Here is a 139,210-nt window from a genome sequence, read left to right as displayed (position 1 = left end):
CCGGGTCCGAACCCGAGCCCAGGGCAGGGCTGGGTTCCAGGCGGGCGGAGACCGCGGCGCGATCTGGGAATCGCCGCTAGAGGGCGCTGCCGACGCGCGTCCGCGCCCTGGGAGGAGCCGGGTGGCCTGAACTCGCGGAGGAAAGGAGAGCAGAGGGTCCGCACTGGGGTGCGGGTGGGGACGCGATGGGGACAAGGAGGCCAGAGGGAGGCTATGGGCGCCCCTAGGAAGACCTTCACCAGCCTGGGGAGGGAAGCAGGATGAGGAGAGGCTTCCCACGAGATGAGTTTTTAATTCTATTCTGAAAAATAAGTGGGAGGTGGAGGTTGAGAAGGGCATGGGGGTCCTGGTGGGGAGGGGACAGTAAAGACCCCAGCAGGTGTCTAGGACTGGTTAAGTACAACTTGGTCAGGAGGGTCTTGATCCGGATGGGTCTTCCCGCGGAGGTGTTAGAAATACAGAGTAAGGGCTGGGCAGGCTCCCCCAGCCCTATCCAGACCCAGGCCCCCGGTCACTTCCTGGGAGCAACAGCATTTAGACTTCTCCGGGTGCTCCTGGTCTCTGCCCTGAGTGTGGGGACATTGGTGCCTCCCACAGGGCCTGGCAGGGGGCAGACACCCCGGACTGCTTCACTGAGTGGCCAGGACCCAGGGGCTGCCTCTCTCCAGGCCTCAGTCTCATCATCTGTAGAATGGAGCTCCAGGGGATGGTCTGAGGCCCCCTGCAGGGCCGTGGGTCCAAAGTCAGCAGGAAGGATTGGCTCCTACGGGCCCGCTCCCAGCAAACTGGTTCCTATTGCAGAGTTTCTGGGGGAAAATGTCAAGAATAATAATAATTATATAATAATAATGGCTTTGTTTGGTGTTTCTATATTCCAGGAACTTTTCTAAGTGATGTATATATTTCTTAGATCAGTTAATCCCCCAACAATACAACGAGTAAGGAACAATTACCAATTCCCTTTAACAAATGAAGAAACAGACTCAGAGAGGGACATGGTTTGTCCAAAGCCACACAGCTGGGAATGAGCAGTCTGGCTCCATAGCCTCTGGGTCCCTAAGGTCTTTTGAGTACCCCAGCCCCAAAGCAGGGATAAAGAGACCCCAAACCTCAGCCCTACTCGGAGCATAGAGACATATGCGGCTCTGGAGGTCTCCTCCCGGGCTGGGGCCCCCTTCATTCTGGGGACTGCTGAGCCCCCGAGCTCAGCTGGACATGGGCAATAAGCCCTAGGTTGGGGGATGGTGCCTGTCTGGCTGGTACTGGCACTGGAGTGGCTGTATGGGCTAAAATCCCAACTGACCACTCTGCTGTGTGATTCCAGGCAAGTCACTAGGTAGCTCCGTGCCTCAGTTTCCCCTTCTGTAGAATGAAGATAATAAGAGCACCTCTTTTAGAAGATTGTTGTGACAGGGCACCTGGGTGGCTCACTTGAAGCCTGTGACTCCTGATCTTGAGGTCATGGGTTCAAGTCCTACACTAGAGTTTACTTAAAACAAAGGGGAGAATGGGAGGATAGAAAATATAGGGAGATTTACCTGTATGTGCCTAACATAGCTCTAAAGTTTCTAACAAGGGATCGATGACGTTATTTATCCCTAGGGAGGGGAGCTGGGAGCTTCGGGTCCAAGGTCGAAAGGAAATTTTTTGCTGCACACCTATAAAATATCTAAAAGGGATATTTTGTGTGTTAACTCCCTGAATGAGGGCAGGGAGAGGGAAATAAATGCATGAATTCAGGGGTTCGAACTCCTACACCATCAGGGGCGAGGCAAGAAATATGAATAAGTGAAGCGGTCAACTTTAGGAAGTGGTAAGGGACTGAGGCAGAGTCCTGTTCTATCTAATCTGCCATTCCTAATCCCCCTCTCTGCTGCCTTCCACTTCACAGGATGGAAAAGACAAATGACTCACTTTCCCACTCTCCTTTGGAGTCGTCGTCTAACACATCTCTGGCCAATTAGATCTAAGGAGTCTTGTTCTTCAGGATAAAAAGGGACAAATGCTTCCAATTAACCCTAAACTTAACCATCCCTCTTCCTTCCCATCTTAAATGTGAATGCAGATGAAATGCCAGGAGCCTTGGCAGCTATCTTGTAAACAAGAGGGAAAAGCCAAGCGAATTGCAGAGACACCAGCCCTGACACCATTGGCCTGGTAAAACAAAGCCAGCCAGAGCTGATCTCCAAGCTCACCGTGATTGGGGGGACATTAACTGCTATTTGTCTAAATCATTGTGATCTGTTTTGTATTTTTTGTAGCCAAACACATTCTTAATTTTACCGAGGATGGTTATTTGATAGAATTCAGAAAAGTAGGGAAAATGAGAGGCTGGACAGAAGTCAGTGGAGGGCAAAGGTCCAGGGCAGAGACTTTTTGTTTGAAGGTAGGGGAGGTCTGAGCGTGTTTTTATTATAATAACCAATGTTTGTTGAGCGCACACTATGAGTGGGGCACAGGGATTTACACAGATCAACTTACTTCTCACCCCAATCTTCTGAGCCAGGACTGGCTTTATCCCCCTTCATCCTCAGAGAACTTTGGCCCAGAGATGCAAAGCAACTTGTCCAAAGGTCCTAGAGCTACTAGGCAGTGGAGGCAGGATCCGAACTCAAGGAGATGGGAGTCCAGCCAAAAGTGGAATCTTGGACTCCTCAATCAATGAAGCCAGTGAATAAGCATGCACCCCATAAAGCCTCAGTCTCCCACTGTGTGAAACGGGGCTGACTGTCTCACCTCCAGTGTTGGGGCACCAGGAGCCCGCCTTTCTGTGGGTGGCCCTTGGGAGGGCCGAGGCAAGAGCAGATGGCACTGGGGCGCAGGGCGGGTGCTGAGATGGGCCAGCAGGGTGAACTGGCATCAGCTGGCCCAGCGGGCCAGGGGTGGCAGGCGTCGCTGTCTGGTGCTTGGGGTCAGCGAGGTCAGCACCTCTCCTTCCGGCTGGCTCCATCCCTGCGTCCCTCTGCCCTGCCAGGAACCCTGCCACGAGGGAGCGGCGGCCACCCACTGGGGTGGAAGGAGTTTGTGGATGATGGCCGCTGGGGGCAGGGCACCCGGAGGGAGCAGCCCCGTCCAGGCTCCAGGGTCAGCTGAAATGCTGGAGGCTCTGCGACCCCGCCGGTCTTCCCTGGGCCTCAGTTTCCTCCTCTATAAAATGGGGCTTGAACAGCACCTCCAGGGCCTGTTGAGCCGGTTCCCGGAGATGACCGCAAGGCTGCAGTGCGGTGCGTGCGGGGACGCGCGGGGAGCCCCAAAGCGGCCCGTGGGGAGGAGTGTGCGGGCTGTGCGGCGTGTGGGTCCCTCCCAGGCCCATCTCACTCCGGTCCGCCCCAGTTCCCGCCCGGAGCATTTCCGGGCCGGCCTCAGGAAATACCAGACCCCCGCCCCACGCGGTCCCCGCGGAGCCGCTGGCCAGCTCCTCGCCCGCCCCTCCTCCCCCTCCTTCCGGCCGCCGGCCCTTTGCTCGCATCTCCGTCCCAGGGGAGTGCCAGCTCTAATGGGCCGGTCCTCGAGACTCGCCCGCTGCTGCCATCCGAGCCTTCTAGATGGTCTGCATCTCCTCCCTCGGCCTCCTCCAACTCTTTACTCCCGCGCTGGGAGAAGGCAGGTAGAGGGCAGGGCCGGGGCGGGGCTGGGGCCTCGGGAACTGGGATGCTACACCCTCGAGGCAAGGGTGCTGTGACGTAGGAAAAAGTTGGGGACATTCTGGAAACCCAGAAGAGGTATCAGGGAAGTAATCCGGGAAGGCTGCCTGGAGAAGGTGACGTTCAAGTCTGGACTAGAAGAGCAAGGCGTTAACCAAGGACAAGGGTTTCAGACAATAATTCATTTATTCAACAAGCATTTATTGAGCACCTACATCGTGCCAGTCCCAGTGCGAAGCCCTGGGGTTTGGGCAGGAGGCAAGATAGGTTTGTGCTCTCGTGGGTTTTGCACTGGGGGAGTCTGAGGAGGAAGCAAACTGACAAACTGGGCACAGAGCTACTGAGAAAGAAGACGTTGGGGGGGTGCCCTTGGAATAAGCATGCACCCCATAAAGCCTCAGTCTCCCACAGAGGGAGGGTGGGGAGGCTCCAGATTGGGGCGGGGGGAGGGACAGGAAGTGCAAGTTGGAGGTTGGGAGGACGCCGAGACTGCCAGGTGGCGCCCGGACTAGTAGCTCCAATCTGTCAACAAGGCCAGTGGATCCAGGCAGTGAAGTGACTTACCCAGGGTCACACGTAACAGAGCCAGGATTTGAGCCTGGAGTGCAGGGACGGGAACTGCTAACCACAGGGGGCTCTGTGGCCCCTTGAGGCCGACCCACTGCCGCACACCCCTCCGGGAGCTGGGGCCAGCCTCCCCTGCGTGTCACGCAGGGCCCCCAGGGGCAGGTATTGACGGAGGGGACAACCAGCTCTTGATAGGAGACGCTGCCCTGGGACAGGCAGGAGCGGAAATCGCCGTGGGATGGTGGAGGCTGTGGTGGCCAAGATGTGGTTTCTCCAGGGCCCCTGTGGTCACAGCCTGGGCCCTGTGCCTGCTTCCTGTGGCTTCTTCAGTCACAGGACTTCAGAGTCCTCCTCGCCGGGGCCTGTTCTGTTACCCAGAGCTTGGGCTGGGAGTCCCGATGGTACCCTCTTCAGTCCCTGAAGACCTCCCTTCCTTTCTCTCCTGGGAGGCTGGGGTTGGTCTCCCTGTTTTGTAGAAAAGGAAACTCAGCTCCAGAGAGGGACAGCGGCTGGGCTGGGGTCACACAGCGGAAGAGCTGCGCCAGGAGCCCCCAGCTCTTGGCATCTCCCCTTCCTTGTCTCATCTTCCCAAGCTCCTGAAGGTGAGTCCTGGGATCTCACCCAAACAAAAGACTTGAACTTGCATCCTTGTTCTGCATGCTTCTGGGCGTTCCACATGAAGACGTTCCATTGGTCTTCAAACGTGATTGAGCTCCTCCCCCGAGCCTGGGCCCCGTGCACATTGGACAAGCTCTAAGAGTGTTATCTCTGGTCTCCGTTCACAGAGGGAGCGGGTAAGGGCACAGACTCGGGGTTCACGTACCCCCTACCACCTGCTCACCGTGCCTCTTTCAACCTCCTGTGCCTCAGTTCCCTCGTTGGTGAAATGGTGCTTCCCCGTTGGGTTGGTACGAAGGTTAAATGAGATAATATAGGGAAGTGCTTAGGAGGGGGGCTGCCGTGGTGTCTCTGTGTGGGCTTTGCTGTTATTAGGCACCTACTGCATGCTGTGGCCCTGCACAGACCCCCCCCATCCTTACAGTCACCAAGGAGACAGATACTTTCCCATCTCCACTTCCCAGATGGGAGATGGAGATTCGACGGCAGCTGCAGGTTGCCCAGAGTCTCGCAGCTGGTGAGACGTGGTGTCAGGACAGAAACCCAGGCCAGGCTGACTCAGACATCCCCGGGGCCCTCTGCCAACAGGGCGACTGTGACTCAGGTTTGCAGGAAGAGGGGGAGGAGGGTGGGGTAAGTGGGTGCCGAGGGGAATCCAAGGCCTCTGTTTTCTCAGAAATAGAAGTGCGTTTGGTGACGTCTGCACACGCTATGGTTGAGGCCGGCAGAGCTGAGGAGCAGCCAGGGAGGGGCCCCGGAGTCCCCTTGGCACAGCCAGCTTGCCAACGCTGTGGGGGGACGCGCGGTCTCTGCAGGGGCAGCTGGATTTCCACCTGGGCCTCTGAGGCCGTGACCTGGGCTCAGTCCCCAGCACCGCGGGGGACGTCCAGGTTGGCCCGGGAGTCCCCAGCCCTCTCTGGCTCTGCCCTGACCTGCTGTATGACTTCAGGCCCAGGCAAAACCTCTTAGGCTCCTCGAGTACCGGGGGGGGGGGGGCGGGGGGGAGATGTGGGGGCAGGGGGGAGGAGGGCACCATCTTGGGGGTCCGGGAAGACTGACGGAGCACTGGACTGGAGGGAATGGAGGACAGGGCATGTGGGTAGACATCTGCGGGGAGGGCGTTCCAGGCAGAGGGAACAGCGAGGGACAGTGTGGGGGAGGCTCCGTGTGCAGGGGGAGGGGTGGGGTGGGGCAGGATGGGCAGGGCCTTCTAGCCATGGAGGGGCTGGGGATTTGATTCTAAGGGTCCCTGCCAAGTCCTTGGAGGGTTTGAAGAGGGTGATGCGATCTCATTTGGTCTTCCCAGCCACCCCCCCTGCGAGCAAGGAACAGCGCCCCCAAATGGCAGTGAGAAAGCTGGGCTCTGAGAGCATCCCTGAGCAAGTCTGAGGCCTTTGTCCCAGGCTCCCTAATCTGCCATTTGTGAGGGGGTGTAGGGTGCAAGCTACAAACCCCTCCCCAGGGGACCATAGTCCATTAACCCAGGGCTTACAAACTGGTTTCCACCACGCAACAGACATATTTAGACATTACGCCTGTGGCCAGAACCTTGCAGGGGCCAGTACCAGCCCTCCCTCAAAAAGCTGCCAGACCATGGAGTGACGGAAACTAAGCTGTGTCACCATCTGTGGGGCAGGTGCTAGAAGGGTCTGCAGCCGGAGAAGGCCCTGAGCAGGGCCCGTGGCCATCAGGGAAGGCCTCTGAGGCAGGATGCCTACTGAATCCTAAAAGCCTATCAGCACTCAGCCAGGTCAACTGTTAGAAGGGGCCTGAGGGTGGAGAGGGAGCTCCAGGCTGAGGGAACAGCACACAGGGACGCTCAGAGGCAAGCATGCGCAGGAGGTCATCTAAGGTACCCCAGATGATGGGTGGGCCTGTAATGTTGGATGGTGGGGGAGCAGTGATCACAGATGAGCCCAGAGAGGGCAATCCCTTCCCCCACTCTGGAGCTCAGTTTCCTGATCTATTCAATGGGTGATCAGAAGAAAGCAGGAGACCAAGGATGGGAAGGGGCCTCGGGCTGGCTGGGCAGGTCCCAATTGGCCCGCTTGTCCCTCCTGCTTTTGTCTCAGTGTTGGGGAGGCTCTGATCCAACAGGTCAGACCAAGAGAATGGGGATACAGTTTTGTTCTCATCCTTCTGCTTGGAGCCCCTCAGCTATAAGCACATTTACAAAAATTAATAACAATATTGCTTTACGTCCTTAAGTTGCATTTCCCTCGGATTAAAGAAAGAAGTAGAGAAAAGAGAAGAAGGGAGGGAGGGAGGAAATAAGAAAGAGAAGGAGGCAGGGGAAAAAAAAGATCTGGAGATTTGGCGGTCCCTGGGACAAACCTGTTTCAGCCCCAGTGCCCAGCATCACACAGTCGGGGCTCAGAAAGGGAAGGTTGTCCCGGTGAGCGGAGGTGAGGTGGGGAGAAGGTGGTAGGGAGATCCGGTCTGGAGATGTGGTCCGTGGTGTCAGGATAGACTGGTAGATCCTGATATTCCCCTTGGCCCAGGGCCCCTTCCAGCACTGAGGCCTGCCCTCTTGGCATTCTTCCAACAACACTGAGTTATGAGTTTATGAGTGCCTACTCAGTGCTGGGCCTTAGACTGCATGCTTTCCATCTGTCATCTGAGCATGGAGAAGCAGGCTTTATTGGCCCCACTTTATAGGTAAGGAAGCTCCAGACTCAGAGAGGAGCAATGACTTGTCCAAGATCACCTAGCTGGCAAGTGACCGAGTCTGGATTCAAATCTAGGCCTCTCTGCCCCCAGGACCTATATTTTCAACCACTGATACAGCCCCTATAAGGGATCAGATTAGGGGCATGTCTTTGCAAAGAGAAGAGCATCCACATGGAAAAGCTGGAGAACTTAAGCAGTTTCCCCAACATATCGCAAAAGGTTATTCCTCTCTGCTTCTAAAAAGTTCTGGATTCTCTTAGGGCTTCAATATGTTCATCTGTGAAGTGGGCTAGTAACCTTGCCTGGCCTCCTCCCCATCTAATGTGAGAAGCCTGCGGGTGGGGCCCAGCCTCATGAGCATGATGGTTGCTCCTGATTCCCTGGGGATCAGCCAGGTTTAGGGGTTCTGGGACCAGCTCTGCACAGCTCTGTGTACCCAACACATGCATACATGCTTCCTTGCAGCTCAGCACTTTCTTTTTTTTTAAAGATTTACTTATTCATTTTGGAGAGAGAGAGAATCTCCAGCAGATTCCCCGCTGAGCGCGGAGCCTGACACAAGGCTCGATCCCACCACCCTGAGATCACAACCCGAGCCGAAACCAAGAGTCAAGACAGTCAACCAATGAAAGCCCCCGGCATAGCACTTTCATATCTTAGGTAATCTTATGTAGACAAGGCAGGAGTTATCACTACCCTGTCCACTTTGTTTGTTTGTTTGTTTGTTTTTTAAAGATTTTATTTATTTATTTGAGAGAGAGAGAATGAGAGACAGAGAGCATGAGAGGGAGGAGGGTCAGAGGGAGAAGCAGACTCCCCGCTGAGCAGGGAGCCCGATGCGGGACTCGATCCCGGGACTCCAGGACCATGACCTGAGCTGAAGGCAGTCGCCCAACCAACTGAGCCACCCAGGCGCCCCTACCCTGTCCACTTTGTAGTGGAGAAAACTGCAGCTCAGAGAGGCAGAGTGAGGTGCCTGAGGTCACACAGCTGCCAAGTCCCTTGCACCCCGGTCTTAGGCATTGCAAATCTCTGTGGCTTCACACAGCACTATCACATGCTCTTCTGCAGGCTTGTCCGCCAGCTCAGGTCTCTCTGGCCTCTCCCAAATCCTCCAAGCTGCAGGCTCTCCACTCAAGCCCCTCCGTTTTTCTTCTGGGGAACAAGGAAGGGGATCGGGACTCTGAAAATGGAATGGAAAGCAAGGACCAGGGCGACAGGCGGTCTGAGCACCTGCCCCCTTACCCTCACGTGGCTCTGGCAGAGGTCTCATGATGGATGCGGGGTTGGGGTGACCAAACCCGTAGGACAGGAAAACTTAGATCCGCAAAAAGGTGAAATGGCTTAATGAATGGAGGAGCTAGGACTTGAACCCGGGCTTTCTGACTCCCGATGTCAGGCCCTTGGCATTGGAGGGGGCCATACCCAGAGAGTTGACTGTCATCTCAGTCTGGATTTGGACTTTTTACCCAAAATGATTAGCTGATGCTGACAGAAGGGTGTGATGCAGGCCAAGAGTGAGCAAGGGCAGGGCATGGTCCCCAGCACGATGATGTCGCCCATTTCTGCCTCTCTGTATTGAAGACAGCAGCTTTTTAGGAATATAAGCAGCAAGTGATTGGCTATTACACATAAAATATGGTTGGGAGGGCCCTAGGTGAATAAAACTCAGCTTTAAGCATGATTTTTAACAAATATCTATTCAGATCTGAATTGATACCAAGAACTAAAGGAGAAGCACTCTGATTGGGTAAGTGTTGCCAAAGCTCTAAGAGGTTTGCTACGATGCAGCTCCAGGATCTTAGAAGGGAGAACTGATGGGCATGACACTGCTGTGGGGTGGTCCATGAAGGAAGGACAGATGCTGGGCAGTTAATCCAATGGAGGACCCCTCCAGGTGGCTAGGATGTTGGATAATATCATCCAAATTTCCAAAGATAGCACCTGTAGCTGGCAGGTGGGACCGAACTGAACAGGAAGTCATTTTGCAAAGGTTAACTTCAAATTCTTCCTTCGCTCTGAGAACCCAGTATAGGTTGGGGATACCTGGCATCCCCAAGACTGGAATTGCTCTTTCAGAGCTTCTCTAAGGAACCTGCAAATAAATGTGCACAGGAGTGCAAAGACACAGACGATCAAAGACACACATTGGCATTGTTTCTAGAAACAGAATGCAGGGGATGATATCCACCATTCACTGGGGCCTGATTAAATGCACTAAGCCATTATGAATGAGGCAGTTCTTTTTATGTTTACATGGAAGAGTCACTAGGAGATACACCGTTAAGTGAAAGGTGCACAGCGCAATGCATAGAGGAAGTTGCCGTATGTGTAGAGGTTGGGGGGTGGTGCAGATACATATGAGCTTGTAAGTACCGAGAGAATCCATATGACACTGTCACAGTAGTGGCCTCAAAGGAGGGGGACTGCAGGTCTGGGTAGACAGCAGGAGGAAGACTTGTTTTTCACTGTATATCCTGACGTACTGCTTGAAAATTTTCGGTGCATGTTTGAAAAAAAAAACAACACCTTTTATGGGGCACCTGGCTGACTCAGTCAGAGGAGCGTGCAACTCTTGGTCTCGGGGTCCTGAGTTTGAGCCCCACATTGGCTATAGAGATCACTTAAATAAATAAAAATCTAAAAAAAATAAATAAATAAACCAACCCTTCTACTTGGACTGGTTTTATTTATTCATTTATTTATTTAAAGACTTTACTCTATTCACTTGACACAGAGAGAGATTGCACAAGCAGGGGGAGAAGCAGAGGGAGAGGGAGAAGCAGAGGGAGAGGGAGAAGCAGAGGGAGAGGGAGAAGCAGAGGGAGAGGGAGAAGCAGGCTCTCCACTGAGCAGGGAGCCCGACGGAGGGCTTGATCCCAGGACCCTGGGATCATGACCTGAGCTGAAAGCAGAATCCCAACCAACTGAGCCACCCAGGCAGCCCACTTGGACTGGTTTTAGATTTACAGAAAAGTTGCAGATATAGCAGAGAGGGTTCCCCTATACCCATCACTCAATTTTCCCCTAGTTACCATACATTACCCTTATCCATTTGTCAAAACTTGGAAATTAACATTGGTACAATACCATTAACTAAGTCACAGAAATTACTTGGATTTCATCGCTTTTCCACCCATCCCCCTTTTCTGTACTAGAATTCCATCTGGGGTACCACTTGCATTGAGTTGTCTTGCCTTCATAGTCTCCCTTTAGTTGGTGAGAATTTACTGGTCTCTCTCGTGTTTCATGATCTTGACAGTACTTTCGAAGAGTACTGGGTAGGTATTTGTGGGATTTGTGCACATATATTTTTAGGATTTTTTTTCATTAAAAATTTTTATTTATTTATTGAGAGAGAGAATGGGGGGGCAGAGGTAAAGGGAGAGAGAGAATCTCAGGCAGAGTCCTCACTGAGCATGGAGCCTGACGTGGGGCTCGATCTCTTGACCCTGAGATCATCATAACCTGAGCTGAAATCAAGAGTCAGATGCTGAACCAACTGAGCCATCCCAGCCCTAGGATTGTTATTGTTATTGTTTTTTTTTTTTTTAAGATTTATTTATTTGAGAGAGAGAGAGAGAGCTGGTGGGGAGGGAGAGAAGGAGTGAGAAGTGTAAGAAGACTCTGTGCTCAGCACAGAGCTGATGCAAGGCTCCATCTCATGATCCTAAGATCATGACCTGAGCCAAACCAAGAGCTGGATGCCTAACCAACTGCACCACCCAGGCTCTTGCCCCCAGGATTATTTTTAAAGATATTTACTAAATACAAAAAAAAAAAAAAGAAGAAGAAGAAGAAAGAGAGAAACAGAGAAAAAGACATGGAAAGAAAGGAAGGAAGAGAGAAAGAATGACTAAATGAGAGAAAGAAGAGAAAAAGGATAGAAAGACTTTGGGGTTTCTCTCAAAAGAGAATTTTGCTTGAAGCAACAAGCTTGAAGGATGTGGCCTTCAAGAAAGCCACAGTGATGCCCATCTGACCCAACAGCTCTAGTCACCTGGTTCCTGGGCTAGTCTGAACTGATGTGTTAAGAATTGTCTCTGTGAGGGCACCCGGGTGGCTCAGTCGTTAAGTGTCTGCCTTCGGCTCAGGTCATGATCCCAGGGTCCTGGGATCGAGCCCCACATCGGGCTCCCTGCTCCGCGGGAAGCCTGCTTCTCCCTCCCCCACTCTCCCTGCTTGTGTTCCCTCTCTCGCTGTGTCTCTCTCTGTCAAATAAATAAATAAAATCTTAAAAAAAAAAAAAGAAATAGGATCCAACAGTACATTAAAAGGATTATTCACCACGACCAAGTGGGATTTATCCCTGGGCTGCAAGGTTGGTTCAACATCCGCAAATCAATCAACGTGATATAATACATTAACAAAAGAAAGAACAAGAATCATATGATCCTCTCAATAGATGCAGAAAAAGCATTTGACAAAGTACAGCATCCTTTCTTGATCAAAACTCTTCAGAGTATAGGCATAGAGGGTACATACCTCAATATCATAAAAGCCATCTATGAAAAACCTACAGCGAATATCATTCTCAATGGGGAAAAACTGAGAGCTTTCCCCCTAAGGTCAGGAACACAGCAGGGATATCCACTATCACCACTGCTATTCAACATAGTATTAGAAGTCCTAGCCACAGCAATCAGACAACAAAAAGAAATCAAAGGCATCCAAATCGGCAAAGAAGAAGTCAAACTCTCACTCTTTGCAGATGATATGATACTTTATGTGGAAAATCCCAAAGACTCCACCCCAAAACTGCTAGAACTCATACAAGAATTCAGTAAAGTGGCAGGATATAAAATCAATGCACAGAAGTCAGTGGCATTCCTATACACCAACAAGACAGAAGAAAGAGAAATTAAGGAGTCGATTCCATTTACAATTGCACCCAAAACCATAAGATACCTAGGAATAAATCTAACCAAAGAGGCAAAGGATCTGTGCTCAGAAAACTATAAAATACTCATGAAAGAAATTGAGGAAGACACAAAGAAATGGAAAAACGTTCCATGCTCATGGATTGGAAGAACAAATACTGTGAAGATGTCAATGCTACCTAGAGCAATCTACACATTCAATGCAATCCCCATCAAAATACCATCCACTTTCTTCAAAGAAATGGAACAAATAATCCTAAAATTTGTATGGAACCAGAAAAGACCCCGCATAGCCAGAGGAATGTTGAAAAAGAAAAGCAAAGCTGGCGGCATCACAATTCCGGACTTCCAGCTCTACTACAAAGCTGTCATCATCAAGACAGTATGGTACTGGCACAAAAACAGGCACATCGATCAATGGAACAGAACAGAGAGCCCAGAAATGGACACTCAACTCTATGGTCAACTAATCTTTGACAAAGCAGGAAAGAATGTCCAATGGAAAAAAGACAGTCTCTTCAACAAATGCTGTTGGGAAAATTGGACAGCCACATGCAGAAGAAGGAAATTGGACCATTTCCCTACACCACACACAAAAATAGACTCAAAATGGTTGAAAGACCTAAATGTGAGACAGGAGTCCATCAAAATCCTAAAGGAGAACACAGGCAGCAACCTCTTCGACCTCAGCCGCAGCAACTTCTTCCTAGAAACATTGCCAAAGGCAAGGGAAGCAAGGGCAAAAATGAACTATTGGGACTTCATCAAGATAAAAAGCTTTTGCAAAGCAAAGGAAACAGTCAACAAAACCAAAAGACAACCGACAGAATGGGAGAAGATATTTGCAAATGACATATCAGATAAAGGGCTAATATCCAAAATCTATAAAGAACTCATCAAACTCAACACCCAAAGAACAAAGAATCCAATCAAGAAATGGGCAGAAGACACGAACAGACATTTTTCCAAAGAAGACATCCAAATGACCAACAGACACATGAAAAAGTGCTCAATATCGCTCGGCATCAGGGAAATCCAAATCAAAACCTCAATGAGATACCACCTCACACCAGTCAGAATGGCTAAAATTAACAAGTCAGGAAATGACATACGTTGGCAGGGATGCGGAGAAAGGGGAACCCTCCTACACTGTTGGTGGGAATGCAAGCTGGTGCAGCCACTCTGGAAAACAGTATGGAGGTTCCTCAAAAAGTTGAAAATAGAGCTACCATATGATCCAGCAATTGCACTACTGGGTATTTACCCCAAAGATACAAAAGTAGGGATCTGAAAGGGTACGTGCACCCCGATGTTTATAGCAGCAATGTCCACAATAGCCAAACTGTGGAAAGAGCCAAGATGTCCATCGACAGATGAATGGATAAAGAAGATGTGGCATATATATATATATATATATATATATATATATACACAATGGAATATTATGCAGCCATCAAAAGGAATGAGATCTTGCCATTTGCAACGACGTGGATGGAACTGGAGGTTATTATGCTGAGTGAAATAAGTCAAACAGAGAAAGACATGTATCATATGACCTCACTGATATGAGGAATTCTTAATCTCAGGAAACAAACTGAGGGTTGCTGGAGTGGGGGGTGGGGTGGGACAGATGGGGTGACTGGGTGATAGACACTGGGGAGGGTATGTGCTCTGGTAAGCACTGTGAATTGTGCAAGACTGTTGAATCTCAGATCTGTACCTCTGAAACAAATAATGCAATATATGTTAAGAAAAAAAAAAAAGAAGAAGAAGAAGGTAGCAGGAGGGGAAGAATGAAGGGGGGGGAAATCGGAGGGGTAGATGAACCATGAGAGACGATGGACTCTGAAAAACAAACTGAGGGTTCTAGAGGGGAGGGGGGTGGGAGGATGGGTTAGCCTGGTGATGGGTATTGAGGAGGGCACGTTCTGCATGGAGCACTGGGTGTTATGCACAAACAATGAATCATGGAACACTACATCTAAAACGAATGATGTAATGTATGGGGATTAACATAACAATAAAAAATTAAAAAAAAAAAGAATTGTCTCTGTGATACTGCTTGTGATCATAGACGCAAAAATCCTCAACAAAATATTAGTAAATCAGGAATGCCTAGGTGGCTCAGTTGGTTAAGTGTCTACCTTTGGCTCAGGTCATGATCCTAGAGTCCTGGGATCAAATCCCGAGTCGGGATCCTTGGTCAGTGGGGAGCCTGCTTCTCCCTCTGCCTGCCACTCCCCCTGCTTGTGCTTGCGCACTCTCTGACAAATAAATAAAATCTTTAAAAAATATATTAGTAAGTCAAATTCACCAACACATTAAAAGGATCATACATCATGACCAAGTGAGAGATATCATTTCAGGGATGCAAGGATGGTTTAACAGCCACAAATCAATCACTGTGATACACCACATTAACAAAACAAAAGATGAAAATTATGTGATCATCTCAATAGATGCAGGAAAAGCATTTGGCAAAATTCAACAGCCATTTATGATAAAAACTCTCAACAAGGTGAGTATAGAGGGAACATATTTCAACATAATAGAGACCATATATGACAAACCCACAGCTAACCTCATACTCAATGGTGAAAAGGTAAAAGCTTTTCCTGGATGCCTAGGTGGCTCAGTCAGTTAAGCATCTGCCTTCGGCTCAGGTCATGAGCCTGGGGTTGAATCCCGAGTCGGGCTCCTTGCTCAGTGGGGAGCCTGCTTCTCCCTCTGCCTGCAGCTTCCTCTGCTTTGCGTTCTCTCTGACAAATAAGTAAAATCTTAAAAAAAAAAAAAAAGCTAGAAGCTTTTCCTCTAAGATAAGGAGTAGGACAAGGATGTCCACCCTCACCATATTTATTCACCGTAGTATTGGAAGTCCTAGCCACGGCAATTAGGTAAGAGAAAGAGGTAAAAGGCAATAGAAAACCCTGAAGACTCCACCAAAAAAACTATTAGGACTAATAAGTGAATTCAGTAAAGTTGCAGGATACAAAATTAATATACAGAAATCTGTTGTTTTTCTATACATTAATAATGAACTGTCAGAAAGAGAAATTAAGTAAAACTTCCATTTACAAAATTGCATCAAAAAAGAATAAAATACCTGAGAATAAATTTAACCAAGGAGATGAAAGACCTGTATTTTGTTTGTTTGAAGATTTTATTTATTTATTTGAGAGAGAGAGTGTGTGAGAGAGCACAAGCAGGGGGAGTGGCAGAGGGAGAGGAGCTCAGCAGGGAGCCTGATGTGGGGCTCGATCCCAGGACCCTGAGATCATGACCTGAGCCGAAGGCAGATGTTTAACTGACTGAGCCACCCAGGCGCCCCAGAAAGACCTGTATTTTGAAAACTATAAGACACTGATGAAAGAAATTGAAGATGAAACAAACAAATGGAAAGATAGACTATACTCATGGATTGGAAGAACTAATATTGTTAAAATGTCCATAATACCCAAAGCAATCTACAGATTCAATGCAATCCCATTCAAAATACCAATGACATTTTTTTCCCATAGAACTATAACAAAAATAAGTCACAGGAATGTAATGTAAGGCATAGGGAATAGAGTCAATAATGTTGTAATTACTTTGTATGATTTCAGATAGTAACTAGACCTATCCTGGTGATCATTTTGTAATGTATAAAAACATTGACTCATAATCTTGTACACTTGAAATGAATACCATATTGTATATCAATTATATTTCTATTTAAAAAAATAATTTTCTCTGTGGGGTGACAAAGAGAGCTCCTGGCAGCTCCAGGCCTCCCCAGTCCTATTGTCCACAATCTCAGAAGCAGAGAGGGCCACTTGGTTGCTAATTTTAGGTAAAAATCCTGGAGAAAGCACTTATTGGCTGAGCTTGGGTCACATGCTCATCCCTGAACCAATCACTGTGGCCAGCGAGATGCAGCACTCTCACTGGCCAGCCAGGGACAGGCCTGCCCCTGGACTGATAGGGGGGTTGCTCTCCAAAAGCTGCACCAGAAAACAGTTTTAAAATGCACTGTCTTTTATCGCTTTCTCATGCAGGGGCAGGAGTCCCATGCCACCGGAAGCCAAGTAGCAGGCTCTAGCGTCCCTAGCATGAGCACCTAAGGGCTACTACCTTCTACGTGGGATCACAAGTGGCTACAGTTATGGGTCGGCTGACCTGTGTGCCTGCCCTCATCAGGATCAGGCTCATCACACTCCATCCACGGAAAATCCCAGCCTCCACTCACCCCTTGTGCCTCCATCTCTTCTCTGTGTCACACCCCCACACACACCAAAATAAAAATTAAAAAAATTAAAAAAAAAGAAGAGTGTTTTGTTTGAATCTTCACCACTATAGAGGAAAAAGCCTGAAGATTAATAGTCAATAAGGAACAGAAATGTTGTGTCGTAAGATCAGAAACTATATTTAAATGGATGCTATGTTTTTATTGTTGTACATAATGCCGTAGGGAGGAAAACTGATGAAGGCCATTGAAACTTGTTTATGAGGTGTGATGAGAGCTTTGGAAAAAAGGCATTGTGTAATCCCAAGCAGAATGATCAGTCTATTGATTGATTTAGTAAATAGTACAAGTATAAAAGCACAGAATTTTCAAAAATTTAAATGTAAAATGGAAATGAGGTTGATGACCATTATTGTCGGGAATCTGGGTACCGAGCAATGAAAACCCAAGTCAACAGCTGAAAAAGGAAAGGGAGTTTATTAGAGTGGTGGGCATTGCTGCATACCTCCCCAGCATCTGTTCCCTTCCCATAAGTTCCCCCCCCCCCCCCCGCCCAGCTCCAGGGGTGAATTCCTCACCTCACGTTCCCCACAGCTGGCTTGGGGATGAGCAGGCAATCCAAGTTCTTCTGATTACAGCAAGCCTTGAGTATTGGTTTGCTGGTTGGGAGAAAGAGATTGTTTGCTTCTGGGTGGTGTGACTACAGATGTGAGACATGGATCGGCTACACCCAATTTAGAGCCAGTCAAGACACCACCCAAGGAAAATAATGACATGCCTGCGGGCATATGCCATATGTGAAAGAAATGAAGCCAGAGCCTTGATCATACTGCACCTGAAGCTCTGGCTCTGGAGATTTTAGTTAAATGAGCTAGTTGATTCCAATTATTATTTAAGCCACTTTGAGTTTGGTTTTCTATCAAAATAGCTCCAACTGATGTATTGGCTTGTGTGCTAAAAAGTCCAGGGTGAAAGCTGCAGGTATGGCTGGTTCAAGGTGCTCAAATAATGTCAGTAGAAATCTATCTTTTCTCTCATCTCTGTGTTACTTTCATTCTCAGGCCGAAATCTCCTAGTGTGGAGCTGCTCCAACCTTACATCCCACTAGCTCAGCAACCTAATGGGAAGAGAAGCTTCCTGTCTTTCAGTGGTTTCTACAAAAATCCTGGGCTTGAGTCTTATTGGCCTGTTTTGAGTCATGTGCCCATTTCTGAACCAGTCACTATGGCCAAGGAGGGATGCTCTGATTGGCTCAGTCTTTGTTATACACCCACCCCTGGAGCTGGATGGTAGGGCCAATCTCTCCCCTCAGCCTATTCAAATTCCTCTCAAGAGATTGGCTTTGAAATCAGGAGAGCCTTCTAGTAGTGTTGCCTTTTAGCATTGTGATCATGGACAAATTGAATCTCATCCATAAAATGGGGATAAAGATGGTCTCAAACTCAAGGTTGTTATTAAGAGGAAGTGAGATGGGGGCGCCTGGGGGGCTCAGTCGTTAAGCATCTGCCTTTGGCTCAGGTCATGATCCCAGAATCCTGGGATCAAGCCCCACGTCGGGCTCTCGGCTCCGCAGGAAGCCTACTTCTCCCTCTCCCACTCCCCCTGCTTGTGTTCCCGCTCTCGCTGTGTCTCTCTCTGTCAAATAAATAAATTAGTTTAAAAAAAGAGGAAGTGAGATGATCCATGCAAAGCATTTGCACAGTGCTCACTGCTTTGTTGTTATTATTATTACTGTTTCCTAACTCCAGTATCTCCACTTCCAGGAAGTCTGCCCTGATTACTCCCTCCCCAGGAGCTAAAGGAAATTTTCTCCCTGTGAGTTCTCACAGCCCTTTCTCTTGTGATTTTCTATGTGGTGTTTCAGTTTCTGCTCCTGTTCATGACTCCTCTCTGCCCTTTTAGACTTCCATCCCCTAGAGGGGCAGTAGCTTCATCTCCATATTTTAATAGGAACTACTGCTAACATCCATCTAGGGCTGGTTAAAAAACAAAATTCAACCGAGGAAATTTTGAAGATCTAATGGACTTTATTAAATAATTCATGAATTGAGCTGCACCCCATCTAGAAGGTAGAGGGATGCTCCAGGAAGGAGGGTGGGGCAAAAAAGTTACAAACAAAAGACAAGAAAGGATTTTTCCAGGGGAGACCACCTTTCCTTAGGGGGAAAGACTGGGGGGGGGGTCTTACTATGCAGATTACCCCATCTTCCTTTGAGGGGGGAGGGTGGAGGGTCCATGTGACAGATTACCTCGTTGGTGCTTCTCAGAAAATTCCCGATTGATAGGTTCAGACTCACATTTCTGGGGTACCTGGCTGGCTCAGTCGGGGTTGTGAGTTTGAGCCCCAGGGCACAGAGATTACTTTAAATCATATATACATATGATTTATATATTCATATATATATATATATACGAATAAGACTTACATTTCTGGAGGAGGATGACTACAATTAGGTTAGATATTAAGCCCTGGCTTGGTGACTTGGCCTCGCCCAAATAAATGCCATTTGGGGCCTGTGGTTTTTCTTTTTGACAGGCTTTTTACAGTTTCCAAAGCATTTCCTCCTCTGCTTTTTCATTCTGAACCAAAGTGCAATCCCATTAGGTGGGAAGGATTATTCCCACTTCACAGATCAGGAAACTGAGGCCTCGGGGGAGCAGTGACATGGCCAAGCTCAAGCAGCAAATCAGTGGATAAGAAGTTAGGTATTTCTGGATTCCCAACGCAGGGCTCTTTCTGCTGGCCAAAGGGTTTTGAATCTAGAGTTCAAACCTTCAGTGAAGATCCCTGGGACCTCCTTCTGCACCTTTACTAGGTGATTCTGTTACAGGATTTCTTTTCCTTTAGTGCCCGCGTTCTTGGTCATGCCGCTTCAAAGAATGAAGAGGTAGTCCAGATGAAAGCAAAGTTTATTGATCCATAGTTATTGAGCAAAAGTACAAATCTCCCGAAGAGAAAGGGGACCTGAGAGGGTTGCCACCAAAGTTTTGGGCTTGTTGACGGCCTGTTTTAATCTGATTAACCCTCCCTGCTCCTGTCATCCAATCAGGTTTTTGTCATCTACCTATCACAGGGGAAAGGGTGGAGGGCTCCTTCCAGGGTGGTGTAAAATCCTTTTAAAGGTGGTTTCCTCTTAAGGTGGGAGGGACAGGGAAGGGCTCTTGTCCGTGCCTGCCTTTTTTTCCGACTATCCTGCATTAATTATTTTCACTCAACATGCCCTCCCTCCCTAACCCAAGATATCCCTTGGCCTGCACGGCCATCTCGATGCTTCCTGAAACACCGCTCTGACCAGCCCCAGTCACTGCCTCACTATGCATCTGGAACCAACCTCCAAATCCTAGTGAAAGAGGGCTTTCCATCCATTTTGACCTCAAATGTTCCAATTGATTAACTTCTTTCCAGTTTATCTCTTCCCTCTGGTAAAAGACCCTGTGGGCAAATCATCTGGTGCTGGGAACCGAACTAACTACCCGGTTAAGCAATCAGCAACTGCCCTGACCCAGCAAGACCCCACCCGCAGGCAATCCACTCCAAGACAATGATGGACGGATCTTTACTGCCCACCTGCGGGGACCGCAGACCTTTGTCCCACATTTTCCTGCGTAAACCTGGAAGTATTTTCAGCACTTTGGAGACAGTCTTTGAGAAGCTAGTCAACCTTCTTCTTGGTTTGGCCTCACATAAATTCCTTTCTTGTTTTACCCCTCCACTTGTCTCTCTGCCTTTGGATTTTGTCCGCGCGGGTGGTCGAAACTAGTCTGTTTGGGACCCCTGGAGACAGGTGCTTGTGCACCCCTGCGCCCCGGCTACACCAGGGAGGGCAGATGGAGGTGTGTGCTCCAGCCCTGTGCTTCCACGCTCTGGACCAGAACCTGGGTTTGGATCCCAGCACGGCTGTCTGCTGCCTCCGTTTCCTCATCTGTAAAAGAGGAATAGGACTGCTGACCTTAAGGGCTCATTGTGAGGGTGAATTCAGAGAGGGACCATGAAAGGTGGTGAGATGCTTCACATCTCAAAGCAGTGCGGAAGGAGAAGGGACTTGGAGGAATGCAGGAATGCCCCCTCTGACCTTGCACTTGGGTGGTGGTCTTTCAGCCTCAGGGGGCCCTCCTCCACTCCCCAGCCTGGCTCAATCTCCTGCTCTCCAGTTTACTTCCTGGGCTGTACTTAACCTCATTAGCTCTCTCTCTCTCTTTTTTTTTAAAGTCTATTTATTTATTTATTTAAGTAATCTCTACACCCAACATGGGGCTCGAACTCACAACCCCGAGATCAAGAGTTGCATTCCTCCTCTAACTGAGCAAGCCAGGCACCCCCTCATTGTCTCTTTATCTGTATCCAGGTCTCTTCCCAAAGTTTGCATTTTATCTCTGTGGCTACCCAGACTTGCTAGCTGGGTGGGGAAGGCAATGGGCTCTATACGCAGAAAAAAATTGGCCTGGATGACCAAGCCCTGGCATCTCTCCAAACCTCAAATTCTCATCTGTAAGATGTGGACAGTAAGACTGCTCACCTTGTGGGGCTGTGGTGAGGTTTAGGCCAGCCGCTGTTTGGTGTGGTAGCATCCAGCCCCATGTGGCTATTTAAGTTCATTAATTAAAGTTAAGTAAGGTCTTAAAAATTCAGCTCCTTGGGTCACACTAGCCATATCCCAAGTGCTCACATGTGGATGGCACAGCTAGAGAATATTTCTCTCATTGCAGGAAGAACTATTGGGCAGCACTGGAGGGTAAAGCACTCGAGCCTGCACCGGGCACCCACGGTGTGTGGGCATAATTCATCTGAAGTTGCAAACTCTGAGGACAGGGGCCATGATTTCATGCAAAGTTCTCCTCTTCTAGAAGGCCCAGCAAAGAGTGAGTTGCAGTTTACAGGGAGTGTTAGACTGGTTGAGAGCCTTCTCCAGAAGAGGGGCCAGCCAAGTTCAAAAACAGGGAGCTCAGGTTCCTGCCATAAGGCTAATTCACTCTCCTGGTGGAGAAGGGACATTGAGCAGTGGGAGGGGGTTGCAAACCATGGGGAGGATTTTCTAGCATCTGGAACTACCAGCTCTGGACTTTATAGAGGAAAAATGGCCAGGTGACTTTACAAATGTGTTAGTCTCTCTCTCTCTCTCCCCATTCCCCTCCTCCCCTCTCTGTCCTTCCCCTCCCTCTCCTTTCTTTCCTCCCCTTCCCTCTGTTTCTCTCTCTCTTCTCCCCTTTCTTTTCGCTCTTATATTTGTCCCTGAGAAGGAAGTCTAGATCCCAGCTTGGAAGAACAGAAGGGAGGTCTTCATCCACCAGGCTTCTTCATAGGGAGGAGGAATATAAGGCTCAGAGAAGTGCAATGACTTGTCTAAGGTCTCTTAGTAAGTGAGGGCAGAATGGGACTCATGGACACAGCTTCCCTGAAACCAGAGCTTGGCAGAGTGTTGATGTCACCTGGGGCTCCTTGGAACACAGGCAACAGGGATGATGCTGTCTGCCAACCCAGCGAGCCCTGAACCACACCCCAGACTCTTCTGTGAGGGGTTTCTGCTGACCCGACCCTGTCTGGAGTAGGTTAGTCAGCTGTGAGGTCCCAGGAACCTCTCCAAGGTCTGCCTCTTGTCCAGCTTTGTCTTCGACTCCTTTTGAGCCTTGCACAGAGCCTGGCACGTAGCAGGTGCCTCTTGGGCGCTGGATGAACCAGGCGGAGGGGGCAGTTGCTGTTGCTCTTGTGAGTTTCAGGCCGTGTGAAGCGGTGAGTCTGTAAATTCCTCGTGTGAGGATGACGGTGAGCCGAGGGCTCCACGTTTTTAGTGTAAGGATCCCTCTGGCAATCTAGCAAAGCCGATGCATCCCTTCTCAGAATGATTTTTGAGTGTGTTTTATTGAAGTATTAACACACATACGGAAAAGTGCCTACATCTAAAGTGTACATCAGTGAATTTTCACAAAGTGAACACACTTGTGACAATGGCACTCAGCTCAAGAAACCGAAGGTGACCAGCGCCCCAGGAGCCCCTGGCCCCTTCCAGGCTCTACCTCCTGAGAGAAGCCCCTTTTGGAATCATGTTTTCAAGTGCATACTGCAAGGTTAAGAACGGGGTTTCAGCGCTGATGAAGGGCTCTGTGTGCATGCCTGAGGGTGGCGAGATGCGTGTGGAGTATGGGATGGGCGTTTTTTGGGGGGGTCTGAGTGAAGGCTGCCGAGTGCGTGGGTTCGGGTATGAATTTGCCAGGGTTTGCGGGTGGTTGGGGGGTCGTCGAGATGCGTGTGTGGAGTTTGGGGGGAATGCTTGAGGGATTCCGGCGTAGGTCGTGGGGCGCCGCGGGAGTGCGGGGCGCTGTGCTTGAGGTCGAGGGTATGTGGGGGGAGGTCGCGGGGCGGGGCCTCGGCGCGGGGGCGGGGCCTCGGCGGGTGGAGGGCGGGGCCGGCGGGCGCGCGCACGCAGCCGGCGCGCCCCCTCCCGGCCGCCATGTTGGCTGGTGTGTGGGTGTCAAACGGAGCTAGACGCGGTGGCGGCGGCGGCGGCGGCGGCAGCGGCGGCGGCGGCGGCTGCGGCGGCTCCGCAGGCTCCGGTCGCTCCCGCCTCCCCAGCGGTACCCGCGGCCGCAGCCGCGCACCCGGGCAGGCTCGGAGGAGCGAAGGTGAGCCGGGGCCCACGAGCATCGGGGGGCGGGAGCGGGACCCCGGGGCGCGGACCCTCCCCTCCCCAGGGCGCGGACGCCCTCACGGCGCCGCTCCCCTCCAGCCAGCCCCCCAGAGCATGCACCCCAGCTGCCCCAGCTGGGTCCCCACCTCAGGTGGGACCCCTTTCTTTCCAACCAGGCCCCGCCCCGCGGGTTGGAGCATGGCCCCTCCCCATCTGGATCCCTCTTTCCGCTGCAAGGACCCCCCCATTTCCCTATCGGGGAAATCTTCCTTTTACATCCTCCGAGTCAGGGGCTCCTCTTACTCCCACCCCAGATCCAGGAGCCCCCTCCAGGCCCTCATCCTCTACCTTTCAGCTTGGAACAACCCCGCCCCACCTCCCGGAGCACTTTCCTCCCCTCCTCGGGCCAGGCCCCCCTTTCCTCCGGAGCCGAGCCCGATCTCCCTCCCGCCCCCGTGCACAGCCGAGCCCCTCTTTCCTCCAGGAATCGGGGGAGGGGTCCTCTCTGTCCAGGATCCCGTCCCGTGCCGCCTCTCCTTCGGGCTGGAGCGGGGCCCTTTTCCCTCCCCAGGGACCAGGTTCTCCCTCCCCACCCCCGACCCCCACAGCACAGCGGGGACGGGGGCGGCAGAGCCTGGCTCCAGATGCCTTTTGTTCCGCGTGGGATGGCAGAGACCCCGCCCGGCTGTCCCGTTCGGCTAATCCGGGTGGGTGAATGGGTGCGTGGGGGCCGGCCTCTTCAAGGAGACCCTTCCTCTCGGCCCGTGGGGCGGCTCCCCCTGAGCAGAGCGCGCTGGGAGAGGCTGGCCCTTCCTAGAGGAGTCCGTGCCAACAGGTTTTTGTTTGCGACCTGAAGTTGGCCCAGTGGCTTTGCGGGGGGGTTGGGGAGGGTGGGGGCAGCTTGCTCTCCCCAGAAACCCCGGCAGGGGCCTGTGAAAGTCCATTCCGCCGCCCAGGGGCACGGCCTGGGGTCCCTTCACTGTTTTGTCCTGGGGACGCATCTGAACTCTGTGCTTCTAAGAGAGGACGGGGCCTGCGCATATTGGGGTTCATATGGGGGAAACTGAGGTTCCAGAGATGCAGTGATTTGCCCAAGGTCATGCAGTGATACTGTGTCACTGACAGAACTAGAAGCTTGGTCTCTGGGGTGCTCTCTCCGCACATTTTAGAATTTTTTTAGAGAGATCTTCAGGATAACACCCCCTCCTCCCTTTTATTTTTAACATTCACACAAGATAATGGGAAAGATGTGAAGTGTTGAGTTCTTCCTTCCTACCTCAGAAGAATGCCCTGTGAAAGAAAAGGTTGGAACAGGAGGTTAAAAGGATTGAAAAAGGTGAATTTTAATTACTCCCCCTCCTCCCAATTACGTAAGATAATGAAGATTTGGCAGAAAACATGTACATCTTGTAGCTCTAGATACCAGATGATAGGTGCTGGCAGAATCATATACTGAATCCTGCGCAGCAGCGATTGAGTTTGCACTGATAATTAAGTTTTTTCATCTGTATTTAAATGAACATCAGAAGGGACTTACAGTTTTTTTTTTCCTGACTTGTTCCATTGATTGTATTTGAGATCGGTGATGGTGTCGGAAGCCACCAAGATCTGCTCTTTACTCTATCTGTATTTTTACTTTTATATTTTTAAAGCTTACTAGTTTCTTTAGTTTTAATACGGGCTTGGTCTTGTTACCACTGGGCTTTTCTTCTGTAAGCGTTGAAGGAGAGAGATACTGGCTTGTAAAGAGTTGGGTAAAGTGCAAATTATTGTAAGACACGATTGTATCCCACAGGGCCCTGGACCAGGAGCAAGTTTGGATGGTCCTTTGGGATGTACTGAGCTCTCCTGGTTTACACAAGCTTTCTACCCCCTTGAACCTTGAGTTTGACAGATGGGAAGTTCAGTGGAGAACTCTATCGCAGCAAGGTGTGTTATGTCAAACACGGTGGCCGGTGTGTGCGGAAATGTAACTTGCAAGTGATGATACCTATGTATGCAGCCTTGAAAATGACCCATCCCTTGTAAAAAAAGCCCTTGTAGAAATATAATTGATGCCTGTTAGTGTAGCTGTCTTCCATGGTAACGTGCGGATTTCCTAAGAGTTGGGATTCTGATAAGAGTCCTACAAAAGTAGTTTTAGTTTAAAAGGGTTTTTAGGACTTGTTTTAATGGCTTGGCTCTTCCAGAACTTAAAGAGTGAGCTTTTTTTTTTTTTTTTCTTAAAAGATTTCATTCGGAAGAGGGTAACTTCCAGTTCTTTGTGGACTAAAGTGCCAAGAAATTTTCATGCATGGAATTGTCCCTTTCATACTCTTGGGAAGCGCATTAAAGTTTTTAAGGCTTTTTGGCAGTTGTTCCTTCCGTCCCCCGGAACCTTCCTCTCGGATTGATGGGGCATGGATGACGGTGGTGGTTGTCATTTCGTGGCATGAGTACCTGGTGACTGTGAGCCTTGCCGAAATGAAAGGGCTTGCATTTGGGGAACTTGAGGTTGGTGGGAATATGAGGAATTTTCTAGTTCAAACTCTGTCCCCCATTTGTCTGCTGAACTTGCTATTCATGTGTCCAGTTTAAACGAACGTCTTCTGTCAAGCCTTTGCCAGCCAACTCCACCAGTGTTTGGGTCCCTCAGACTCTTCTCTCCAAGCCTCACCGCCCCCAGGCTTTTGGAGCACTTAATCATAGGATCTCTGTATCTGGGGCATCTGAGACATCTTCGAGGCCACCTCAGTCTCTGACACATGGGAGATGCTCAGTAAAATTCTGGGATGTGAGTGAGTAGTCCTGGGGGCCGAGGAACAAACTTTTATTGATCCCCTACCACAGGCTCTACTGTTCTGTCTCTGCTCTTGCAAAAACCACTACTGTTAGCCCGGCAGTCGTACGTCATACGGGTATGTCATGTTACGTGACACACGGGTATGATCAGCCACAGGCATATTAGCCCCCTTCTGCAGTTGAGGAAACTGAGACCCAGAGGCTTAAGCCATGTGCTCAAGGTCACACAGCTAGTAAGTGATGGGGCTGGGATTCGAATGGGTTTGTTGGATTGGAAAATACTCTTCCACGTGCTACCTCATTTGAGAAACTGAGTCTCACAGAGGTGAGGAGACTGGCTTCAAGGCCTACTGCAGGTTGACAATGGACGAATGCCGTGGGATGATGTAACTGAGATTGTCGAGGGTGGGAGAGAGCACATTTTGTTTTTGTCAGCTGCATTGTGAAATGACTGTTTATGTCCATCTGTTAAGTTGTTGAAAATTGACAAACTTTCTGATAACTTTGTCAATGGAATTTTCTTTGGTCTGATTTAGCTTGTTCGGGGTGTCTAAAAATAGAAACTTAGAAAAACAGAGTGAAATAAGTGTTGGGGCCCTTAAGTGAGTGTATTCAGTGTAACCCATCTATGGACTTTTTGACTAGATCTGTTTTCCTGTCATGTGGTTAAGTTTTTTATGTCTTGAAATGCAAAGTTGTGTCAGCAGACTTTATTATTTTTTTTTAAATGTAATTTCATTTTGTCTTCACATCAACGTATAACATAGGAAAACAAAAACGGGCTGTCTGTTCAAAGTGTCCTATTCTTGATTTCAGCTCAGGTCTTTAGTGTCCTATTTTGTTTTAATAAAGATTTTATTTATTTGTCAGAGAGAATGAGAGAGCACAAGCAGGGGGAACAGCAGAGGGAGAGGGAGAAGCAGGCTCCCCACCAAGCAGGGAGCCCGATGGAGGGCTTGATCCCGGGACCCTAGGATCATGACCTGAGCGGAAGGCAGATGCTTAACCATCTGAGCCACCCAGGCGCCCCGTTCTGTGTCCTATTCTTGATCTCAGCTCAGGTCTTGATCTCAACCCCATGCTGGGCTCCACACTGGGCGTGAAGCCTACTTAAAAAACAAAACAAGAAACAACCAACCGTACAAGATGGGATTACCCCACCCATCTGCCAGTGGGAAAACAGAGGCAGGCCCAGAGAGGGAAAGTAACCTGTGAGGAACTAGCACGGCCAGAATTCAAGCCAAGGTCTGTATGATTCCCAAACCTGGCTTCCTACCCCACCAGCTCCTGTGTAAAGCCCCTCAGTGTTAGGTGTACTCATTTAAATTATAGGATAAACTTGCAGTCTTGAAAATCACCACCAAGTCTATGTAGAAGGCTGGGAATGGTGAATGAGATTTCTTTTTTCTAACCTGGGATCTGTGAAAGCACTGTGGGTTGAATGTCAAGAGTTTAATGAACCACTTGAACTGATAGACGCCAGATTTAGGGTTAGATTAAAAAAAAAAAAAAAAGGGCGCCTGGGTGGCTCAGTTGGTTAAGCGACTGCCTTCGGCTCAGGTCATGATCCTGGAGTCCCGGGATCGAGTCCCGCATCGGGCTCCCTGCTCGGCAGGGAGTCTGCTTCTCCCTCTGACCCTCCCCCCTCTCATGTGCTTGCTCTCTCTCATTCTCTCTCTCTCAAATAAATAAATAAAAAATCTTTAAAAAAAAAAAAAAAGGCCTGCCTCCTTTGAACCAGACCCGCAACATTGTTAAAATGCTCCGTGTACATGCGTTGGATTCTTTCTGGTGACTCATTCCCAGCATCCCCACGTACTGGAACCTTTGTGCCTGGGCACCGAAAAGCCTTCCCTCTCGGTCAAGGCTGCACTTTCAAGCGCTCTGGAGACAGAATAGGTAACTTCCTTCTCTTTCTATTCAAAGGAGTGCTAGGCAGCGGGTGCACAGAGGGCTGTAAATGAAGGGACTCCCCCACCCCCTCTTCTCTTCATGGCAACCCCGCTGATAAATGGAACAGGGAAAAACAGGCTCGTCCTGAGGGATGGCCGACCATCTAGGGCTGATGCATGATGTGGATTTAAAAGCATCTATAATTAATCACTTCTGAGAGCAGGCTTCATCCTTCCTCTCACTCCCACCCTTCTGAAGCTAATGTCATCGTCACATCCCGGTGGCTCAGTAGATGAGGGCACCAAATGGTACAGACAGTTTGGCTACAAAGGCCATGTGAGAAATAGCTTTGGAATCAGACGTGGGTACAGATTGGTCTCCTGGCTGGGTGGCTTTGAGCACTCTAATCACTGAGCTACGTTTTCCTCATCTCTGAAGTGGGGCTAATAATAACCATCTTGCAGAAGAGACGGGTGTTTCTCAGACTCCAAACGTGCATTGGAATCACCCAGAAGTCCTGTCAGACACATTGCCGGGCTCTACCCCCAGAGAGCCTGATTCAGTAGGTCTGGGGTGAAGCCTGAGAATGTGCGTTTTCAGCCAGTTTCCAGGTGCTACTGCTCTTCCTGGCCCAGGAACCAGATCTGGGGACCCCGCCGCAGAGGACTGAATACGAAGGGGTGCCTGACTGTGCCGGGACACTCAAACACAGCAGTGCTTTTCTGCCTCTGAAGTGTACCCGGATTGCTCAGAAGATGATGGCATGACCCTCGGGAAGGGAGTTTCGTTTGTCAAAGAGATGTTTTCACTTTTGTTCTTACGTGATCGGAACTGGGACTGTGGTCCCAGGCATCATCACAGTGTCAGTTAGTCGGGGTGTGTTCCTTCATGAAGGGGCTGTGAGACGTCAATGCCCTTCGGAGAGGCAGTAAGTCCAGGATTCTGTTAGAAAAGCCGGTTCATCGTTCCCGCACATCAACAAGATGTTCACTGTCAAGGCTTTTTAGAAATGCAGCTGAGAAAGTCAGGGCACCAGGCAGACTCCCACGGGGCCATTAGGGAAGGCCACTGGTGTTAATGGAAGTCACTCCTCCTCCCTCCAACGGTTCAGATTGATTTAATATTCTTTGGTGTTTAGAGTTTGGGGGAGAAAATTGTTTTCCACCAATAGTAATTATCTGCTTGTCCATCAAAACCAAACCTGGGTGTGTGTGTGTGTGTGAGAGAGAGAGAGAGAGAGAGAGAGAGAACGCGCTCGAGCGCACGCCCTGACAGTTTTTGAATGTCTTCTGTGTGCCAAGCCCTATGCTCCTCCTTTTAGGCACAATATTTAATTTAATTTTCATTATGATCCTTCAAGGTCACTATTTCGCTTTTTGCATATGCGAAAACTAAGGCTCAGAGGGATTCCGCCACCTGCCTCAGGCCACCCCGCCAGTAAGTCACCCCAGCTGGTATTTGCTGCCACCTGTGTCAGATTCAAAACCACATTATTTCCACTAGCTCACTCTGCAGGCCTGCCAGGTGCTCCCATTGCCTCGCTGTACCCTCAGAGCAGCCCTGGGAGGTAGGCATTTCACACACACATGAGCAGACTGAGGCTCAGAGGGGTCAGACTTGTTCCCGCGCCCCCAGCCAGTCCCATACCTGTTCGGTTTTGGAGCCTCATGAAGCCATTTCTATGACAACCCCTCCCTTCCCTGTCTGGGGCCACGGAAGTAAATTCAAAGACCTCGATCTGCCTGGTAGCGTACAGCGGGGACCTGGGAGGACCCCAGCTGGCTTGGCTGGGAGGAAGTCTGTGTGGGCTGGTAAGGGTTTTTGTGTTTGCAAAACTGTGTTAAAATAATTGGCCAAATTGCTCTGAGGAAAGGGCTCATTTCTTTTTTACTCTGTAATCCTGAAGCTCTGCACACTGGCTCTGTAAACATGACACATGGGAATTAAGGACTAAAAAAAATCTCCTGGTTAATGCTGTTTGGTAAAACGTGATCAAGTTCCTACAGAAGAACGCGATAGTCTTAAAAAGTTCTATAAATAAAAATATAAAGTGTCTCCTCCCTCAGCAGGCAATTAACATATGACTTACAGCAACTGGGTGCTTTTTCTGGTCTTAACAGTGTATGTGGAGGTTGGGGTGTGATCACTTTCCCAAGGTTTGAAAATGGCCTGCAGCTCCCCAGCCAAGGAATGGTAAACAGCTACGTGTGGGTACCTGCCCTGCGCTCTCCGGAGGCCCTGGAGGTTTGGACTCAAATTTGTTGTTTTGTAAGCTCTTTAAGGCTGAGGTGAATAAATCGTGAGAGCTAGAGGTTGGCTGTTCAGAGTCTGCCCCCTTTCCCCCACCTCCCTCCCCCTGAAAGCCTTGGCAGTGGAGGAACGGTGACAGCCTGAAAAGTCACATTTTTCCTTGCAAGCAAGCTCTCCATGAGCGCCTGTTCGGTATCCATTGCTGTCCTGGGGTATAATGACTGTACTCTGGGTCCAAAAATTTGGGAAACACATGACAAGGGGAAGAATTTTGATACCACTTTATGAGAAGCAGTCCAGTTGATGTAGACGTATGGGCATCAAATCAAGGACCGTTTCGTGACATTAGAGCAGAATATTTGAGGTCGGCGTCGGCCTGGAAAATACGCAGCATGTGATCTCTAGTCAAAATGATGGGTGTAAATGAAATGCCATGTTTCCTGCCACCGATTGAGAAGACAAAGTTAACATTTGTGAGACAATTAGAAGCTGGTGGTTTGCTGAGCTGTGATTTTGATTCTTTGTCAGGGCATCGAGAATGGAGAAAAATCTGGAAGGGTCAGGGAAGACGTCAGGGAGAAAGGCAGGATTTGAGGTGGACCTCAAAGGACAGGGAACAGGGTCCAGGTACAGAAGACAGATGGAAGGCATTTCAGGTGGAGGGAACAGCAGGGGGCAAAGCTTGGGGTGGGCTGGGGCACCCCACATCCCCACATTCGCAGAAGCAGCTCTGCCGAGTGGATGCCCGCTGGGAACAGTGAGGACTAAGGTGGCCGGGTGGCTGTTGGCTCTGACGAGGCAGCGGCCCTGGGATTTGGTGGTGGTGGCAGTAGGGAGCTCAAGTGTGTGGGGAGGGGCCCTGTGGCAGGGCCTGACCGGGCAGGTTGGTGAGACTGGGTAGGTCACAGTTCCAGAGACAGCACAAGGTCCGTGTCAGCATGAAGGGAGGTCCTGGAGCCCGGGTCTGTTCGGGGAGAGGCAGGGGCCCTGGAGGCCTCGGTGCTGGCTGGAAAGTGTGGCTGGGACAGCCTGCGAGCCTGCACTTTTTATCCTTGGCTGCACCTGCAGGTCACATGGCCTGGAAAGCTTTTTAAAAATGCCTGTGAGGGGGCCCCACCCCAGACCACGGAGGGAGAGCCAGTAGCTTTTTTAGAAGTGCCCCAGATGATTTTCATGGTTTGTGTGGGCTGACGAGATGAACTGTATGCTCAGGGGAGCCTCAGGGAGCGTCAGGGATTAGAAGGTGGGAGAAAATTGGAGGCAGAAGAGAGCCAGAAGCCTGTGCAGTGGTGAGATATGGGGTGCTGGGCCCTGAGTGGAGTAGCTCCTGTGGAGTAGCTGAGGACCGGCTCAGGAAAGAGGGAGGGGGCGGCAGAGAAGGTGGAATCGCGCCAGGAAGAGATGACCGCACCCCCCACCCCCCGGGCTGCTGAAGTTTGCCTTTGAGCTCCTTGGCCAAAGGGGGCTGGTGTAGCCAAGAGTGTAAACCCTGTGAGGGCGGGAGAAAAGACGGTTCCCCACTCATTTGCTGATCCTCCTTCCGCAGCCGGGCCTATGGAGCAGGCACAGCGGGTTCTGACCTGGTCCTTCAAGCCTGCGTGCGAGCCAGATTCCTTCCTCCGCCTCTAATTGTAATGATTGCAGCAAACACTACTTGTAAACCTTAAAGCTGCATTTCTTCAAAGTGATTCTATTAAAGATAGTTGGGATTTAGGGTACCTGAGTCACTTGATTAGTCGAAGAGCAGAAGGGAGGTTTTACCGGTGCATTTAATGCATATCACCGTGTCACAATTTATGATATTGTCAGAAAAAAATTAGAGTCCAGTTCATTCCATCTGCAGTGTTTATTGAGCACATACGTAGTGTGCCCTGTAGGTTGGGAATGCATGGGTGACAAGATACAAGTTTCTGCCCTCAAGTAGCTCATGATCTGCAGAGAGTGGCTTCTGATGGAGGGAAAAGTAATGGCAGCCTGGGGAGGGAGAAGTTGAAAAAGTGGTATCAGATACCGAGAGTGAATCTGGGTGTCAGAGAAGGCTTCAGAGGAGATGATGGGTAGGTAGAGTCTTGAAGGGAAAGTGGGAGCTCTGGGGGACACCGATGAGAGGCCTTGGGGCCAGAGAACAGCGCTGTGCCAAGGCCCGAAGGGGCAGGGGCAGGCTCGGGCTCGGGCTGAGCTGGGCGGGTGTAGAGGAGGGAGGGCTGGGTATGCAGCAGAACCGGCCAAGTGCTTAGCGCGCTGTGAGTCGGGCCGTGGCTTTCACACAACCTTTCGATGGTTGAGTGGGCAGTGCTCTGGGTCCTCCACTTTGCCTCTGATCAGAGCAGCTCTGCTCCGCTCTGAACGTGGGAAACTAAAAAGAGCTCCTTTGAAAAGTGTTCCTCTGCTGTTTAAAAAAAAACCCCAAAGTGATCTCATTGCTGTCGGTGCTGGGGAGTCACTGAGCAAGAGAGTGCCCTGTGGGTGGCTGGCAGGGAGGGCCTGGAGGCTTCCCCAGGGAGCTGAACAGCCTTCACTTCTCTGTGTGTGCAGAAGGCAGAGTGGAGAAGGGTTCTAACCCCTTCCGCCCTCTACTGTAGGCCAGTGTCTCAGGTCCCGGGGTGAGGTCTGGCCCCATCTGCGTCTGGGGGGCTGCGGCTAACAGGTCCGCTGGGAATGGAGCTCCTTACACTTACACTCAAGCAGCTTTTATTTTTTTTATTTTTTTGGTGAGTAAGCTTTACGCCCAAATGGGGCTTGAACTCATGATCCCAAGAGCAAGAGTTGCGTGCTCTGCCCACCGAGCCAGCTAGGTGCCCCAAGCAGCTCTATTTCTCCAGAAACCCCTGGAGAATTTTATGAGTGGGTTGTGAAGGCAAGGGACCCAGTAGCTCACCCTGGGATGCGTGTCGGAGAGCGCCTGGGCCAGGCTCTGTGCTGAGTACCCAGGACATGCCCAGCCCTCAACTCGCCTTGGAGTAGACCAGACAAAAGTGGTGCACGGGCCCCATTTAGCCCACAGATGTGTTTTGTTTGGGCTCTACTGTCCTTTTTCCTTTTTTTTTAAGATTTTTTTTTTTTAAATTTATTTGACAGACACAGAGAGAGAGGGAACACAAGTAGGAGGAGTGGGAGAGGGAGAAGCAGGCTCCCTGAGCTGGGCTGAGCAGGGAGCCCGATGCGGGGCTCGATCCCAGGACCCTGGGATCATGACCTAAGTCGAAGGCGGACACTTAACGACCGAGCCACACAGGCGCCCCTCCTTTTTTCTTAAAAATTAAAGTTGGTTGCTGTATTAGTTTCCTATGGCTGCTGTAAGAAATGATCACAAATGCAGGGGCCTCAAACAGTCGTCCAGGTTAGACTTCCAACACCGGTCTCAGGGGGCTACATTCATGGTGTAGCCAGGACTGTGTTCCTTCTCGGAGGCCACAGGAGAAGATCTGTTTCCTTGGCTTTTCCAGCTCGTAGAGGCTGTCCACGTTCCTTGATCCGTGGCCCCTTTTGTCTTCAAAGCCAGCAGTAGCTAGTCCTGTCCTCAGGCCGCATCGCTCTGACACTGATTCCTTGGCCTCCCACTGCCACTTTTAAGGATCCTTGCTGGTACATTGGGCCCACTGGATAATCCAGGCTCCTGTCCCTGTTTTGAGGTCAGCTGATTAGAATCCTTAATCCCATCTGCTACCTTCATTCCCCTTTGCCTTGTAACTGGGATTAGGATGTGGACATCTTTGGGAGGCCATAATTCTGTCTACCAGAGTCGCCAACCTGAAAATCAGGAGATCTTACAGAGCAATGCGGACTTGGAGCTTCATTGACAAATCGGAACGCTTGGCAGCTGGGGGCCTGCACTGTTGCCTGGCAACAGTGGGTCAGCGCCAATGTCGGCGCCGTCTCTGGAAGGGGTTTCGGGCGCCAGTTCTCCGCAGCCCCCACCCCTCCCATGATGCCTCCTCATTTCCCTTCGTTGCCTGGGCCCTGCTCTGGAGCCCAGGGCCTCACATAGCGTTAGTCACGGCAGCGCCTCGGGTGCAGGGTCTCGGAGCTTGCCAGCCTCCTCTTTGCCCTCCCTTGCCCGAGCTTTAGATGCTTGTCTCACGCCCTCCTGTGCCTGGCACATACCCACACCTCCTCTCCATGCCCCCTTCTCTCTGACCCCGGGCTTCACATTCCAGAGCATCTCTGATGCTATTTTAGGTGGTAGTATTTGTACCATTACTCCTTGTCTCTCGTCTTCTCCTAGTACGTTCTGGTGCCTTCCATTTGATGTCTTACATTGGCATTTGCGAGAAGCAGGTCTTTATGATGCACCTTTAGAGCGGTATCCATCAAAAGTCGGGATCACACAACAGACATTCAGTCGAACACCTACAGGCCATGCACTTTCCTAGCTACTGGGAATACAACAGGGAGGGATACCTGCCTTACCTCCCACCCCTCATCTAGTTCTCGAAGAGGAAGGAGGAGGAGGAGAAACACGTGGATAGGCAATTGCAATTTTAACCTATTGCATCTAGCGAGAGCCTGGCAGCATCCTCCCTTCCTTGGATCTGGGAGGCAGGCTCTGTCTGCAGTGGTGGGGGTCCCATAGCTCTGTTAAAGGCATGTCAGGGAACAATTTCCTGGTTTCCTGCCCCTAGCTGATAGCTGAATTCTGGGCTGGCACGTTGGAGGCCTAGATAATGTATTGGTTTGCAGTGTGAAGGACTAGGTCAGATGACTCCATGTGTTGCTGCCTGGCAGTGTGACCTGGGGCTCTGGTTCTTTTCTGAGCCCTTTGTGTGGCCTCTTGTGGACAGGCCTGCCCCCGTGACCCTAAACTGTGGGGCGCAGGTGGAGAGGACCAGGTGGAACCACCAGAATTTGACAGCCTAAGGGCATCTAGTCTTTACCTCTGCAGAGCATTATCCAGTACATTAAAGATTCGGGAATTGCTTGAAAACAAAGCAAGACTTTTCATTATGGAGAATTTCAATTATATAAATACAGTTCAGCGAGCTCCCATCTAGGATCCTTCCCCCTCCCTGCTCTTCGATTACTTTCAAAGCAAATCCCAGACTTTGTGGGTAAGTGCCCTCGGTACGCATCACTGGCAGAGGCAGATATGGACTCTTCGGAAACTTGTTTTTAAGAGAAGACTGGCCACCAGCCATCCTAATTTTGATTTTTTTTTTTTTAAGATTTTATTTATTTGACAGAGAGAGACACAGCGAGAGAGGGAACACAAGCAGGGGGAGTGGCAGAGGGAGAAGCAGACTCCCCATGCAGCAGGGAGCCCGACGCGGGGCTCGATCCCAGGACCCTGGGATCATGACCTGAGCCGAAGGCAGACGCTTAACGACTGAGCCACCCAGGCGCCCCCTAATTTTGATTTTTGAATGCTCTGGGGTTGAAGCTGACTTTCTGCACGTGTGGAATAATGATCCATCTTTATATAAAATCTTAATGTGGGTTGAATTTTGTTAGCACTTCTATTAGGGCAAAACAGTGAGATTTATTTTTTTAAGATTTTATTAACTAATTATTTATTTGAGAAAGCAAGTGAATGGGCACGCTCAGCACAGGGACGGGGCAGAGGGAGAGGGAGAGACAGAATCCCAAGTGGACTCGGTGCTGAGCATGGAGCCCAACGTGGGGCTTGATCCCATGACCCTGAAAACATGACCTGAGCCAAAATCACCGACTGAGCCACCCAGGCACCCCCAAACAATGACAATTTTGCTATTTTAATTTTTGTATTGTAAAATACATGTGACACAAAATTTACCATGGTAACCATTTCAAAGCCTTAAGAATTCAGTGGCATTAAGTATATTTACACTGTTGGGCAATCATCGCCACAGCATAGTTAACAGACTTTTTTCATCACCCCAGAAGGAAACCTATACCCATTAAGCAGTTGCTCCTATTCTTCCCATCCCCTGGCCCCTGAAAAGGATTAATCTGCTTTCTGTCCCTAGGATTTGCCTGTGCTGGGCATTTCATGTGCGTGGTATCATACGTACGTGACCCTCTGTGTCTGGCTTCTTTCACTTAGCATAGTGTTTTCCAGGTTCAGCCAGGGGGTCACGTGTGTCATTCCTTTTTATGGCTGAATAGTATTCCATTGTGTAGCTAGACCACAATTTGTAGATCTGTTCATCTGTTGATGGACATTTGGGTTGTTTCCACCTTTGGCGATTGGGAGTAGTTACCACTTTTAACTTGTCAGTGCTTACTTTGAAATGTGATGCGATGCGTGGATCAAAAAGAAAATGTCACGAATAAGGGGGTACGAGGGTGGTTACTTCTTGATTCCATTGATTTTAACACATTTACAAAGAACTTCTTCCCGAAGTACATCATACATAACAGAAAAGTATACTATGCGTAAGGGACTCAGAGGCCTCTTCTGCTATTTTTTGGTTTTGGTGGCTGTGAGGCCTGCTTCCCGGGCTGCCAGTCTTGTGGGGGGGGACCCTGCTCTTAGACCTGAGAGACCACAGCTATGGGTCTGAGGGTGGGCAGTGGCCTTTCTCTGCAGCAGCATTGAGGGAAATGCTTGGCTTTGCCCCCTCTTGTGTTATGGGGACAGACTCAGTGTTCTTGGTGTTTTCATGAGTCACTTCCTTTATTTCTGTACCTCAGTAAACAGAGTCTGTGTCCTTGTGTTGTCATGACAAGGTGCTGGAGTTCAGGGTGGCAGGTTAGGTACGTCGTGATCAGGAAGACGAAGTGGATTTGGCAGCATATGGTATATATAGACGTTGATTTCGGTTAGGCTCTTATTTCTAGCACGGAGTTAGAGGACAGCCCTGGATAAGTCCGTTGCTGACTGGTGGGTACCCTTCGCAAGGGCTGCCCCGTGGGGTGAGAAGTGGCACATGCTCTCGTTGCATCATGCTGTGTGTCCTCCTTTGGAGGGTGTCAGGGAGATATTCATCTCAGGTCCCAGGACAAGGAGGAACTTCTGTGAATCTACTTTATTTCTCTCTGGTGGACAGCGTGAATCCTCTTTGCTTTGGCCGTCAGGAAGCTCAGCTCAAAGTCAGTCGTTCGTGCTAGCTCTAGTGTGGCCTGTGCTTTGGGTTCTAACCCAGCCCCCCCCCCCGCCCTTTTCTTTCCTTATTGCCGGGATTTCTTTGTTTACTTGCTTTTCATCGTGCTCTGGGTGTCTCTGCTTGGCTCCTATACTTTGTCAGGATCACTTGGGGAGCTTCTTTTTTTTAAAATGCCCATGCTCATGCCCCACCACCTTCTGTTTTAATTGTTCTGGGAGGGGGCCTGAGCCTAAGTATGTTTCCAAAGCTCCCCAAAGATTCACATGTGTGGGTTGGGAACCCGCTGCTTTAGGCCATTTCACATTTGTTTAGCAAGCAAGGCAGGGATAAATAGACGAAAAGGATGGAGTCTGGGAGGACAGCCTACCCCAAAGTAGGGTGGTTTCAGCTCAGAGAAGCTGAGTAAAAAGGATTATGTGGCTTCCAGTGGTTTTCCTGCCAGTGGAACCAGTGGGAAAGCTCCAAGGGACTTCTCCCTGTGGCCAGAACCGCAGAAACCTTCACTCCTGGACCAGGGTTGGGGAGGAGCCACTGGGATTTTACTCTGAAGATCTCAGGCCTGCCTAGGAGGAGTACAGCTTTGTAACCAGGTCTTTTGGGCCATTCAGGACCCGCGTCCCATGCTTGGGGCCCAGTTTGTGCTTAATTCTGATTGTGTTTCTGTCTGCTCTACCAAAATAGACTATCTGTAATATAGTATTTCCAGGCTGATTTTCTTTTTTATCCTAAGTCTCGGAGAATGTTTAGGGTGCGTTTTTTAATGGTCATCAAGGAAAATTTGGAAGTAGGAAGAACCAAACTCAAACTTGACCTATGTATGGCCTTCTCACTGTAGTCGCTGTTAGTAGTTTGGTTTGTTTTCTCTAAGTTGTCAGTTTGTTTAGTACCCAGGGGTCTTGATGGTGTGTGTGACCATCACTGGGGTGGTGCAGAGCTTTCCCTTGAATGGCCACGGCCATGGCCATGGCGGGAAGAGGTCAGCACTTCCTGTGATTTGTCCCTTCCTCCCTTGCTGGGGGTGGCGGGGTCTGCAGCCCCCAGAGGCGCCGGGAGGCCACGAGGGAACTCTCTGCTTTGCCGGATGGAGAGGGCTGATTAACCAGTTGGCTGTGGGTGAGGGCGGGGGAGGCTGTTGGTGCTGGTGCTGAGATGGGGAAGTGGTCAGTGGGGAGGATGACTTCAGAGCTGGACAGGGGAACCGAGGACCAGTAGCACTGCGTGCACTTCGGAGGCTTCCAGAGAGGGCCACACCGGCCTCTCTGGGCCTCAGTTTCCCCATCTGTGATGTACATGAGAGAGTAGGACTACGCGATACCTGATCCGCCGCCCCAGTGCTGTCTTCCATTCTGAGGTAGGAGCAGCGGTCGAGCCGGCGGCTGTTCTGGTTGCTGAATGTGTCTTTTCCCTTTGGTGACGCTGAGCCCATGATGAGATGTTGGTGAGGTGGGTGGCAGCCCGTTCTTACCACACACTTGATTGCCTCTCTCTCCAGAAGTCCCCAGAAGAAGGCACAGGCCAATTCCCTTAGGAAACCTGTTTGCCTGAGGTTCCCCAGCTCACTCTGATCCAACCCAGAGAATGGGTCTGGGTCGTGGGTCAGCTGGCTCACTTCAGGGAGACCTGTGACCTGTCAGCGGCTGGTCATTTCCTTCTGGGGCCCTCGGCACTGGCGCCGCATGGGGACAGGCAAAGGGGTTAGGTGAGCGGGTCTCCCACGCCGGGGGAGGGTCCCTGATTCTCTGCCCACTGGTGTTACGCTCGCCTGGCCAGTTAGTGAGCCAGCCCCCCGTGAAGAGAGGTCACTTTCCCACAAGACCGCCTCTCCCGGGAGGAGGGCAGGCCCTGCTCTGTGCTGCCCCCCCCCCCCCCGGGGCCTGGTGGTGGCGGGTGGCTTCAGACACACTTGTCACTCTGAGGTTTGCATTTGTGTGCTGCATTACACTACCAGCCGGTGGATATTTAAGGAATCTTTTTGATAGAAATTTAAAAGCTATTCTGAAGGGTTTTGGTGGTGTTTTTTCAAATTGGAAGAAGGAAATCCATTTAAAATTTGGAAAGGGGAAATGTTCCTCTTCAAAAGAAAAACCTCATTCTGTAACCCACTGGCTTCTGAGTCGAGCTCTCAGATTTCTAAAAAAACTGCCCTGTGAGGCTCATGGAAATATCATTTAAATCGGTCCGCCCCAGGTTGCTCTCCTTCCGGGAGGTCATATGGAAATACGGTTTTGCCTCTGTTTTTGTTGAAGATGAGAGAGTGCACTACCTCGTTGATTTGGCATCTTTTGAGCACTGAGTCACTTCACAGGGAAATTTCCAGACAAATGAGTATCACCCCTTTGGGGGCCAAAGCCTGTCCTCACCTGCAGCTTTTGTTCTCCGCTTTCCCTGGCTGGGCTGCAGGTGGGGAGGTGGGCTGCCTGTGGGTGAGCTTGCTCTCTGCTGGGGCCTGAGGTCGGGCCTCCCCTCGCCCCGGAGTGCCTGGAGGAAGAGTCCCTGGTCTCTGCCACGGGCACCTGGGGCCCGTCCCTGTGCGGCCTGCGTGCTCTCTTCTGGCCTCACCTCTCACTGCTCTCCTCTCTTCACTTGCCACGCTGGGGACCGAGCCATTCGTTTGGCTTGGAGTGCACTCTGCCTGCCGCTCGCCCACCTTGACCACCCCCTTGCCTGGTCCACACCTGGTCTGTACCCTTTGGGCTTCCATGGTAGCGTATCAGCTGTTTCCCTGCTCCCCATGGGTGGTGTCGTGAGCTCTTGGCAGACGGGTTGTATCGGATCGATCCGCATCCCCCAGCACTGTTGCTGCTGCCTGGCTGGTAGCCCGTGCTGAGGACTCACTTGCTGCACAGTTTGGGGGGGCTCCTAGCTTCTTGTTCTTCCTTCCCTTCGCCCCTGGTGATCGGAGAGACCTTCTCAGGGCTCTGCATGGGGTGGCGTGGAGCTGGGGGGGGAGGGCGGAGTAGGGATGGGAAGGTGGGGATGGGGGTGCACGGATCTCTGGGCAGTGCAGGGGAGAGTTATGGACAGTTGGGAAAGGCCACCACGGGCCATTTGCAGCCTTCCAGGTGTGAAACCTGCGGAGCCTGGCAGAGACTGCTGCAGGGCTAGCTGCTGGAGCCTGCCCTTCAGCTTTCCGACTGTGGTGGGGGCTCTAACAGATGGACAGGCGGAAGGACAGAGGGCCTGGCTCACGCTCACTCCTGTGCTGCTCAGGCCACCGGCATCTGGGACCTGTCGACCAACGGCTTTGATTTTTTTTTTTTAATGAGGATAGGGCTTACATTTTTTTTTTTTTTAATGTTCTTTGGAATAGGCAACACATTGACATAGGTCTAAAATAAAAAGATATTAAAGTATCCTTTGAGAGATCTTGCCCTTCACCTCTGATCTCATCTGCCTTGTTCCCCACCTCCCTTCTCCTTAATAGATAACCCCTTTTAGTAGTTTGGATATCCTTTTAGTGTTTTTTAATGCAAATAAAACAAACACAAACTTACAAACTTATATCCTTATTTCTCCCTTTCTGTTCGAGAAAAGGGCACACTACACATACCCTTCTGCACCTTGCTCTTTGACCCACCACTGTAGCTTAGAGACTTTTCTATGTCAGTACTTGGAGAGAGTCGTCATTATCTTTCAGCTAGGTAGGATTCCTTTTTTTTTGAGGAACAAAAGCTGTTTTTCTTGTTTTATTTTGTTTTCAGTCCCATCCCCTAGGTAAAGGCATTCAGGTTGTTTCTGGCATCATGCACCTGCATCCAGTAACCTTACCTGTGTATCCTTTCCGGCACGTGCAGGTGGACCCGAGGGTCATGTCCCCTGGGGACATTGCTGAGGCAGAGGGTAAACACGTTTGTGGTTTTGATTGATTTTGCCAACTTGCCCTCTGCAGGTTCCATTTTGTACTTCGATCAGCAAGTGTGAGTGCCCATTTCCCCACAGCCTCGCCAAGAGGAGGTAGAGTCAGATGTTTGGATTTTTGCCAATCTGGCAGGTGTCAAAAGTATCTCCATGTAGTTTTGTTTTTGTTTTTGTTTTTTGTTTTTGTTTTTGTTTTTTACTGGCTGCTTGGAGTTTATTTTCCACTTGGTGCAAGGCACATGGTTATAGGGTGTCAGGAAGGCTTGTGTGTGGCTTGGATAGTAAAGAGTGGGGTTCTCTCAACTTCCTTTTTGGTGTTTTGCTATTTTGATATAAAAGAGCCCAACTGCTTCTGCTCAATGTAGTTTTGATTTGCTTTTTTCTGAAGTGTGAGCCGATTATGTCATGTGTTTAAGGACCATTTATAGTTTCATGTGGACAGTTCTTTTCCCGTTTTTGGGGGGGGTTATTGATTGTTTATTTCTCAATTTCTGTGAGCTCTGTGTGTTTTTGGAAGATAGTTCGTTGTGTTGTGAGTTGTAAAAATTTCTCAGGCTAGGAATTATTTCGATCTCGCCAGATTCTTCAAGTACTTCCCTCCCAACCCCATCTCCTGTGTTTAAAGGTTCAGACTGTGGCCTTGGGACAGAGTCTGGTCTCTATTGGGTCAGAACCACAACCCTGGCTTCCTTCCAGGATTTTGTTAATTGACCACAGACATGTTTTCAACATGAACATACAATAGTGTGGAAGCATTTTGAGTCTGTATGGGGATGGGCCACTCGATGCTGTGAACCAGCCCCTCACGTGTCTGTGGCCTGACACAGCAAAGGCTTATTTCTCCTCATGCTGTGTGTCCAGTGTGTGTGGTTATTGTAGTCATTCACGGGCCCAGGCTGATGGAAGCACGCGGTTTGTTTGTTTTGCTGTTGTTGTTGTTGTTGCTAACGACTTTATTAATATATACCATGCAGTAAAGTTCACTTGTTTGAAATATACAGTTCAGTAGTTTTGCGTATATTCAGAGTTGTGCAACCATCAGCACAGTCGTATTTTATAACATTTCATCACTCCTCAAAACATCTCATACCCATTAAGCAGGCATCCCCTCCCCCCCTTCCGTCAGCCTCTGGCAACTGTCAGCCTCCTTTCTGTCTGTGGATTTGCCTGTTCTGGACATTTCGTATCAATGGAATTATGCAGTATGTGACCTTTTGTGGCTGGCTCCTTTCATTCAGCGTATTTTCAAAGTTCGTCACATTGTAGCATGTATCTGTACTTCATTCCTTTTTAAGGCTGAATAATATTCCATTTTATGGCTACACCACATTTTATTTACCCATTCGTCTGTCGACGGACAAAGCTGTTTCCACTTTTCGGCCATCATAAGCAATGCTGCTGTGAACATTGGCACACAGGTCTGTGTGTGGACACGTTTTCGTCTCCCTCGGGGAGATGAGGAGGCGCCATCTTGAAGGTCTCCACCATCACCACCATCTGGGAAGGGAGTTTGGGGAATCACACACTGGCTTAAATTTAAAGTGTTTGACAGAAAAACACCACATGTCACTTCTAGCACATTTTATTGGCCGGTGCCATGACTGACCTTAGAGGGGGTGGGGAAACGCAGAAGGACCTGACCTGGAAATACTTGGCGAGTAGACTCATTAATACAGAGAAGAGCAGTGGGCATTCGTGGGACCCAGGGGAGCGAGTCCGTGTGGACAGGTGAGGCCGGGAAGGGTTCATCAGTAAGGCGGGAGCTCCAGGGTAGAAACTACCTGGAACAAAATGTGTCGGCCTTGAAAGCTGGTCAGTGAGAAGACCTCAGATCCTCCAAGGAGCGGCTTGGGAGTGAGCGTGTGATGATGCTCTGGGAGAGGAGAAGGGCAGCCTCACGGGACTAACCTGAAATCGGCCCGGGGGAAGGACTGGGCTCGCCCCGAGTTTTCACAGGGGGTGTTGTGGCTCAGCGGTAGGGGCACAGACCCCACCCCAACTCGTGCTCTGTGTTGCTCACCCCCTTGCTTCTCACCTATAAAATGCCTCCCCTGCAGAATTCTAGCACATAGTAGGCACAGTTAGAGCTGCGGTGGCCAAGTGCCTGTCCCCTGGCCGTCCCCAAGCCATCCCCAGGCCTCTGGTTCATGTTTTCCTTGCGAGGCATAAATGTGCTGAAGGACTGCCCTGTTCTCACGGCCTGGTTATCCCCAGGGTGGCCGAAGGGAGGAGGAGGTTGGTGGTATTGACGTGGCCGAGGAATATTCCGAGGCAAGTAAACAGTTCTTCCTCAGCCTCTGGCGCAACACATTTCTCAACTGGAGTGTTTTCTGGGCCCAGGAGAAACTGGGCAGATTTGTGTACGCACCCAGCCAGCCCTCCGTGCTCGAAGCGCCCCCTTTTATTATTTTTCTAAACAAATCAGGACAATGGCAATGTAAACATTGTTTGAACAAAAGCGTTTGGCTAATGGAGATAAAACCAAAAGGAAAATAACAGCTTTAATTTCTTTTTGGCTTTTGTGTTTTGACATTTGGCAGCCTACTTTAATCTTTTAAGAATTAAAAAAATGACATGGTTTGCAGACTGCTGTTTGTTTTTGCTTGTTCAATTTAGTGTGAAATTGACTCAGAAATCCCCCCCCGCCCCCCCCCCCCCCCCCCCCGTCCGCTTGGTCCTATTTTACTCTTCTTCTGAGTTGGGGGCGGGTGGCGAGGGGCCCCGGGCTTGCCAAGCATGTGGACAAGCATGGACACCGGTGGAAGCAAAAGCTTTCGCCTCAGTTCTTACAGCCTGTTCCTGCCCACTGTCTTGTGGTGTCTCGCGGGCTGCCATTCCATTTTCCAGAGAAAACTGAGATTCAGTGAGGGGACTGAGCAGTGGCGGGGAGATCTTTCCACTCGGCTGAGCCGTGTCGTGTTTTATATTCTGTCAGAGCATCTTGGCGGGTGGGGAGGGGGGTATGGAGAGGAGCACAGAGACTGGGGGGGAAGCGTATGAGCAGGTGCCCTGTGGAGTCATTCATTCCTGTGGCAGATGTATGCCAGGCGCCGTGCCAGGCCCTGTGAGGCGGGCAGCAGTGTGGAGACAGTCGGGGCCTCTGTGCCCCCAGAGCTGCAGTCCAGAGGCCGTGGGAGGAAGGAGGGAGAAGTGCAGGGAAAGCCGGAAGCCCAGGCGGGCAGCAGGTGGCAGATCGTCCAGCAGAGGATCCCCAGGGAGAAGGGGGGTCGGGGGTGATGGGTTCAGTTTTGTCCTGAGACTGGGGAGGAAGTAGCATATGCCCAGAGGTATGGGCCGTGACGCAGCAGGTCTGGGAAGTTCCATGTGGCCTCCCTCGCGAGGGTGTCTGAGCCACTCCTTGGTGTCATTAGGAGATGGCCTGGCTCTCCCAGTCACCCGCTGCTGCTCATGGCACCCAAAAGCATGCTTCTTGCCACATCCTCTGGATGCTTCTCTGTCCCTGTTGATTAGCGTCACTTCCCGAAGCTCTCCCCTCTCCTGCACTCACCGCCTCCCGCCCCCCCCCCCCCCCCCCCGCACTTACTGGACTTCGCCCATTGACTGCTAGCCTCTTTCTGAGTTACATCCCAGCCCCTGATCTACCCTATTCTCCCCAGGTCCTCTCAGGTGCCCCTCCCAGAGGAACATGCGGACCCCAGTACCCCCTCCCCAGCCCTAGGTGCTGGCTGTCACTTGCCACTGTGAATATACCCAATTGTAAGTGTGAATTGTACATGTGAAGATGGTGAATCTTACGGTCTACGAATTCTCTCTCAAAAACAGAACAGCCTCCCCCCCCCCCCCATGCCTGTTTACCGGCACCTCCAGCTACATTTGGTTGTTTGAAATAAAACTGCCGGTTCTGCCTCTTTCCTTCTCCTGAAACCTGTAAACCGTTCCCACCTTTATATTCTCTTAAGGGTGCCTCTGTCCTCCTGGCTACTCCCACCCCCACCTGTCGCACCCCGCACAGACATGTGGCCATCGGGTTGATTCTCCTGCTCTGCGTTTATGTCCGAGGTCTCCTGCCCTTTAGTTCCCCTGCTGCACTCACATTCAGGCCCCAGTTCCCCTCATCGCCTCCCTTGGGGGCTCTAAGTGGTCTTCCATCTGTCTCACCCTCCCTTGTCCCCACCCTGGCCCTCTCACCCTGCGCTGCCTGGTCAGGGTTCCAGAAATACTCTTCTGACGGCGTCATTCCTCTGCTCCCAGACAGAACAAAAGCCAGCTTCCTTAGCTTCGCTCCAGCAGTAGTTCCTAAAATAATTGTAAGTGGTACGCAGTTGAAGTTACTCATTTTAATAGTTATCTTAGAAATGCCGTAGTACTATGGCAGTTGAGAAAGTTCAACATGGAGTTACCATGCGAACCAGCAAGTGTACTCCTCAGTGCCTGCCCAGGAGAGCTGAGCACGTACGTCCGTGCAAACACTTGGACACAGATGTTCACAGCAACACTATTCATAATAGCCAAAAAAGGGGGAAAACAACCCAGATGTCCTCCAGTGAAGTAGATAAATAAAACATATATCCATATGGTGGAAAATTATTCAGCCATAAAAAGGAATGAAGTACTGATAATGTAATGCAACACAGGTGAACCTTTAAAATATGTTAGCTGAAAGAACAAGACACAAAAGGCCAGAGGTTGGATGATTTCCATTCATACGGAACATCTGGAATGGGCAAATTCCTAGAGACAGAACGTCTTAGACAGAGGCCAGGGGAAGGGGGCATGGGTAGTGACTGCTGACAGGTACAGGGTTCCTTCCGGGGGCGATGACCATGTTCTGGAATCAGCGGTCATGGTAGTTCAGCACTGTGAATATACCCAATTGTAAGTGTGAACTGTATACTTGAAGATGGTGACTCTTAGGCTCTGAGTTCTCTCTCAAAAACGAAACAAAAAGGCCCCCCCCCTTCCAAAATGCCATAGCCGTGATCCCTGATTTCATTATATTACAGTGGGTATTTGAGTTTAAAAGTAAATGGATTTAAAGAAAAATAGTAAACGTATAAGGGTAATTCAATGAGACAGTTCCTAAGACGTGCCTGCCATGCAGTAAGTGCTCTGTGTTAGCCACTATTATTATTACTATTATTATTACTATTATTATTATTGGGGGGATATGGCAAAATCTTGAAAATGAATAACCATAGTTGGCAAGTCCAGATCCCCCCGCCAGCCAATTCTGCATCCCACACAGCCCGCTGTCTCAGTGCGCTGCCTAAATGGCCTTCTCCCCCCATGCACTTGCTCGTGCCTCTCATTCTTCAGCAGCATTGCCTCAGATGCACCTGACGTATCCTGCAGCTGGCCCTGATCTTCTTGTTGGAGCGCCCAGTTTGTAATCTGCCTTTGCTCTACCCCCAGCTCAGACCAGAAGGCATGTCTTGTGCTTCTCTAACAACACCCCGCCCCCCACCCCCGGGCCTGTGGGTGTTGTTCTTTACACACTGAGTGTGTGAAGAGTACTTGTTGAACCTGGTATCAACTCAACCATTAATATGTCTGCTCTGTGACGATAAAATGATGTTACGAGTTAGGGCAGCACAAATATTTTTAAGATATGCAGAGAACATGGGGCGCCTGGGTGGCTCAGTCGTTAAGCGTCTGCCTTTGGCTCAGGTCATGATCTCGGGGTCCTGGGATCGAGCCGCACATCGGGCTCCCTGCTCGGTGGGAAGCCTGCTTCTCCCTCTCCCGCTCCCCCTGCTTGTGTTCCCTCTCTCGCTGTGTCTCTCTCTGTCAAATAAATAAAATATTAAAAAAAAAAAATGCAGAGAACTTTTGCACACCCTGTAAATGAACTGAGCTGTTCTACCCTCAGGAACATACTCTGGAACAGCTCTGCACATGTGTCCCAGGAGACACAGGCACAGGCCAGACTCCAGACGTATTCATGATGGCGAAAATTTGGAAGTAGTTTGGATGTCCATTGACGGGAAAGTGAGTGGGTGCATTGTTAAATACAAACATGAGGTGGGTAGACCGCAGCTCACCATGCGGAGCGATGTGGATGAGTCTTAGAAACGCAGTATTGAACGACAGAAGCAAGTTATGGAAGACTGTATGTTATTTGGTTTTATAGCACTTGTGGTAAAATGATCTTCTTTTGTAAAAAGCAAGGAGGAACCCAGAACCCGAGCTGTGTGCCTGGGGCAGAGGAAGTAGGGAGGGGAAGGACCCCTCTGGGTGGGCATTGCGGTCATGTTCTAGGCCTTGAGGAGAATGCGGGGGTCACAGGGGCTCCTTGGCTTGTGCCTCACATGTGGTTTGCACTTAATTCTTTTATGTGCATCCAATAGTACATAATAAAAATTGAAGCAAACAAAAGGAACAGCAAGAAGACATTAGGGCTGGCTCATGCCTTTTCTGGGGCAGACTCTGACATTTAAGAGTTAGAAGGAACATTTCCTCCTAATATATCCAGTCAGTATTGCAGAGTAAATAAAACGCTGGGAATGTCTCCAGCAGAGGAGGGAGGAGGGAAATAATATTTTTATTCTGTACCAAAAAAGGAAGTTTACCTTTCAGCATTGTGACCCTGTCTTTTCTGAGTGGTATTTCAGATAGCGACGGCAATTTCAAAGGAATAATGCAGACTTCTTAGGTTGTTCAAGTTGATGTGACTCATTTAGTAGGAGACATGATTATAGCCAAAGAGATATCATCTCTTAAGGATGTGAGTTCTAAAGAATACATTTTTAAATTTGAATTTTATTTTATTTATTTTTTATTATCTTTTAAGTAGGCTCCATGCCCAGCGTGGAGCCCAACTCGGGGCTTGAACTCACAACCCCGAGATCAAGACCAGAGCTGAGACCAAGAGTCAAGCTCAACTGATTGAGCCACCCAGGTGCCCGCCCCTAAAGCACATTTAAAAAAAAAAATAGTTTTGGAGTTTCTGTGGTATTTCCTGGCTGATTTCATTGTATCACCAGACTGTAGAACCGTAACACATTTCCAGGGGAAGCTTTCTTTGAAGAGCATTAAAATCCCTATCCTGGGCTGGCCGTGCTGGTAGGAGCTGGGAAGGCCAGGGTCTGATCCTGGTATAGCGATGAACTGCTCTGGGCCTCGGTGAGTCCCGAGGCCCTTCCAGCGCCGGCATCTTTGCCTCTGCTTGCTTGGCCCGGTGAGCCGGCTAGGGAGAGGACCTCCAGCTGAACATGGTTGGGGGGAGATAGGAAAAGAATTGCTTCTCCACCATCTTCTGGCTTCTTCCACATGTAGGCAAGGGGTGCCTTGCTAGACTTGCAGCTTCAGCAGGGACAAATTCATCGCTGTCATGACTCGGCGCTGGATGGGTGTGAAGCCAGAAGGAATCCCAGAATGGGACCAGATGCCAGAGGTCTGGGATCAAATCCTGGTCCTAACCCCTGCCAGCAGTGTAGCTTGGGCCAGTTCCCGAGCCTCTCTGTGCCTCAGCTTACCCCTCTGTAGAATGAGGGTGATGATAATTGCTCCCTTTAGGACCGTTAGGAAGATTTCATGAGGACACATGTCTGGTCTTAGAACGTGCGTGCGTATGGTCAGGCCTCAGTATTTGCTGGGGCCTCTTCTCTTTTCTGTTGCTATTCTTTTTTTTTTTTTTTTTTTAAAGATTTTATTTATTTATTTGACAGAGACACAGCGAGAGAGGGAACACAAGCAGGGGGAGAGGGAGAGGGAGAAGCAGGCTTCCCGCTGAGCAGGGAGCCCGATGTGGGGCTCGATCCCAGGATCCTGGGATCATGACCTGAGCCGAAGGCAGACGCCCAACGACTGAGCCACCCAGGCGCCCCTTCTGTTGCTATTGTAAGGCTATCCTAGGGCAATTACTGGTATCAAAGAATGAGCCCATCTGAGACCTTTCTTGGAAATGCCAGCCGCAGAGGGAAACAGCTGGAATGGTGACCGTGTTTAACGGGGTGTCTGTGTGGTCAGGAAAGAGGTGCCTGGACCTGCCACCCTGGCAGACCAGAGCCAGCCAGCCCGTTTTCCCCCTGGAGGCTTCTGCGGGCTTTCCTCTCCTGCTTTGGAAGTTCTCTTTGAGTTGGCCTCAGGGACATGCCAGGTTAACGTCCTCCCCTTGGTGGTACCGGGGAGAGGAAGCAGATATTTTGGACGCCGATGATTTGCCAGTGTCTCCCTAGGCAGCTGCTCGCTGCAGCCGCCGGGTGTGGACGTAGAGGCTAAGGAGAGCTCATCAGTCTGCCTCAGGCCTTGCAGCCGGAAAAGGAAGGATGCAGATCCATATGGTCGGAATAAGAAATCCCTGTTTTAGCCCTCGCATGCTGTCCGGGGCTGGCCGGCTTGGCTCCTGAGCCCAGGCTGTCGGGGGGCATCGAGTGGTCTCTGCTCTGCAGCTCCCATGCTGCCCTGTGGGGGTCCGGGCTCAGGCGACTCTCCGCTCTCGTGAGGTGAGCACCCACGAAGCTCCAGGCACAGCAAGTCCCTGTCCTCAGGCAGCTTATCGGTGGGCACTGAGTAAGTGGGGGAGAGCAGCTGTTTTGAACGCCCGTGATAGTGAGCAAAAAGGGAAATGGGAACTGGGAGAATGGCCCCTGGGGTGTTAACTCCAGTGGTCTCTGAATAGTAGACAGGATCAGGGATAATTTTTAAAATGTTCTTATTAGTTGCCCCTGGGTTGAGCCAGCGCTCACTGTGCCAGGCTCTGTCCCAGGCACAGAGAAGAGCGAGGTGAAGATAGGCAGGACCCTGCTCTCAACAAGGGTCAGGGGGGCACAGGGGATAAGCGGGGCACAAGCAAGAAAATGCCCAGTAGAGAGCGGGGCTCTGCTGAGAATTGAAGCTGGTGACGAGACAGGGAGGCTGGTGGTTCCGGGCAGGCGATGTGGAAAGTGGGCTCTAAGTGAGAAAGCCCGTCCAGGGACGATCATGGGAAGAACACAGACAGAAGAGGCAGCAGGCGGGTAGAGTGTGCGGCAGGGGCCGGTTTGTGGTACAGGGTTCTCTGAAGTGACAGGGAGCAGATTGTCCCAGTAAGAAGGAAAGTGATTGAAGAAGAGGGTCCAGCACACGGTGGCAGGAAGGAGTTAACGTCTCGTCCTTCCCCCAGAGTAGCCCGGGCCCAAATTTAGGATAATTTGGCCTCTCCTTTTTCTCCTTTTGCTGAGGTGAGGCTGTCCTCTGGTCTCGGAGACTCTGGCCTGACCCCCTGGCTGCTTGGGGTGGGGATGGGGCCCCAGGCCCAGCTTCAGGGTCCGCGCACTTCCGACGTCTGCAGAAGTAAGTCCCCAGCTGTCCACAGAAATCTGCCGCGTTCCTTCACAGCCGTGGCCAGGAGAGTCCCATACGACCTCCCGACAGCCCGACAGCTGTCCGTGGAAGGGCAGAGGTGAGCAAACCAGTCGTTTTCCTCCTGGCTTTGCTTTTGTACTTAAAAGGGTGGAAATACCCGTTCCGTCCCGCACGGCTCCTCTTTGCAAGCGTCTTGAGCTCCTCTTGAGAGAAGTGTTAGGTCACCGCTGTGCCTGAAACCAAGTCTGTGGGGTCTTGGCCGAGGGGACTCCTAGCTCACCCTCGCTTTGCTTCCGCTCTCTCGCTGGCTCCTGAGGAGATGGCGACAGCCCAGGACTTACTGCCATCACAGTGACCGGCCAGGGCTAAATTAAGCCCCAAATCATGGGAATTCTAAATTTTCCCATGCAGCTCTGCATTTTTTTCAAACGTCTCAAGCTGGAAAATTGTACTGATCAAAGTGTGTGATCCATAGCTGGGCCTGCCCTATGGTGTGGGTTGGGTGTGGATAGCCGTCAGAAGCCCCCTTTCTGCGGTTCCCAGTCCCTGGGTGGCATCGCTGTCTGTTATTAGTGGGTATTTCTGGTAGCCGAGTCACAGCGTGTTAGAAATAGGGACTCTCTAGCCCAGGGGTCACATACAAGCTGCCTTCCTGGGAGGAGGGAGGGGTTCTGAGGGTGGCGTTTCACACTTCCAAAGGCCCAAGGGAAGCCCTACTGTTTTGCCCACCATTGAGCCCTCCATAGACCAAGAGAAACATCTGCCACTAGGCTTGTGGCCAGAATTCTAGCCCTGCAGTCAGTGACCTTTGGCTGGGGCTGGCCAGAAGCTTGGGCTCCCCGTGACACCATGGAGTTGGCAGGGGATTGAGCCATTGGTCACAAAGAGGGTCTTGGGAATTGAAGGGTTTAGGGAGAGCAACTGGTCTACCCCATCATTTTAGAAGCAAGGAACCTGGTCACTGGCTTGCTTGGTGCCTCAGAGTGGTCACAGCTCTGGACTTAGGTCCCTGGTTTCCTGTCTCCTGATTCTGTGCATCTACAACACCACATTGTTTGCTTTTTGGCATGATTTTTTAAGAATGCTGTCCATGACTGGTCATTTGCGAAACTACTTTGAAGACTAGAAGAGAGGTGGGGAGCAATAAAGAATTCTTTTTTCCTTTATGGCATGTGTATGCATCACCATGGTCCACCTGTCAAGGTGTTCGATCCTTGACCCTGCAAGAGAGGCACAGCCCGACACACCCTGTCCCTAAATCAGAGAGTGAAACTAAGTGGCTGTGTCAGATGGAGAGTGCAGCCGGAATGACCAGGACAGGTCTCCTGACCCTGGTTCACGTGATGTATATGTGTGTATGTGTATATATACATATATATTTATATTTATTAAAAGATTTTATTTACTTGAGAGTAGCGCGCATGAGTGTGCAAGCAAGGGGAGGGAGAGGGACAAGCAGACTCTTCACTGAATGTGGAACCCCATGTGGGGCTCAGTCCCACGACCCCGAGATCATGACCTGAGCGAAAACCAAGAGTCAGATGCTCAACCAACTGAGCCACCCAGGCGCCCCCCCCCCCCCCCCCCGGTTCACATGACCTTTAAAAATGACCGCATTTCAATACCTGTGTAATCTGCACCCACAGGCTGCTCTTCTCCGAGAGTCCATGCTCGGGGCACGTTGGTAAAGAAAGATGAAATTCCTCGTGTGTGTTTTCAGTACTTCTGCTTTTGGAAAAATTAACACACGAACAGGTAAAGTCACAGGAGGCTGACTTGTTCCAGGGACTGTCGGATCCTGGCAGAGGCTGCCCAGGACGCTCTTTGCGGCACACCCTCCTGCCTCGTGGGCGGCCTGGCACTGCCCAGTGTGGGGGCGGGAGTCCTTCACCTCCTCCTGGTGGTAGGTTAACTGATCCCCCCCCTTGGGGCTCTTCCTCCCCTAGAAGGGAGCGAGGAAAAGTGCAAGGGGCAGTTTTATTTGACCTGCTTTATCATCTGGAAGTCAAGTCTAAAATGTTTCCCCTCCAAATCCTTTGAATGCAACAGGCTTTGTTTTTCTTAAGTCCCACTTTTTGGATGGTGATGTAAAATTTGATTTCTCCGTTCAGTTAGTGAAGAGAACATTCCTTTTTTTTTTTTTGGCTGAATCTCACCATTTTTCTGGTGAAGGTAAAGGGTGTTTTTTTTGTTTTGTTTTTTCCTTTTCACTTCTCCCCTCTGCATGAGTGGTGGTTATTAGGCTCTGGGTTACTGCTAGCTTGGCTGATGCAGACTCATAATAGTCCTTTCTCTTTAGTCTGAAATGATTACTGTGGAGAAGAATGTGGCACTGTCCATATTGTCCTAACTGGACCGTTGTCTTCTGGGAAGCCGGCTCAGTTTGGTCATGTGAGCTGTGGTCTCATCCACCCCGACTGAGCCTCCTTGTAATGGTCGTGGTACCCTTTTCCCCAGTAGGAAGGTGGAGATGTTTCCTCACTCATGGATTGCACGCAGAGGAGGATGAAAGCCAACTAATCAAGGCTTGCAAAGTGTTTCACAAACTTACTGCTGTTTATGTGTGTCATACGGTGACACCCGGGCACTCGCTTCAGGATCCTCGGATGTCACTACGGGAGCTTGGAGTGTCAGTCACATGCCCTCAGTGCTGCCCCCCAGGTGCCGTGTGTCGGGCGTTCTGGGCAGTCTCCCCAGGAGCTTCTGGAAGGTGGCCAACAGTGGGCCACCCTGGCGCAACACGGCAGGAGGGGCGGCAGTACCTACCCGTTCGCGTGGCTCTCCCTGTCACCCAGAGAAAAATGAAGTGCATATGAAGTCATGGGAGGCCTCCAGGCACAGATGGTGTGAGCTGTCATCTGGGGGGATGATTTTCTCATCAGTGCGCTCAGTGATACTTCCTGATCTTGACTGGATTGTCCCAGGCAGTATTGGTTGACCTGTGCCTGGTTTTGGGGAGTAGGGAGAGACGATTGTTGCTCTGGCCTCATAGCTGGTCTTTAAGCCTGATGAGGGTCCCCAATCCCTGAAAAGCCACTGCCAAAACCTCCTTAGGGATGTGGTAGAGACCGCAACGGACAGGGTGAGTATCCCGCCTCCGTGTTCCCGAAGTGCAGCGGCCGAGGGACCTGCTGGGCTTTGAGCAGGGACCCACCTGGACTGCCCTGAAGCCGGAGAGAGCCTCCTCCTCCTGTCAGGATTGGGAACTCTTAAGATTCGGAAGGAATTTCCCCACCCAGTTCCACAAACCCCTGGAGCACATTTTGATGGAATTCTTCTTGCCTCCAGGGGCTCCACTCTGGCCTTGGAAGTTTGTTTGTTTAGTTTTGTTCTGTTGGCTGTTTCATTCAGCCTATTTCCAGTCTCCAGTGTCTTTTGAATTCTGCTTGGGTTTTCAGACTTGCCAGAAATTTTCTTCCCTGGCTTGCCCCTTGCAAATATGATGATCCAGCTCTCTCTCTGTGGTCACCGTCATAAGCCGCTCTGAAAAAGGGTGATGCGTTGCCAATGCCGTCTGCATTTTGGGGAGTGACGAGCCTCCCTGGGAAGGACGCAGCTCCTCGGTCAGCCTGAGGTGACAGGCCAGGTGTGACCCAGGAGAGTCTGGTTGGTATCCTTGCGCTACTACCTGAGGCCTGCTTGGAGGCTCAGGGGATGCACCCTTGCAGTACATCTGGTGTCTGGCTGCTCTCAGGCTCCTTGCACAGCCCTCGGTGCTGTAGGTTACAGATGACCACGTTGGCACCTGCTGCTGAGATGTGCAGAAACGGCTTCCGGCACAAGCGGACCCAGAGGCTCCAGCCATGTTGTCTTGCTCCTTCTCCTTCCCTTTGCTCTTTGCTTTCTTTGGCGTCACCTTTAGACTTAGGGAAACCCTGGCCCATCTGGTGGCTTTTGGCAGCCCAGGCTGGACTGTCCACTCGCCCCTGATCTAGCCACCGTAGCTGGGGGCCTGCGGTACTCTGATTGGCGGAGCCTGGGCTGGGCCTGCACCTGGCCACCTCCCCCATGGAAGACCAAGGATCTTTCTGAGACAAGGGGATATGGGTGTTGCAAAGACAGAGACAGCAGATTCCGTTTCCAGGACAGAAATGAAATTTCTTTGGCTTAAAGAACCTTTTCTAGTACTGGGGCCTGAGTGTAGAAAAATGAGTGTTTCCTTCTATACTGAAGAGACTGTGGCTTTTGATGTGGAGTCTCCAGAGCTCCCAAGGGCCTTTAGGAAGGCCTGACGGAAATGTGCATTACCCATGGTGAGACTTCCCCAGCCCAGCCAAAATGTTCAGTTTCTTTGCCGTTTCTTGGCTTTTATCAACTCAGTGAGGTTACTGGTGGTTATCACGTGCATCAGAAGCTTTGATTCTTAATAAAATGAATGATTAATACAGTTTCAGAACACGCTCTTCAGGGCTGGGGCTGGAGTGGGAAGGTGAGGTGGGGGCCCCTGGGCATCCCATTCCAGGGGAATCATGGATGTCCTGTGGCTTCTGTGCAGAAGAATGTGTTTGCTTTGAATAGAATCCCAACTTGTCTCCATTCAGAAAATATTTAAAGTTGTAACAGACTTAATCGCTTATAATGAAATGGTTCTAAGTAATTCCTGATGATAGAATGCAATTTTTAGTTTTTTAATTTTTTAAATTTCTTATTAGAGCAAGCACAGGTCGGGGTGGGGGTGGTGGAGAGAGAGAATTTTAAGCAGACTCCACGCCCAGTGCAGAGCCTGGTGTGGGGCTTGATCCCACGACCCTGAAATCATGACCTGAGCTAAAATCCAGAGTTGGACGCTTAACCGACTGAACCACAGGTGTCCCTAGAACTCCCATTTCTGAAGGCATTTCTAGTTACTAATGTTCTGATGGCATTTGTCCGAAGTTGTTGGTATGTAGTTTATGAAAATGAGCCCCACCCTTTCTTTTTTGCTATCTTGGTCTTAAACATTAAACAAAGTTTATTTTTCCCTCTTGTTTTGGCATCCCCCACTACCCCCTTTCCTCCCACCGTCCCCATATCTGAGTGGAAACTCCTTAATAAAAGACTGGGTGTTTGGGAGCTGACCACAACTTCCCCGGCTTGAGTGAAGAGTGCAGAAGGTAACACAGGATCCTGTGCTGGTTAGTTCAGGCTCCCCAAGCTGGAAAGGGAAGAAAACTGGCAGATTGAGAGGGAAAGTCCGGAAGGCAGAGTATGCACACCATTCAGAAAAGCAAGACCAAAACAAAACTTAGGTTCTGGAAATAGCACAGGGTGGATACTTGAGGATGGAGTGTGTTCAGGCCTGGCTTTTGGGAGGGAGTGCCTGACAGATGTTTGCTGGGGGAGGAGATGTTTAGGTGTTGACAGCCCAATCCTGAGGTTGAGGGGGAGAAGTTTTAAAATGGGAAGGGCGAGGTCTGAGGTCCACAGGGACAAGTACGACGGAGCCGCCCACGTCCCTGTCTTCAGTTGGAGCCGCCTGGGGGAGCCTCTTGTGCATGCAGCCGGGGCTGTGGTCCTGTGGTCTCCCGCCCAGTCACGTGTCACCAGCTTCTCTCACGGCCGGAATTGGAGGTGTCCGTCTCCACAGTTTCCAGTGAGGTGCATCACCCGGTTGGCCTTGCAAATGGTTTTCGTGGGGGGTGCCTTTGGTGTCCCTTCTCCTGTCGGGAATTTCTTCTCCCGAGATCTCCCCATTCTCCCCGTGGGCCCATTCTGAAAGCTGCTCTCGTCTATAGCTTTAAGAAAATGACCGGTAGCCATTCAAATTATACAGGCTTTATATATTTTTCTGACTGTAAGGAACGTTTGGTTACCTTTTTCCTTCTTCTTAAGGCCTAAATATTTCAAAGAGACTGCTGACAGATGTCTTTGCAAATTGAGCCTGTTAGAGAAAACCCCTGCCTAGGTCCCCAGCCCCGGTTTCTCAGTTGTTTGGAGTTTTCCCAGCCTCTGTCTGGCAGGGCAGAGGGCACTCCGGCGCTTGATCAGACGAATTGGTGCCTTTTCTTTGCCACCAAAGGCCTAGGAGGCTTGGTGGATGCCCCGGCTGGGCCTCACGGCCTCTCCCTGACCTCTCCCGAGGAGGACACTGGGTTCCAAGGTGGCTGGACAAGCAGAGCCTGGAGCATCGTTTCTCCCTCAGGAAATTGTTCTGGTTTTTTGTTTTTGTTTTTGTTTTTTTCATGATATTTCTCACGCTTTGAGGCCTTTTTACCTTGAGGACCATTTGCTGTCATGCTTAGTCAGAGCTGCTTCCTGACCTGGAGGGGGGTGGCCGAGGATCTCTTCAGCGGTGGACCCCAGCTCCTCCTGCTTCTCAGAGGGTGGGACGGTCGTATCTGCCGTGCACCAGATGGAGTGACAAATGGAAGTGCCTGGTGGTCTCTGGCACATCGGAGGGCCCCTGCGCAATAAGTACACCTGAATTTGATGAGCATTTGCACTTTAAGCTGGGCGATGCTCATTAAAAATCAAAGTGTTCTTTTTTGCTTTTCGAGGCCCACCCCATCTCTGCCAGCAGTGAATGTTGCTGTGAATGAAAAACCGAACTAAATCAAATGTGCAGGTCACCGTGAAAATTTTTATCCCTGGTCCTTTGACAGGCTTTAGAGGATTTATGAGAGCTGGCCAGATCCGTGGAGAGGCAGAATATGCCTGCCTTCTGCCGAAGCCCCGTTCTGTGGCTTCAGATGGAGACAGAATTCTTGGCATATTTGGGGCTGGAGTGAAGGCCTTGTTGGCCATAGCGGATATATGGATTGTCACCAGGACGAAATTTTATGGGCTCTTATTTGTATGGTCGTATGTGATAAGTGATCATTGCGTTTCCTGTGGCTCTTCCCCCCCCCCCAGCCCCAACCACTTAGGTTTACTTATTTTTTGATGTTCCCGTTGCCTGTCCGAGGCTTCAGATGAGGAAGGAGGGTGCCATCCATTGTTTCTGAGGCAGAAGCAGCACAGCAGCTTGGTGGAGCGTGAGGGCCAGTGCAGGAGGAGGGAGGAGGCGCCCCCCGCCCACACCCTCCACAGGGCTGCTTTGGAGGAGGTGACCTCAGTCAGCTTGACCTCGTGACTTGAGGTCCTCGGGCTCCTCATCTCTACCTTCCCTGGAGGGTTTTCATGAGCATTAAATGAGGTAGAGCCTGGCCCCAAGGCTGCCTTGGCTTCCGCACAGCCGCAGCCAGAATAGCCCAGAATGAGCCCAGCAGGTGGGAGTGGGGGATGGGCAAGGGGAGGACGCCTGCTTTGTGTCCATACTCTGTCCTGGGCGATCCCTGAGTCTTCTGGACCTCCGTTTCCTCATTTCATAGATGAGGAATAATCTACATTAGCATTTCCTCCCACCCCTCAGGTCTTCTCAGCTTGGAAGACATACTGGGAGTGATTTCTGGCAGAAACTCCTTCCCGTGCCTGCCTTTGCAGCCGCCAACAGCCAGCGCAGTTGGTTGTTCGGGCTTTGCGTCCTCAGATCCCCTGTGTTCCCCTCTGTCCCCTCCCAGTCTGTGGCCTTCCTGAGGCCAGGGACGCTGTTTTTAATCTGTTTTCGTAAATTTATTCAACAGCATTTGTATCCACATCAGGCACGGTGTTGGGTGCTGGGTGGTCATTGGTGAACAAGACCAAACCCGTGGACCAAAGCCGATTGTCAGAGATGTGGACCTCACTCTAGCTCAGTAAATGTTTCTTCTCTGGAGAGAGGGGATGTGGGTTTGTGGTGGAGGGCTGGGTGGACCCGTTAATGGGTAACCCTGGGCCTCAATTTTTCCCCTCTGTGAAATGATGGGAGTGGGCTAGACCAGATTATTTCTAAGTTGTATTAGCTCAGGCCAGGTGCTGGAAAGTTCGAAAGCCCAGTGGAGGGCCTTGGCTGTGCTCTGCAAGAGTAGTTGGAAACCTATAAAAAGTCAGGAGAAAAGTGCTCACAGAAAACGTCCTGGGCAAGTAGAAAAGCACAGTGGACCAAAGCCAGATGTCGAATGATTTTAAAGGCACAGTTAGGCATTTTAGGGGCGCCCGGCTGGCTCAGTCTAATATGTGACTCTTGATCTCAGGGTCATGAGTTGGAGCCCCACGTTGGGTGTAGAGATTACTTTAAGGGGGGGACATAGATAGGCATTTTTTGGGTAAGATATACCTGAAATGAGAGGCTTTCTTGCTCCCACAGAATTTAAAATTTGTCAGGACCGTCTGCCCCCAGTGTTAACGATTCTTCTGTCGCTGGCTTTTGCCACGCGTGAAAATACAACCCACAGAAGAGCCGTGCCAGTAGAAGTGTTTTGAAAATCAGAGCAACAATTACAATGTTTACTTCTTGTCTGCCGAAGGCTTGACCTCGAGTTTAGATTTTATTCACTATTAACTTGTAATATTGATCTTGTAATTTTGAAAAGAAGATGGATCTCTTTCCTCCTAGGGAGGCTGAAGCGCGTCCACTCATCCCTGCCCCCGCTGACCCCCGCCAGACCTCGGTACCTGCCCTTTTACAAAAGGGCTGAGCCGGAGCCTCCTGCTGTCTCGGAGGAGCTCATGGTACAGGGAGTGTGTTTCTTTCTCTCTCCAGGTCATGGCTTCTGGCTTCTCGGACCTGAGGCTCCAGCGGAGGAAATGACTGGCAGGGACCTTGCTCCACGCCTGTTACGGAGACTGAACCTTCGCAGGGCACGAGCTTGCCCAGCACAGGAACGTCTCTCTCTTTGAAGGGCTTTACAGTTGCCACAAAGACCGTAAAGATGGCGACTTCGTCTATTAGACGGCAAATGAAAAACATTGTGAACAATTACTCGGAAGCTGAAATAAAAGTGCGGGAAGCCACCTCCAATGACCCGTGGGGCCCGTCCAGCTCCCTGATGACCGAGATCGCCGACCTGACCTACAACGTGGCGGCCTTCTCGGAGATCATGAGCATGGTATGGAAACGCCTCAACGACCACGGCAAGAACTGGCGGCACGTGTATAAGGCGCTCACGCTGCTGGACTACCTTATCAAGACGGGCTCCGAGCGCGTGGCCCAGCAGTGCCGCGAGAACCTCTTCGCCGTCCAGACGCTGAAGGACTTCCAGTACATCGACCGCGACGGCAAGGACCAGGGCATCAACGTGCGCGAGAAGTCCAAGCAGCTGGTGGCCCTCCTCAAGGACGAGGAGCGGCTGAAGGCTGAGAGGGCCCAGGCTCTCAAAACCAAAGAGCGCATGGCCCAGGTCGCCACGGGCATGGGCAGCAACCAGATCACCTTCGGCCGCGGCTCCAGCCAGCCCAACCTCTCCACCAGCTACTCAGAGCAGGAGTATGGCAAGGCCGGGGGGTCGCCGGCTTCCTACCACGGCTGTGAGTAGTGGAAGCGCTCCCCACCCCTTGCCGGAGGGTGCTGGGTACAGACACGGCAGCACTGGGTGGCGGGTGGGGTGGCACATGCCCTTGGGCTAAGCGAGAGCTTGCATCTGCCCTCCATTCTCCGCTTTGGGCAGCCCGGACAACAGTGTCAGTGGTCTGCACCCATTTACAGTTAATGGGGGGGGGGTAGGTATTTGGTCCCTTGGCTGCTCTGGCTCAGGGGTCTCAAGACCTTCTGCTGCTCTGGGGTCCGATTCAGTACCCCTGGGCAGGGCTGGAGCCAAGCGATTGGCCTGCCGCGAAAAACAGTGGGAGTTGACTGCGTTTGGTAGGTAGGAGGAAATGAACGCTCCTTCTTGATAACCTCATGTCTTTTAATTTCCTGTTAAATGTTGTTCCGATGACTGGGCTGCGGGTCTCCCGACCGGCTCAGGGTGTCACTCTCCTTCAGCATCACGGGAGGGAGATGGGAGGTCTCTATCTCAGTGAAAGAGGAGAAGGCCGAGACCCCTGCAGGTGTTAGTGTGAGCGAGGCCTCCTCTTTCAGCATGGGGACGAGAGTTCTTGGGGAGCTGCTTGCATGGCTGGGTCTGCGCTGGGTGGGGCCACTCGGTTTTCTCATTTTTTGCATGCGGGATTCCTGCGGGGTTCTTGCCCCTCATTCGGATGAGATTTCAGGGAAGAGAACTGGAGTTCAGGCCCTGACGGAAGCTGGTCTCGGAGAGCCGTGTGGGCGTCCTGGGCATTCACTAAAAGTGGTCCGGGGAACGGGCGCCCCTCTGCTGTCCCAGTGTGGTGTCGAGACTGGTGGCCCTGGTCGCCTGGGGAGGGGTGGGGGATGCACACATTGTATCTTCTGGCTGAAAGAAACAGAAGTGCAGGCCCCCCACACCCCCTTTCTTTTTGGAATCTGTAGCACCGTGTCAGCATAACAGCACATGTTTTTCTTTTCTAAGGAAGTTGTTTGTCGCCTGACAAACTCCCGTTGGTCCTCGTTTAGTCAGTGGCTCTGTTACCAGGCCGCCTGCTAACGTTTCCTGCGCGCAGGCCTCAGTTAGACCCCGTACCGCCCCCAGCAGCATTTTGAGAACTGTGTCAGCTGGGAGATTTGCGTTCCCGAGTCAGACTTCCTGCCTCTAGGAATTCCAAATTCTTACCAAAGGCTTGGAGAGGTTAGCATTTTTCTCGTCCCGTTTCTGGTGACTGTTGTTCCCCTCTTCATCTGAACTGCTCTGCTGAGGCGAAGGTTGTGACCTTTAGGAAAACTCCCGGAATGGACTGTGACCTGCAGCTCCGCCTGGGCCAGGTTGCCCCCGCCCCCCAAAATGAAGATTGCCCTGGAAGGAGTGCGGTTGTTTCTCCATCCCCCAAGAAGGGCCGCTGTGGGTGCAGCTGGTCTCAGGCTGCCTCTGTGGAAGGGGCTGGGTCTGTGCTGCCCAGCTACTGGCCCCTGCTCCGCTCTCCACACACCTCCTGCGGTTATTTTTGTCAAGAAGCCAGAGGATACAAAGCCAGAGCTGAAACAGCGCCCCATTCATCGAGAGCTCGTGGGACTGTCCGGGTGCCCGAGCCTGGGGGTCTGGATGGGGCCCCGGTCCCAGGTCCTGGCGGCCTTCTGCTGGGCTGACGGCTGCTGCCACGGTCCTAGCTCGCACAGCTTCTGGTTCCCTCGGCCCTTGAGCTTGAGCTGCATGTGCAGGGTCAGAACGTGGTCAGCAGGCTGTTGGCCCCTCCGCGTGCGTCGGGCTTCGGCCCCGGCCCGCACTCTGCCGCTCCCAGTCCCTCTAATGGCGTGTCTCTCTCTGTGTGTATGTGTGTGTGTGTCCCTGCCCGACAGCGCCCGAGGCCTCGCTGTGTCCCCAGCACCGCGCAGGGGCCCCGCTGGGTCAGAGCGAGGAGCTGCAGCCGCTGAGCCAGCGCCACCCCTTCCTGCCGCACCTGGGGCTGGCCTCCCGCCCAAATGGCGACTGGTCCCAGCCCTGCCTCACTTGTGACCGCGCAGCCCGAGGTGGGACGGCGGTTTGCTTTTCTCCTTCCTAGAAATGCGGGGCAGCTTGCTGGGGGTGTGCTTGTTGGGTCCAGTACAGCCAACTCTCTCCCTGTCTCCTCCTGGGCCTCTCGGTCCAGCCTCCTGCGGACCCAGGGCCCCTGTCTTGCTCTCTCCCTAGGCGCTCCCCTCTAACCATCCTGTGCCCCTTGCTAGAAGTTCTGCTGCCATCTGGGTAACGCATGGGGTGATTGCCCATGCTTTCCCTGTATCCCCACGCCCTGAAAAATTGGAGGGCGCTCTGCAGTCGGCCAGACCCAGGAGTGGTGGGGGCCGGACACCACTTGGCTTGTTGAGCCAGAAAGGTGCGGTTTAAATCTCACAACGCCGGGCCAAGCCGGGGGCCTCGGTGGACAGTCGCTGGAAGCCATCGTCCTTGCTGCAGTGATCCGTGCCTTGATGAGGACAACATGGGATTGTTCTTGCTTCTCAATTAACTTCTGTCCTTCCAGAAATCCCCATTACCGTGCTAAACAGAGAGTTAGCTGTACTGTCAATTCTAGGTCACAGTGTTTAAAGATAACCTAATTCAATGGGTAGCTAAAAGTGGGGCTTCTCTTTTGACTAATTAATAATGTATCCTGGTCAGAGTCTACAACTGTTGCAGGTTAAACTGAAAACCGATTTTTTTCCTATTGCCTGCCGGAACGTGTTCTCAGGCTAGTCAAACCCCCAAGTGGGGCCCTGCTACAGAGAAGAAAGCCGGCTGTTCTCTTCTGCTCTTACGAGAAGGGGCACCAACGAGGAGCCTTTGTGTGACTTCCCCGATAAGGTGGCCGGCCTTTATTCAGCCCTGGAAACCGTTCCCTTTGATTCATGCCTCATTAATATTACAGCTTGTTTGACTTGGGTATGTGTGTGATCACTGTAGTTCGCTCTGGGATATTTTCCTTCATGCTCCTGTGTTCTCCTCCCCGTTTTATACGGGATTTTGTAAGGAGGACCAGCTTTGCACTGCAGAGAATGCAAACGACCACAAGTGTGTTTTGAACGATCATCCAGAGGCCCTTGAGCTACACACCATTTCTTCCACCAGATCTTTGGGGGCTGTTCTCGGCAGGTTCCCAGTGTTCCCCAGGACTCCGGGGTCCATTCAGTAACTGGGAAGTTCTGTTTTGAGTCTTGGGTTCGCTGGCGTGCAGGTTGGCTTTCCTGGGCCCTCTGCATATTAACCTCAGGCCCACGGCCTGCGCCAGCCGCGCTGCCTGCCCCCTCCCTCCTGCTGTGGCCAGGAAGGACCACGCCCTGTGCCCCCAGGCCGGTCTCCGTCCCGTCTGGTTCTTTTCCACCTGGGTGCCTCCCCTGCACACACACGTCTGGCAGGTGGCTCCAGGTACACAGCTCTCGTGGCTGTCTCTTCTCCTTCGGCTTTGGTAGAAAGGAAGGATCAAAACGAGTAGGTGTTTTTTGACAATTTTTCATGTCCCAGAGGAGTTTGGGGCAGAGTGTTACACGGTGTCAACGTTTTTCATCCTTTGTTTAGCGCGTGCATCCGTCTCCATATCTCACACCCTGCCCGTCCTGGAGGCAGTTGGGGGGAGGGCAGGGCCTGGCCCGTGACGGCTTTCTGTTCTTCTTTAGCACTTATAACCAAGTGTTCAGTGTAAGTTAAGTGCCAAATGTACGCACATCAGCGGATTTCCTTCGAACGTGAGGGCTCAGAATGCGGCAGTGGGGGAGTCAGATGGACACTGGCCGTTCAGGAAGTGGTCTCATGAGATGCAGGCCGAGATGCCGGGGAGACGTATCGGAGATGCACCCTTAGGAACCCAGACCCTGCAGGGAGGCCTGGGGGACACGGGTGAAGACTCGGCTTGGGGGGGAGGCAGACTGTGGAGAACACCCCTTCTTGGGAGAGCAGGCGCTACGGGGAGGCTCCTCATGCCTTAGCTGCTGTTCTGACCCAGGGAAATCATGATGATGTTTGAGGGGACCTTCCTGTCATGTACCGTTACCCGTCTGATCCTCCCTGTGCCTCCTCCCCCGCCCTTACCTCCCCCATACATCTGTAGGTGTGACCTTGGAAACCTCTCGAATTCTGTGCCTTCATCTCTAGTTCTGTGACCTCAGTTCAGTGTCCGCTTTCTGATTGGTTTCCTTGCTGTTAGCCTCCCCCATTCGTGTCCACCTTCCACTTTGACGGGTGATACGCTGAGCCTGGGTGTTGGAGAGCTCCTCTGGATTCCAGGGATCTCCCAGGATCCAGTTCAGAGCCTTTGACACGGCTGACAACGCCCCTGATGGTCCTTGGCTGGCCTCCGTCAGCTTAAGTGTGCTGAGGTCCGCCTGGAGGGCCGCTCCCAGGCTCTCCGTGAAGCCCGCCCTGGCTGCACTCTGGCTCCCGCGTTCCCTCCCGTTCCCTCGTTTGCTCAGCAAGTGTGTATTGAGTTCCTGTTGTGTGCCTAAGCACAGAGCACAGAGCCGTCTGCCCTACTCAGGAGAAGAGAGACAATAAACCTAAGACATGATCCAGCATGTTACAGGACGAGTGCTCTGGGAAACAGCAGACAAAAACCAAACAACCCAGTCGAGCATGAGGAGTAAGGAGGGTGGTCTGCAGTGTTAAGGAGGGTGTCAGGATAGGCCTCTTTGAGAACGTGATGTTGGAGCAAAGGTCGAAGGGGGATGAGAAGTGCGCTGTGTGAAGGTTTGGAAGAGCATTCTAGGCAGAGGATGGGAGCAGCCATGCAAAGGGCCTGAGGTGGAGTGTGTTCAGGGGTGCTTGCAGACCAGGAAGGCCCCCCGGGTGGCTAGAGCTGAGTGAGGCAGCGTGGCAGGTGAGGTCAAGGGCAGGAGTATGGCAAGGGCGGGCCTGGCGAAGGTGGAGGGCGGCTTCTCAAACTGCCTCTGGCAGGGAGCAGCTCTTCAATTCCTGATGCGCTCAGACTGATACTTTTGTATCTGTTTGGATGTTTGTATCAGATTGCTCTCAAGGTTTCTAACTACTTTCTCTCACTGCTTTCTCCTCCGGCTGTGTACTGGGTGGGGAGACCTTACTCTCCTTATCCAGGTGGGCGCTGGTGGGGCTGTGGAGGTCTGGAGAGGTCTTAAAGGAGAGCCAGCAGGCTTGCTGGAGGACTGGGGGGGGGGGCGGTGGGGGAAGAGTTGAGGACTGCTAGCTGAGCCACTGGGAGATGGGTGGCTGTGAGTGGAGCAGGTTTGAGCGGAGGCGGGGTGATGTTCTGGACATGTCAGAGTGTCTACTGGACATGCAGGTGCATGGAGAAGGCCTGAGAAGTCTAGGGCCTGGGGGAGAATTCTGGGCTGGAGAGGCCTTCACCTCTTTGGCCTCACTTGGTGTTCACGGTTCCTTCACATTCTTGTAATCCCTGGTGACCTGGCTGCCCTCCCCGCCCAAGGCTGGGCCCTGGGCTTGCCTCCGTTGGCTCCCTACATGATTTTGGCAGGTATTTGGTGCTCAGGACTGCTGTGTGCAGGGGAAGCTGTGGGGCCCAGGGAAGGCCTCTCGTGCTGAGAGGTTGGGGTCTTCCAGAGGCCACACAGACAGGGCAGCTGGCTTGGGTGGAGCGGGGTATGAGCCACCTGCCTGTTACCCACCCCACCCCCCACCGCCCACTCCCGGCTCTGGCCCCCCGTCCCCCCCCCATTCTGTGGGGCTGGTCATGACATTTCAGCAGGCTCTGGAGAAATAGCAGAAGTTCTTGGGACGGTGGGAACCCACATGAAAGGCAGCATGGGGCGATCAGGAGAATCGTCCCTTTGAGTCCAGGCGGAGGCCTGAATAGAAGATTGCCACTGTCCTCTGACGTGCATGCTCCAGAGTCAGGGCCGGACCTCCCACTCCCCTCCTCTCTCTCCTGGGTTGGCCTCTGTGGATGGAGGCTGGCGAGGGAGGGAAGGAAGGAGCGCCCAATCCGTGAGCCCCCAGAGCCGGAGCCGTGCTTGCCCCGCTGCAGCATGAGCATGTCCTGTGTAGTTTGGCGCCTTGGATTGCTGGGTGGGAGGCCGGATGTCAGCATTCCTGTTCTTAGAAAAAGAAAAGAAAAAGGAACAAGGAAGACAGAGAATAGAAACGCTCTTTGCCCTCTGATTCCCTCACATGAATGGGAACCGAGCTAAAGTCCCAGAACCAAAGTGGGCAGTGGTGTGCTTTGTCTCAGGTGGCTGATGCCCCCTGCGGCCAGGTGTTGGGCTGTCCTGATGGATCTACTGTCTTGGTGACGCCTTTGGCCCTTCGGCCGATGCAGAGCAGCTACCTGCGGTGTGGCTCAGCTCTGCTCCCGGGAGCGTGTCCGTGCCTCCTGCAGGCCAGCCCTTCTTTTGGCCTGGGCGCCCCTCACGCAGGGCTGCACCCCCTCACGCCGTGGACAGTGATTCACCGAGTGATTACTAGAGATTACGAGCATTTCACGTGTTTGTGCTGCTTCACTCTAGAGAGGATTGCAGTTGGCATCCAAAACACACGCAATACCAGAGGATTAAGTAGATACAAGGAACTGGGGCAAAAGGACAATAAAGGTGAGAAAGTAGGAGAAGGCCAGAGTCACATATGAGGGCCGGAGATGGGTCCAAATCTGGTTTGAATTTCTCAGCCAGCGGCACCAAAGAGAACCAATTGCTCTTGAGCAGCTGGGTAAGAGTCTAGGATCCAGATGAGGTGCAGGGAGGCCAGGCGCTCCCCGCGCAGGGGGAGGAGCGGGCCCAAGAACAGCCTGCGCGGGCCTTCGCGGGGAGCCCTGGGTCCTGACTGCGTCCTGAGCCCCACTCTGACGGCCTGGCCTGAGTCCACGGGAGCTCATGTTCTCTCGGAGTTGGGGGGACGACACGGCTTTCTCACTCGCTCCACGGCGCTCAGCCGTTCGTAAGCCCATCAGGGAGAGTCTGAAAGCTGCCGTGTGCATCGTTCCATACGCGTGTTTGGGAAGAGCCCGGAGGCACAGGCCTTTCCGGAACTCTCCAGGGAAGCTGGCTCTCCGCGGCAGAGAACCTCGGGGGGAACCAGTCACTGTGGCCCCAGCCCTGGCGGCCGGACTGTGGGAGTGCAGCTGGGGCGTGTAAACACCTGTACGCGCCCAAGAGGACATTTTAACATGGATTAGGCAGCCGAGAAGGGGAGGCCTATGTAGGTCTGTTTTTGAAAACTCGAGGATATGGGGATATATAATAACAATATATTATTGTTAAAAAGAAAGAAAAATCAAAGCCAGCCAGCCTGTCCTTCCCGGGGTGTGGACTCGGAAGGAGCCTGGGTCAGCTGAGGCCTCTCCTGAGTGTGGGAGCCCGAGGTGCGGGGCTGAGTGACACTGCCCAGGAATGGGGTGGCGGGACACGCCCGGGGCCGAGAGCTGGTTGCTGGCTGACAGCCAGGTGATTGCCCAGTTCCGGGGAAGGCCAGGGACAGCCACCCGGTGAAGAATGTTCCCAGCCCTTGGGTGATGGACACTGGGGAGGGTATGTGTTCTGGTAAGCGCTGTGAATTGTGCAAGACTGTTGAATCTCAGATCTGTACCTCTGAAACAAATAATGCAATATATGTTAAGAAAGAAAAAAAGAAGAAGAAGAATGTAGCAGGAGGGGAAGAATGAAGGGGGGGAAATCGGAGGGGGAGAAGAACCATGAGAGACAATGGACTGAAAAACAAACTGAGGGTTCTAGAGGGGAGGGGGTTGGGAGGATGGGTTAGCCTGGTGATGGGTATTGAGGAGGGCACGTTCTGCATGGAGCACTGGGTGTTATGCACAAACAATGAATCATGGAACACTATATCTAAAACTAATGATGTAATGTATGGGGATTAACATAACAATAAAAAAATTAAAAAAAGAATGTTCCCAGCCCTCAGGGGCCTTTCACCTGGTGGCAGATTGTTTTTCAGGTGGGATGGACTAGGAGTCTGGTGGCAGATGGGATGGGATCCATTTGACTTCCCTTTTGCTGGGGTAAAGTGTTCTGGAAGTCATGGGACCCCTGCGTGGCAGGCAGGCAGGCAGGCAGGCCCAGGGCAGAGGCGGATGCCTGGCTGTCAGCATTGGAGTTAATCTTTCAAGTGCAGATGGAATCACGGAGGAGGCTGCTCAGTAATGCCAGTAGTCCCTTGGAGGTGGCCCTGTTACTGACACCCTGTCTGAGGGTCAGACAGTAATGATGCGTATTCTCGTCACGAGGGCTGGGTCCTAAGTGGGGTCTGAATGTGCCAGGTGAGGCTGCTGCTCAGTTCTGGCTGTCTCATCACCCGTCCTCTGCTTTCCCCAGTGACTGGTCCATCTTGCTGCTCCCACTTGCCCGAGGAGGCGGGTAGGGCACCTTGTTGATAAGGACATGGAGATGAACTTACCCAAATCCACTCTGTCATAGTGGTAAAGCTGGAATGTGAACCCAGATTTCCCAGAAGAACTCTGGTACTCCTACTTTCCAACAAAAAAGTAATGTTCAAATTGTTCTACAAAATAGATGAATGTATAGCATACACCTAGTGCAGTTTTAAAATTGTATGGCCCATCTCACATAATGCTTTCCTTTATGGTTTTTAAAAGCAGGGAAACCTCTTTAAACTGTTCTGTAATGGGGACCCGGGTTTTAAGGAGCTCCTGTGATTGTCAGAGAGCGTAGCATTGAAACACAGCTCTCCAGATTGCTGATTGGGGATAATTAGTGAAGGATCAATGTTGACTTGTGCCATAGAAAGTTGAATTATGAATACGATACTTCTATCTGGCCATTTGTCTTGAAAGCCACCTTTGTAGTAGAGGTAAACAGAGTGTTGTTGATAAGCTCTCAGTACGTGGAGTATGAAACAGGGAAAGGGGATTGAAGTCAGGGTTGGTAACGGTCGCACAGCTGTGACGGTGTCTGTCACGGCTGCCCACTGGCTAGTTTCAAACAGTCAACCTCAAGGGGGCATTTAAAAATTACATAGGTAAAAATAAGAAGGAAGGTCTAAGATAGATTTCTCTTGGTATGGGAAAATAGACCGTATAATGTACTTTAATCCCTGTAGGTCATGTTTCTCTCTTTTATTTTGTCTTCACAGTATTTTTTACTATCTGAAATTACTCACCTTATTTTCTGTGTCCCTGCACTAGAACACACTCCGAGAGCAGGAGCCTCGTCTGTGCTTAGTGCACAGTGCCTGACCCAGGAAAGGTGTTCAGTAAACGATGAACGGATGCTGAATAAGATTTTACTTACTTATTTGAGAGAGAGAGAGACAGAGAGAGCACAAGCAGGGGGAGGGGCAGAGGGAGAAGCAGGCTCCCCGCCCAGCAGGGCGCCCGATGCGGGGCTCGATCCCAGGACCCTGGAATCATGACCTGAGCCGAAGGCTCAGCCTAATGACTGAGCCACCCAGGCGCCCCTGAACAGATGCTAAATAAACCTTAACTTTTCTTTTTCTTTTCTTTCTTTCTTTTTTTTTTTTTTTTTTTTGTGGTATTTCTGTGTGTCGAGCTCCTCTCTCTTGGTGTCTGCCCAAGCATGAGCCTTAGTCTCTTGGAAATACATTTTTTGGGCTTTTCCAGGAATAAAGAAACACTTTACATACTTGTGCAGTTTCTTGATGCTTTAAGGTTGAGTTTAGCAACAGTATAATTCATAGACGCTAGTTTTTGTTCAGTAATAAAATGCTGTTCCTCATTTTGCCAGGTGTCTTTTCTCTTTTCCCTCAGCCCCCGGCCCTCAAGCTGGCTGCCTCGGAGCTTTTAAATGTCCCCAGATGTCCCAAAGCCTGGGCCACACGTCTAACCAGTGATGTCAGAACCCCTGGGATGGACCCAGGCTTCACAGTGGGCGCTAAAGTTTCTGGTGAGCACAGTGTGCACCTGGGGCCGGGCACTGCTCTCCAGTGGTCTGTTCCGTGTTGGCTTTTGTTGAGCTGAAGCCTTCTGTTCCTCCCCTCTCTCCATCTGATGCCCGGTAGCAGTGCCCTTTCAGAAAGTTGTAGTCAGCAGGTGATGCTTGGGCTTTGAGCAGCTCGAAATTGGTGTTGAATCAGCCTGCCAGTGGGGAGCTCAGTCCAGCCATGGGGAGTAACCAGCACCCTTGAGAGCGGCTCACTCGGTGGCCCACCTCTCCAGCACTACCTGGTAAGCCCAGTGTGGACGTCAACTAAGAAACGGCTGGGTTTTTTCATTATAAAAGTACTGTGTAGAAAGTAGACACAGAAGACAAATATCCTATAATCTTATTCCACAAAGACAGCTGTCCTTCCCGTGTTGGTGTATGTCCTTTTGGACTTTTTTCCAACCATTTTCTTTTCCAGGATTGCATACTCATTAATGCAACTTTGCATCCCTGCTTTTTCTGTCTCCTGACCCTGTAATCGGAGCGTTGTCTCCCTTCCTCCACCACCCTGTAAACATTTTAACAGCTGCACTCGACATTCCACTGGGTGGGGCTTCCTAGCTCATCCCGGCCTGATGCTGGACAAGCATTCCATCCTCTTGCTCCCACCAAACAGTTCGGCCATTTTCGGTGCCAGGGTCCCACTCCTTGGCCCATGAGCACGGGAGGTTTCCAGCCCCTGGTTGTGCGGTTTCGTTGTGGCCATCTTTCTGTGGGCAAAGCACACAGGTTCGTAATCTGGAAAAGAACCGAAGGCCAGATCAGGACCCACATCCCCAGAGGGCAGTTGCCCTGACAGATCTGGATCACACATCTGAGTATTGTTCCATGAAAACAGAACAAGTCTCATGTTTTGTATCGTGCAGACAATAGGACAAGATACAAGTGACATTTTCAAAAACATTAAGTTGTTTTGTTTTTTAAGATTTTATTTATTTGGCAGAGAGAGAGAGAGCACAAGCAGGGGGAGTGGCAGGCAGAGGAAGAAGCAGACTCTCTGCTGAGCCAGAAGCCCGACGCGGGACTCGATCCCAGGACCCTGAGATCATGACCTGAGCCGAAGGCAGACGCTTAACCTGCTGAGCCACCCAGGCGTCCCCAAACATTAAGTTTTTTCACTTGCTCATTTTTAAGTCCGTGAGGGCTGGGGACAGCACTGAGTAGCAAGGGGCTCACAGCCACTGAAGTCCTGCCCTTGGTGGGCTTCCAGTGTAGGAGAGGCACACATATCTAGGGTGCACCAGGTGTGGTGCCTGGGAGTTAACTCTTGGGCAGATTTCTTAACTTCAGCAAGTTTAAGTCTTTTAATTGGTAACCTAGGGATAAGGGTAGTCTCTCCTGGATTATTGTGTAAATGACCTGTGCTGACATATGCTTGCACGTAACTGCCTTGCACAAAGCAAATGCTCCATAAATGGATCACTTGATCGTTACGATCAGAGTTGTTGTTTTCAGGTTCTCACCAGTGTAAATAATGCTGCGGCAAACTTCAGGCAGAAAGCTTGCTTTTAAAAGGAGTCCTTAGATCAGTGTAGATTCAATATAGTCTCCAGTGTACAGTTGCCAGCAGTGAGATTAATAGAAAAGTGTGTGACCATCCTTCTGTCCCCTGAAACATTACAAATGCTTTCCGAACTGATCGTGCCCATTTGCAGTGCCCCCAGCTGTGGGTGACCGTTGACGGCTGCAGAACTTAACATGGGTACTGTAATTTTTTAAAAAGATTGTCACAAATTTATTTTTTTTTAAGATTTATTTATTTTAGAGACAGCGTGAGCACACAAGTTGGGGGGAGGGACAGAGGGAGAGAATCTCAAGCAGACTCCCCACTGAGTGCAGAGCCCGTTGTGGGGCTCAATCTCACAACCCCAAGATCATGACCTGATCCGAAATCAAGAGTCAGACGCTTAACCGCCTGCGCCACCCAGGCGCCCCAGATCATCACTGATTTAATAGATGGAAGGCACTACCAGAATACTCATTTTAAAAGAGAGAAATTCCATCTTTGTTGATGTTCACGCCTCACCCTGGGCTTGCTCACAAGTGTGGGTGCTGGTTCACTGACCTCTATTGGGACCAAGCAGGCTTCGGAGCCCCCACCCCTCCCTCCCGAGCTCCTGCCTGGAGAGCTGTGGGCACCTGCAGCGCTCTACGCAGAGAGTGACTTTCACCTCGACAGCATGACAGAGCAGGAATGATGGGGACCCCTGGGAAAACAGTAACGAGAAAGGATTGCTCCCTGCCCCACCTCTCAAGCTGGTGATCCAGGAATGGAGAGCATTTAATCTGTAGCCCAAAGAGAACAGCACACACTTGCTCTTTTATTTCCAGACAGAGGATGGGCTTTGAATCATGCAGACAAATAAAAGGATTGCCTTTTGTCTCTGCTCCGCCCTCCCCCAGCTCAGTCTCCAGCCCGGCCTGGGGAGGAACGTGGCCATTGTTCTGGCTTTACCTCCTTCCGCCCTGGGTTTCAGCTTCCGCCTCTGAACTGAGGTTGGCAGCACCACTGTCTCAGGGTGCTGGTAAGGAGCGAATGAAGTGTGCCCTTGGAGGTTATAGCCATTGCTAGTTTTCACTGGAAACTCAACTTGAAAACGAGCCAACTGGTGTTTGAACTCCTGCTCTGTGCCTGTGACGAAGCCGACGTGGCCCCTGCCTGCATGGAGCCTTGGGCCAGGTCAGGTCGGGGAGATGGCCAGACTGCAAACAGGTCCACAGTGTAGAATGCATACACTGATTACAGAGAGGCAGACGAAGGCCACCTGCTCTAGGTGCCAGGGTGGCGGGAATCGAGCCAGCGAGAGTCCTAATGGCACGATCGGGGAAGATGTGCTTGAGAAGGCGGCGTCGGAGCTGACACTTCGGATGAGGAGTTTCTTCTTTCCAATTTAGGGAACAGCAGGAGGGGAACAAAGGCAGGAAGGAGCTGGAGGCTTCTAGGAACAGAGCGGAGACTGGCCGGCTGGGGTGCCTGGGAAGGGGATGGGCTCGTGAGCAGCCTCGGGGAGTAAAGTCAGTCCTGGAGCTGAGGGGCCGTGGTGATTCCTTTCCCTGCGTGACGAGGATGCCCACGTCAGTGTGTGCAGGCAGGTGGTGGGAAGACCCTGAGGTTGCACCGGGAAAGGCTTTGACCAGGCAGCGTAGAACCACAGAAACAGGTTATCTCCCCCGTCTGGAGGCCAGAGGTCCAAGATCAAAGCGTCGCCAGGCCCACATTCCCTCTGAAACCTGTAGGGGAGAATTCTTACTTGCCTTTTCCTAGCTTCTGTTGGTGGCCGCAGTCCTTGGTGTCCCTTGGCCTAGCAGCTGCAGCACTTCAGCCCCTGCCCCCCGCCCCCCATCATATGCGGCGTCCCCTCGCGCGCATGCACGTGCACTGGGGCTCTTCCCCTTCTTGTAAGGATACCAGCCATATTGGATTTAGGGCCCACCCTGCTTCAGGATGATCTCATCCTAGATAATTATATCTGCAGTGACCCTGTTTCCAAAGAAGGTCATGTTCTGAGCTACCGGTGGTCGGGACTGCACCGGGACATCTTGAGGGACACAGCTCTGCCCTCAGCACCTACTCTGAGTACTGAGTCTGCCCCTTGGCGGCGGCCGCATCACACACTGAGGCCTGCTTCAGTTGTGAGCTGTGGGCCAGGCTGGGCAGGGTCGCACATACTCTCCTGCGGCCTCAGGCTGGACGGTCCGGAGCATTTTCAAGTATAAGAGAATCTCAGAGAAACGTGTCCTGAATCCAGCCACTGCTCACCTCCTGCAAAGCTACCATCCTGGCCCATGCCCCCACCATTGCTCCCTGGGACCAGTCAGATCGCATCACTGCTCTGCTTAGACCCACACCCGCCAGAGCCCCTCCAAGGGCCCCGAGAACTACCTTGGCTCTTTCATCGTGGCCCTTTGGGCACCCTCGGCCTTTACCAGCCTCACAGCCTCTGCCGCGCCCCCCCCCAGTAAAGTTCCCACCCATCTTGGCCTGGCCTCCTTCCCCGACCCAGGCATCTGCTCCGGTAGCCCAGAATGGCCTGCCCTGACCTCTGAAAAGAGAGCCAGCTCTCCTCCTCCTCTGCCCTGGGACCCCCCTCCCCCTGCTTTCTTTATTCCCATATCGTCTCTCCTCAGACCTTGGGCAGGTCACTTTACCTCTGAGCCTCAGCCCTGGTCTGTAAGTTGGACTGAGGGGTTCATTGAGATACTAGTGAGAGTTGTAGGAGTATCATGTGCCAGCCGCTGGCCTAAGTGCTTTTCACAGATTAGCCCATTGGGTGCCTCACCAACCCTAGGAGGCAGGTACTCTGTCTCCATTTTGCAGATGAGAAAACCGAGGCTCAGAGGATTCCTTGCCTAGGCCGAGGTCGCGTGTTGGGAAGTGGCAGAGCCCAGATCCTTGCGCAGGCATTCAGATCCGCTTTCCACGCTGGGCTGCGTCTCATGTGGAAAACGCTCAGCCCAGGTCAGGCCACAGGAACGAGACACGGCATGCACAGCAGGGATAGACGTGCTTCCCCGGGGGTAAGTGTCGGAAAAGCGCGCCCACGCATATCCACACGGAGTAGGCATTCAGCGGTTTTCTGGGTAGAATCACAAGAAAATGTCAACAGCTGTTTCCTCTGGGGAGCGGAATGGGGGCAGGATGAGAGGTGTGGCTCCCACTTCCTTTTATGCTGTAGTGTTTTAAAAATAAGTTACGGGCATCATCACATTCCCCCTGTAGATATTCAGTATGTGTCTCTTCCTGAAGGGGAGTGATGGTGCCTCTTACTCATACCTCTCAAAACCCACAGCACCAACATCATCCAGTACCCAGTCCATACTCAAGTCTCTCATCGGTTGTCCCCAACACGTGTTGTAGCTGATCTGTCTAAAAGGAGACCCCCCATCCCCCCGAGGACCACAGGTTGCATCTGATCATCCTGTCCCTTTGGTCTGTCTGCAGCAGATGCTCTTTTTCTTGTGACCTTGAGATCCTAAGAGACTGGGCCAGTTGTCCCATAGAGCGTCCCTTGGTCTGGGTTTGTCTGTCTACTACATTGTGCGGTGTTTGGCTCAGTCCCCGCCCTATCGTTCTGTGAACCGGGAATCAATCTAGAGTCCAGACTGGAATCAGATCAGAGATTTTGCCGGAACTGAACTGTCCTGGGAGGTGGGTGATGTCATGTGACAGGCAGAGGGTGGTCACAGCATGAGGGGCTATGGTTTGTCCCTCTGTTGTGAAGTCACACACACACACACACACACACACACACAGAGACACCCTTTGGCCTGAAAGGGATCTGACTGGTGGTACTGGATGCACTTCTCATCTTGTACCTTTTTGGCTTTTCCAACCATGTATTTATAGTTTTTCTCTTTTAACGTTACCTGGGCTGATCTGAACTTACTGTGTCATAATTTACCTCCTTCGACTGAAAGCAGTCTTTCCCGCCCCTCCCTGTGAGGAGGTAAGATGAAGATCCTGGAGGGTCTTCTGTGGGAACAGGCTTCGGAGCCTCAGCTCTGGCCAGGCTGCTGGGTGGGGGTGGCCGAGGTTTCATTGCTGGCTCAGGAAGTGGCCCATGGAACCACAGGAAGATGTCACCACATTGAGAAAGATCCAGTAAGCACTTCGCTGCAGTTCAGTAATGAGGAAGGAACTTAGCTGGCCGGGGAACCGGTCACTGGAGGGCGGAAGCTGGCCCTGGGGTTCAATATCCACTCCCTAGCTCCTCCCTCAAAGGACCGTGGCCCCAGTCCCGTTCTCATGGAGGCCTGGAAAGGGCCAGGGTACAACAGGATACGTATTTATGGCTTCTGCTGTGTGAGGTGGAGACTGGGAGGGCCAGCCAGCTCTAGCCCCTAGGTCGTCCGGTGGTCATGGAATGGAACAGAGAGCAGTGACCTGGGGAAAGGCACATTTTCCGGGGAGAGCCAGCCGTGTGTTGGACACCCCTGACTCCCCACAGACCCCATTTGTCTCCATTTCACAGATGTGGATACAAAAGCCCGGAGAGGTCAGGCTATTTGCGCGTGGTCTCCCTGCTAGTAAGTGGCGGGGACGGGATTTGAACCCTGGCATGCTTGTCCACCAACAGGCCCAGGATTGTAAGTGGTGGCAGCAGTGTTTAGAACCAGATGGGGTCTTCTTGGGCCCCCGAGGTGTCCGCTGTGCCTTGTGCGCCCAGCATCGATTTGCTGGGGACCCGTGGAGACCAGGCGCTCACCTTGTGTGGGGCTCACGGACCAGAGAGCTTTAACAGAAGTCACGCTGCTCACCACGCAGAGCCCTCTGCCTGTCAGGCTATGTCCCACAGTGTCTGTTCCCTTTAATCGATGTGATTGCAGACGCTGCATAAGTGCTTTCTAGGAAAATAGCGAAACAGCCTGAGAAGTGATTTCCTGTTTTCCTCTTACCTTGACTGCTTCGATTTCTTCTTTCACAATGGCCGGATATTGGCCGACTGAAGCATCTTTGTTAGAAAATCTTTCAGCCTTTGCTTTGGGAGCACATTTGGGGAACAGGGTCCTTCCCGAAGCCCGGAGTGTGGGCATGCCCACTCAGCCTGGCACTCCCCGGGCAGGGGGGAGGGTGGTGGTGTGAATGCCAGACTCCCTCATCTCCCTGCAGGGGGAGGTGTTTCTGGATGCACTGGTCTTCCTCTTAGCCTGTATTTGGAGGGGAAAGTTGGCTTTTATAGGCTTCCTCTTCAACCTTTCCCCTGGGCTTTCTCAGCCAGGTTAACAGGCCAAAAGGGTCAAAATTGAGGCCTAGCCGATGTTTCTAATTCTCGGCCACAGCAAGCGAGGACTTTTGAGTTCCTCCAGGTGGGATCCGTATACGAAAAGACGTCTTAGTGGTAGGAAAAGGGTGATGGAGCATTTGCTGCTTCGCTGGTGATTAGCCTACGCTAACGGTTCCTAGTCTCCCATCCAGAAGGTGGCGGGTGGGAAAGCTCTCCCTCGGGCACTTGGCGTTTTCCAGGGGTCCCTGTGAAACCTGGGGACCTGCAGCCCCTCCGAGCTGGGCCAGGCTCAGGTGGTCACAAGGGTGCATTCAGGCCCGTCTCACAAAGCCCATCTGTGTTCACTGTCATGTACTCGGGCACAGGGGGCCCTTTGTGGGGCCGAGCTGCTGTCACTAAGTCAAGAATGTCTCCGCTGGAGTCGTCCCTCGCAGCGGAGACCGCTGTGTGCAGCTCAGCTGATAGTCGGGGCCGGTGGCTGTGAATTCTGCCATCTGCGGAACTGAGAGCTGTACATCCGTTGACAGAAACCACAGCATTTAGGGGAATACCCTTTGTCTTTGATTTCCACATTGATGTGGTAAGCTCTTTCCGCATGCTGGCTGCGCATTATCCGACCAGTGTCGGTTATGGACACGGGGACGTGTACATCTGCATCTGGCCAGTCTGGCCTTGCACATGTGCCGAAAGGCTCATAGGACAAGGGAGGCTCCTTTCTAGAAGGTCCCTGTTCAGAGCCCCGTCGCATTCATCCCTGGCCAGGCTGAATCAGGCCTTGTGGCGGGGCCGCCAAGTGGCAGCTTCCCCTGCCAGGAGGAGCCAAGATGGGGCTCCTTTTTCAGAGCCCTTTCTCGGGGTGTGGGATGGGATATAGGTCTTCTTTATGTGCCCCCCATTTCCGTGTGGTAGTGAATGAAGGGTGCCGAGTGTGCTGTGTTCGTTATAAACAGAGGGTTCTGTGAAGCGAGCTTCTGAGACTATCGGGAAGGCGGCTGGGAACAGGCAGCCCGAGTGGCCCAGGGATCTGTGTGGGAACCACAGGCAGCTGAGAAGAGGCCTCCAGAACCGTTCCCCGAATCTGTGTGGCTTCTCTAGTCTCCAGCAGATCTGGGTGGTGACTCCTTTGCTTCTGGAGTACAAGAAAGCTCAGACAGACCTAAGCACTGTCACCGGCATAGGGGAGGCTTGGGCACAGAACCGGCAACCACAAAAAATGTACTTTTGTCTTGGTACGTGGTTAACGAATCCGATTATTAAGGGGGACTTGACGTTTTCTTACCATCTAGCTGTATTTTTAAAACAAATACTTTGGAAAAGGTAAATGTGCTATAACTAGGCTGGGATTCAACTTGACCAACTGACCGACCTTCCTTCCTCTCTTTCTCCCTTCCTTCCTCTTCTTTTCTTTTTTCTTTTCTTTCTTTCTTCCTTCCTTTCTTTTTTCTCTTTTTCTTTTTCTTTCTTTTCCTTCCTTCCTTCCTTCCTTCGGTCTTTGTCTTGTTCATGTAGCTTAGAGTAGATGTGAGGCAATTGGTTGCTGGCTTTTTTTTTTTTCCTAGTTCTTTGAGATGACAGTAAATCATAGCAAATACACTGTGCTTCATGACACAGGACTGTTTCCAAATGAACTCTTAACAGCTGTATGTTTGTCAAAAAAATTGTGTGACAAAGCATTGCCTTTTAGTTTCTCCTGCCCTGCCCCGCCCTCGGCCCCTTGCAGCTTTGCCTGGTTCTCCTATTACCCTAACTGTGTCTAGTCCTCTTACCATGTTTTGTTCATGGTAGCCAGAGCCCAGCCAACTAGAAATCTCATCTTTCAGGAATCATTCCTGACCTTATTTACTTTCTCCCAAAGAGGCAATCCTAAGAAGCCAAGTTCAGATTGGAGTTTCAGGCGGGAACAGCATTTGGGTTGGTGAGGCTTGATGGTTGGGTTTGCTGAAATGGACAAAATGAAAGAAGGAAGAAAACTGATACACAATTAGGGCATTTTCGAACAACTACCCATCCACCATGAAATTGAATTCTCCATCTGTCTGTCCGTCCATCCATCTGTGCATGCTTCCAGGTGTCTATCCGGTGGGTATTTGCCATCCACTCTGCCAAACTTTGAGGATTGATGTAATGGTGAGAAGACAGGCGTGGACCCTCCTCAAGGAGCGTACCTTCTGGCATGATCTACCAAACTGCAGGATAGGGGGGAGTGCTATGGCGGGGTGGGGTTGCTGACCCAGCCCCAGCGAGGAGGGCAGTCAAGCAGGACCAGGGCAGGGGAGCTGAGCTCTGAGAACCGAGGAGTTGGCTGGCTGAGCTGAGGGAATGGCTTTGCAGGGAGGCCCAGAGGGAGGATGGAGTGGGGAACCATCGAAGGCAGTGGGGCCTGGCTTTGAGAATCTCAGAAAGCTGTGGATCCTCTTCTGGGGTGGAGGCAGAGGTGGCCCCATGCTCCCAAAGTTTTATGTCCGGTTTCTGGCGACACCCACACTCCCTGATGCGCAGAACCTCCCGATGGCCTTGTAAGTGCCCACGTTTTCCGTCCGGGGAGGCCCAGCCCTGCGTAAGTGTGAACGCGTAGAGAAGCCTTTCCTGGAGTTTTGTTTTATCAGCCAGGAGCCCGCATCCCATCCTGTCGGTAAAACTGTCTTTCCAGAAGCTGCTTACAAGTGTTGGTACGAGCTAACTGCTGACAGCAAGAAAAAAAAGTTTTTCCCAAGTCAATGCACAGTTTTGCGTAGAAAACAAAAATTTTCGGGGTTGCTGCAGAACCATTTGGGCTTCGCTTTCCGTGATCTTTACCACCATGCGATACAAAGTGAGATTCTGAAATGCTGGCGGGTATCTCGAGTGAAGTTCTTAGTCCACAGATGCCCTGTGCTTGTGTGAGTGACGCTCTTTGATCCAGCTCTTCAGGAGCAATACTTTTGATTTTGTAAAAAAAATACACATATATATTAGTTTCTCTCTTTGAAGCAGTACCGCTCTGAAGCGAACACGGAGGTTCTGATCCTCGTGAGGCCGGGCCTATGGCCTTGCCCCCGAAGGCCTCTTGCCTTGAGCGTGGCCGGCCACGTGGCTTACGTCCCTGAGAATCCGAGTTTGGCGTTACTGATTTTAACCTGTTCGCAGGCCTCTCTGGTACGGCGCCCACGTTGTCGGGCTCTGCAGGTGTGAGATGGGGACAAGGTGTGGTCTGACCGGGTAGCCGTGAGCGTGAGCCTGTCCTGTGCATGCGGTGACTCTGCCTTTCCCCCCGCAGCCACTTCCCCGAGGGTGTCCTCCGAGCTGGAACAGGCCCGGCCACAGACGAGCGGAGAGGAAGAGCTGCAGCTTCAGTTGGCACTTGCCATGAGCCGAGAGGTAGCTGAGCAGGTTGGTGCCAGGCAGGTGTGATTGCTCGCTGGGGGCTGGGGACGGGGGGAGGGGCGGGGGGGAGCGTGGGTCACAGCGGGGATGGTGACACTGGCCTCTGTGTTTCCGATGTGTTTCCCGAGAGGGGACTTGGCGTTGCCACAACAGTGTTCTTGGCACCCCCCGCCCCGGGTCAGGGAGGGGGCCCTACGCAGTTCCATTTAGGGAAGCTTTTTGTGGGCCAGTGGATGAACTGGTCAGAGTGCCCCCCAGAAACACTTCTGTTGACAACAGCCGCTTGTCATGGTCCCTTCGAACGAGCCTGGGTGTCCACAGCCCCCTCCGTGCAAGGCGTGTGGGCTCAGCCCCGGGGGAAGACAGTTTGGTAAGATGGCTCAGGTGCATCTGAATGCTGAAAAACAAGGCTAGGAGGGAAAGCTGCAGGTAATGAGAGCCCTTATTATGTTTCGGTGACGGAAGTGTGTGTAGTTTTGTTTTCAGTTCCTGTTTTTCTCTACTAATCACACATTACTTTAACATGGACAAGGAGGGAAAGGCGTGTTGGAAATGACCTTTCAAAGCTGTGTCCCTTTGGCCCCGGCCATCAGGTCTGTCCCTGCTGACCTTGGGTTAGGGAGGGTAGACGGAGTCAGGTAGCGCGAGGCGCTGGAAGTGATGTGCAGAGACAGAGATTAGGGGTGGTTCGACAGAAGTGCAGAGGCGGCTGTCCTGGCATGATTTGTGTCGCTGTAACTGGAGACCTCCTAAAGCTCGACCGCGGTGGACAGCTTCAGTTACAGCCCCCCTGTTCCCAGTAGGAGAAGCACAGCGATTAGATCTGTCCCTGTGGGTGCCTGGCTCTGTCACGGACAGCCCGGGGAGAAGGGGCAGGAATGCAGGGACAGATGGACAGTCGGAGCCCGTTTCCACTCATAACTCATCTCTGTGATTCATCATATTTATAATAAAATACAAGGAACTTATTTCTATTTTGTGATGCTGTAAAAGCTAGGACAGCCCAGTCTCCTGCATGTGGTAACTTTGCCTTAAATAAATATAAATTAGATACAGGTGACCCTTGAACAACATGAGTTTTGGGCCGTGCGGCTCCACGTAAGTGTGGATTCTTGTCAATAAATACGGTGCTGTAAATCCATTGCCCCTTTCTTATTAGTAACATTTTCTTCTCTCTAGCTTATTTTATTATAAGAACACAGCATAATACACAGAATATGCCTTAAGCGATTTACTTAGGTTCCAGTCAACAGTTGGCTCTTAGTAGTTAAATTTTTGAGGAGTCAAATTCATATGTGATTTTGGGGGGGTTGGTGCCCTTAACGCGCGTGTTGATGGAAGGTCAACTGTATAGTGAATCATTTCTGCTTGAAATCCTCGAAATAAACATGCAGTGATAGGTGATTTTCACCCTCTTCCTGATTCCTTTCTGGGCTCTCAGGCTTTTGTATTTTACAAGGAGACGTGTTGCTTCTATAATTAGAATTACAAAGCCATTTTCATTGTAAGATAAAAGCATTGTAGAATACGTGTTCCCTTTCCCGACTTGCCGTGCCTGTGCCTCCCCCCGCCCCCCGGTGGGACCCCAAAACCAGGGAACCCACGCAAGGCAGCAGGGAGGGGCAGACGCGAGCCCTCTGGGCTACACTCGCAGGATAGAAGAGTAACTATTTTACGAGTTGTTTTCCCATCTTCCTTTGCAATAATGCGTACTCTGATTTGCCCGTCCTGTTCCTGGCGCGTTGCTTTGTTCTGCACAGTGATGTCATTACAGTCCCATTGTCCTCTTCAGGAAGAACGCCTCAGGCGGGGTGACGACCTCAGATTACAGATGGCCCTAGAAGAAAGCCGAAGAGACACGGTTAAGGTTCCAAAAAAGAAGGAGGTAAGCGCCTCACCGGGAAGGTCAGTGTTAGAGCCCGTCCCACCATGGTTGCCGAGTGTCCAAGCCTAACCCACAGAGCACGGCGCCTTCTCCGCCTTCTCATATACTCCTTTGTGATGAGCACGAGTGAGGGGAGGACCTGATTGAAAACACCCCCACCTGTGCCCTTACTCCCGAGACCAGCCTGAGAAAAGATGGGCACGGGTGAGGGGCCTCCGTGGACCAGGGCCTCAGTTTCCTTCCCTGTAAACGAGCACAGTGGTAGCCATGTGGTCAGGTGACTGTTACATGAGCCAAGTGTCCCGTGCTTTGGGACAGATTCCTGGCACGGGCTAAGGCTCAGTAGTGCTGGGCTTCACTGCTATCATCAGCCTTACCCTGCACCAAGCTGCCCGCGTGGGGCCCTAGATGACCAGGACATGGTTCTGCTCCCAGCAAGCTCCTCCAGTCACATGATAGGCCCCCCTCCCCTCACAGGGCCCGGGGTTCCGGTGGTCTCCCATGTCACGGTGCCACGGGATCCCTGACTGCAGCTCTGGTGGCCGTGGGAGCGGGAGGGCAGGGCAGGGCAGGCCCCGGGAGAGGGGGCCCTGGATGATGGCTGGCAGCTGGGGGGGACCGAGGTGGGTGGGTGGGGACAGCATTCTGGAGGGACGCTGCAGCCCGGGGAAAGCCTGCGTTATCCTGGAAAGCCGTGGGGGCTGTTTGCAAGTGGGTGGGGCATTGGGCCCAAAGCAAACAGCTCCGTGTGGGCGGAGCCTGGGCTGGAGTGGGAAGTGGTTAGTGGGGTGGTGGGCCGGGTGGGGCTGGAGATGGGAGGAGATGGGGCAGCTCAGTTTCCTCCCGGCCCCGTCCAGAGGGCTTCTTGTCCCAGGAGGCGCGGACGGTATATACGGCTAACAGCTAACTCGTGGGTATTTGCTGTAACTGTAGCAAAGTAAAACCTGTCCCCTTCTCTTTGTCTCAAAAGCATGGCTCCCACCCACAGCAGACCACTCTGTTGGATTTAATGGACGCCCTCCCCAGCTCAGGCCCTGCTGCCCAGAAAGCAGAGCCCTGGGGCCGGTCAGCCTCAGCTAACCAGACAAACCCTTGGGGCGGGCCGGCGGCCGCAGCCAGCACTTCAGACCCCTGGCCACCGTTCGGTAAATACCTGCCTCATTTGTCTCCCGTGCCTGCCTGCTGGATAGGGCCGAGCTGCCTGCTCTCTCTCACCTGGTGGAGGTGGGAGTGGGGCAGGTCTTTGGTGGTGGTTGCCCGGGATTCCCCAGTCCCCGGATGTAACGTCTGGTTGGGTCCTCCTGAGGACTGTGGTATGGTGCTTTCCTGTTTTGAATGGTTTTCTGCTTTGGTAGAGGGAAAGCTGACTTCCTCTCTGCTTCCCACACGCATCAGAAATGCCTTGTCCCTCTTCTGGGACATGTGTCCGGTCTCTTGGCCTCAGAATTGCACCCAGCACCCCAGGTTAAGAAACCGTAATACACAGCATGAAACCTCTCAATCAAGTTGCTGTAATTAGGCGTAGCCGGAGATTAGGATGTACGTACTATGATTGCTGATGAAAGGATACATTTGCTGTAATTCTTCTTATTTGTTACTTAAAGCAACAGTAAGTGCATTTACTGGGTTAAGTGGATATTTTAAAGTTCTGTTTAATGCCAAACGTAAGAGAATCTGGGAGGAGATTTGCAACATGAGTGTGGGTAGAAATCTTGGGCATAGGGGTTTCCTGATCGCTGGACACAGGGCTTGGCCTGCGGGCTTGGTGATGGCTTCCAACCCAGCCTGCTGCTTGGGAGGCTCCCTCTGGGTGCTCTGAGCCCTGCCAGCCAGGGCTGATCTGTCTGGGAACTTGCAGTTGTATATTTTATGGCAGCTTGTCTGTATCTCTTTGGGGTCTCTGTTTCCCCAACCTGGAACCATCTTTTGTATTCAGCTCGGTTCCCTGGATGTTTGCCGAAGTGTACCAAATGCCAGGCTCTGTCCTGCTATCCAGGGACCCAGACACAAACAGGTAATGGTCCTGCCTTCAAGGTCCTGGGCAGATGTGGGCAAGATGGGGATACCAGCATCCTGGGACGGGGCTTAGTTCAGGAGGCTGGTGGGCATGAGGCAGGCGTCTCGGAGCAATTTGCAAGGAAGAGCAGGAGGTGACCAGGCCAAGAAGAGGCAAGGGTGTTCCCAGCAGAAGGCTGGCCTTGTGAGAGCCTGGGGGCACGCAGTGGTTTGGTGGGTGCAGAGACAGGCCACGGGGAGCAGGGACGTGGGGTCAGGGCCCTGCCCACTGAGGGCTTGGCAGCCGTGTCCAGAAGGCCGTGTCAGCCCCAGATGTCCTTTGGAGATGCAGTTGGTGTCGCGGACCTGGGCAGATCCCCAAACTCCCTTTGGCAGGTGCCCTCTGGGCCTTGGGGCAAACTGCAGGCCAAATGGCCTACAGGTCTCGCTCACTGAAAGCCAGAGTCCCATGGCAGCCAGGAGCTTGGCGGTTCACGTGGTCCATGGCCTGTGTACTGTGGCCCCAGGGAGCTTGTGGGCTAAAGTCTTGCTGAGCATACATGGGGATAGTGAAGGCGGTTCTGGAAATGCCCACCTGGGCCCCTTCCAGACAGTGGCTTTTGACTTTTGTGTTAAGTCTGAAAAATAGTTGCTCTGTAATGTGATGGCCACCTTGAGTTGTGGGTAGGATGTTCTTCAGGAAAGACTCTCAGTCGCGTTCAAAGTTGTGTAATGGGTCACGATGCAGACGGGACGTTTTTCTAGTGGCCAGGAAAGCAAGCAGTCACCCTAGAGCCAGGTGAGTTTAAGATTATGCTGTCAGTGGCTGATGGGAGGTGGTTGGGGTGGGGCCTGGGGGGAGGTGGGAGGGAGACAGACTTTCACTGTCTCCCTTTTTTTAACTGTTTGACTTAACTTTACTAGGGGTGTGTGTTACCTGGTCAGGAGAGACCAGATTTATGAGTTTTCAGTGAACCAGGTTGCTCCTCCCTTCCTTTGGCTGGTAGACAGTGCTGTGCCCTGGAGCTGGTCTTGATGGAGCCAGACTTTAACCTCAAGGGGTGCTGGGGAGTCTCCTGGTGGGTGAAGCGGGGCTACCTCCAGCTGTTGGGGTTCTCACACACCTGCACGCAGCGGAAAGCAGGAGCCAGCCGGAGACAGGGACAGAGCCAAGGAGAGGTAGCTGGAGCCCAGTGACAGCTAACCATCGTACCCCACGCGACGGCAGACATGTTCAGTAGTTCGTAGCCATTCACGGTGTAGTGCACCCCTCACTGTTAATCCCAGGACGTTTCCGTCACCCCGGGAAGAAACCCCGTTCCCACTGAGCAGTCACTCCTTCTTACCGCTCCCTCCAACCCCTGGCACCCACCGGTCTACGACACCCTGTCTCTGGATCTGCCTGTATCTGGCTGTTTCAGATACGTGATGAAGTCAGACATGATGTGGTCTTTGTTCCTTTCACTTAGCTTAACGTTTTTAAAGTTCATCCATGTAGTAGCATGTGTCCCTACCTTCCCTTTTTTGGCTGAATAATATTCCATTTTATAGACAGACCACATTGTGTTTAACCATTTAGCAGTTGATGGACATTTGGGTTGTTCTCACTTTTTGGCTACTATGAATCCAATTTTTTTTTTTTTTTAAAGATTTTATTTATTTATTTGACAGAGAGAGACACAGCGAGAGAGGGAACACAAGCAGGGGGAGTGGGAGAGGGAGAAGCAGGCTTCCTGCTGAGCAGGGAGCCCAGTGCGGGACTCGATCTCAGGACCCTGGGATCATGACCTGAGCCGAAGGCAGACGCTTAACGACTGAGCCACCCAGGCACCCCTCCAATTTTTTTTTTTTTAAGACTTTATTTGACAGAGAGGGAACACAAGCAGGGGGAGCAGGAGAGGGAGAAGCAGGCTTCCCGCCGAGCAGGGAGCCCGATGCGGGGCTGGATCCCAGGACCCTGGGATCATGACTGAGCCGAAGGGGGACGCTTAACTACTGAGCCACCCAGGTGCCCCTGAATCCAGTTTTTTAAAGAGAAGATTGAAACCTAAATTTCTGAAATCTATTTTTATTTATTTATTTTTTTTATTTAAATTTTTTTATTGTTATGTTAATCCCCATACATTACATCATTAGTTTTAGATATAGTGTTCCATGATTCATTGTTTGTGCATAACACCCAGTGCTCCATGCAGAACGTGCCCTCCTCAATACCCATCACCAGGCTAACCCATCCTCCCAACCCCCTCCCCTCTAGAACCCTCAGTTTGTTTTTCAGAGTCCATCGTCTCTCATGGTTCTTCTCCCCCTCCAATTCCCCCCCTTCATTCTTCCCCTCCTGCTACATTCTTCTTCTTTTTTTCTTTCTTAACATATATTGCATTATTTGTTTCAGAGGTACAGATCTGAGATTCTGAAATCTATTTTTAAATGTTGACAGTGAATTTTAAAAAATTGGGAACATGGTTGGGGCTGATGGAATCTACAGGTCACCACCGTGGTTCGTGGACCGCTAGTTTGCCATCTCTTACCTCTTGCCCAACCCAGGGCCCTCTCCTTGGTTCTGACACACTTGGCATTTTATCCAGCGACTTGGGGAGAAAACGGGACACCAAAGCCCAGAGAGGCTGCCCATTCCTCTGGGGCCACACAGCAAGTTAGGGGCAGGTTCAGTGCTTATGGCGCCTAATCCTGGAATCGTCATGCCATCTTGGACTGCTGCAGAAACCCTCTGTGGCCGTGCATGTCCTGGAAAAGTCACCTCAGAGTCTAGCATTGAGAGGTAACCAGTGCTAACATGTTAGCTGCTTCGCTTCCTGTATTTTCTGAGCACTTGTTTGTGCACAGTTGAGGTCATGCTGTGTAGACAGTTTTGTAAGTAGATAGAGGTGTTTCCGTTTGCACTACGTGATGATGAGCATTAGGGGCCCCAGGGGGATGGTGCTGGGCTGGAGCACTGTCGCCCAGCCGCCCGTGGCCGTCCCCGGAGGAGGTGGCGCAGGTCTGGCGCTCCGGCTCCCCACAGCCCTGCAGGAGATGGCCTCGCGGCAGCTCCTGGGTGCACGGGAGCCTGGTCACAGCGCCTTCCCTTCCATCTTCGGAGCCCGGCCCGGAGCAAGACTTCCCGACTAGTCTCTAGGAAAACCTGCTCGGGTGTGTCTTCTGGGCCACCCCATTGCCTGGAAACACGTTCATCGGTCTGAAAGATGAGAGAGTCTCCACCCAAGCCCTGGTAGCTGCGCCCTCTGGATGAAAGGAACACTGTTTTGAAGGCCGCCGTTTGTAGCCAGCCCTGCCATTTCCAGTTCTTTCCAAGCGGCACTGGGGGCCTTGGGAGGAAGTGCCGAGGGCTGAGAGGGGGGCAGTCGAGCCCCCCAGGTCAGCGGGGCACTTCCTCCTCTGTTCCAGAAGCACAAAGCGGCCACCTGGTAAGAGAGGGGCCCACAGCCTGGGGGTTCAGGAGGCCTTGGCTGGCATGCGCCCGCTCGCTGCCCGGGCCGGGACGGGGGCCGGCTTCCGCCCCGGTGGCAGCAGGTGGTGCTGCTGGTTTTTTGGTGACCCCCACCACTCAGTTCTCTGACCCCACCATGTGACGGCCCCCCTGTGCACATGAATATTCATATGTGAGGCTTCGGGGGAGCCAGGCTGGCGGGTGAGGGGCTCCGGGACACGTGCTCCCTATGAATGGGCCCACAGAGGAGGAGGCCGGAAGCTGCTTGATCTTTCTGCCCTGGGTTCCATCCTCCTTTGCTCTCATTCACTCCCGCTTTCAACAAGCATTTATTTATTGGGTCTGTGGCGTGGCCCGGGCCCTGTGGAGGCCGTGGAGGACAGAGCACAGAGGGGCCTTGCAGCAAAGCTACTGTCCATTCATGGGGGAGGAAAGTGGAGCGCCGGGCCCCGCGGCCTGGCTATCAGCAGGCGTTCACTGGGGGGGGGGGGGGGGGTCTGCCAGGTCTGCCCCCACTGCAGCCTGCTTTTCCGCAGGCCAGCTTAGGTGGGTGGTCAGCACCCGTGAGAAAGCCCACGTAAGCCCACGTTACCTGTCTCCCCCAGGTAGGTTTGAGGAGAGTGGGGTGCCATGGTGTGTAGCCTCCCCTGACTTGTGGCCCCCCGTGGAGCAAAAAGTCAGCACGGTGGCCTGAACGCGCGTAGGTCCCCAACCACCACTCGACGCTCACCGAGGCCGAGCTGCTTATCCACAGCCATCTGGAAGACTGGCCAGGGTTTGAACCAGGGGCATCTTTCATCCTACATCCAGAGCCCTCTGAGCTGGGACCGTGCTTTGTCCGTAAGCGTGGCGCTGCACAGGGGCGGGGGTGCTTTCTGGGCCCTTTCAGGCTGTAGGGTTCTTGGCCGGGCTGTGGGTTTTGTTGTTCCGGCGTATTCCAGAAGGGAAGCAGGGCCTGTGGGAAGTAACGGGAAGGGTCAGAAGAGGCTCCCGGACAGTGTTGGGGCACGGTCGCGCAGCAGCCGGGTGCTCTGGGTCGAAGCCCGGGATGATGGCGGCTCGGCGTGGCGCCAGCCCCGGACACGGCATGACAATGACAGCGCACGCCGTGTATACGGCCTGGTGTTCGTGCAGGAAGAGCGCTTCCAGACGATGGCAGGACTTTGTTTTGACTCTTACTCTTCCATGTGTATCAGTTTGGGGGAAACCTAGTGTGTTTAGACCCTCGTCGTCTGAGAGAGGGTCTGGATGCAGGAGCAAGCCCTGCTTTTGCACACAGCACGGCAGGTGTGCGGTTGCTGAGGAGCTGGCTGGGTTCCCGCGCCCGCCTGATCCTTACTTTTTACCTTGTGTCCTGTGGGGCACCTATAAACTCCTGTGTGCTCTTGAACACGTGGTTCAGATGTCGTGCTTGGGAAGACACAGTCCCCCTGTCCACGGGACTGTCTCACCCGATCCCGTGGTCACCGGCTGCCCGGGACCCCCGTGCTGATTGCAGTAGATACATTCTTTTTGTTTTTTTTTTTTTTTAAAGATTTTATTTATTTGACAGAGAGAAACACAGCCGGAGAGGGAACACAAGCAGGGGGAGTGGGAGAGGGAGAAGCAGGTTTCCCGCCGAGCAGGGAGCCCGATGCGGGGCTCGATCCCAGGACCCTGGGATCATGACCTGAGCCGAAGGCTGACGCTTAACGACTGAGCCACCCAGGTGGCCCTGCAGTAGATACATTCTTGTTTCTCTCTCAGAGGCAGGACTTTCGGGCCTGCTGAATGCTGGCCAGGTGCCCATGTGTCCGAGCTGGCCCTCCGATGGTGGCCCCCACTTCTGAGAAGGCTTGGCTGGGCCCTGGAGTGCTGCAGGAGCTCAGTCACTCTCACACATCCCGGCTGCCCATTCTAGTCACTTGGGGAGCTTCTAAGAATCTAGATGCCCAGGCCCTCCCAGAGTCTGTGTGTGTGAAGGGAGGAGACGGTGTATTTTCCTAATATCCCTGCAGTGATTCCTCAGGACAGCCACAGCTGAAAACCACTTCTCTGGTGGCCTCTGAATGGCATGGTGAGTGAAGCACTGGCAAACCTAAGGTGTTGGAAAACTCTGTGCAGCGTCAGAGATTAGGGGGTGGCTCTTATCTGTGTAGGTTTCTAACGCTTGAATTGGACGTTTACCCAGAATCGTCCAGAAGTGGTCACTGAACTCCAGTGTTCAGAGATGCCTCACTGGAGGGAGTTGAGCATAGAAAGTGCAAAGTCCCTTCCAGCCCTGGGGTTCGGGGCTTCCCTTCAGCCCCCACTTAGCTGTTGAGCATCTTTTGTGTGTGAGGCTCAGTTCTGAGCTCAGAGCAGGAGCAGTGTGGGCCAAGCAGAGCCGCCCCTGTTCTGTGAATGTTCGCTCTGGCTGGGGAGACAGATTCTCACATGAGCAAGAGCGGGGGAGAGTGCCTTGTGAGGGGCTCGGGGCTGGTGGGTGGCCGTGGGATGAGGTAACGTGCAGGCTGCAGGGTGGGGATCGTGCCCTCTCAACAAACACCCCCCCACCCCTCCACACCCACAGCCACCTGGGGAGGCAGTCTGTTCAGGAAACTACCCTGCAGACAGCTTCAGTAGAGATGGGAAGCTCTGTCTTCAGGCCAGCTTCACCCGTGGCTCAGAGATTATCACCAGGACCCCACCCGCTGGGCCCTTTTGCCCTCTCCCCTCTGGCCTCAGTAGCCCTTCTACCATCAGGGATTTGGGTGTGGGGTTCGGTAGTTGGCGGACTTGGCAGGTTGACATTAGCTGGTGGAAACCCACCCTCGTTGCCAGAGCAAAGTCAGTTCCACTCGGCCTGGGACTGGGAGTAAGCGAGGGGGTAAATCTCCCAAGGAGAGTCGGGGTGTCTTTCAGGAGAAACGGGAAGGTGACCTGGGCGTCCCCTGACGGGGGCAAGAACAGGGAAGGACAGTCGCTCTCCCACGGTGCCCCGGTGGTCAGGGCTGCACGGGAATGCGCTGAGACCCCCAGCCCATGTCCTCCTGGTGCAGGTGTGAGCAAGGGGGATGTCGACCAGGGAGTAGGCGTCGCCTGACATGGGCTCCTTCAGTTCCCATGGTTGCTGGTGAGCAAGGGGAGGCTGCGGAATATGTGTTAACACCCCTGTGCTCACAGGGAGCCAGGAACAGCCAGGCCCAGGTCTTCCTGTGGACCCAATCCCAGGTCTTCTCCACTGCATCCCAGCAGCTCTGAGCACACGACCCGTCTCTTCTCCTTACAGTCCTGCTCTCTCCCGGACGTGGTTTCCACCACATTGTTCGCTCTAGCCTTGACGCACAACCGAGGCCCCGTGAGTCACTTCATGTTGGGGCATAGCAAGGGCCTGTCCCCACTGTGTGATTCCAAGCCGGGACCAGTGTCCTGCTAGGCCCCTTGTCATGTCCGGCAGAGGTGGGCCTGGGGAGAGCGGTTGCTGTCATGGGGACGTGGCTCTGTGTGCGATTCTGAGAAGACCAGGACGGAAAGGTCAGAGCAGCTTCTGGAGGGAGGCGGGTGTTTCTGGAGGCCTCTGGAGGGTTGTGGGTTTGAGGCGGCTGCAGCAGAAGTCCCTAGTCCACACAGCAGTTGACAGGCTTGCGTGTCCCCGGGATGGCGGGAGTGCACGCTGCATGGCAGAATCGGCCTTGGCCCGTGTCCAGCTCCGAGCGTTACTGCGGGTGCGGTGACAGGTCTGGGAAGTAGCCAAGGTAGCCCGGTCCTCCCCTTCCCTGTGCCCCTCCCACTTGCCGTCAGCCAGATGTGAAAAGACAGTCAAGGTGGCGGCTGATATGGGCTCAACAGGCCCGCTCTAAAGTCACTCAGCATCTCAGGACCAGAAGAGATAAAGCCAGCACAGTGGTAGAACTCCTAGCAGAGGTTCATGTTTCTGAAAGTCAAGGGCCGTCCTACCCGCATGTCCATCCCTGCGCACGGCTACTTGGGCTGCTAAGAGGGGCATGCCTGGGAATGGCGCCCAGGGCCGTGGGTCCTCCTGGGGACCTGGGAGCATCCCCTGGTCTTCTCTGAGACTGGCAGTCACCGCCCTTCCTGCGGCCCTCTCTGAGCTGTGGAGCTCAGCCAGATTGTCCCAGTTGCTACCCTCCCACTTCCCTCCTACGCTTCCCTGCGCCCCGCTGCAGGTCACAGCCCTGGCAGACACTGAGGCAAATGAGTGCTCTGAAAGAAAGCTGAGCGGTTCCAGGAGTTAGTGAAGGCAAGAAGAATGGGAAAATGGAGGGACGTGGAGGCCCAGAGGCCTCAGGCGGTGGACATGCCCTTTGGTACGTCTGGGGAGCTTTGGGGAGGTCGATGTGGCTGGGGAAGCGCAGAGGCAGAATGAGGACATCTAACACACATTCTCTTTGGAGTTTCAGAAGAGTTTAGATTTGAAAAGAGTGATTGAGGGTTTTTAGGTTCACGGCAAGGAGCCACTTCTCAGATCCAGGAAGCCTAGTGAATCGTAAGCAGGATATAATAAAAGAACTTCCCACCTGGGTGCATTGGCAGGAGACTGCAGAGCCCCATAGGAGAACACACTAGACCCACGGGGGGCGGACGGTCCATGGAAAAGGGGCGGCAGGCACGTTGGTAGCTGACGTCTCAGCATGGATGGAAGGTGCCAGAGGCCCGTGGGGTAAGGTCTTCCGGGGGCTGGAAGAAAAACAGTCCGCCTTGAATTCCTTTCCTAGTGAAATCCTCTTTCTTCCAAGAATGATGGTAAAATGCATTTTACATCTTGAAACACCAACAAAACAACCTGGATCCTCCAGAATTCTATATTCCTTGAAAGTATTCCTTAAGAAGGAAGGTAAAACGCAACATTTCCAGGTAACAGAATGTTCCCAGCTTCTAATCGAGGCTTGGGGGTTCTGGGTATTCTGGCTCCAGCCAGGAGCCGGCCAGGAACCACGCAGGGTCACCTCAGTAAGCAGGAGATGCTCATAGTGCCCGGTCTCCTAAGAAATGACTGGGGTTTCGGGAATTCTGTGCCAGGAACGGGGGTGTGGAGACCAACATGTATACTTCTTATCATTCCACCAACAGTAGTGAGAATGTAACAGAATTTGGGCAGCACGGTTCATGAGGTCGTGGATTTGTTGTTCTCAGTGACCCAAGCATACACGTTCCAAATACTGACAAAAACTTGATCGTGTGCTGGACATGAAGTCTAGCAGCCTCAATGCGTTTCTGGAAATTGGGAGCACCCAGAACACATTTTCTGACCACAATATCCTCAACAACAAAAAGAAAACTAGAAAAACTCGGTACACTTGACACTTGGAAAACCCTCCTGAAATCTTGAGTCAAAGAAGAAATTATAAGGCGAACCAGAAACGTTGAGAACCAAAAATAATGAGGTAAATAGTCTTACTTCAGAATTCGTGGGGCACCTGAAACAGCAGTGTGAGGGGAAGTGACAGCATTGCCACCCAAATAAAGTGGAAGAAATGAAATGCGGATAGGAACAGAAATTCATGCATTAGAACACAGACGCGTGATAATATCCACAAAGACAGATGTTGGTAATTAAAAAGTAATAAAACACAAATTCCCCGGCAAGATTAATTTTAAAAAATAAGGGGGGTGGGCTGGGTGGCTCAGTCGGTTAAGCATCCGACTCTTGATCTCAGCTCAGGTCTCCATCTAAGGGTAGTGAGTTAAAGCCCCACGTTGGGCGTGGAGCCTGCTTAAAATGGAATAAAATAAAAAATAAAGAGGAAAGGCACAGACAGTATGAGAAATGAAACACAGTAACATAACTGCCAAGATTTCTGGTGGAGTAAGAGGCTGTTTGATGAACTCTGTGCGTACAAATCTGAAAACTTAGATAAATTTAAAAAGAAAACTTAGCAGAGCTAACCAGAGAACAATAGAAAACCCCAAAATAGGGATAGTGCCATAATCATTAAAGGCATTGAGTCAGGACTTAAAAATCCTCCCCACCCCACAATCCACCCAGAGGGCTTTGCCGGCAAATTCTAACACCACTCAAGAAAACAATTCCACCTTTATACAGACTCCTTCAGAGGGCAGGAAAATGGGGAGTGTCCCTCCTGGTTTTATGAGACTAGCATAACCTTAACACCAAAACCAGGCAGGACCTACAGTGTGAGAACAGACCTGCCAGGCCACCCCTACTTAGGAGTACAGACGCAAAAAGCAAAGAAACAATTGCAAATCCAAAATGAAAAATATACAAATGATATCGTACATCATGAGAAACTTTGTTCGCAAGGAGCAGGTCCTTAGAAGACCTATTCATGTACCATATTACAGACCCAAAGAGAAAAATCATGCTGTCATCTTATTTTTTTTTTTTTTTTTTTTTAAAGATTTTATTTATTTGACAGAGAGAGAGACAGCGAGAGAGGGAACACAAGCAGGGGGAGTGGGAGAGGGAGGAGCAGGCTTCCCGCTGAGCAGGGAGCCCGATGCGGGGCTCGATCCCAGGACCCTGGGATCATGACCTGAGCCGAAGGCAGACGCTTAACGACTGAGCCACCCAGGTGCCCCTATGCTGTCATCTTAATAGAGACAGAAACCCGTTCCAGCTGTTCATTGCAAGAGTCTTAGCAAACTTGGAGTGATGAGGAGCTTCCATGACCTGATAAAGGGCTTCTAGAAGGAAGAAAGCCTGAAAGTGGTAAATGCTAATGTTTTAATGTAAAATGTTGAAAACGGATCCTGAAGAGCGAGACAGAGACACTGACTATGCACACTCGTTCTTTATGTTGGGACTGGTGGTCCCACCCAGCACAGTGAGACAGGAAAAAGAAAGAAAAAGTATAAGGACTGGGACAAATTAGGCCATCATCATTTGCAAGTGTTATGATCACGTACATAGACTATCCAAAAACTTCTCGAGTAACTCTCTTATAATTAAGACGTATTAGAATTCTAAGAATAAATAATTTGCGTGAATTTTAATTATTAGACTTGAGAGTTTAATAAGATTGTGGGCTGTAAGAATCAGTGTATAAAATTAAATGTTTTCTGCATACAATAAACGAATAACAATGAAATTTTAGAAATATACCAGTCCCGGGATGCTGGGTGGCTTATTTGGTTAAGCGTCTGCCTTCAGCTCAGGTCATGATCCCAGGGTCCTGGGATCGAGCCCTGCATCCAGCTCCCTGCTCAGCGGGGAGTCTGCTTCTCCCTCTGCTGCTCCCCCTGCTTGTGCTTTCTCTCTCTGTCAAAGAAATAAAATCTTAAAACACACACACACACATACACATCAGTCCCTAGAAATAGATTTTACAGTTGTATGAATGAATCCCTTATGGAAATAAAGGATAAAATAAAAAAGATTTTCACTGAAATCTTTCACTTAAGTCTTCACTTAAATTTCCTCGATTTCTTTTTCTTTCACTTAAATTTTCACTGAAATCTTTCACTTGAAATCACTCACTTAAAGAAGGACTTAAGTGAATGGAGAGATGTCCTGTGATTTTGGTTTTTTGGAAGACTTGCTGTTACAGTGATAACTTCAAATTGATCTGAGATTTGGTGCAATTCTGATCAAAATACCAGCCAAGTTGTTTTATTATTATTATTTTTAAAGATTTTACTTATTTACCTGACAGCACAAGCAGGGGGAGCGGCAGGCAGAGGGAGAGGGAGAAGCAGGATCCCCACCGCGCATGGACCCTGATGTGGAGCTCCATCCCAGGACCCTGAGATCATGACCTGAGCCAAAAGCAGACACTTAACCGACCAAGCCACCCAGGCTCCCCCCAGCAAGGTTTTAAAAAAAAATTTTTTTTTTTTTTTAACTTGGCAAGATGATTTTAAAATGATTATGGAAGAGCAAGGGCTTGGAAATAGCCACGATACTCCCAAGGAACAAGACCAAGGTATCAGGTACCAGATAGCAGTTCTTCTTGGTTCTGATATCTGTGAGGATAATCCAGAAAGCACAGGGATGGAAACAAAGGGGTCAGTGGATCAGAACGGAGAGCCCAGGAATGAATCTGTGAAGCCGTGGCTTCTGGTGGAGACAGCAGCGTGTGCAGGTCAGTGGGGAGAGAGTGGCGCCAGTGTGACTTGTTCGGGTAGGAAAGGATGAGATCGAATCTGTATTTTATGCCATATGCAAAAATCAATTGCTAATGGAGCAAATATGTGACCACGCAAGGCAAACTGTAAATCTGTTAGATTTGCTAAAGAGGAAGACGGTTGAGGTGTCGGGAAGGCTTTCCTGAATGTCAGGAAAAGCACAAATTAGAAGAGAAAATACTGATAGGTTGCACCCCGTTCAATTTAAGAACGTCTCTGCTCATCCAAAGGTACTTTAAGGAGAGTGAAAAGAAAAGCCGCAAATTGGGAGGTAATTTCTTTGCTTTTGTAACCTAAGTAAAACAGTATTCACAGTGTGGTAAGAAACTCTCAAATCAAGAAGAGAAAGATAAACACCCACAGGAAGGCAGAGAAAGCCTGGGACGAGCACACGATAGGGGAGGAATCACGGAAGACCCGTAAGCAAATGACAAGAGGCACAGCCTCATTAAGGAACAACGAGATGCAAATCAAAACAGCCAGGATGGGGCGCCTGGGTGGCTCAGTTGTTAAGCATCTGCCTTCGGCTCGCGTCATGATCCCAGTGTCCCGGGATCGAGCCCCGCATCGAGCTCCCTGCTCAGCAGGAAGCCTGCTTCTCCCTCTCCCACTGCGCCTGCTTGTGTTCCCTCTCTCGCTGTGCCTCTCTGTCAAATAAATAATCTTTAAAAAAAAAAAACAACAGCCAGGTGACCTTGCACGCCCACCAGATTGGCACACGTGGAAAAGTGAGCAGGAAGCATTAGTGAGGTGAGGGGGCAGTTGCTGGAGCTGGACTTGTGTGCACGCAGCATACGTAAGCACAACCGCACGGAGACCACCCTGGAGTCACTTGGCGGAGGGGGGAGCCCCGACCCGAGGTCCTCACGGGTACGAGCGCACCCGGACAGGAGAAGAAAGAGCAGCACCACAAAGGCAGAGCCAAGCCAGTGCCTTCGGCAGACTGATCAGCTGTGGTTCCTCCCCAGCTGGAGTGGAAGGTTCTAGGGCGGTTAAAGGGAACAGGTTTCAGCTGCACATCAACGCAGGTGAACTCTCCCAAATATGGAGTGAACAAAGCTGGTCACAAAGAACGTGTACAGTGTTTCCGTTTGTATAAAGTGAAGAAAGTAGGCACAGCTGATCGATAGGGTGTCTAAAGGTACCTCTACAGGGTAGGACCCGAGGAAAGATCAAGGGAAGGGCGAACACAAAAGTCACGAAGATCGGGGTGACGGGTGCCATGGATGGGGAGGCACTTTTGCTCCTGGAAAGGCAGCCGTGGCTTTTAAACGGCTGTGACCGTCCTCAAAGAAAGGCAAGGCATGGTTCGCTTGTGTATGCACTTAGCCCGAGTAACGCCCGCGTCTACACGTGACAGATGAAAGGTCCACACAACGGGAGCGAAAGCTGGGGTGCTTTCCGTTAGGTGCGCTCAGCTGTTCTCTGTTTTACCCTTTTAAAAAGCCAGTTGTGACCCCCTAAATTGATTTGTCACTCACTGTTTCAAAACATGGGCATTTGTCGATGATTCCTCTTCACGTTGTCCTCCTCTGTTCTGTTCGCCCTCTGTCAAAAGCAGAAACCACTCAAAGCAGGTGGGGACAGGGTGCGTCCGGGGCCTGTGGCCAGAGCAGCGGATGCCTGGGCAGGGCTCGCTCTGCGGAGGAGGCCGGTGGACTCTGGGGAGGTGGGCTTGAAGAGGCCATGTGTGGCAGGCACTTGGGAAAGTTCTTGGCTGTGTGCCGTCTGGTACCCTCCCAGCAGGCCCTGCACACCCCCCAGGGTGGGAACCCCAAAGGCTGTAGGCCCCGGCGTTCAGCTTGGTCCAGCTTCGCTGGCCTGGGACAGCACCCTTAGGGTGGCGGCCTGTCCTGACATGGGGCACACCCGGGTGTGGCTCACGTGGCCCAGTGCCCTTTCCTTTCTCACCCCAGCTTTCCAGAACTTTCTGAGGACGTAGCTGAGCCTACCCTGCCTTCCTATAGGTGCCAAGCCAGCTGCCTCCGTGGACCCATGGGGCGTGCCCACTGGCACCAGCACACACTCCGGGCCCAAGGGCTCAGACCCCTGGGTGGCCCCGCAGCAGCCTGCCCCCAGTGCCGGGAAAACAGCGGATGCCTGGGCCGCAGCCTCAGCCGCCAAGCCCGTCTCGTCCTCTGGTGAGACCTCGCTCTGCCCAGGCAGAGCCCCTTTGGCTGCACTGCTGTCCCCTCTCCTGCTCCTCGGCATGGGACCTGTGGGTTTGCCTGCACTTGCCACCCTTGTCACCTGCAGCCTTTGTCCCCAGTCGTCCCATCCCCCCCTCCGTGCCACAAGCTCACCGTGCATGGTGAGATCACAGGCCTTCTGGGCCCCTGCACCTCCGTCCAGAGGGAGCTTCCCAAGGGGGCCTGGGCAGGCTACGCTCTAGGCACTCCTTCCAGTAGCTTCCTACAGGCGCTATCCAGGTCTCTAAACCCGGCTCAGAAGTACCCCCCCCACCCTGCATTAGCCCCTCCTTCAGTTTGGGGTGGGGCTGGTGGCAGGCTAATGCCCCCACACGAGGTTCCGGGAGGCCAGGATCCTTGACCCGGCCCCCTGCTAGACCACCGGGTGACCCCGAGCTGCCGTCTGGCTCTCAGTTCTCCCCCAGGAGCAGGGGTGGAGATCCGTCCCCTGCCTTCGGCCAGCACCCCCCAAGGTTGTAGACCGGGAAGCAGAATCGGGGAAGTCGTGATGCACCCGCAGTCACCAGCCTCTTGTGTTCACCCAGGGGCCTTTGATCTCTTCAGTAATTTGAATGGTACAATTAAAGATGACTTTTCTGAATTTGACAACCTCCGGACTTCAAAAAAAACAGGTATGTGAAGGTGGTCGTGGTTTCCATAACGTTCTGTGCATTTGACCAGTCCAGTTACGGCAGAAATAATCAGCTTTCAAAACCTCTCAACTTCATGCGTTTTCTTTGTGTTTTGATCTTGGGAGCCTGTAAGAATTCACACATCAGCACTGAAAAGTCATGGGGTTGAGATTTTCTTTCACCCTCTCCTGGTGTTGGGCGCATGCTTCCTGTCTCGTTCACCTCTGTGTCTTGGCCCTGCCCCCAGGCCCCTCGCGGTTGCCGGCACAAGCCCCCCGCCCTGGCTCCCCAGCCCAGCCGCCCCATCTGAACCACTGCCTCCGTATGCCTTCCTCCTCCCAACTTCCCACTCCCCACGGTGCCCCTTTTCCAGACAGTCCCAGCTCTGGGCCTGGACAGGGCGTCTCTGCCCCCAATTGATCACCCCAGGCTCTGGCTCCCTCCCAGTTCCTGTCAGAGCCCCGGCCCAGTGCCCCCAGGATGGCAGGGCTTCAGGGTGGGGTACAGAGAGACCGGGCCGGGGCGGGGGAGGGGGTGGAGGCCAGAGGCTGGGGACAGAGCCAGGCTGCCACACCCCCCAGCCACATAGAGCAGCTTCTCTCCTTTCTCTTTCCTTTCTCTGCTTCTCCCTGTGCCCGCCCCCCTCCATCTCCACCTGCCCCCCACCCCCTCCCTCTCACCTCCTCCCACCGCTTCCCCCAGCGGCAGCCACAGGCCCAGCTGGCCCCCCTGTCTAAGGTACGAGCGGCCTGGCACACCTGACCACCCTTTGGCCCCCTCTCAGCTCAGGGGACCAGAGGCAACTTAGAACGCGCTGCTTCTTGGGGTCTGTCTTCTGCTGCGTTAAAGAAACAAAATTCCGTGCGTTTCCCCTACAGGCCAAAGTGCTAACTAACAGTCCCTGCCCACCCGTGTGCGCCTCAGCGAGAAGGCAGTGTGGCCTTGTTAACGTGGACAGTCCTTCTGTACACTTACAAATTACCCCCAATTCTAGAGCTGTTTCCATTGTAGAAAATTTGGAAAAGTTTATGGAAGAGAACGGAACTCCTCTGTAATCCTCCCTACTCCAGCCGCTATGTTTCTTTCCAGCATTTTTTCTGAGCTCTGTTTACACGGTCTTTTTTTTGTTCAGCTCATACTGTCAGAAAGCATCGAATCCTGCACCCCGCCCCCCCCCCGGTAGACTAACGGATTGAAAGCATTTTCTCGTGATGTTAAAAATTCTTTAGAAAATATCCATACCCATGGAATACCTTGTATCGCTCAGCAATCACGGATTTGAACTTTGCTCTTGGGGAGCGTGCTTTCGGTGGATTGCAGGTTTTGCCGAAGTAAATAACACTGGTGAACATCCTTGTGCTTGAGTCCCCGTTGCCATCTTGCATTATTTCCTGAGACTGGATTCCTAGAAATGGGATTACCGAGTGGAGAGTATGACCATTTTTAAGAACCTTTAACCCCCCCTGCCACGCTGGCTGAATTTTTAAAAATAATTTTTCTTCTCTATCAAGAAATTCATGTTCACTGTAGAAAATTGACAGTGAAAACACATGAGAAACATGCACTGCCCACAGCTAGCCCACGGCCCCAAATATCATCGTAACGTTTCTGGAGGATCGTGCCGTACGCTTTGTTTTCCAGCTTCTGCTTCTCCGTGACGTGACACGGTCCTCTTGTCAGGACGCCTCCTGTCCCTGCACTCTGGGTTTGGTTACGCGACCGGGGGTTCTGTAAGCTGCCCCGTGGCTGACTGTCCCTGGCCGGGTCTCTTGGAAGCACCACTGCAGCGAACATCCCCATCTTCTGCGTGGCCACGCAGGTGTTCCCCGGAACGTCTGTGTCTCGCGCGGGTCGCCCCCCCGCCTCACCGGGCCCCTGTGTGTCCTTGTCTTGTAGCTGAGGCCGTGGCCTCACCACCGTCCCAAAACAACGGAACTACAAGCCCCGACCCCTTTGAGTGCCAGCCCCTGACCGCCGCCTCAAGCAAGCCCAGCAGTGCCCGGAAAACACCCGAGTCCTTCCTGGGCCCCAACGCGGCCCTGGTCAACCTGGACTCGCTGGTGACCAGGCCAGCCCCGCCGGCCCAGTCCCTCAACCCTTTCTTGGCACCAGGTATGCTCCCTGTGCTTGTCTGCCCTTGCTGACTGGCTTTGGGGCCGGCCTCAGGCCCTGACCTCTCCTCCGGCCTCTTGGGGCTCTTCCTGCCTTACACGGGAGGCATGCCCGGAATTCCTGGGCCTCTCCAGGGCCTGGGGGGGGAGGGCAGGGCGCGAAAGCTGACGTGTGGTTGGGGGGATGGGTGGAAAACAGCTCCTCCTCTCAGCTCTCAGTGGAGACCACTGAACAGAAGCTGCCCCGGCCCTGGTGTCCTTGGCCGGGGAGACCCTCCAGCAGGCACCACTTCTTGGTCAGCTGGGGAAGGGCAGTGGCGGGGTGAGGAAGAGCCGGGGTTTGCTGCCCAACATTTCCCTTTGGGGGGGGCCATTTTCCAGGGGCCCACAGAGCCTCACTTTAGCCATTCGAGATGCCAGATCCTGTCTTTCCAGGGCTGGGAACTCGCGCTCCCATCCCCGGTATCCATTCTCCCTGATGCCAGGCTCTGTCTAAAGGCCTGTTCTTCACCCTCAAAGGCTCTGTGTGGGCTGCAGGATCAGCCCCCCAGCCCTTGCTTTAGAGTCCGGGGCCGCTGGGGCCATGTGCTTAGACCCTCGGGGGCGCTGAGCTCCTCACCCCTGCACGCTGTGCTCCCCCTGCCCGGAGTGTCCTCTCTCCTCTTTTCCAGTGGGAGATCGGTCATCCTCAGCACCCAGCCCAGACAACTCTCTCCCCCTGGGGAGTGTCCCCCTCCCAGATTGTCCAGCAAGGCCTTGGGCTCCCCAGGGGCCGGGATGTGTCACATTCAGGGCGTTCAGACTGACACCCTCCGTAAGACAACGGAATCTGCAGCCCAGGGCCATAGCCTCTCAGAGGACCCTGCAGAGAAGGACCCCAGAACGTAGAAGAGCCGAGGGTGGGGTCCTTAGGGCAGAAGTGGGATATGGAGTGCCTGGGTCCTACCCACCCGCATGGTCCTGAGATGGGCGAGGACGGGGTTGCTCCTCGCTCCCTGGGTGGAGCTGGATCCGAACCCAGTGTCTCAGCCAGGCTGGCTTTCCTGTCCAGCGCCCCGCCATCCCACCCTGGTGGAGGGGGGGCTCCTGGTACCTCTGAGTTGGCTCAGCTCTGGCAGGGCTGATCTGCAGGGGTACGAGAGGGGCTGGTGCGGGGCTGCCTGGCTGTGCCCTCAGCAGGGCCTTCCTCCTTCCCCCCTGCCCCCCCGCCCCGGGTAGGATGGAGTGCGGGCAACGTCTCCTGGTGGTGACTGGGGGCGCCCCGCGGCGGGCAGCCTTTGTGCGCAAGGGCTGGGCTGCTTTGGAGCCTCTGTGCTGCCAGCTCGCGGCTGTTTTGGCAGAGTATCAGCACACGTTTTTGCTAAAAGCTCGGGAAAAAGACTTGATGGTGTGTGATAAATTCTGGAAACACTAGATAAGACAGAGCTGCATCCGCTTCTTGACCGCAGGGCTTCTCCGAGCCTTTCTTACGCCAGCCCTTGGGTCCCAGGGTCCAGGGTGGACACAGGCAGTCAAGCCTCGTGCTGAGGTTCCCAGCTCCCCCTTTGCGCCCCTCTTTCCCGGACACCTGTGGTCCCGAGCTTGGCAAACCGAATAGGGGAGCGGCGCCCGGTGTTCGCTGCTGAGGGAGTCCTGGGGCGCCGGCTGCGAGTAGGCACGGTCCCGGCGCTGCCCGAGTCAGGCTTTGTGACTCCGGACTAGTCACTTGGCCCCGAGCGGCCCTCGTGTCCTCATGCAGAGGCCGGAGCTGCAGCCGGCGGACGCGCGGGGCGTGCGGGGCGTGTGTCGGCTGGCGCCCGGGCCCTGCAGAGCAGCCGGCCCTGGGAAGCACCCCGTCCCCAAAGGGGCAGACGCCGGAGCACATGTGCTGCTGGTCGCCACCGTCTCCCGCCCTTGGACTTGGGGACGGCTGTCGTTCTGACCCTACCACCGCCCCTCCTCCCCCAGGTGCAGCCGCCGCCTCGGCCCCTGTCAACCCCTTCCAGGTGAACCAGCCCCAGCCGCTGACGCTGAACCAGCTGCGGGGGAGCCCCGTCCTGGGGACCAGCACGTCCTTTGGGCCTAGCCCAGGTGTGGAGCCCATGGCTGTGGCCTCCATGACCTCCACGGCCCCACACCCGGCCCTGGGGGCCAGCGGTTCCTCCCTGACGCCGCTGGGCCCCGCCTCGATGAACATGGTGGGCAGCGTGGGCATCCCCCCCGCGGCAGCTCAGGCCGCCGGCACAACCAACCCTTTCCTTCTCTAGTGCCCGGGCCTGGGACCCACCACAGAGCGAACGCCCAGAGCCTCTGTGCCTGAGGACGCCGAGCAGGGACTCTCGATTGTGGACTGGTGTCCAAGAGTGGGGGTGGGGGGTGGGGGGGTGTTAGGGCTTCCCGGTCCCGGCTTCCTGATAAAAGGGTTGTCTTCCCAGCCCCGACCCTCAGACTCCAGCGGCGGCAGGCCTGCTAGACGTCAGACACAGCACGTGGGTCTCCGCGCCCTCCGAGGCTGCCTGCCCGCCTGTCCCCAGCCCACCGCCCGCTGCCCGCGGGAGGGGCCCGACCCGGCCTGGTCGCCTCCCCGCTTCCTCCCAAGCGCAGAGGTCCTGGTCCTGCAGATTGGCCAGCTCTCTGGCGCCTGGGATGAGGCGGGAGTCCTCAGCGTCGCCCTCGCCCTGAGCCTCAGCCTGAGGGCCTCTGGGACGCCGCCTGGCCCGGGCCTTGGGACGGCCGCCGCCTTGCCCCCCCCCCGCCCCCGCCCCCCAGCCCTAGCGACACCCCAGGCGGTCCCAGGTGTGGACAGAATGAAGCACCGACTTCACGAGACGCTGATCTTTTCGGGGAAGTGGTTGTGCATATTTTATTTTTCTTTGACTCGTGTGTGAGTTCAAAGTAACCACCACCACCGTGGAACAACTCTTGAATTAAATCCACTAGAGCAAGCTTTAAACTAATCTGAGCATAACCCTGCCACGTGGCTCTATGCTTGTGTACGTTTGCACATGATTTGTTTAGTACAGTTTCATATTTGAGTTTGCAGAATTATCTAATAGTCTTTTTTTGGCTAATATTTTTATAACGTGGTTCTTATTTAACTGTCTAGTTTTGATAGAATTTACCAGGTCTGGCTGAATTAAGATATTGGCACGTGTCATGTGAGTGGTTTAAACCCTCTTATTTATGGTTTAACTCTAAGAAAATTTAAATAGGAAGAGACAAAAAAATGCCTTATAAAAAAAAAAACTAAAGCAAATTCTTTATAGGGAAAAATACGGGAATTTGATTACATAGAAAAGATGATGTTTATTTAAAAAAAAAAAAACCTACAACAGCAACAACAACAAAAACCCAGCCTCCAGTTGCCTTTTCCTTTCTTTTACTCCCTGTTTTGGTGACTTACCAAATGGATTGACCTGCAGCCTTTTGGGCTAGATCCAGAGAGAGGCTATTTTTCTTACTGCTACACCAACAGCAAGTTAAAGAAAAAAAAAAAAATCTAATGGATGAATGTGACTCACCGGTTTTTATCAGCCAATTCCCTTTTGTAACTGAAGGCATGCACGGATCAACAAGGACTTCCGCTTCCAGTGGAAATCTGAAACGGAAGAGGCATCTTGAAATTTGTGTGTCTGTGATCTCCTCTGTCTTAATCCGCACTCAGGGTAAGGATGGGGATGGCGTGGAGACGGCATCTGGGGGCTCCCCAGGGACGGCCTCCAGGCCGAGACGGGTGAGTGGCCAGGGCTGGCCCTGACCCACCCACCTGCTGACTCCAGACACACACTGCAGACTTAAAAATAATCATCTCTTGTTTTGGAGAGGCAGGAAAAATAAAGTCATTCTCACATGGATTTTTAACAAACAGGCCCTAATATTACCTCCCTCTCCCAACTTCCTCCTCTCCTCTTGCCCCACCCACCACTAGAAGAAAAGTATGAATTCACGTAAGGGAAAGACCAGAAAAGACGCAAATCTCCCCAGGGAAGGGAACCCCACCCCCCACCCCCCACTCCTGCGTCCGGTCAGTTCACCTTGCCTGGTGGGCGCTCTGGTCTTGCTTTCCACTGTGGACTTCTCCCCCCTCTCTGGCCCCCCCCAACTCCAAGGGCAGCCGACCCCCTGGGGTTCCTCCACCCCATCCCCTCGCCCCGCTCCCGGAGGAAACTACCGTGAGCAGGGCACAGGCCTGGAGGGGAGCAGGCAGAGTCCGAACAGCCTTCTCCCGCCTCTCCTGTTGCCTAATTTTAAAAGCTCACCCGTGCTGCTCCCCAAGGCTGTCCCCCTGGAGGAGCCACCGCCGGAGCCCCTGACCGGCCATGCCTCCGCCAGAGCCGGAGACCTCGGGCTGGACTGTGGCCTCCCGCCCAGTCTGGCCTCCTCCGACCTGGGCGAGGGTGAGACAGGCTGGGGCCCCGGCAGATCGCTCCCCCGGGGAGGTGCTTTCACTCACATGGTGCGAGCCTGGACCCCTGCACAGGCCAGTAGACCAAACCTGACTACTGGGTCAGTGATTCTTTTATAACAGTCAAGAGCCCTTCCTGACTTGACTTTGAGGCCCCAACATTCTAGCCACTGGGCCGCCAAGGCCCCAGAAGACCCCCCGCACCCCCTTCCCCCCCTCCCCGCCGCCCCAGCCCAGGCCCGTCCCAGGCGCCTTGTCTCTGTCGCCTGCTGCACTGATCATGAAGCCACCGGCCACTGCCACCCCTGTAATGCTCCCTCCCGATGGGCACTGTGGTAGGGGGGTCGCCCAGCCGTTTCCTCAGTCCCAGGGGCCGGTGGCTGGTTTTGAACTTGTGTTGACTATTGATACTTATTTACTGTACAAATATAATTTATCATTTGTATCATGATGCGGTTTCTGGCTGTGTCCTTCCCTCGCCCCCATCTGTGTCCGTTTCCCAGCGGAGACGGGCGGGCAGGAGCCTGTCCTCGTGCCTGCCTGCGTGAGCCTCGGGGGGTCCGGGGAGGAGACTGGCCGGGAGGCAGCCCTCGGGGCACCGCGTCAGGGTCGGCAAGGGCGTCGGTGGCTGGGTGCGCCTCCCCACCCAGGGACTTGGGATCCTGTGAGCAGAAGCGGCCCAGCGGCTGAAGGACAGAAACTCCTTTCCGGGCAGGGACGGAAGAGGTGTTCGGACGGCAGGAGGATGTATGGCAAAGGCCAGAACGGGGTGGAGAGGGAGGCCTGGGGTGGGCGTGTGGCTTCCCTCTTGCCACGACCCCAGCTCTAGCCTCTGCTCTGGGGCCGCCCTGGCCGCCTGGTAGCCACTCGGGGAGCAGGACTCAACAGGGGGCCTGGAGAGGGTTTGCCAGAGTCCGGAGCAGTGGGGACTGCCACTCCCCGGACCAGAGAGGGGTGTGTTTGTCACGGTGACGAACCACTTGTCGGTCTTCTCACACAGTCCAGTACCTCCTTGGGCAGCTCTGCTTCCGTGGGCAGGTTGCCGTGGAAGGGAATGAGCGAGCAGAGGGAGATGTGTGTGAGGTCTTGGAGGGCTGGGGGCCGGTGGGGGGGGGGAGTGGTTAGGGTCACACGAGGCTGGTCTCTGTCACAGCTGGCCTTCCCGTCACCAAATACAGATTTCGTTGTTCTACACGTAGAGCATATCCCTTCCCCCAAGGGAGGCATCCTAGGGTCCCTTACAGAATCACAGGAGATCCCATGTGGGGTGGTTTTAGGCGACCGTGTTTGGGGGCAGTTTGTTACACAGCCGTAGATAACAGGCACACGCACACAGTTCTTCCTTGCCGTCTTAGCCCCATGCTTCCTGGTAGCTACTGTTGGGGCCATTTGGGGTAACGTAGGAGTGTGACCCCATAAATCTGATACTTAACCAGGCGGTTGAGTTCCTTGTCCCCGTGAGACGTTTTTACTAGGACTTGAGTGCTTGAAGCATTCTTCCTTCTTAGCTCTTCCCATTTGACTTCTGGACAGTTTCCTTTTCCAGCCTTTCGATGCCCCCAACGTTTTGGGTTCTCTGTCATTTCCGTTTGCAAACAGGCCTTTTCTTTCCTGAGCTCACGGCTTTCCCGTGCCAGCTTTCCACGTGCAGTAGCCGACCCGCCCCACGCATCCTAGCAGCCCCCCCGGCCTGCCCCCAGAGTTGGCCCACCAGGCACAGAACCCACCTCCCGCGTTAGCTCAAGCACCTTACCTAGTTGTGGGCTCGCGTCCTGGAGCCCTCCTGCCGTCCAGCCTTTCTTCTGTGTTCTTCCTGCTTGTCATCCAGCTGCCAAGCCAATACCACATAGACTTGGTTCTGGTTCGGGTGATAGTGGAAACCCGCTCGTGATTTCCAATTTCCGCATTAGACTAGAATGCTCTGCAGAAACCAGCCCCAGAACACGATAGGAGTTGCTCAGAAACTGCCCAGTGGGGATGTTCCTTGGCTCTTCCCTTGCCATGTTCTGTCCTCAAAATGTGGCCTCCAGGGTACCACGGGGAAGCATGGAAGGATCGACCAGGGGAGCTTTTAAGTGGGTCAGACCTTTACGTGCTGAACAGCCTTTCAGCCCACCTTTCTTTGGCCAGAGCTACTCGCAGGGACCCACTTGTTCACAAGAGGCCTGGGGAATGGAGCCTTCCGGGGAGCCCGCGGCACCGTCCCCCTTGACTGTTCTTCATGTGGATGGTCCCAGGTCCCCACCCTGCTGCCCGCTTCCCAGGCAGGGTGCCCTCAGCCTCCCAAGTTTCTAGCCTTCTCCTGCCTTGACTGGGAGAGGCGTGGGGCAGCTTCCTGAGGCGATGGTCGCCTTCTAGACCCTGACCGGGCGTCGGGCATGCGCTGGTCAAAACTCAGCGCGTACGTAGCACGCTTGACACAACGCATTTCAGTCCGCACCCACGTTCCCTCGAGAGACACGAACGACACCTACAAACGAATCCGGAACCCCGGGCCCGGATAGGCATATGCTGAAACGTACTGCTGTCTGCGATTTATTTGGAAATGCACCCAAGCCAGGCCGGCTGGAAGGAGGGATGAGAACTCCCAAGTGTGGGAAGCTGGCAGGGGTGACATCGGGGCGGCTGGTGGCCGGCTGTTCACGGTGACCTTATTTCCACTTCGTAAGAAAGTGTTGATAAAACTGCACGATGGAACGGACGAGAAGGGGGCCGGACCACTGTCAGAGGTGCGGGCAGACCGGGCCTGACGTGGTGGTGGAACAGAGGAAGCTCCTGGATCCCTCTTTTTTTTTTTTTTTTAAGATTTTTTTTTTTAAGTAATCTCTACCCCCGCCCCCCAGCGTGGGGCTCGAACTCACAACCCCGAGATGAAGACTCGCACGCTCCGCCGACTGAGCCAGCCAGGCGCCCGTCTTGGATCATCGCCATTTCCCCGTGAGCCCTTCAGCTGAGGGGGAGCGCCACTGGAGGTGCTAAGAGGGAAGACAGGTGAAGGGACAGGGACCACCAGGAGGGGACGGGGATGCCTGGGTGCGTATCTTGGAGGCAGTGCAGTCACTGGTAACGAGAAATAGGCGGTGGGATGGGTGGCTGCTGAGGGGCAAGGCCAAGGTCATTGAAGGGGAGGAGGCGAGGAGGAGGCGTGGACGCTGGTGGTGTCCGGAATGGCCCGAGGGCAAGGCGGTCAGGTCCTCGGTGGACGTCGGTCGTTGGTCTGCCGGCCCAGGACGGGGCCGTGGAAATGCTGGAAATGTGAGTGGGGTCCGGACGCGAACCTCGGCTCTGGGCCCACGGTCTGCGGGGGGCAGCAGAACAGGGCTGCAGAGGGCCAGTGTGGGCTTCAGCACAGGACCGAGGTGGAGGGAACTTTCCATTCGGAGAAGAGGGTCAGAATCACAGGAATGTTGCTGACGCCAGACCACGAGTTGCAGAGCACACGGGGGGCCGGGGGGGCCCTGAGCAGCACAGACTTCCGGGGCGCAGACAGCTAAGTAAGAGGAGGGGCAGAGCGGGGTCAGCGCAGGGGTGTCGTGGGGCAGGTTCCACGGACAGCCGGGGTGGGACGGGGGCGGGTGGTGGCAAGGCCGGTGGTGTGGAGGCCGGGCGCCCGGGGCTTTGTGGCTCCCCTTGAATCGGGCCGAGGTCGGTGCTGGGTGGAGAGCAGCCTGGGCGGGCTGCGTGTCCCATCCCCCGGCGGGGGGCAGGCCGTGAGGGGGATTACCCCAGCCGTGCCGTGGGGACCTGTGTGTTGAGGGTGCTGGGCTGCCGTGAGACCGGAGAGCTGGGGGCCTCTCCCTGCGGCTCCCGCCGATCCCATTCTCTCCTCCTCGCACTGAACCCCGAAAGCCTCTTGGTGTCCCTCCTGGGTGAGGGAGGACTGTCTGGAGGCGAAGGAAAGGCCACACAGCCATGAGTGGGGCTGAACCAGACCTCACATGCCAGGTGGCTGTCGTGGGGTGCCGCTCCGGGCAGCTTCCGTCCCCGAAGCAGTGCGGGGAGGGCGGGAGGCGGGCCCCAGTGACCTGCTCCCAGGGAGCCGGGGGACGTGCCAAGGGGAGAGGAAGTAGCTCCAGGCCTGGGTTCGGTGAAAAGTTGATGCTTTATTATATAAAAATCTCCCCCCCACCCCTCCCAGCCCCCCGAGGCTGCATGTCAAGCAGATGGATCTGTGGCCAACTCTCCGGACGGACAGCCCTGCGTTCTGAGGGCCGCCTGGCCTGCGCGGCGGCGTGGCCAGAGTCCGTGGCCGTGGCAGGGGCCGGGCGGGGGCCTTCACGGGGGGAGGCCCTGTGGCGGGCTGGGCCCTGAGGCGCCCTGCGTGTCGGGAGGCCCAGTGTCGTAGCCCAGCTTCCTCATGTCCTTGGTCACCACGTTGAAGAGGAGAGTGACAAAGCCCTGCGAGCGGACCCGGGTCACTGGGAAGACAAGGGCAGCGTCAGCCAGGCTGCTCTGGGAATGTCTCCGCCCCAGCAGTCTCTCCTGTAAAGTGGGAACGACTGGGAGGTACGGGGGCGGCACCAACCAGGCCCGGGTGGGAGCGGCGCTCGGGGGAGAGGCCTGGGGCTGCCCCCGCGGTCCGTCTGTGTGCCTGGCAGGTGCCCGGCTTCCACCGTGTTTGCTGGGGGGTCCGCCTAGTCCCTCCCGGGCTCTGGCCTGCCTGTGGGGGGTGGGGTTGCGGGGATCAGGCTTTACCTTCCCGGCCTTCACCCTGAGCCACCACCTTGGGGTCTGTGTACTCGGGCCGCCGTCCCATGAACCAGCTGGGAAGACAGGAGAACCCTGGGTGAGAGGATCCTCGGCCTGGCTCTGCCTCCGAGCCGAGACGTGGGTGCTCTCCTGCCCTCAGAAACCAGCAGCCCTCCTCCAACCCCTGCCCCGGGGACCAGGCCCCGGGCGGAACCTCCCCACGGCCCCTCCCTCTGCCGGGGAGAGGGGCGGCTGGGTACCACGGGTGGCATCCACGGAGGCCTGGCAGGCTGCCCCCGGGCCCGGGGTGCTCTGCACGCCAAGCTTTCCCACCACGGTCACCCGTGGCTTTGAGGGAGATGTGGGGCTGGGGGCACAGTATGAGCCCCAGTGGAAATCCCAGAAAGGGGACAGCAGCTGGGGGCGGGCAGTGCGACCCCCTCCATCCTTCCGGCGTTCGGCATTGGCCTCCTTGGGGTGTGCAGAGGGGCCGGATCTGGGCTCTCCGCTTTCCTCTCAATAGTGTGGGATCCAGGACAAGTCACTTCCCGTCTCTGAACCCCTGAACCCCAGTTCCTCTCAGCTGTACCTAGTGGTAGCCAGCTCACAGGGCTCGGGGTGAGGGCACTCTGTCAACTACCAGGTGAAACATTCGTCCGATTACGGTTCTCGCTCCGGGGTGCCCGACACGATCCTCTCACCCCACCGTCGCAGGTGTGCACCTGCCCCTCCCAGCAGCCCCGCTCTGTACCCCCCCCCTGCCCCGAGGCTGAGAGCAGTGCGGTGGCGTGCAGGGGTGCTGTCCCAGGCCTCCGCTCCAGGCCCCGCGGCCTGAGCCAGGGCAGCTCCTTCCCCAGCAGCAGCCGCGCCTCCCACACGCCCACCGGGGCCCCAGCAATCCGGGTGCACGTTCCCCGCCGGGTGGGCAGACGCGGGCGTCGAGCCATCCAGGAGCGCCTCCAGCCTGAGCTTTGGGGGTCCTGCCGGGGGAGGCCGTGACGCAGCTGTGGGCAGCGGGCGCCCCACGGGAAGGAGGCCCCTCGGTCTGTCTGCCGAGGTTCCCGCATCCCCAGAGCAGGCTCCGCCCTGCCTTCCGCCAAAGTGGCTGGCCTGGGAGGGCTGGCAGGCCTGCGCTCCGCCCCAGCGCCCCAGCGCCGCCACCCTCCCCCCACCAGCAGGCCCTCCAGCTCCGCGCTGGAGTCCCCTGTTGGCTCAGGCCACCCCGACTCGGCCAGCCCCCCGCCCTCGGGTGCACTCTCCGGCGAGGGCACGGGTGCCACTGGGTGCCGCCCGGGGGTGGGGCTCCGTCCCGGCTTTCGCCGGACAAAGCAGTGACTGCCCCCTGCTGTCTGCAGGCCGTGGGGACAGCCAGTAAGGGGGCTCACGGGCTCCCAGCCTCGGGAGAGGGGATGGGGAGGAGGACTGGGAAGCTAGGGTTCCAGTCAGGGCTGGATGGCAGGCCACCGCCTCTCTGTGCCTCAGTTTCTCCATCCGAGGAGGGGGGGGCTCTCCACCTCGCAGGCAGGGGAAGCGGCCACAGAGCCTGGCACCCCCCCCCCACTTGTACTCGCGCACTGCACTGCTCTGCTCTCTCCTGAGGGCCACAAGGACGGGCCGTGCGGGGGAGGGGAGAGCGTCCAGGCAAGGGCTGAGGCCAGGGAGGACCCAGCGGGCTGGAGGAAGCGAGTCCGGGGGCACGCAGGCAGGGGGGAGGGCCCGAAGTCGGGGGGCAGGAGAACGCAGGGTCTCGCAGCACCCTAGCTGAAGCTAATGCTTGCTGTGTTTCTAAGGTTGCGTGTTTAGGAAAAGCATTTTTGTCGCCCTGTGAAGTCTAGGTGGGGGGCGCTGTCAGGAGCTGGATAAGGGCCCCAGATACCAGGTCCTGGTCCCTGGACCTCGCAAATGTGACCGTATTTGGGAAAAGGATCTTTGCACATGTGACTAAAATAAGGATCTTAAACACGGGGGGGGGGGGTTGTCCTGGATTATCTGGGTGGGCCCTAAATGCCCCAAGTGTCCTTCTAAGAGAGGTGGAGGAAGGGGTGACACACACAGGGGAGGGGTCACACGTGAGGTCACACACGTGACCACAGAGGCAGAGACTGGAGTGATGGGCCGCGAGCCAAGGAAGGCCGCAGGCACCAGAAGCTGGAAGAGGCCAGGAGCAGATTCTCCCCAAGAGCCTGGGCGGGGGGCTGGGGGGGCAGCCCTGCCGGCGCCTCGATCTCAGCCCAGTGACGCTGACTTTGGCCTGGGAGATAATAAATTTCTGTCGTTGACGCCGTCGAGTTTGTGGTCACTGGTTACAGCAGCCCCGGGAACTGACAGGGCTGAGTGGAGGAGGGCAGGCCGGGGGGGCCGGGCAAGGGCTGGCCTCCACCGACGGGCTCTGGGAAGACTGGGATCCAGCGGCCTTCGCTCATCAGACCTTTCCCCAGTGTCCCGACGGCAAGCACACGCCTCGCCCGGGGGAGACCGCCCCGGCCCCGAGCTGCTAGCCTCAGGCACCGGCAGAAACACCCAGAAACTTCTCCAGCACTGAGACCCTTTCCTCAGAGGGCTGTGGCCCCGACACGCGAGCTTCCCCGGGAGCTGCGGGGCTTGAAGCGGTGCGGACGCCCCGGCCAGGACATGGGTGCGGGCTCAAAGCCCTTAACCTCCCTCTACCCGCTGACGGGCACGGCCCCCATTTTCCTGACAGTCCGCGGCTGGGTGTGGTCCCCTCTAGCTGACGCTGGCCCAGGGCACCTTCCCATCGCGGTGGCCTCCCAGGGGGCCTTCGAGGGGCGGTGGGCTGCCAGATTCTCCCCTCCAGGCCTCAGAACTCAGTGAGGCTTCCTCCGCGCAGGCCCAACGCTGGCCCTCTGCCCCGCAGGGCTCCGGCCAAGGCTCACCCCAAAACTGGCCAGGCCTGCAGGGGGCTGCTCGCCAGCTGCCCCCTGGGCACCCAGGTGGTCCTCCATCCCCCCCGCCCCCATCCCCGCTGTGAACAGAGGGCCCATTCCCGGCTGACCCGGAGGGGAGCAGCGGCGGCTGCAGCCGAGCTAAGCTGCCAGGAGCTTCTATCCCCAGCCTCGGGGCAGGCAGCCGGCCCTCTGAGCTTAGATGCGGACATGGTAAGGGGCAAGAGGCTCCCTGCCTGGTGTCTCCCCCACATTCCCCTTGCTCCCCACCCACCAGCAACAGCCCATCCTGTTGGCTCCGCACACAGTAAGCCCATGGACCTTGCACTGTTTCCTACGCCTGGAATGTTCCCTCCCCAGATCGCCCACACTGGCCCTTAGCTCCACTCTCGTTTCTGCTCAGACATCACCTCCTCCAAGAGGCCCCCACATGTGAGGCATTTCCAAACTGATAGAAATTGCCCGTCAGGATGATGATTACTGTTCTGTTCGGCTCTTACTGCCGTATCCTCCTGTGTCCTACCTTTTTCATGCCCCGTTATGTCATGAGCATTTCCCCATCTGACGAGAGCTTTTGCTCTGCTCTGATACAAAGACCACAGGGCGTGAAGGTGCGCGGCCTCGTGCAGCTGGAGCAGCGGTTGAAGGGAGCCCAGCGACCCTCCGACATCCCACAGCCCCCGCGTCCATGGGCCCCAAAGACAGAGCAGTTGGGAGACCCGATGAGGGAGGGACAGGGACACCCCTCCCTCCCTCCACTCTGACCACGTAGGTCAGAAGCCGGCGCTGGTGGGGACATGTAGAAAACTCACCTCGTAAACTTCTGCAGTTTAGACGTGGATTCGGGGACAAACATGGGGACAGTCCTTTTGTGCCTGAAACAAACATTTTCCCGGACCAATGTGCTGACTGACAGAAAGGTGCGACTCTCCGAGCCCCCGGCGAGCAGGAGCGCTCGATCGGGCAAGGCCAAGGCCAAGCCAAGGCCAGGCGGGCCGGCTGCCCGCCCTGCTGTGTGGTGCTGGGAGTGAGGTGCAGAAAACGGCCCACAGTCCCTGCAAGTCCTGTTTCTTGTCAAGGCTCAGGAGGATGCTGGGGTACAGCCGTGACAGCTGGGGTCCCGGCTCCCACTGGGCCCCTCCGAAGCCCTGCCCCCCAATGTCCGAATCCTCCACCATCTCCAAGGCCCAGTTTGGGTGCCCTTCCTCCAGGCAGGCCCTGACGATCCCCGGAACCTCACCCCCGCTGCGGCCCCCGGCCCTAGTCCTGCCCTCCGAGCCCAGGGTCCTGCCCCTCCCCGCCCCGGCCCCTCCCCCCCCCCATCTTGCACTCTCTGTCTCAGCAACAATGCGCAGGGCATTTGGCTGCCCTTCCATCTTCCTCCACCTTCTCCAGGCAAACCCCTGTCCTCTGCGCCCCAGAATACCCTGTCTATACCTGTCACTGTGCTTAACAAAAGACAATTGCGTCTCTCCATCTGTGTCTACTCCTCTGGGGGCTCCTGAGGAAGGCCCCACATGGTCACATATGACACCAGCGGGAGCTGGGCACATCAGTGAGCGCTCGTGGGATGGGGGGGGGGGCAGAAACAGGAAGGGACTGAGCGTCTGAATTGTAACCCCAAACTGCCTGCGAACTGTCTGTCGCTGGACCCAGCCCCTCGCGGGGCCTCCAACACTCCCTGCACCCACCTGCTGTTTGGGTGGCAGCCTTGGCCTCACCCATGTGGGCCTGTTCCCAGATATGGGCTCTAGCCCCCTCGCCCCCCTCGCCCCCAAGCCCAGCTGCCCAGGCCCGTGGGGACCCCAGCGCACTGCTAGCCTAGGGGTGAAGTCTGTCCCAGGAAAAGCCCTGCGGGGGGTGCCCTGGTCCTAAGCCAGCATGGCCCTGCACGGGATGGACTGTGGCCCAGGGAGCCGGTCACAGCCAGAACCCACCTGCCGGGTGAGAAAGGCACGTGCACCGCCCCGTAGCCTCGGACCACATCGTTCCCGAACACGTCTGGCCCGTACACACTGAGCACGATCTGTGGCCCTTGGGAAGAACAAGACAAGGTGTCAGCAGGCGGGGTAACTCAGGGGAAGGTGCAGGGCAAAGAAGCGGATATGGGACCCCCCCCTTCTCCACTATGGGCTTCTGCCGACACAGAATCTGGGGAGGCGGGCGGGGACAGCGGTGGGGAGCATGACCTGCCACCTGCCGGCGTGGCCCCCTGCTCAGCCCAGATGCCTGGGGAGTCACAGGGCCGGGATGCCCCGCAGATCCTGTACCTTGACGATACAGGGAGGGCCCCTGAAGGCACTTATCTCCTCTGCTCGAGGCACAGGGACCCAGGGGGGAGTGAGTAAAGGGCCCGCTTCTCGGGAGCTTCCTTTCTGATACAGGTGGTCGGATTCAAGCGCATACTGCACGGGCTCACGGGCCACAGGGGCTTGCTTTGGGGTGCTGCGGGGGAGGTCAGAGGGAAAGCCCTTCCATGCACTTTCCTTTAAATGATCACCGATCCCACCTGTTCCCTGCAAACACGGAGGTACATCGTCCCCTGAAGGTGGGGGGGCGCGGGGGGGAGACAGGCTGACCTGTGGCCTGTAGGACGGGCCTCAGGCCATCAATCGTCTCACCTCCCAGCCTCTCGGGTCCCTCACCTCTAAGACATGGAGAGTAGCGCCCCATGCAGGGCAAGTGCTCGGTGAGTGTTAGGGATGGTTTGGGCCCTTCCCATCACTCCCCCTCCCCCAGAGGTAGGCCCTATTCTGACTTGATGAAAGCATATCTTCTAAGGCTTCCCCACCAAAGAATGCATCCCAAACATGGTACTTTGGTTTTACCCATTTTTTTTTAATTTAAATTTTAATTTTTTAAAAAAGATTTATTTGACAGAGAGAGATACAGTGAGAGAGGGAACACAAGCAGGGGGAGCGGGAGAGGGAGAAGCAGGCTTCCCGCCGAGCAGAGAGCCCGATGCGGGGCTCGATCCCAGGACCCTGGGATCATGACCTGAGCTGAAGGCAGACGCTTAACGACTGAGCCACCCAGGCGCCCCTACCTATTTTTTTTTTTTTTTAAAGATTTACTTAATTTTGAGAGAGAGCAAGAGAGAGTGAGCGAGCGAGCAGGGGGAGGGGCAGAGGGAGAAGGGAATCCCAAGCAGACTCCATGCTGAGCCGAAACTAAGAGTCAGACACTTAACCGACTGAGCCACCCCGATGCCCTGGTTTTACCCATTCTTTTTTTTAATTTATACAACTGGAATCATATAGTCTGTGTATTGGTATCCAGCTTCTTTAATTCAACATCATGTTTGTGAGATTTGTTCGAATTGTGTCATTAGGGGATTGTCGCTCGTTCTCAATGCTAGAGAACGTTTTTTTTTTTAATTTTATTTTGTCAGAGAGAGAGCGAGAGGGCACAAGCAGGGGGAGCGGCAGGCAGAGGTAGAAGCAGACTCCCTGCTGAGCAGGGAGCCCGATGCAGGACTCGATCCCAGGACCCCAGGATCAGGACCCGAGCCGAAGGCAGACACTTAACCTACTGAGCCACCCAGGCGCCCCCCCCTTTTTTTTTTTTAATTTATTAACACTAGAGAACATTCTAGCTCTGAACCAACCACAAGGACGTGGTTCACTCCAGTGCCAATGGACATGTGGGTAGTCTCTCCTTGGGGGGCCCCCCGGGTGGTGAGGCTATGAGCTCTCCGCCACTCTCGTTCAAGCTCTTGCCCACACGTGCACACGTCCCAGGAGCCGCCGCACAGAGTATGCGGACGCTCGGTCTGCAAAGGTAACGCGGAGCGGTCTTCCAAAGGGGTCAGATCACCCCACTCCCGCCAGTCACTGGAGTTCCCCTCACGCCACATCCTCACAACGCTGGGGGTCCTCAGTCTCCCTGACTGGAGCTATTCTGGTGGCAGCTTCCCGTAGCCTGCCTTCGCGTCTGCCTTCACTGCAATCTTTCTCACTAAAATAAAGACCTTGCTCTGTTTCTCCATCACTCGGACGTCCTCCTTCGTGAAGCACCTGCTCAGTCTCTCACCCGGATTTCTACGCGATGGGTGTTTTCCTCGCTGACATGCAGCGTGTGTGTGAATTCCGTGGCCTGTCTTTTGAGCTGTGCTATATTTTGATATGATTGTAAGGAATTTCTTTTTAAAATATCATTTTTGAGGGGCGCCTGGGTGGCTCAGTCGTTAAGCATCTGCCTTTGGCTCAGGTCAATGATCCCAGGGTCCTGGGATCGAGCCCCGCATTGGGCTCCCTGCTCCGCGGGAAGCCTGCTTCTCCCTCTCCCATTCCCCCTGCTTGTAGTCCCTCTCTCGCTGTGTCTCTCTCTATCAAATAAATAAATAAAATCTTAAGAAAAAAAAATATCATTTTTGAATCACTTTTTGCACACAAGAGAATACATATTCTATTTATTTTTATACGAAAAGCCACTGGGTTTTGTCTATCTCCTATCTGGCATTCATGCCAATTTATTATTTCTAGTAACTTACCTGTAGGTTATTTTACAAATTCTACATACATAATGTCACCTGTGAAACAATAGTTTTGGGGCGCCTGGGTGGCTCAGGGGGTTAAGCGTCTGCCTTCAGCTCAGGTCATGATCCCGGGGTCCTGGGACCGATCCCCACCTGGGCTGCCTACTCCCCGCTCGACATTGAGCCTGCTTCTCCCTCTACCCCGCTCGTGCTCTCTCTCTCTCGAATAAATAAAATCTTTTTTTTTTTTAAAAAGAAAAAGGACATATTCTTCCTAATTCTTATGCCTTTTGTTTGTGGTGGTGGCAACAAGGAAATCTTTCACCATTTCACTTAGACAAGGTGACGTCTGCTCTAAGTTTTCTGTAGATAGCCCTTATCAAATTAAGAAAGTTTCCTTCTAGGAGCGCCTGGGTGGCTCAGTCGGTTGGGGGTCCAACTCTTGATCTCAGCCCAGGTGTCGATCTCAGCTCAGGGGTCGTGAGTTCTGGCCCCGCGTCAGGCTCCACACAGGGCATGGGGCCTACTTTAAAAAAAAAAAAAGGAAAGTTTTCTTCTATTCCTAGTTTGCTAAGTGTTTTATCATGAATGGATGTTGAATTTTATCATGGTTTCTACATTTATGGGAATGATCGTGACTTTCCTTCTTTTTAAAGCAATGAATCACGTTGGTTGATTTCAGATATTATATAAGCTTTGTATTTCTGGAATAAACCATACTTGTTCATCATGTATTATCCCTTTTACATCCTGCTAGATTTGGCTTATGAATATTTTGTTTGGGAGTTTTTGCAACCGTGTGCAAGGTCTGGAACGATCCAGAGCTGGGCCGCTCCCAGTTCCCCCTTCCTCCCAGGGTGCAGCAAGCACTTTGAGGTCTCCGACCAGGTTGCAGGGATTTTCCTGATTCTTGCACCCCGAGCCCAGGGCAGCTGTCAAAACCCTCGATCAGCCTCTTGATCACGTCTGGTGGAGTGAGCAAATACTCTCAGGGGCGATGTGAGTGGGATCACATCTCTAGAGGTCTGTTTTCTCCTGGATCTTGGCCTGGCAAATCTCCAATACTTTGCTAACTCTCTGATGCCTTCGAATAGTTGTGTTTTGTTTTCGCTTTTTAATACTGTTATTTGCCTCTGCTAGCCTTCCTCAGCAGCAGGAGACTGGTCCATAATCTAGTGCCCTGGTCCAGGAAGCCTATGGAAGCATTCCTACTCGTGGATAATGACAAGGAGGACTGCCAGGCAGCCCCTGCTCCAGACCCCCCGCACCCAGCAAGCCGAGGCCCCCAGCCACATGCAGCAGAAAGGCCCAGACTATGAAATCAGATGGACCTGAAATCCAATCCATACTCAGCTGCTCGATATAAAGCTGAAGGCAAATGATGTTACTTTTTGGCATCAGTTTCCTAATGTGAGAAGAGAGACGCAGAGCAATCTCTCCACCACATAGGATCAGGAAGCTAGGCCAAGCCCACCCGGGGCGAGTATTCACGGAGCCACCCAAAGCCACAGGCTGGGGCTCCACCTGATACACTCTGAGCTTCCTAAAGGTCAACTCTACCGCCTGTCCACGAACTGGGAGGGTGGGTAGGGTGGCGGGGGAAAGTAGAGGGAAACGGCCAGGTGGGAAGAGAGCACAGGACGGGGCTGGCACAAGGGCCCAGGGGACAGGCAGAGAGGAGCTGGGAGCAGAGGGCCCCAGGGTGTCACCCCCTCCCCATGTCCCTGGGGGCCCCTGCAGACTCACAGCCATACGGGTTGGTGCTCTTAAAGGTGACGTCAATGGGGAAGTTCCACACCAGTGCTCGCCGCACGTCCTGGCTCTTGGATGTGATCTGTGAGATGCCCTCCTCCAGACCCTGTGAGGACAGGGAACGGGACAGCTGGTGCCCACGCTCCGAACGCCATGGCCCTCCCCTGATCTGGGCGCGCAGGCTGGGGGGCTGTTTTCCTCGCTACCTTCTGCCAACACACTAGCTTCGCACAGCCGGAACTCTGAGGGGCTGGAGCAGCTCCTAGGCCTCGCCAGGTCTCGTCTCATTAGAGCTGGCCGGCCTCGAGAGCCAGCCCGGGCACGGGTTCTGGTCCCCTCGCCCGAGGAGGCGGCCCCGCAGGTCATTTCCCGCTTGTCCCTGATTCCCCCGGACCTACTGCATCCGGGCACGCGATCTTCTCTCCCAGGGAACAACGCTGACGATGTCGTCCTCCGCCCACCAACCCGTTCGTAGCTCCCCTGCCGAACAAAACTCCGGGAACAAGCTGTCCGTACTCACTGGCTCCCATTCCTTCTCTGCTTTCCTTTCGAGAACGCACTTCACTCTGACTCTAGGCTCCCACTCTACCGAAGTGTTTTTGGCGAGTAGCACCAGTGACCCCGGCGTTGCTGGACCTGTGGACATTTCTCTGTCCTCAGTTTACCTGACTCAGCAACAGCACTGGACACACTCCCTTTGCCTGGTTTCTGGGACACCATGTCTTGGGGTCTTTCCTCCTCACAGGGGGCTCCCAGTGTTGCCCTCCTCTCCATGTGGGAGCATCTCGGGGCTGCCCACGTGGTCTGTGTGTGGCTGATTCCCAAACCCGCGTCCCCTGTCCCCAGCCTGGTCCTCACCTCTGACCTCCAGAGGACAGTGGCCCCGCCTCCGCTGGCGACCCTGCACCTCCGCCCGGATATCTAGCAGGAACCTCAACCTCAACCCACGCCAGGCGGAGCTCTGGAAAGTTCTCCCAGATCTGCTCTACCCAGTCTTCTCATCGAATGGCAGCTCTGCTCCCAAGTGCCCGGGCTAAGAAGCCTGGTGTTATTCTTAACTCCTCTCTCTCATGCCCCACATCTGTCCAAGAGGAAACCGCGTTGCCTCCGCCTTCAAAATATCCTGGAAATGCCAGCGCCTGCCGCCAGCCCCAGGGCCGCGCCTTGTCTCCGTGCTGTCTTCGCTCCTCTGTTCTGGTAACAGTCCATGGTCCCTCTTCGGCCCCTGCTCCCCCATCTACTCTGGACACAGAAGCCAGAGGGAGCTATGAAAAATACGAGGTGGGTCACTGTCTCCGTTCCAGACCCTGTGAGGGGGTCCCATGTCACCCTGCGTGAGGCTGGGGTCCTTGCTCTGACTGACCGTGTCGTCCACGGCCTGTCTCATCTTCGCCAGCTCCCCCCCCCCCGCCCCAGCTTCAGCCCCAGCCACGCTCCTACCAGCTCACGCTCTTCACTGGCCACACCGGCCTCCCGGCTGCTCCTCAAGCCCGCCTGCAACACTCCCGCCTCAGGGCCCGTGCACCTCTCCTCCTTCTGCCTGCAAAGCTCTTTCCACAGACTTCCACTCGGCTCTTTCCCTCACTTCCTTCAGCTCTTGACCCAAAGTTACCTTCTCAGGGAGGCCTTCCCTGGCCCCCTTACCTAGATTCCAGCTTCTCTCTATCCTCCACACCTCCCTTCCTGACTCTACTTTCTCCTCGGCACTTTTTACTAGAACACACTGGAACATTAGTACTTATTGTCTGTCTCGCCCCACAGGGATGTGCACTCCACGAAGACTGGGACTCTCGTCTGGCTGTCTGGTGGAGACAGATCACTCTGAGGCACGTCTTGCAAGGAGAGCTTCTATTCTGCCTTCTGATTCCCCAGAGTCCGCCCCACGGGCTAGGGGAGGGACAGAGGGCCCGGCTACTTCCAGGCTGCCCATGCACTCCTCTCTGCTGCCATGTGCAAGTTCCCGGGGCAGGGAATGTGAGCGAGCGCGGCTTTGATCGGGGCTGCATTCCCCACTCCGGCTTTACCAGGAACAAAGTCATGCTTGGAACCCCCTGAACTCAGTGTCTACCTCTCCATGGGTTCTGTACTGGGAGGGGAAGGGGTATGGTGGACACTTCAGAACCCCCATCAGTCATGGAGGCTGTGAGTAAGGGAGGCCCGAGAGCCCAGCTTACCGCCGTGGGGGCCCAGTCCTGGCCATACACAAAGCAGTACTTGCAGTAGAGATCATCATACTCCGGAAACTGTGGGAAGAAGCACACACAACTTCTGTTCACAGGGACCCGTGGTGAGGCCAACGCGTTGGCGAGGTAAGGGCAACCGATAGGAATTCTAAACACCGGGCACCTGGGGTGAGGTCTAAGAAACAGCCAGGGATGAGGACATGGGGTGCAGCAGAGGGGCTGGGCCCCGAAATGTGGGAGGCCAAGGCAGAGTCCCAGGCTGCTACCACCCTTGAGCCTTTGCCCAGGCTCTGGCTTCTGTCTGGCATGCCCTTCCCATTCCGCCATCTGGCAAACTCCTATTTGTCCTTCAAAACTTACCTTCCAGGGAGCCTGCCCTAATTTCCAGGATGTTTTAAGCACCCCCACCCCGCCCCCGCCGCAACCCCCATCCTGGCTCTGTCAGCCGCTGGTCCTTCTCTCCATCAAAGCTTTGATGGCTTGTTCATCTCTGTCAACCCCATTTGACTGTGAACAGGGAACAAATGTGATGACGTTTTGGGTCCCCAGTGCCTGGCACAAGGGTGGGCACAGAGGAGATCCAAGGGAATGGTGCCAAAGTGAAAGGATGCTCTCAGGACATAAAGCCTACACAGGGCTGGAGCTCAAGGCCTGGAGAGAGGGAGGAAACCAGAACTCAGTGGGAGGCACAGCGGGGCTGGCATAGGTGCTGACAATGCAGAGAGACGTGATCCAGCCCAGCCAAGGGCCCCTAATGGCACAGGAGAGGGGAAGGCAGTCGAGGACACTGGGCCAAGCGGCAGGTGGACAGGGTGGGAGTATGGGGATATAATCCCGATGAAACAGGAAGGCAAGCGAGACCCAGAGCTTTACCCAAACCATCTCACTGAATCCTCACAATAATAATAATAAACACCATCTTCCAACAGCCTGGAAGGGTAATGCAGCAAAGTTTTGGCGGCAGGCAGACCTGGGTTCAAATCTCAGCTTTGCCACTCCCTTTGGGGAAGTGTTCCCATCTGTAAAATGGGGTGCAAGTAATACCCACTTCACAGGGTTGCTGTGAGGGCTGAATGATCAGTGCCGGGCGCCACGTCTGGCACAGAGCGAATTCATGGTGAACATATCTATGCATATATATAAATATGACAAACGGTTCTTATAAAGTGTACGAGATGGAGAGTAGCGCCCCCTTCTGTCAGACTGGACAGACCCTCCCTGGATCTTTCCACCACCACCATCGTTGGATCAGATTCACCAGATCACCTCCGTTCTAGCCCAAATTCAAGGATGTGAGGGTTCGGAGTGCAGAGCACTTGAGGACCGAGGCCCCCCGTCCCGGTCGAGTCTCGGCTCCTCCCTACACCCGCGTTAGGCTCCTGCCCGTGACTCAACCAACTGGACACAATCCGAACCCGGGCTCACGGGCTTGGCCGAGCGTGTCCTCGGCACGAGCTCAACCTCTCGAGGCCTGTTTCCACCCGCGCATCCTGGGGCTGAGGCTTCGCAGGCAAGCCTCTCAAATGCTGGTTCCCCTCCCCCGCCTAACCGAGGGACACAGAGGCTCGGAGGAACCACGCGTCTCTCCGGGGCCACGCAGCAGCCCCGGAGGTCGCGGGATGGGTCCCCGGGGAGACTGAGGGCAGGGCGGGCGAGGTCCACGGCCGCTCACCTGGGCGCTCTCCACCTGCCCGTTGACCATCAGTAAGAAGACGCTGGGACCCGCGGCCGCCATGGCTAGGCTGGGGGCGCCCGGAAACGACCCAGGCGGCGCGCGGGGTTGCTAAGCGGCGCCGGGTTTCCCTGGAAACTGACGGCGTGGCGCGTGGGACACGTTTCTTGGGACGCGCGCTTCGCTGAGGCAAGTGCGTGTGCGCGGCAGTGCGCAGGCGCAGCCGGCGGCTGGGGGGCGGGGCTTTGGAGGGCGGGGCTCCGCAGCACTGCCCCTCTCCGGAGAAGCCGGGGGCCGGAGCGGGGGCCTGTTGTGTGGAATCTCGCCGCGTCGCCCGATCCGGTCACACCCGCGGGGAGTGTGTGTCCGCTTGGCCTCGGCCCCGCCCGCCCCGAAGCGCGGAGGCGCTCCCTGACTCAGGCCGGCCGGAAGCCAAGTGATGCAGACGTCCTCCGCCACGAGATGGCGCTGTGGCGCTACCCGGGGGACGGCGGCGGGGTGCGCGGAGGGGGAGCCCGCGGGGCGCAGGTGACCCACCACCGCCAGTCGGAGGTTCGCGCGCGAAGGCCTCGAGTCAGACCGCCCGGGTTCTGGAGAGTCCCCAGCTGGGGCCCAGCAGCTGCCTGCGTCAGGTCAGGGGGATGCCCCCCAAAATGTTTATTAAACAAACTTGGGAGGGACCCAAAAAAACCTTTAGTCCCAGCCACGGCTCTTTAATGTGAAGGGGGGAGACAGGCCCACAAGCCGTCGGAAGAAGAGTGAGCCAGAATCCACAGCTCTGCCAGGAAAATGTTCAAATAAGTCACTCCCCAGCCGCCCGGAGTAGGTCATAGCTTCTGTTAACACGTCGATCCTGTTCCTCTTAGCGCTCACCATGGTTTGTATTTGCACATTTATTACTGTCATGACTCGGGCTGATGCTTGCCTCCCCTTCCCTAGACAGCCGGCCTGTTGCATGAGCCCAGGGGCCACGCTGATCTTGTGTTCTGGTTGCCTGGCACGTTGGAAGCCCTGGGAACAGCGTTGGATGAATGAATGATTGAATACCTCGCCATTACTCAAAGAGGAAGCCGATTCAGAGAGGGGAGGTGGCTGGGCTACGGTCACAGCAGCAGGTAAGTAGCTGAATCAGGGTTCACACCCAGGACCTCACAGGCTAAAGAGCCTCAGTGCCTCCTCTGTCTGGTCCCGGGCCAGGCCCAAGGGTCCTTCTTGGCCAGGGCCTCAAAAGTGGCATTAGAACCTTCTCTCTGATCCAGGAAATGAAAGGATGCACAGGTGTGTAGACTTCCCAGAGGCCAGGCCCCCAGCGGGGACCCCAGGTCATGACGCCCTGCAGCAGCTAGCTGCTAGCTTGGAAGCCGACCAGGGGGCTCCCTTCAGACACCTGTGCAGGAGAGGGAAGGAGGAGTCAAAGGCAGCCCGGACCCACTGACCACTCCCGGAAAGGTGAGCAGAGATTAACTGGTTAGGGGAGGGGGGGCTGTGGGCAGCCAGGGTTCACACCTCTGGTTCACACATCTGGAGGCCAGATGGGTGGGGGCCCCAGTTCAACAACACACAGAGCTCAGAGCTCGGGTGGGAGTTGTCTGCCCCTCCAGGGACTTGGTCACACTCCCTGCCCCGACCCCTCACACCCTCTTACCAGTTAAAAAGCTTTCTCCCACAAATTTTACCATACTCTTTCCTCCTTGTGGCTTTTGAGGCTCAGTAGTACCCAAAAGTCAGTTGTCAACAAAATGCTTGTGATTATCAGATAACCAGGGGCTTCCAGTAGTTTAAAACCCGGCTATGTCAGGGGCGTCTGGGTAAGCATCTGCCTTCCGCTCAGGTCATGATCTTGGGGTCCTGGGATCGAGCCCCGCATCGGGCTTCCTGCTCAGAGGGGAGTCTGCTTCTCCCTCTCCCTCTGCACCCCACCTGGCCCACTAACCAAATGTGCACATTAGATGTCTGGCTGGGTGATACGGAATAGGAGGCCCCGGGTAGGGTGGGAGGACGCCGTCCCCGACACCCCCCACCCCCACCCCCCTCTTCTAGGGCTCCATCCTGCCCTGCATCCTCACAGTCCTCCCAGGGAAGCTTTAAGCCTGGGGAGGAGACCAGGAAAGTGCCAGGGGAGGGGACCAGAGCCAGGCTGTTCCTGGGGCTCAGGGTCTGTGGGGATTACTGCTTCCGCAGGTGCCTGCCTCGCCCGGTCCAGCGCCCCCTGGGGCCCTCAACAATCCCGGGCCTCTGCTCCCATCCTACTGAAATCAGCATCAAAACCTTGGGCCCAGCAGACCTGCCGCGGGAGGAAGCGTTGGGGCCGGGAGCGGCTCCACCACATGGGACATGCTCTCGCAAGTGTCCGGCACCAGTCGGTCTGGGCCCAGGGTCACTCTGAAGTGGGACGGCGGCCAGTTATAGAGGGCAGCAGGTGGTGAGTCTGGGGGCCTCCCTGCTGGAGCCCCTCTCCACCACCCTCCCGAGCCCCCGCACCCACCTGCCAAAGCAGCTGGTGCCCGTGAGCACCCACTCTCGGGAGATGAGGACCCCCTCGCACTAGTGCTGGGTGTTCAGGAAGATGCTTGCCTGCCAAGACCACGAGGCTGGGCCCTTCTTGCTGGGTCCCACACCTCAGGAGAACGAGCCTCACAGCTCTGCTCTGGGGCCCCAGACGTGTAGCCTTCCTCTCTTTCCTATCTGGCGCCCCACCTTTCATCCAGGACCCTGCTAAGCTCTGCAGCCCCAGCTTCTACCTCTCACCCCTCCAGCATGAAGTCAGACTGCCTGCAGTGTAATCCTGTGTGACTTGGAGAAAGCTACTTAACCTCTCAGAGCCTGTTTCCCGGTTACACCCAGGGGGTCGTCATCGGGATTAGATGTGATAATGTAGGTCAAATACTTAGTCTGCAGCTCGATACATTTTTAAGTCTTCTTATTAAAAGCAGTTCTTGGAATACTCATGCCTTTTCATGCTCTTCCCTCTGTCCAGCACATCAGCTCCTCCCTGCCCACCCAGAGAACTCCTATTCAGCCTTCAAAGCCCACCTCTGTGGAGTTTTCTCTGAACTCCTCTCTCCAGCCCCTCCCCATCTTACTCCCAGGAAGATTTCCTCACCTGGTTTTAGGTGGGGTATCCAGCTCTGCTTGCTTTTCTCTCAACACAGGGAACTCATGACAAAGGCAGCTGGGTCTGATTTAGGTGCCCTACCCGTCCATCTGGTCCCACCCTCAGGATCTTCAGAGGTCGGGCCCCATTCACATGGAGCTCCTCCCTGCAAGCTAGATGCCCCACCCCCACCCCCACACACTACCTGTCGCCATCTCTGTCACGCACCTAAGTTCCTGCTACTCAAACCCAAGTCTGGGTTGCCAGTTTTGTGGGGTTTTTTTTAAGATTTTATTTATTTATTTGTCAGAGAGAGAGCACGAGAGTTAACAGCACAAGTAGGGGGAGCAGGAGAGGGAGAAGCAGGCTCCCCCGCCGAGCAGGGAGCCCGATGTGGGACCCCATCCCAGGACCCTGGGATCATGACCTGAGCCGAAGGCAGCCGCTTAACTGACTGAGCCACCCAGGTGCCCCTAAAGTAACTATTTTTAAGTTACAATTCAGTGCACCCTGGTGTCTTTCCACATGCTGTTCCTTCATGCCTGGAATATCCCCTCCACCTTTGCTGCCTGAAAGCTTCTTACTGAACAACCTCAAGGTCCAGATAAATGTCCCCTCCTTCAGCCTGCCTTTTTTCTGTGCCCCACCCCATGTTGGTCCAGGGGCTTTCCCTGGACCCCTCAGCCCCCCAGTCACAGCCCCACCACGAAGAGGCTGTGGTCTGACTTGGTCTGGACCCCACTGACAACTTCGTGAGTGCCCATGGAGGGAGGGCACATTGGAGCCCTTGTCGAATGAGCGAGTGAATGAGTGGAGGTCTTTGGGGGACACTTTAGGGGGCAGGGCTTGAGCCTTAAGGGCCAGGACTGAGCCCTCAGGTTCCAGCCAGAGAGAGGGTGTAGATTCAAGTTGGTGGGGGCAGGGGTGTGGGGAAGACTCAGGGATCCCAGCCTCCAGCAGCACGATAGAATAATCAGGTCTGGGTCTCAAGCAGAGCCCAGCATAGGGCATAGGACCCTCAGTTTCCATCTCCAGCCTGTCTCCCATTTTCAGTGTGACCATGGGTAAGTCATTGCCCTACTCTGGGCCTCAGTATCTGCATTAGTAAGAGAAGGGCAATGCCTGGACTATCTCATTCTCCTGTTGAGGCCGTTGAAAGGCTGGGGGAATCCCTGGCCTCTCCAAACCTGGCCTAGGGACTGGGCATGCTGTCTTAAGCCCTGAAGCTGAAGGGAGGAAGCGGCTCGAGTGGCTTCTTCCAGGAGTTATCCAGTAGGGGGAGCTGTAGAGAAGTGAGTCCGACAGCACCGGGTTCTAATCCAGACTCTGCCCCTCAGTAGCTGTGAGCTTGGACTGCTTTGCCTCAGGCAATTGTTGAGGATGGGGGTGGTGTGTAGAATACTGAATAACTCTTGTAGGAGGGCGCGAACCCATGCCATCAGATGCCCAATTGATCAAAACATGCCCAACCAACCTGCCTGGACACCTGCTGATGGGCCGGACAGCTTCGTGCCCGCAGGATACCAGCCCCGGTTATAGGTGTTTGGATCCACAGTCGCCTGAAATCCTGCTACTTTAAAGACACCTGGAGGCACGCATGGGTGGCTCAGTCAGTTAAGGATCATCATCAGGCTATGATCCTGGGGTCCTGGGATCGAGCCCCGTGTCGGGCTCCCTGTTCAGCAAGGAGTCTGCTTCTCCCTCTCTCTCTCTCAAATAAATAGATAAATCTCGAAAAGAAAAAATAAAAGACAACTGGAAAATTTTGTCATGTCCGGTGAATTGTCAGGTGACACTATGTCGGTCAAAGAAAGCCCGCTGGAGGCTGGTGACGTTTAATGCCTCGTCTTTGGGCATTGCTGTGGCATACGTGTGCCCTGACTAGCTTGTGGGAGGGGCGCAGGTGCCGGTTGCCCTTCGTCGGCCTGGGCACCACTCCTTCCCTGCATCCCCACCCGCCCCGGAGCTCCAGCCCAGAGGGAGCCGGGCGGGGAAGGGAAGGGAAGGGAGAGAAGAGCCAGGAGACGGTGGGAGAGGCTCCCTGGCAAGAGAAACTGCTGAGAACGAAGAGAATCTAGGATGGCGTCACTCTTAAATGGACCAAAGTCACCAAGGCTGGGAAAAGGGACAACAGAAGGATGATTTGTTGTTGTTGTTTTTTAAAGTGTCCCAGATGACAAAGCCACGCAAGTGTCTCCATGCCATGCTGGAGAGGGATCTAAGCAGAGACTTCCTCTACTTGATGAAAATTTGTGATTTAAAAATAATGTTGTTAGGGGCGCCTGGGTGGCTGAGTCAGTGAAGTGTCTGCTCAGGTCATGATCCCAGGGACTTGGGATCGAGTTCCGTGTCAGGCTCCCTGCTGGGCGGGAGACCTGCTTCTCCCTCTCCCACTCCCCCTGCTTGTGTTCCCTCTCTCGCTGTGTCTCTCTCTGTCAAATAAATAAATAAAATCTTAAAAATAAAATAAAATCTTTTTTAAAAATGCTGTTACAGAATAAACCCAACAAAATGTAATTTGATATTGTTTGTTGGCTCTTTTTAGCAGACTATTGAAATTACATGCATTGAAAGGGGCAAAAAAACAAAAAAAAAACCCAAACCCAAGGTTTTTACTTGATAACATGTAAAATCACATCATAACCTGTAAAAAAAAGAACGGGAGTTATGTTTTTACATCCTGTGAGGCCGATAATAAGTACTTCTGACCGTTCTAGGATATTCCTTGCTCATAGCTACACAATGTTTTCCTGAGAAATGGTGGGGTGCATGGGGTTCCCAGTTCTGCGTTTTAGGGGCTGTAGATACTGCCAAGTGCTTTCCCATCCGTTCAGCCGCCTGGCCCCCCACAATAGCCCTGGAGGCTGAAGTTAGTAGCTCTCTCACAGGGTACAAAGCCACGAGGCTCAGAGATGGACACGGCCTCACCAGATCGCACAGCCAGGTGGGAGGGGGCTGGGCTAGAATCCGGGTCCGCCTCTGGCTGGCTCCTGTGGGGGCGTGGCCTCGGCGGGGGCGGGGCAATGAACCCCTCCCACCGGAGGCTCGCAGGCTGTTGTAATTGCTCCCACCCAGCATAAAAACTCAACACCAAGGTCATGAGAGCCGACAGTTACGTCTCAATCAGTAGGTATTTACCAAACAGCTCCTGTGTCCCAGGCACTGTGCTGGGTGCTTGCGATGAAGTTGGAAACAAGACAGACGCACCCGCTGCCCTCGTGGATTGACTTTCTGGTGGTGGTGGGGGGGGGAGAGACAAACAACTCAACAGGTGTTCACAACGGTGTGAGACAGGGATAAGTGCTAGGAGGAAAAAATAAAGCAGGGTAAAGGGCTGGGGGTGGGCGCTTCCAGGCAAAGCAGAGTCAGTGCAAAGGCCCTGAGGTGGAATACGCTGGAGGAACAGAAAGGCAGGCTGGAGCCTGCTCACGCTGACTTGTCTCTTGACTCACAAGAGACAATTGTACACAACTCTGCCTTCAGGGATGTGATGTTGGTAGCGTGAAATCAGCCACAGAGGGAGTATTTACACCATGGAAATTGGCAAATGCTAAAATCAGGGCTTTTGAGTTAAAAAAAATTTTTTTTTTAAAGTAGGCTCCACACCCAGCATGGAGCCCAACATGGAGCTTGAACTCACGACCCTAAGAGCAAGACCTGAACTGAGATCAAGAGTTGGACACCTAACTGACTGAGCCACCCAGACGCCCCAGGGCTTTCGATGTTTTATATTTTATTTTCGTTCTATTTCTTCCGAGAGCCACCTCACCAGCATAGCACTGGGGGCAGGAGATGGGTTTAGAGAGCTCACCAGGGCCTCAGAAGTGGTGCAAAAAAATAAAAGAGGAATGACGTGAAGTGGCCTGGGTTTTACTAGAGTCTCCGGCCACCATGTGGGGAAGAGACCATGGGTGTGTGTTGGCCGGGGGTCGGGGTGGGGGGAAGCTGGGAGGCCAGGGAGGAGGCAGATGTGGCCATCCAGGTAGGGCTGCCAGATTTAGCAAAGGAAAGTACGGGATGTATGCAGTATTTCAGACACCCATAACCAAGCAGCGAATCGTTGCTTATGTGAAAGTCCGAGGTAACTGGGTTTCCCGTGTTTTAGCTGCAGCCCTACCTAGAGGTACCAGGCAAGAGAAGGCAGTCCACACCCACTTCTGGAAGGCTCGCTGCCCAGTCCCTGGGAGAGTCCCCCCTGCAATTCCAACAGCCTGCGAGCCTCCGGTGGGAGGGGTTCATCCAGTCCCCCCTCCTGGATCCCCACCAACCTCCCCCTGACCCAGCCCACACTCCAGCCGACCCTGGAACCCTGGCCCTGCACACACCCGCAGCCGTTTCCTCCAGCTTCCCCCAGCAGATCTGACGGAGGACACTGGGCCGGGAGCAGATCCCAGATGGGTGATGGGGGTGAGCTGACAGGAACCCAGATGAGCTGTCGTCCACCTCCTGGACTCGGCCTCAGGCCTCGGGGAAGCTGGTCCCTCCACCTCCCTTCCCTTCTTCATGAGTGGGGCGGGCGTGCAGGGCTGGGTGATGGGCTTGTCCTCTGGGAGGAGGAAGCTCCTCTAGGGACATGATCTGATCTGTGTTTTCCCAGAGATCTCTCGGGCTGCTGTGGAGGGACTAGGGTACAGGAGCAGGAGAGGAAGGAGAGAGGACAATGGGAGACAACTCTACTAGGACTGGGCTGTGAGCAGGAAGGATGGCGCTTCTCCTACTCCAGCTCCCCGACTCACTTAGCTCCAGCTCCCTCCCTGTTTCTCAACCACACCAGGGACACTCCTGCCTCAGGGCCTTTGCACTTGCCATTCCTCTGCCCGGACTGTTCTTCCATCCAATCTCCACAGGGCTCATTTCCTCTCCTCCTTCAAATCCTTGCTCCAACATCACCATCTCTGTCCGGCCTTCCCTGACCCTTCTATTGAAAATTAAACCCCCTCCCCACCCCCATCAGTACTTCCTACCTCTGTCCCCTGCTTCATTTTTCTGCATGGTGCTTATGACCTTCTAAGACACTGTATAATTGAGTCGATTTATCCTGCTGCTCTCTTCCAACCACAATCTGAGTTCCTCAAGAGCGGAGATTTATGTCTGTCTCACATCCTGAATCCCCAGAATCGGGAATGGCGTCTGGCACGTAGTAGGTGCTCCGTACCATGGAGTCAGTGACTGGAGTTTCGGCTTTGGGCCTGTAGGAGGTGATAGATTGGAGGGGTAGATCGGGGGCAGGTGAGGGAGAGGGAGGGGTCACAGGTGACTTCCAGGTGCCTGCCCTGGATAGAGGTGCCATGTGCTGAGATGAGGAGCCTTGGGATGGGGAGCTGGTGAGCATGGTATTCGTCACAGGAATTGGAGGGCTTGTGGGATGTCCGCAGGGAGATATCTGGGGATAATTGGCTGTTGGATCTGGAGCTTGGGGAGAGGGCCAGGCTGGAGCAGGGTTGAAAGTGGTCAGTGCAGAGATCTCAGGGAGGAACAGAGTGAGGAGGGGACAGTGGCCCAGGCCAAGCCCCGAGATACCAACTTTCTGGAGAAGGGCAGAAGACCAGGGGGAGAGGAAATCAGGAGAGGCGAGTTGCCATGAGGTTGATGTCCCTGATGACATTCATCCTGGGTCGGTCTCCCTGGCAGACCTGGGATCTTTCCGAGGACGGAGCAGATACAGTTCTCCATCCCACACCCAGGGCAATCACAGGCAGGCCTCAGGAATGTTCTGGGCTGGGCAAGGTCAGCCTCAGCGAGTTGGCCCAGCCACTGGCTTCCCCGGGGACCACAAAGGATGGTGGCCCCAATGGTGGGACTCCAGACACTGTGACAACTGTGACGATATCCCCCCCACCCCAACCCCAGCATCCCCACCCAGGTCCCTGGGCAGCCTGGGTGAGCCCAGTGGAGGAAACAGGGGTGGAGAGGGGTGCCCAGAAACCACAAATGGCCTCAAGCTGGAGCCATCTGGCCATGAGGTCAGCCCACCTGCCCAGGCCTTTGGAAGCCAGGGATGGTAACTTCCTGGCAGGCTTCCTGCCCTCCCCTCAATGAGCTCTCAGGCTGGCCTGGGGGGGAGTCCCTCTCCTGCGGGGGTGCGGGCATGCAAATACCGCCAGCCACACTGAGATCCAGCTCTGTCATATCCTCTGTCCCAGTGCTGGGCCCCTGGCAGCAGCCCCCTTGTCCCCCCTCCCGGTCCCCCGAGTCTGGGAGTTGACAAGCCTGCCCCACATCGCAGGCCTTTGCCTCTCTGGATTAAGCATCGGCCGCCCCAGTCTCCCGCGTGTAATGCACTTCCAGGCAGAAGTCGTCCCTTCCGGAGGGAAAAATAAAACAAGACGAAATCAGAGAGCGAGACAAACCATAAGAGACTCTTAATCATAGGAAACAAACTGAGGGTCGCTGGAGGGGAGCGGGGTGTGGGAGATGGGGTAACTGGGTGATGGGCATTAAGGAGGGCACGTGATGTCATGAGCCCTGGGTGTTATATGCAACTGATGATTCACTAAACTCTACCTCTGAAACTAATAATACACTATATGTTAATTCACTGAATTAAAAAAAAAAAAAACAAAAGAAATCGTCCCTTTCTATTTTCCCCATGACCTATGGGGTGGAGGCAGTTTGTCCTGGCCACTGGGTACTGAGGCAAAATAGACCAAGTACAAGCACTGGGGGAAGGAAGGTGTGTGTGTGTGCGCGTGCGTGCGTGTGTGCGTGTGCAAGCCCCCATGCGTGTCCCACAGCTTGCATATCCATGCAGACGTGTCCCTGCGTGGGTATTGCTCCTGTGTGGACGCGTGCGTCTCTGCGGACCTCTGTGCGTGTGAATGCAAGTGTGCATGCAAGAGCGTATCCCTGTACCCCTGTGCGTGTGTGTACGTAGCAGTGTCTCTGTGTTTCGTGAGTCCCTCCGTGTGTGGGTACAAGTATGTCTGTGAACCTAAATGGACGGGGCGCACATGCGGGCACCAGGGACTGATGGCTAGCGTGCACGTGTGTCACGGCGTGACCGTGCGTGACCTGCGGGGCTTGGCAATGCTGGGTGGCGATCGGAGGGGCGGGCCCGGTCTGCCAGCCAGCACCTGCCTCATACCCACCCCTGCTTGTCCCCAGGGAGACACTAGGCTCTGGGCCGTGCACGGTCTTGGCACCTGCTACCTTTCAGAAAGAGCATGGGAGTCCCAAGTCCCAAAGGCTTGGAGAGATGAGGAGGGTGGTTGCATTGGGGAGTCTATGGACCCCGAATGGGGGGGTCTAGGCCTGGGCTGCCAGCCTTCAGGGGCCCCTAGAAGAGGCCTATCTTGGTCTTGGGCACTAGGACACCTCCCACCTGCCCTTGTGACCGGTAGATCTGGCTTTTCCCCTTGTACCTACGAGCTACCTACTCAGTATCTGTTCTCCACTTCTTCCAACAAACCCCGATTTGTGGGGCAGCAATGTGCCTATGGACGCACTGGATTTCTGAGCCTCCCCTGCAGCTGGGGATGGCTTATGACACGGTTCTAAGATGTTAAGTGCGCGTCTGCTGGGGACTACCTGGAAGGCCTTTGCTCTTGTGATGATGGGGGACAGATGTAGCACCGTGTCCTTCTGCCTCCTTTATTCTGTCTGGAACATGAATGTGATGGCTGGATTGCAGCAGCTGTCTTGCAGTCATGAGTTAGGAGAGGGAAAATGTCATGAGGATGATGGCAAAGTGAATAGAGCCTTAGTCCCTGACAAGCTAAACCAAGGTCGACAACGTACTTCGGATTTCGGGGTGCCTGGGTGGCTCAGTTGGTTGAGCGTCCAACTCGGTTTCGGCTCAGGTCGTGATCTCATGGTCATGGGATTGAGCCCCGTGTCAGGCTCTCTGTTCAGCGGGGAGTCTGCTGGAAGATTCTCTCCCCCTGTCCCTCCTCCCTCCCACACGTGTGCACATGCTCTCTCTCAAATAAATAAACCTTAAAAAAAAATAATGCAAAGTACTTTGGATTTCTCATGATGAAAAAAAAATACATCTTCATGTGTTACACCAGGGTTGGTGGTTTTCTGTTACTTGCAGCCTGGTGCAATCGTAACTGATCATTCTAGGCTGAGGGCTGGGAGAATGGGCCACCCTCTCCTCCACATCCCCCAGCTGTGGGCCCCTCCCTCCCTGCTCAGAGTCCTTCCCACCTCCAGCCACTGCTGCCCTTAACACCAGGACCCATGTTCCAATCAGGCCTGGACTCTGGTATAATTTAGACCAATTCCGCATTTTCAGTCTTGGAGAGACTCCTTCCTGAGTGTTGGGAGAACAGATTGCTACCCTCATGACAAAGAAGGGGAGACTGAGCTTCAGAGAGGCTTGCCTCAAGTCACCTGAGGGGATTACAACTCAGTCCTTACCTCTGGTGAGTTCCATGGGCTCATAGAGGGAGTTCTTTTTTGTTTGTTTTAAGATTTTATTTATTTGTGAGCGAGAGAGCACAAGCCAGGGGAGGGAGAAGCGGGCTCCCTGCTGAGCAAGGAGCCCCATATGGGACTCGATCCCAGGACCCTGGGATCAGGACCTGAGCGGAAGGCAGACGCTTAATCCACCGAGCCACCCAGGTGTCCCATAGAGGGAGTTCTTGCTCCCAGCTCCTCTCGCCCACCTATCTCGCAAGTGCCCGATATACCCCCGTTGAGAATGGGCAGCATCCTTTGCAGGTTCATCCATTAAACTGGCCCCCTTCTTGGGAGGGAGCATCTTGTCTGCGATATCCGCAGGCCACCCTGTCCCACAGTGGCACCAGGAGCAGGAGGGCTCGCTGAGCAAAGCAGGGAAGGAGAAAGTGGAGGGGCCCAGCAGACTGCTCATTGCCATCCCTCAGAAGAGTGGGGCCTTGGGAGCAGCTTCCGTTGGCCCTTGTCAACGTGGGTGTGAGCTGTGGTCTGGCCACATGGGCTTTCCCCACTGGATGCCCCAGTCGCTCACTGGGTGGCTGAACCAGATTACTCACAGCTGCCTCGTTAGTCAGTGAAGTGTGTCTGTGAAGAATGGGAACTGGGTACAGGGTGTCCCGGATGCAGTGGCAGCTCACCTCCACCCCCTCAGCCCCGTGCTTGGTGGCCTTGGGTCACTTTCTCTCCCCGGCTGAGCCCATTTTCTCAGCAGTAAATTGTGACAGTGACTCTGTCTGGAAGGGGAAGGTGAGGACAGAAGTGTTTACACACCAAAGATACTGCTCACAAGGCCCCGGGCTTAGGGGGGCGTGCGTGTGAGTAATGACAGCTGGTCTAGCACCTCTGAAGATGCTGGGCGCTTTCCCGGCTGTCATTTCTCAAATCCATAAACCAACCCAACCAGAGAGTTCCTGAACATCCCCACTTTACAGATGAGGACCTTGAAGTCAGGGCTGTCCGGGCCTGGCTCCCTCCATGGCCTCTGAGTCCTGCAGAGTTCAGCCTCTGCCTACCTCTCCTCCGGCCCCCTTCTCTCCTCCATTCTCCTGGCCCCTTTGGCTGGCCGACATGTGCTTGTCCTTTGGGTCCCCACTGACATGTCCACACGTCCATCCTTGACTTGCCCAGCTGCGTAAGGGGCCTCTCTGAGCTCCCCGGTGTCTGAGCATCCCCCACCTTGGCACTTCTCACCGGGGACAGTGGCTGTCTGGGTGACACATGGTCTCTCCTGTGAGGGGGTTGGGAATGTATGCTCATGGCATTGACCCCAGGACACAGCATGGACAATAAAGAATACCATGGTCGTGATGTGGCAGAGCAGGGGTCAAACGCGGGTGTTTCTGATCCCAAAGCACGTCTTCAAACTGTGGGATTGGAGGGGAGGCAGTAATACAGTATCCCAGTTTCTTCGGATGGAGACCCAGCCCTTGTTCCTCCAATTTCAACTACACTTCATCTGGTGGTAGAGGGGTGCGGATGGGCGGGGCACATCTGCCATTTCTGCTGGCCCAGGGCCCATCCCATCTTCCTGAAAGCACAGGTTTCCTTTGGGGAAAATGACTCTCTGCTGCATTTGGCTGGGGCTGGAGTCTCCTCCCCCTTCCAGAGAGGGACAGGGGACAAGGGTCTGGCCACCAGCACACAGGCACAACTCGGAGATAAGGCGGGTTCTGCTCCAGATCGCTGCAGTAGGGCAAATATCATGACAAAAGCAGCCACATGGGGGCACCTGGGTGGCTCAGTCCATTAAGCATCTGCCTTGGGCTGAGGTCATGATCTCAGGGTCCTGGGATCGAGCCTGGCATGGGGCTCCCTGCTCGGCGGGAAGCCTGCTTCTCCCTCTCCTTCTGCCCCTCCCCACTGCTCTTGCTCTCTCTCTCTCAAATAAATAAATAAAATCTTTTTAAAAAAAGGAGTCGAATGAATTTTGGGGTTTCGCCATGCACATAAAAGTTATGCTCACACTATAGTCTGATAAGTGTGCAATTGCATTATGTCCCCAAAATGTACGTACCTTAATAAAAAATACTTTATTGCTGAAAACTGCTAACCATCCTCTGAGCTTTCAGTGAGTCCTAATCTTTTTGCTGGGGGAGGGTCTTGCCTCAGCGTTGATGGGTGCAGACCTGTCCGGGGTCAGGGTGGTGGTTACAAAAGGCTGGGGCGGCCATGACAATTTCTTAAAATAAGACAGCAATGAGATTTGCTGCATTGCTTGACTCTTCCTTTCACGAATGAGTCCTCTGTAGTATGAGATGCTATGTGATAGCAACAGAGCCCCAGAACTTCTCTCAAAATTAGAGGGGATCCTCTCAAACCCTGCCGCCGCCACCTTTTCAACTAAGTTTGCAGAATCTTCTAAATCCTTTGTTGTCATCTCAACAATCTTCCCCAGGAGTAGACTGCATCCAAGAAACCATTTCTCTGCGCATCCCTAGGAAGCAACTCCTCATCTGTTCACGCTTTATCATGAGATTGCAGCCATTCAGGCCCATGTTCAGGCTCCATTTCTAGTTCTTGTTGTCTTGCTGTTTCCACCATATCTGTAGTTACCTCCCCCAGTGAAGTTTTGAACCTCCAATTTGTAAAAAAACAAAACAAAACAAAACCGCACTATCCGCAAGGCACAATAAAGCAAGGGATGCCTGTACTCCGTCCCCAGGCTTCACCTGCCCAATGAGAGGCCACCCCGAACCTTGGCTGGGACTACTGACTACCCCCACTGCCACAATGGGGGGGCCCCTGGAGGTCGTTCGAACAACTTTTTTTTTGAGACACACATCCTCTCAGCCTCTTTTCTTTTCCTGCTTTTAATATATGCAGGAAACAGTAGTGCAAGTAAAATGATAAATAGCATCAGACACTCAGACTGTGTGGGGTGGGCATTAGGGAATGGTGGGGACTGTGGTAAACTGGAGAGCCCGTGCCCTTCCAGTGGTGGGGGGTACTGCTCAGTTACAACCCATTACTGCTATGCGCCAGTGCAGGTCTGAGGCTGACAGATCTTCTGGTTTTCTGGAAGAAACCAGAAATCAAGATTTTTATGAGGTATCTCCCTATTTTTTTAATTTTAATATTTGACAGAGACAGCGAGAGAGGGAACACAAGCAGGGGGAGTGGGAGAGGGAGAAGCAGGCTTCCCACTGAGCAGGGAGCCTGTTGTGGGGCTCGATCCCAGGACCCTGGGATCATGACCTGAGCCGAAGGCAGATGCTTAATGGCTGAGTCACCCAGGCGCCCCAGTATCTCCCTATTTTTAACATAGGCAAATAATTCCAAGCTTTAGAAAAGCTCTCTGTGAGTCATTCCCCCATACTGCTGGTAAGTCTAAATTGGTACAATCTCTAAGGACAGAGTTTTGACATTAACGATTAAAATTATAAGTGCAATATCCTGTAACTTGGCACTTGGACTTCTGGATATTCACCCAGCAGATATACTTGCAACATGATAATTTATTTCAGGATTGTTTGTGATGGCAAAAAATCAGAATGGATTTACCTATAGGGTGCTGGTTAAAGAGATTACATTTGTAGGGCGCCTGGGTGCCTCAGTTGGTTAAGCGACTGCCTTCGGCTCAGGTCATGATCCCGGAGTCCTAGGATCGAGCCCCGCATCGGGCTCCCGGCTCAGCGGGGAGCCTGCTTCTCCCTCTGACCCTCTCCCCTCTCATGCTGTTTCTCTCTCTCAAATAAATAAATAAATAAATAAAATCTTAAAAAAAAAAAAAGAGATTACATTTATAAGGGGATACTACGTAGCTGTAAAAAAATGACACATCAAAAGCCCAAGTGACAAAAGACCAAAATAGGTAAATTGGAATTCATTGCCATTGAAAACTTTCAAATTTTAAAAACGTTTGTGCTTCAAATGATACCATCAAGAAAGTGAAAAGACAACTCACAGAATGAGAATATTTGTAAATTATGTATCTGATAAGAGACTTAGGTCCAGAATATATAAAGAACTCTTGTAACTCAATAAAAAGGGAAATAACATAATTAAAAACAGAGGATTTGAACAGACATTTCTCCCCAAAAAGACAAATGGCCAATAAGCACATGAAAAGCTGCTCAATATCATTTGTCATTAGGGAAATGCAAATCAAAGCCACGATACCATACCACTTCATGCCCACTAGGATAGCTCTAAAAAAAAAAAAAAAGGATGCCTGGGTGGCTCAGTTGGTTGGACGTCTGCCTTTGGCTCAGGTCATGATCTCGGGGTCCTGGGATCGGGCCCATGTCGGGCTCCCTGCTTGGTGGGGGGTCTGCTTCTCCCTCTGCCCCTCCCCCTGCTCCTGTGCTCTAAGTAATAAAATCTTAAAAAAGAAAAAGGAAAAAGGAAAGTAACAAGTGTTGGTGAGGGTAAGGATGTGGAGAAATTGATTGGAACCCTCAAATATTGCTGGTCAGACTGTTCAATGAATGCAGCTGCTGGGGAGAAGTTTGGCAGTTCTCCCAAAAATTAAACATAAAAGTTTACCGTATGACCCAGCAAGCTCACTCTAAAGTATAGACCCAAGAGAAATGAAAACATGTCCACACAAAAACTTGTACATGAACATTCACAGCATCATTGCTGACGATCGCCAAAAAGCGGAAACAACCCAAATGTCCATCCACTGATGAATGAACCAAATGTGGTCTATTCATACAATGGAATGGTTTTGGTCTTAGAAAGGAATGAAGTTCTGATACGTGCAAAAGGATGAACCTTGAAAACATGCTAAGTGAAAGAAATCAGACACAAAAGGTCACATACTGTAAGATTCCATTTGCAAGGAATGTCCAGAATGGGCAAATCCAGAGAGACAGAAAGTAGATTAGCGGTTGCCAGGGGCTGAGGGGAAATGAGGAGTGACTACTAATGAGGCTCTTTTTGGGGTGGGGAAAATGTTCCAAAATTAGGCTGTGCTTGCACAACTCATATGGACATACTAAAAACCACTAAATCGTAGACTTTGAAGTTTTATGGTCCATGGATTTTATCTCAAATAAGCTATTACAAAAGAAAAAGAATGAGGGATCTCTCTGGTTATTGAGACTTATTGGTCTTCAGGAAAAGTGTATATAATTTGCTACCTTGTATATATTAAGGAGGCTTTGGACAAGAATGTGTATTTGTATTTGCTCGTGTTGACTTTGTACGGACAATAAAAGTAACCACCCGGAGTTAGGACCAAGATTTTTCACTTAAACCTTCTTATAATGAGTTTTGAGCCAAACGAACCGATTTTTTCTTTTTTCTTTTTTTACGATTCTATTTATTTGAGAGAGAGGGAGGGAGTGAGCACAAGAGGGAGGGGAGGGGCAGAGGGAGAGGGAGAAACAAGACTCCCTGCCAAGCAGGGAGCCCGCCTCAGGGTCAGATCCCAGGACCCCGGGATCGTGACCTGAGCCGAAGGCAGCTGCTTAACTGACCGAGCCACCCAGGCGCCCCGTAATGATTTTTTCTTAAAGAAATGGTCAGTCATGTTGGCTGCCACAGAGCACAGTAAGGCAAGGACTGAAGAGTGTCTGCTGGATTTGACTATAGTTAGATAATTGATGACTTTTCCAGGACAGAGTCAGGGCCCAGTGGGGGTAGAAGCCAAGCAGCTCATAGTGGATTGAAAAGTAGATGAGAATTAGTTTTCGTCAGAGAATGTTGAATAGCCTATAACTTGTATACCAGCCCAGCTGAACTATTTATAGAGAATTAAAGTGAACATAGTTTAAGAGTCTCTTGGGAGATTCCGTTTTATTCCTGGATCATAGAGGACCAACACGCAGCTGCGCACTCGGTCCCTGAAAAGATGTGCTT

General features: G+C 53.4%; 2 protein-coding genes and 4 long non-coding RNA genes across 17 annotated transcripts; 3 read left to right on the top strand and 3 right to left on the bottom strand.

Moving 5' to 3' along the window:
- The first annotated feature begins 2,950 nt into the window (after window positions 1–2,950).
- On the top strand, window positions 2,951–16,704 carry LOC118523726 (uncharacterized). Its single transcript, XR_004911247.2, has 3 exons — window positions 2,951–3,607; window positions 4,661–4,813; window positions 16,417–16,704. It is a non-coding gene; the product is annotated as an uncharacterized LOC118523726 (long non-coding RNA).
- Window positions 16,705–23,086: 6,382 nt separating this feature from the next.
- Window positions 23,087–104,686, top strand: EPN2 (epsin 2). 10 transcript variants are annotated; one of them, XM_036073489.2, is made up of 11 exons: window positions 23,087–23,222; window positions 58,817–59,580; window positions 61,424–61,594; window positions 79,415–79,527; window positions 81,314–81,406; window positions 82,377–82,551; window positions 83,343–83,420; window positions 96,887–97,060; window positions 97,654–97,740; window positions 99,637–99,852; window positions 101,799–104,686. In XM_036073489.2, the coding sequence occupies exons 2-11, from the start codon at window positions 58,986–58,988 to the stop codon at window positions 102,095–102,097; spliced, it is 2,001 nt and encodes a 666-aa protein (XP_035929382.1). In that variant the 5' UTR covers window positions 23,087–23,222; window positions 58,817–58,985; the 3' UTR covers window positions 102,098–104,686. The 10 variants fall into 10 exon arrangements, with proteins under 10 accessions (XP_035929382.1, XP_035929375.1, XP_035929386.1 ...); XM_036073482.2 differs by having other exon boundaries at window positions 79,415–79,542; XM_036073487.2 differs by lacking the exon at window positions 23,087–23,222 and adding an exon at window positions 25,021–25,156 and having other exon boundaries at window positions 79,415–79,542.
- Window positions 24,415–24,958, bottom strand: LOC144381185 (uncharacterized). Its single transcript, XR_013446042.1, has 2 exons — window positions 24,765–24,958; window positions 24,415–24,517 (listed from the first exon to the last, which is right to left on the bottom strand). It is a non-coding gene; the product is annotated as an uncharacterized LOC144381185 (long non-coding RNA).
- Window positions 41,904–53,428, bottom strand: LOC144381184 (uncharacterized). The gene is made up of 3 exons (XR_013446041.1): window positions 51,903–53,428; window positions 45,181–45,288; window positions 41,904–42,528 (listed from the first exon to the last, which is right to left on the bottom strand). It is a non-coding gene; the product is annotated as an uncharacterized LOC144381184 (long non-coding RNA).
- A 3,632-nt stretch (window positions 104,687–108,318) lies between the features above and the next one.
- B9D1 (B9 domain containing 1) lies at window positions 108,319–122,072 on the bottom strand. 2 transcript variants are annotated; one of them, XM_036073498.2, is made up of 8 exons: window positions 121,912–122,072; window positions 120,231–120,299; window positions 119,220–119,321; window positions 118,051–118,162; window positions 113,765–113,861; window positions 112,640–112,702; window positions 108,931–108,998; window positions 108,319–108,653 (listed from the first exon to the last, which is right to left on the bottom strand). In XM_036073498.2, exons 1-8 carry the CDS (start codon window positions 121,972–121,974, stop codon window positions 108,511–108,513), a joined length of 717 nt encoding a protein of 238 aa, XP_035929391.1. In that variant the 5' UTR covers window positions 121,975–122,072; the 3' UTR covers window positions 108,319–108,510. The 2 variants fall into 2 exon arrangements, with proteins under 2 accessions (XP_035929391.1, XP_035929393.1); XM_036073500.2 differs by lacking the exon at window positions 119,220–119,321 and having other exon boundaries at window positions 121,912–122,065.
- Window positions 122,073–122,098: 26 nt separating this feature from the next.
- On the top strand, window positions 122,099–127,987 carry LOC118523725 (uncharacterized). 2 transcript variants are annotated; one of them, XR_013446040.1, is made up of 4 exons: window positions 122,099–122,543; window positions 122,851–123,026; window positions 123,171–123,360; window positions 127,171–127,987. It is a non-coding gene; the product is annotated as an uncharacterized LOC118523725 (long non-coding RNA). The 2 variants fall into 2 exon arrangements; XR_004911246.2 differs by lacking the exon at window positions 127,171–127,987 and adding an exon at window positions 124,093–126,768.
- The last annotated feature ends 11,223 nt before the right edge of the window (window positions 127,988–139,210 follow it).

The sequence above is a fragment of the Halichoerus grypus genome, chromosome 2, assembly GCF_964656455.1.
Source record: "Halichoerus grypus chromosome 2, mHalGry1.hap1.1, whole genome shotgun sequence".
NCBI lineage: Eukaryota > Metazoa > Chordata > Mammalia > Carnivora > Phocidae > Halichoerus > Halichoerus grypus.
This window is presented reverse-complemented; position numbering and strand designations above follow the sequence as displayed.

Excerpts from the sequence above, each read along its gene's own strand:
- EPN2 (XM_036073482.2), top strand. The coding sequence starts at position 58,986 with ATGGCGACTTCGTCTATTAGACGGCAAATGAAAAACATTGTGAACAAT. Across the intron at positions 83,421-96,886 it reads AGGGACCCAGACACAAACAG|GTGCCAAGCCAGCTGCCTCC; the intron begins GTAATGGTCCTG and ends GCCTTCCTATAG. Across the intron at positions 99,853-101,798 it reads CAACCCTTTCTTGGCACCAG|GTGCAGCCGCCGCCTCGGCC; the intron begins GTATGCTCCCTG and ends CTCCTCCCCCAG.
- B9D1 (XM_036073498.2), bottom strand. The coding sequence starts at position 121,974 with ATGGCGGCCGCGGGTCCCAGCGTCTTCTTACTGATGGTCAACGGGCAG. Across the intron at positions 118,163-119,219 it reads GAAGACAGCACGGAGACAAG|GGTCTGGAGGAGGGCATCTC; the intron begins GCGCGGCCCTGG and ends CTGTCCTCACAG. Across the intron at positions 108,999-112,639 it reads AAACTGCAGAAGTTTACGAG|CTGGTTCATGGGACGGCGGC; the intron begins GTGAGTTTTCTA and ends CTGTCTTCCCAG.